Source organism: Gymnoscopelus braueri (assembly GCF_963280865.1).
Source record: "Gymnoscopelus braueri genome assembly, chromosome: 14".
Taxonomy (NCBI): domain Eukaryota; kingdom Metazoa; phylum Chordata; class Actinopteri; order Myctophiformes; family Myctophidae; genus Gymnoscopelus; species Gymnoscopelus braueri.
Window position 1 is genome coordinate 40,910,965 of NC_137619.1, and position 144,179 is coordinate 41,055,143.

At 41.2% G+C, this 144,179-nt stretch overlaps 4 protein-coding genes across 7 annotated transcripts; 3 read left to right on the forward strand and 1 right to left on the reverse strand.

Moving 5' to 3' along the window:
* Positions 1-709: 709 nt before the first annotated feature.
* On the forward strand, positions 710-9,267 carry LOC308100726 (non-structural maintenance of chromosomes element 4 homolog A-like). The gene is made up of 11 exons (XM_080449798.1): positions 710-760; positions 2,595-2,753; positions 2,874-2,954; positions 3,683-3,813; positions 3,941-4,092; positions 4,999-5,098; positions 6,047-6,137; positions 6,220-6,314; positions 6,458-6,506; positions 8,107-8,195; positions 8,724-9,267. The coding sequence occupies exons 2-11, from the start codon at positions 2,597-2,599 to the stop codon at positions 8,784-8,786; spliced, it is 1,008 nt and encodes a 335-aa protein (XP_080305924.1). The 5' UTR covers positions 710-760; positions 2,595-2,596; the 3' UTR covers positions 8,787-9,267.
* A 5,041-nt stretch (positions 9,268-14,308) lies between these two features.
* Positions 14,309-57,838, forward strand: LOC308100126 (proteasome activator complex subunit 4B-like). Of its 4 annotated transcripts, none has more exons than XM_080449030.1 (49): positions 14,309-14,748; positions 14,819-15,277; positions 18,981-19,121; positions 19,378-19,494; positions 20,311-20,367; positions 23,715-23,759; positions 28,274-28,423; positions 28,540-28,603; positions 28,698-28,772; positions 29,296-29,418; positions 29,576-29,668; positions 34,760-35,025; positions 37,314-37,500; positions 37,859-37,948; positions 38,035-38,099; positions 38,854-39,004; positions 39,377-39,475; positions 39,573-39,642; positions 39,758-39,825; positions 39,976-40,191; positions 42,776-42,933; positions 43,550-43,645; positions 43,945-44,000; positions 44,149-44,205; positions 44,405-44,460; positions 45,023-45,121; positions 45,296-45,358; positions 45,443-45,538; positions 45,677-45,808; positions 46,096-46,305; positions 47,245-47,381; positions 47,732-47,785; positions 47,883-48,012; positions 48,174-48,255; positions 48,458-48,611; positions 48,732-48,801; positions 48,897-49,022; positions 49,112-49,264; positions 49,604-49,708; positions 49,816-49,907; positions 50,605-50,736; positions 50,874-51,085; positions 51,403-51,488; positions 52,175-52,303; positions 53,031-53,186; positions 54,681-54,846; positions 54,971-55,104; positions 55,680-55,819; positions 56,762-57,838. In XM_080449030.1, exons 2-48 carry the CDS (start codon positions 15,072-15,074, stop codon positions 55,812-55,814), a joined length of 5,559 nt encoding a protein of 1,852 aa, XP_080305156.1. In that variant the 5' UTR covers positions 14,309-14,748; positions 14,819-15,071; the 3' UTR covers positions 55,815-55,819; positions 56,762-57,838. The 4 variants fall into 4 exon arrangements, with proteins under 4 accessions (XP_080305156.1, XP_080305157.1, XP_080305155.1 ...); XM_080449031.1 differs by having other exon boundaries at positions 14,309-14,691; positions 14,795-15,277; XM_080449029.1 differs by having other exon boundaries at positions 14,309-15,277.
* Positions 57,839-64,330: 6,492 nt separating this feature from the next.
* Positions 64,331-65,977, forward strand: gpr75 (G protein-coupled receptor 75; the record flags this gene model as incomplete). The annotated part of the gene is made up of 1 exon (XM_080449712.1): positions 64,331-65,977. One exon carries the CDS (start codon positions 64,331-64,333, stop codon positions 65,975-65,977), a length of 1,647 nt encoding a protein of 548 aa, XP_080305838.1.
* A 4,631-nt stretch (positions 65,978-70,608) lies between these two features.
* Positions 70,609-83,478, reverse strand: erlec1 (endoplasmic reticulum lectin 1). The gene is made up of 14 exons (XM_080449169.1): positions 83,112-83,478; positions 79,126-79,230; positions 77,398-77,478; positions 76,873-76,950; positions 76,597-76,660; positions 76,398-76,450; positions 75,838-76,061; positions 74,926-75,070; positions 74,683-74,844; positions 74,071-74,130; positions 73,809-73,933; positions 73,307-73,384; positions 73,138-73,213; positions 70,609-72,088 (listed from the first exon to the last, which is right to left on the reverse strand). The coding sequence occupies exons 1-14, from the start codon at positions 83,259-83,261 to the stop codon at positions 72,017-72,019; spliced, it is 1,473 nt and encodes a 490-aa protein (XP_080305295.1). The 5' UTR covers positions 83,262-83,478; the 3' UTR covers positions 70,609-72,016.
* Between the last annotated feature and the right edge of the window lie 60,701 nt (positions 83,479-144,179).

Here is a 144,179-nt window from a genome sequence, read left to right on the forward strand (position 1 = left end):
TTAAGTACATTTTGATTATACGAGTACTTTTGTACTTTTACTCAAGTACATTTTGACTTACTTGTAACAGAGTATTTCTACATCGCAGTATTGATACATTTACTATTTTACTTATTACAATTTGAGTACTTTTTACACCACTGATAATAAGGCAGCAGAAGACATCACAGTGGAGAGATGACAGTGCTCCACACTGAACAGAAGGTGGCGGTAATGCAACAATAACTACTGGATTCCAACCAACTGCCATCGAAAGTGAAGAAGAAGTTATTACTTCCGGTCAGGGTTGCCATGTCTGCATATTATAATGAATTTGAGCTTGTCTTTCTGTTAAGTTGCAAGTGTTGATAGTTGTGGTTTGCTTTTTTTTTGGGGCACGTTTCTAATGTGTAGTTGCTTATTTGGACTTGTTTCCTATTGCTGTTTAAATCCGTGTTTCTCAAACATTTTCAAGTCAAGGACCCCTAAATGAATATGTATCCAAGAAACCATAGATATATATTATATCGATGCAAGAAACCCCCCGTCTGAAAATATTTATATTTTATACAAGATTTGTGTAGTTAAAATGTTTTTTTTTGTTGTTGTTGTTGTTGAAAATAGCAGATGTTACATTGCACGCTTCTTTTGGGCTTGTTTTCATAGACCTGGTTGCTTATTTCTCTCACACAATCTGGCAACACAACTTCCTATCAAAACAAGAAGAGAAGAAGAACACAACTTCCTTTGATGAGACGCGGTTGTGCATCTGGATAAAAAGGTAAATATTGTATTTTCCCTAACAGAAACACCGTACTTCACCGAGTATAAATAAAGGCTTTAGTCGATCACTTAGATCATGGTTCCTGGCAAAAACATCGATATTCTTCGCCATTCTGCAAAAAAACAAAACACTATTAGATGTTAAAAAGTCAAAGTTTAATCTTAAAAAATGACAACGGTCATTATCTCTACAGATACTCACTAAATACCAGTAGAAACACGTTTATTTGTGTACTTTGAGTCAGTAATAGAATCACTATTAACTGATCTAAAGCAGGTTAAAATCATAATGATAGGGTTGTTTTGGTGATGCGAACATTTGGTTTCCAGATTCAGGAAGAAGGAACTACCCTCGCATTGGATCAAGACGATCATAATAATAATAAACTGTATTTGTATAGCACCTTTCATGTCATGAAATGCAGCTCAAAGTGCTTTACAGCAGTGGTTCTCAAACTTTTTCATGCCAGGGACCCCCAAATTGATATATATTTGGCCGCGGACCCCCATCTGAAAATAATGTTGTGCCAGGGACCCCCAGAAGCAAAGATTTGTGTTAAAACGTTCGCTTTAAAAGAAACATATTAAAAGATTTGCACAAATCTTCACGATTTTTCAAAAATAGCAGATCTACAAGCTCAAAGCGCAGCACTCGGTGCCGCGCTATGAGCTTATATATCTGCTATTTTTGAATGGCCCCAAAGTATGAAAGGTTAAAATTATTGTGATGCTATATTCACACATTTTGCTGGGGACCCCCTGGAACACCCCCAAGTACCCCTGGGGGTCCCCGGACCCCACTTTGAGAACCAATGCTTTACAGAGCAAGAATGCAACCACAGAAAAAGTACAACTAGTTTAACAATAAAGCAAAAGAAAAGCATAAAACCTTTTTTTAAAGGCGATGCTTAAGATTTCTTTTAAAACTGTCCTTGGATTTAGCGAGTCTGACTTTTACTTTCGTATCTGCAAATGCCAAAGTAAAGTAACTAACTACTTAAATGACTTTTAAGACAGTTTTGATACTGCAAAAGGAATTAAAAATAAGACTCACTGCATCAAAAGTAATCAAACTATACTATAAAGAAATGTCTAAATTGTGAAATATTACCAGAGAAAGAGGCAAAAATTGTCAGAGTAATGCCTCAGCTCTTACAATGCCAAGTGCTTGTCAGGGTTCAAATATGATTATTTTAGGAGGGGTCCCCACTCCCCAGTTCTAACATGTTTTTTTTGGGGGGGGGGGGGCCTGAAAAGTCGAGGCCTGAAAAGGTTGAGAACCACTGGTATAGGGCGATTTAAGGACTGGTTGATCTAGATCAGTGTTTCAACCCCCAAATTAATATGTATTTTGTTGGGACCCCATCATTGTATTTGGAGGACTGTGCTTTTGTTGAATAATTACCTGCTGTGTTTTTGATTAATACTTACCTGTATGTTACTTGAGTTTGTGCATACATGCCTAGTTCATGTTCATGTGCCGTTATTGTTACATTTGTTGGGTTGTAGATTATGCATATTCTGTCATAATTCATAGATTAATGCAAACAATTCTATGTGAAATTTACACATGCTTTTTCTTGTTTTGAAGTTTTACAGCTTCTATTAAATACCTGTCAAGCCAGCTCCCGTCTTGACTGCTTTTGTGGAAGAATGTTTAGCTCGCTGCATAGCCACATAGACACACACGTGTGGTGAGGGCAGAAGAGTAGCAATTAAAGGGATATTTCACTTTCTCTCATTTTATAGTCTACTCAGGCTTTTGTGAGCCCCCAGACAGTTTTTAAGTAGCTTGATTCAGTATTTAGATATTTGATTTTCATTTTATACAGACATGAGGCGAGCAAAGAAAACTGGTGGAGGGGCCACACCTCGGCAGAATGGCAACACTAGTGATGAAGGTGCCTCTGCTTTGATGGAGGAGGACGATGATCCCACCCTGAGGAGAGAAATTCGGAGCAAGTACAGGGAGCTCATAAACTCTGTTCAACGTGAGTATGACTGGGGGCAGTGGAGTATGCTGTAATTGACATTTAGAATTGTGCTGGACTGGTAGCTTTGACAGTTTTCTACTTTGTTGCATGTTCATTGATACAGTATGTCTCTTACAGAGGACAGGGAAGCCATGCTGAGTCCTGCCAACAACAAGCTAAATGAGGTTTTGGATGAGGCAAACAAACTGTTTAAAGATGGTAGGTGCAATTGAATGCAACTAATCTCAATGTACTCTTGGACAAAGTCTACTGGTGGGGTGAGAATTGTGATATGGCTGTTAATAATAAAAAATCTGTAAAACTCTCGCGTCTGTTTCCTGAAGTTGGCATTCTGAAGTTGGAGTTCTGTTGCGTTTCATTTTCCTGTAGCGTAATTTGATTGGCTCAGCAGCATATTTGAAGGAGAAACACAAATGGCAGCTTTATGTGCGTTTCCCATTCAAATCTGCTGCCGAGCCAATCAAATGAAGCTATGGGGAAATGAACTGGAACAGGAAAACCCGGGACTACTGTTATGCACAGAGCCTATTCCCCAAACTATAAAAGCAAAATGTTTATATCATATTATTAATAAATGTATTGTATCCTCTGACACAAATATGCCCCTTGGGAAAATATTCGGTGATATACCCTTAACGTACAGTAAACATTTTTCATTGTGCATTTTCAAGGATGTAAATGATGTAAATGAACCCAACCAAAACTTAAACTTTTCCACTTTGGAGTTTGGACTAAGTTGGATTTACAGAATATCTCACATATAGCTTTCCATCCTTCTATCATATGCAGGGTACCCCTATCTTATTCTATAAGTGCTTAAAGTATAGTGTTACTATTCACACTGCACTCCCTGGTTGTGGGAAAACATTTACAACATAATTATGTCTGGTCAATATTGGTGGTTCTTATGAGTTGTTCCTTGCCAGTCCGCCAGGCTCGAGAAGCGGCTTTGGATACCCAGCTACTGGTTGTGACCGCAGACCTGTGTAAAGAGAAGGCCAGCCAGCTGTTTGTCGAGGGCAACGCTTTTGACCCGTCTGCCTTTGCCGAGCACCTTGTGAGTCTAATGAGTGAAAGTGTGAACTGTAGATTTCACTAATGTGTACATTTCGCCAGCCCATTATCCACACGTATAACCGCGTGCTGGTTGATGTTTCTCTCATGATCGTCTCTTTATCTGACAGCTGAACTTCATGGGGCTTAACCGACTGGAAAACGAGGATGAGGATGAGGAAAATGGAGTGGCAGCCGATGGCTACCTGCCCCAAGACGCCTGGCACAGGGTAGCCAAGAGAGCGCAGTGCTGTTTCAAGACCGCGCCAACCTTCCATTACATGTGAGTGGTAGGGCTGTCACGATTACAAATTTAAATTGACGATACATAATTGCGATTTAACGATTTAATTGTGTGTTTGGCGTTTGGCGTTGAACATTGGAACACATGAAGGTTTTTAGGCTTTGTAATAAAAAATTGCACTGGGCAGATTCGACAAATAACTGAAATATACAAAGAAATTGACATATTTGATCATTTTTATACATGTAAAAAAATTCAGAAATTCTGATATTTGATCATTTTTATACATGTAAAAAATGCAGAAATGGCTGATCTACCAGCTTACAACGCGTCTGACGCGTTGTAAGCTGGTAGATCAGCTATTTCTGCTTTTTTTTAATATTTGAAAATGTGTGAAATCTTTCAACATGGAAACGATTATGCAAAAATAAATTTGATTATCTCAAATAATTGTGATTAGACGATCATGTAATAATTGCGACAGGCCTAGTGAGTGGCTGATCACTTCACCTGCTATTGTTACCCGTCACCTGTTATTTACCTACGGTACCTACTGTAGTTGGGGCTGACTGTTTTATACATTGCCTGCCGAGTAACATCTTTGTGGATTGAGTTCTGAAGAAACTCATTATATTTGTTGGCAAATTATAAACTCTTTTTCTCCCATTACTTTATAGCTTTTAGAGGGTAAAGGCAATATCACACAAGGTTGGGTGATTATCTTAAGCGATTATGTACAATTGGTGTCTATCTATGCCTTAATTATAAATTAAAATGTCTGCTCTATTCTTGAAATAATTTTACTCTTTACTCTCTTTCATCCTACTGTATTATTAGCAAATTGTATATGTAGGGAAATATGTACGTCTCTACAGCAGATGGCATCAAAACAATCCGTTATATCTATGGTGGCTCTATACGTTTCCATTGTTTTGGTTCTGGTAGGATGGGCTCATTCCTTGCAGAGCCCCCTCCTCCAAAGCAAAGGGTAGAGCGCCAGAGGAAGGCACCCACTAAGGCGGCCCAAAGGATCATGCCAACTCAGGTAAATTAGTTTAGTATTTTTCCTCTGTAATTTAACATACTGTGTGGGCAACTCAGATCTATAACATTGCTTATTTGCTAGCTGATTTGCTAATGCTATGGTTGTCATGATTCTCCAAAGCTACAATTCGATTTGACTTAATATTAAAAATCTAGCACTGCCAGAGGCGTCAATTGGGTATGGCAGGGTATTGCAGCTGCCATACCCTGGCTCCTGGGGGGAAAAAAAGTACTTACTGCTCCATTCACTTCCTATAACTAAATAATAACGGAGAAAACAAATCCCTGTTTTCCTGTGTTTTACTATGTATTTTTGAGTAAAACATTATTTTCAAACATCAAACAACAAATGTCAACGAGGTCGCAATGACCTCGTTGACATTTGTGAAACCACACCTGAAAACCCTCAGTGATTAGCAACCATCAGGGGATAAATCATACTGGAGATAAATATTCTGTGAATCGCAAAATCCTGGCAGTGGGACCACAAGCCAGAAATAAGTCTGGCACTGAATGAGTTGTTAAGTGCTACAACATAATTAGGGTGCCAGGTAAATGGCAAACCTAGGATCTGTCTGTAAACAACATGCTATCTTTTGAAAGTATTTTGAATACAAATAAATATAATTGACTGTTTCAGGTACACTGGTTTATTCACTGGAAATAAACTCATTTTAATGCTAAGTAACTTACTGAGGGTTGGAAATCCTGTCTGGTCGCTTTTCTACAATTACAGTGCATGCTGAGCAAAGAAAGTGTACTTGTCAATAACCCTTTGTTCAGCATGTAATTACACACACACTGAACAGTGGAGTATTGACAACAACAAATTGTGCTCAGCATGTTATTGTAACCTATTGAGATTCACTTATGTCAAAAAGGTACATTACAGTAGATGTTACTCAAGTCTGCAATGTTAATGCATCTTGTTAATTTTCTTGTCTTCAAGTTGAAGAAAATGGAAGAGTCTCACCAAGAGGCTACCGAGAAGGAGGTAGAGAGGATTCTGGGATTCTTGACGAGTTACCATAATGAAGATCGTGAGTATTAACTCCACAACAAGAATAATAACCAAGTTTCAGACAGGACAAATATCTCATATTGTCTTTCTTTCAATTGCAGCAACTTCTCCAATTTCCTACTATGAGTTTGTCGTCGATCCAAAATCATTCAGTCATACAGTGGAAAATATGTTTCACACTTCATTCCTCCTCAGGGTAAGTCATCTGTTTAAATGTTCACATTATTACATTTTAGACAGACGTTTTAAAAGTTGACTTTTAACTGTCCTGCATAGTTCTGGATAAGCAGAGTTGGAAGCTTGAGGGGGCTGTACATACATTTTTACTTTGTTTTGCAGGATGGTTTGGCGAGGATGTACCTGGACGGAAACAAGTTGCCCTGTATTGGTGAGTGCTGTTTGTCAGATCAGCATTTATATAATTCCAAGGATACAGACAAAGAATAAATCTATACATATATATCTAGATACAGGACAGAATTAATGGAAATGCAAACCAACGTGTGCGTTTGTGGAATGTTGGATGAACCCTTTAAGGAGCTGCACAGCTTATTGTACAATAATGCACAGAGACAAAGGCAATTGAATTGATATTCTTTCAAATACTTTTGTAAAATGATAATAAAGACAATTAAATTAATATTCATATGGTTTCGCCCATGGCCAAGTCCCCTTTTGGTTACTATACTTGTCAAGCTTGTCAACTATTTCAATGAGAGATTCCTAAGGAAATCTGCGAGTAATGGACATCATCGTGGAGTGTGTGTGGGAGTGTGTCTGCAAACACTCCCTGAGTGTTCTGTGGCAATCTGAAAGGAACAGTGCGAGGCAAGCAGAGAGCGTCGTTTCATCTTTGGCATGTGTACACTTCTGTGTGCTGTGTTGAGTGCCAGAGCTTGTTGGACTGTGTTGCTCTTTTGCATGATTTGGATATTGATTGTTCTCTGGCTGGTGGTCACAGGCGCCCTGCCCTCTTCTTTGGTGCAGGGAAAGCGAGAGTTGTTGATCTTCGTGGATTAAGCTGGGAGTGATGTCTGAAATAAAATGTTGGCTTCGGAAAAGTGAAATGATATGAAACTCTCTCTAAACTTGAGGATATCTGCAGTCAGACTCGGACATTGGCTGTTGTATGGAGGGAGGGTAATTAACCTTTTGGCAAACTGTACATACAAGGAATGGATTTAAGTTTAAGGGGGTCTTCGTCCCTTGAAAATCATCATTGCAAACAAGGAAACATGATTTACAGTCCTACGGAACATTCAACATTCTCCCAATTACACAAGATACACTTCATTGTCCAATATTTTCCCAACCTCTTGACCCAAATAGATTTGTGTTTTTCCAAGGATAGTTCAACCCCACAACCTAATGGATAATAAATATTGCTTAAGAGCTGATATTTATCAATTACATGTACCCCAATGGGGCGGCAGTGGCTCAGGGGTAGAGTGGCCGGATGGGAACCGTGAGGTCCCCCAGAGTTGGTGTCGAAGTGTCCTTGAGCAAGACGCTGAACCCCTAATTCGCCATGTATGAATGTGTGTGTGTGTGTGTGTGTGTGTGTGAATGGGTGAATGTAATGCACAATCTATGTAAAGCGCTTTGGATAAAAACGCTATATAAATGCACCATTTACCACCCGTTGCGCAATACTGTACCCGTTGTCAGCTTAACTTTTTTGGTTCTTGGAAACCATTGGTCCAATGGAATTGCACTCAGTACTGCACACCCCCAGTTTATGTGGGGGACATGCCAAGTTTGAGGCTGTTTGGTCGGATGGCGCCAGAATTATGCCCGGGAGAGACCAAAAGGTTTGGTGAATGAATAGATCGATGAGGTTTATTGTGTGTGTGTGTGTGTGTGTGTGTGTGTGTGTGTGTGTGTGTGTGTGTGTGTGTGTGTGTGTGTGTGTGTGTGTGTGTGTGTGTGTGTGTGTGTGTGTGTGTGTGTGTGTGTGTGTGTGTGTGTGTGTGTGTGCATGCTTTCAGGTCCTAAGGCATCAAGGGAAGAAGGTGACAAAGGAGAATCGGCCACCCGCAAACAGTGCATCCAGTCCATCAGCATGCAGAGCTGGAGGGTGAGGAACTGTGGGCCATTATGGACCATTTCAAGAATATAATCACGGCTCTAGAATCACTGTTTGTGTCACTGTGGCTTATACAATAACTCTGGTTATAAAGATCCATAGTATAGTATGTAATCCATAAGCATAAAGAGCCATAATATGTGTATATATAAGTATGTAATCTGTATGGTCTAGAGCTGTCCAATCGCTATCATAATTCAATTCCGTTTCAGTTGAACCTGTGAACACAAGGCACTCCTTCACAAATCTAGAAAATTAAAGAACAATGACTTGAAATTGGGATGATATTAACAATTTGAGAGCTGCTGCTAGAGACTACATACGTTCCTTACTGTGACTGTGTTAACATGCCCTTTTTAGAAAATGTTTGCACCTTTAGTCAATTCATTGCAATGGTGTGGTCTCAATTCCTATTTTTCCTGTGGCTCATATACATGTAGCTGTCAATCCACACAATTGGTATAACATAAAACAAACAACAACAACTAACAGTAATTTTTGTTTTATCATCTTTCCTAGGACATTATTGAAGCGTTTGAGATCACAGCGCCCATGATCCCAACAAACACACACCCTGAGTGATCAATGTTTTTGTTTGTTAGAGAAGTGGGGTTTTTGTGGTATTGTTTAACCCCGTTTTATTTTTTGTTTGACACCTGTCTTGTGTTCTCAGATCAGTGCAGATGAAGGCCTGGGGGGTTGAAGCGCACTGTATGCCTCTGTGAATTATCATGGGACTTATTGTTTGTGTTGCGCAATGAGCCGTTAAATGGGTCGCAACCTTCTGTTGGTTGCTTTAAGTCGTTGACAAAATATGTTTTTTTGCGGCTGTGAATCCTCTCCCATCTTTTAGGCTTTATGAACACAAAATGTGTACGCCACGTACACATTTTTAGAAAATAGCTGATCTACAAGCTCGTAGATCTGCTATTTTCACATTTTTAAACTTTATATAATTGTTCATTAATCGTTATAGTTATTTTTGTCATATTGCCCAGCCCTACGTAATGTTATTTGTTTTTCTTATGTTAATTTTGTAATAATAAAAGAGAGAAACTAGTAAGTGTTTTTTCTTATTTCCTCAACTAACTGATTTTCAAGTGAATGCCCTAATGCCTTCTGACTTGAGTACATTTACTCAAGTAATGTACTTAGTGTACTTAAGTAAAAAAAATTAGGTAGTTTTACTTTACTTGATTATTTCCATTTCTTTATACTTCTACTCCCACTACATCTCGGAGGAAAATATTGTACAAATTACTCCGTTCCAATTATTTGAAAACTATAGTTACTAGTTATAAATTAAGGTTTGCTATAATTTATGAAGTAAGTAATACGTCTTTTGAAAATGGCAGATCTACAAGCTCAACACATTGCTTTGCAACGTGTTGTGAGTTTGAAGATCAGCTATTTTCAAATAGCCAACGTTTTAAATGGGGCTTCAGTAGTTAATGGTCTATTTCAATAGCATGATATATGATTTTCAAATGGGCAATCTGAATGAGTACTTTTACGTTTGCTACTTTATTTTAATGCTAGTATTTTTGTACTTTGACTTAACTAAGATATTGGATATGGGACTTTTACTTGTAAAAGAGTATTTCTACATTGTGGCATTGCTACTTTTGTTGTAAAATGTCTGAGTTCTTTACTTATTCCACCACTGCTTCTGAGCAGTGGCTAAGGAGGTAGTGCGGCCGCTTCTGAATCAGAAGGTGCCTGGTTCAATGCCCGGCTCCGTGTCAAAGTGCTCTTGAGCAAAACACTAAACCCCTAACTTGTGTCCAATAAGCATGGTTTCCGCTGGTGTCTGTATGAATGGGGAAATGTAATGCACATTGTAAAGTGCTTTGGATAATGCACCCTTTATATTTAATGTCATCAATCCTGTTCTGTGAACTTCATTTTCATGAGTTCTTAAAGCATTTAAGGCGAGCAAGGATACTACCATGTGTTCTCCTACTTTTTATTCAGTAAAAGTGTGCATTTAATCGATGGCATAAACCATATTCTGAATTTAATATCCTATATCCAAAATGATGGTTATCCTTAGTCATAATTTCTGTCAAAATAGTTTTCACTCAAATATTGAATGGCTAGTTTGCATGAGACAGAAGATGCTTATTCCCATGTCACATACCCAGCACAGGTTCTATTGATCTTCTCTTCAATTGGGTTATAGGAATTATCTGTCTGAACTGTGTAGCTGTCTTGGTTTTATTCATGGTTAGGGACTGTAACCTTTTTTGATTAGTCATTGAAAGGCTTTTACTTTACATTTACAAGTGGTCATGCTAGATACAAATGAACTATTTGGTATCAAATGGCCTACTATTAACCCTAGATCAATAATCCCAACCTATAACCTTAATTAGATTAACATTGATAAATGTACTAAATAAATGAACGTCAATGATTGAACTATAGCGCCACCTACTGGTGTGGATTGCACAAGTCATGCTTCGCTGCAGGTTGTAAGGTGCTGTTTGATTGGTGAGAGGTCAGTGAAAGGTCAGGCCTGTAGCCCAAACGCCCAAACCACAAACCCAACATATTGCTATGAAGCAGTAAATATGTAATAATATATAGTCTTAAGTATGCTAATTTGTGACGCTGACATTGCTTTGATTCATGGTTACATTGCCCAAACTAACATCAGACTAAAAATGGCAAACAGTTTTGCTAGTTTATATAGAAACAGCTTAACCTACAGTAGCTTAAAGGGAAAAAACGGTATTTAGCTACAAACAACTATCTGCTGAAAGTGCTGGCAGGTACAGTAAACTAAACGTTATATTTTAATAGCTTTTTTTTAATTTTATTTTTTAGATCTGATGTTCATAGTGACAGAACACTATGCAACCCAAAAAAAATAAAAATAAATCCAAGTCTCGCTAGACGAGATTGAAATCTCGATTTCAATCTCGTCTAGCGAGACTTCTGTTTTTTTTTTGGACAGTGTTCTCTGTTCTGTCACTATGAACATCAGATCTAAAAAAAAAAAAAACTTAAAATATGTGATCTAACGCAAGGCCTATCCGCACACGTTTTAAGCTGTGGCGGACCCAGGATGGAGTTATGAAAATGTTCTACTGTACCATTCATCCTAAGATATAACATCATAGAAAAGGTAAGAAAAACTTAGTCCAAAATTCTCCTTAAGGAGAACTCCTTCTAATGCTATGGACCAGAGCTAGCCCTAATGCCCTTCACTGAACAACCACCTGAGGTCAGTGTTCCTCTAAGAAGGTAGCAGACTGCTCTCCCCTATTCAGAAATCACTGGCAAATGAATCTGAGGTGGGAAAGTACTGTAAGTCAGTGTATATCAACCCTGGCAAACGTCCCAATTTTGGGCCGGGGCTACTGCTGAGGTGTGCCGCGCCGTTTGAAGAAGGTTTGAAAAAATATCATTTTGAAAAAAAAAAAAAAAAAAAAAAAATTATAATAATCAGGCGTGCAAACAGCCCCGAGGTGAAAAGGGTGACAACATGCTGTTTTTTTTCGGGTCAGGTGTCACACTATTGCCCTATTTGGATTCAAAACGGCTAGTGGAAGCTGAAAAGCTACAAGTTTGCATGTCTGAATAATGCAAAAACAGAAATATTTGTTTGCATTTGCTTTTTTTCTCCCCCATATGATTTCATAATAAAAAAGTGCGTATCGTATCGAAGTTGTGTGCCCAATATCGTATCGTATTGTTTCATGAAATTAGTGTATCGGCACACCCCTAGTGTGTGTGTGTGTTTATATATATACATATAATTATATATATATATATACCGTATATCTAGTGTGCCCTGGGATCTTTTGGCTATGCCAGGTGTGCCTTGGCACAAAAAAGGTTGATATACACTGCTGTAAGTGACGACCAGTGTCCCTTCTCCATGAATATTCCCATTATTGAATCCATTGATAAATACAAAATGTTCTTCTGTCATGAATAATGAACTGTATTAACCACATGAACCCATAACATCCCGAAAATAGGCAAACATTCAGGGACAATGGCTAATCTACAAGCTCACAATGAGTCGCAATGTGTTATGAGGTTATTGTAGATTGGTTATTTTTGGCAAAGAGATTTGGTGTAGAGGGACAAGGGAGGCAATCAACCAACCAAGGGCCCCAGTAAAGTAGTGTTTTAACCCATTAAGGGCCGAGGCAGATTCTACAAATGCCTTCTAAATCAATAGTTCTCACTCTTTCAAGATAAAATGCCTTCTAAATCAATAGTTCTCACTCACTCTTTCAAGATTTTTCAAAAATGTCCAAAAATAGCAGATACAAGCTTGCAGCGCGTAACGAAGTGACGTGCTGTGAGCTTGTATATGTGCTATTTTTTAACTATGTAACTATGTACTATGTGAACAGAATTAAGTCACATTTGTATGAACTAATCTGCATACTGGCAGTTCACAATATGGGCTTTCGTGGGAATGGAATTCCATGTTTAATTCAGAGATGATAATACATTTTATTTAAAGGCACTATACATTTGAAGCAAATCTCAAGTGCTACAGAGTAAAAACATTGGCATAAAAAAAGGCAAAATTAAATTTAAACACAGCTAAAAAAACAAAAACACAAACTGTTGTGAAATGCAAGACAGAGCTTTTCTTTCCTCTAAAACAAGCTCCTAGACAGTGTCCTATGTCACTTTATATATAGATAGCCTATATATGTCTGTGTGTTGAATCATCTTCGAAAGGACCACAATGGAAAAAAGCTTGCACGCTTTTTTGTGTTAAGTACTTTTTAATTGTATAGCACTTTTCACAGAGAGAACTCACAAAGTGCTTTTACATACAACAGAAATAAAAACAGCAAGACACCTTCAAATGATAAGAAACAACAAAACTGCACAATGCATCTCAGAAAAAAACTAAGCAGCTAGACACATTTCACACCTGGAGGAGAAGCTCAAAGACATTCCCAAACCCATAGGCATGTTGAAACAGTATTGTTTTTAACAGTTTTTTAAAGATATCCACAGATGCTGCAGCTCTCAGGGCACAAGGAAGAGCATTCCAGAGTCTAGGCGCCACAGACCTTGACAAACAGAAAACTAGTTTACCTCGTCCATAGTGGAATTTGAAAACCCTGACAAAAACATGCATTCATATCGTCCACCTTCCAACCATGCTCAGGTTTGCTGGTTTCAATGTGAACCCCAACAAATGATTGGGGCAGTGTGAATTAACACAGGATTGACCCGGGCAGCATATCAATGGTACAGGTGTGTTAGCCTGGAAACCAGACAAATCTGGCAGTGCGAGAAAAAAACAATGCGTAGTGATATTGTCTGGCCATTCGAGCCGCGAGGCTACAGGTGTACCTGTTTATTAAGCAACTACTATATTTCAACCACAACTAATGAGACAAGACATCAGTAGAATGAGTTTGGGAACAGACGTCATGAGACAAAAGACAATGAAACTGAATTGCAACAACTATGCAGTGATAGTGTGTGTATTGTGTGAAGAAAGACACTTTCCAACAAACAACATATCATTTGACTAGACTTTTCCAGCAGACAGAGAACTGAGAAAAAGAAATAAGGAACTGAAATCTCAACCATATGTACTTGTGTACCACACATGGAACTGTCATACATGTCATCAGAATTCTAAGTATTTGTCTCATCAGCAAGAACTTCAGTTCACAATGATGGTGAAGAAAGAGAACTTGGAAAGACACTTGTGGACAAACCACAAAACATTTGACTAGACATTTCCAGCAGACAGAGATCTGAGAAAAACAAATAAACTATTTGGAACTGAAATTTCAGCATTTTTTAAATATATATATATATATACACACACACCAGTAAAGTAAAATACCTCAAAATTGTACTACAGTACTTGAGTAAATGTTCTTAATTACTCTACACACCACTGTGTTGGATGACGGTATCTGTAGTTCCATGACTGTGGTGGAAATGACCATAGATATATGGAAATGACGACTTATGGCAAAGTTTCTGCTTTGTTTTTGGCGACATCTCGCGAGACTGTCTTTGACATCAAACACAGTCTCGCGAGATGACAGCAAAACACTAGTCTGCACTCTGCAGCAGCAGGAGGACTGACCATTCGACGCTGACAGTCCTTGGGATCCAGATGAATGTGTTTGTGTCGTTAGCAGCAGTGAGCTAACTTTCGCTAACGTTACATAGTTAGATTTAGTAGTAGGTTGAAATTGGAAGAAGCCGTTAAAAAAAAAGAAGAAAACGACTGCCAACCAACACGTTCTCTGGACGTACTTTTTATTTTATTTTCCTTCAGCCTTAACACTTCAGTGCGATGCCATTGAGGACAGTGGTGCTGTTAAATTAACTTCAGCTAGCCACCGGCTAAGCTAACGTGACTTGGAACTTGTGCAACAACTCGGCTAGCCGTGTTGGCTAACCCACCTAGCCCCCCATCATCCAGGACTCTCTCTTTTCCCAGGTGCTTCGACCAGGTGGGCGTCGCTTTGAGGTCAGGGTTTAGGCTGTAGTTCCTGTGAGATTAAGGTTAGGGTTTAGGCATAGTTTTAGTGAGGTTTAAGTTAGGGTTTTAGGCGTAGGTTTAGTGAGGTTTAAGTGAGGGTTTTAGGCATAGTTTTAGTGAGGTTTAAGTGAGGGTTTTAGGCATAGTTTTAGTGAGGTTTAAAGGTTAGGGTTTTAGGGTTATATAGGGGGCTAGGCACATAACCACGCCCACCCGGGCGAAACACCAAAGAAAGAGGGGGAGTCCCAGTGAAAGTGGCTAGCTTAGCATTAGTAGCTAGCTATCACTTAGCTCAGACCCTGGCTGCTGCTGCACCGGCCGGCGGGGGACTCGAACCCGTGAAACAACGACAACAAGAGGGAGCGATTGCAACCATGAAAGAAGCCGCGTCCGACACTACTAGGCTGCTGGGGTTCACCCCCCAGAAAGACATAGTCTACAACAAGCTGCTGCCGTACGCCGACAGGCTGGACCAGGAGTCCAATGACATCCTGTGTAAAATCAAAGGCAACCTGGCCCGGGCGGTCCAGCTCAGGGAGATCTGGCCCGGCGTGCTGTTCTGGACCAGGAAACTCTCCACGTAAGTGACCTGGTGGTCCTGGTCCGTACGTGGTTATAGTGGGTGGTCAGTGGTGGGAAAAAGTACTCACATTTTACTTAAGTGAAAGTATCAATACCGCAATGTAGAAATGAAAGTCCGGAATTCGGAGCTATACAGCGGAGGGAGAGGTTCTGATTGGAGCCGAGTACATGTACTTGGTTACTTTTACATCACTGCCTGGAAGTCACTTCCATAACGACTCCTCCTATCGTCAGTTTCTTGTCTTTAAAACATCAGATGTATCTTTATGGTTGCCATCTAACTGTAATGTCCCCATAAATGTCTGTCATCCATCCATCACAACAATAAGCCAACACACACCATACAATCTATTTTAATTGTACGCTGCCATGTCCTTTTTGTACATTTGTCCACTTGCAGAGTTACAAATGTATAAATGAACAATTTTCTTTGTGTCTTGTCCAATGTGAACACATTTAGGTTGCTCGTTCACAGGGTTGTGTGTGTTAACTGACTCCTAATCAGATTATGACAAATAAGTAAATATAATCAGCCCCCAGAAACTTGCATCCGGAAAAATGTAAAAAATGTAAAGTCACACTGTCAAGGAAGCATGATTACATGTTATTGTATATGCACATTTTCAACCCCCGCCTAGCTACCCCGCCCCCAGAGCTCAGCAGGACAGTCTGGCGTCTCCTTTTTCAAGACAGAGACACCTGCTATCCCAATTCTCACCTCAGCTTCAGAGTCAGACTGCCCCTTCCCATGCCCAGCTCTGCTAGATGTGAAAAAAACAGTGGTGTTGGTAGGATGGGCACTGCAGGAGATGTTGGTGGATTGTTGATTATGGTGTAAACATTATTAAGTCGTTTTTAAAAATATATTTAATATATTTTGTGGGGCTTTTTCTGCCTTTTATTGATAGGAACAGTAGACTGACAGGAAATTGGGAGAGAGATGGGAGGTGGGGGGTGAAAAGGTCGTGGGGATCGGGAGTCGGTGCCCAGACGGTCATGCCAACCGTCTGGGCCAACAATATTACGTTAATTCATGAAAAGCACATCTGATTTACAGAGTTTCTCTGCCCTGTAATGCCCACAGTTCCAAAGTAGACCGCATTACACGTCAATGTGATGCTATTGGATAAAATGTGTATTATTTTAACTTAAAATATGTTGAGAAAAAATTGTTTGTGGTACTCACAATTTTTTCTTTTCTTATTATAATGTGCTATATGTATATATTATGTATGTTATTTGTATTCAGTAACTGTAAATATTTCAAAGTAATCTATCTGACCAATCCCCACGTTCAGGAAGTGACAGACAGTAATCATCGGCATAAACACACAGTTGTTCACCCAGGCAGGTGTTGCACGATGCGGCCAGGTTATCTCAGCTATCTCAGCCACTGCCTGCCCTGTTTGTAGGACAGCAGGTGACAGAACACGTCTCACATTTCTCAATCAAAACCATTGGCAGAGGCTCTGTGCACTTGACTTGTCATCTTCGCCAAGTTGACACTGTCACAAACTATGAGTGAGGAGTGGGGCTGCTCCATGTGTGTCTCGCTGCTGGAGGGAGACTTTTCCATTAGGAAAGAAGAGTCATAGTGAGAACACGTGAAAAAACTAAAAACACTTCTGGTCATTACACTTAAAAAAAAACCCTGCATTTGAGCAGTTCACTTTAATGAGCGATTTAATGATTAATTGCATGTTTTTATTTTTTTTACAGCCCAAATCTCACTTTTTTGAGATATGGAAAACATACAAATGAACTATTCAAGTAATTCGGAGACCACAAGTGTCAAACTTTGTTGATTTTGGTATAATTGTATTCTGGCCAACCTTTCATTTTATTTTGTTTTGCATATGGTAGTGTATTACAGTTCACACAATTCATAATTTCAATAATTCATTAAATCACATACACCCATGAGCGAAAAGGAGCAGGAAGAAGAATACATTCTTATTAATACCTGCCCCCTATCCAATTTAAAAAAAATATATATATCCTTGATGATCGGCGCATACCACCAGTACCTGTCCTGCACTAACATGCAAGTTTAAACATAACCAAAACAAACAAAAACAAGCAAAAACGAGCAACAAAACAAGCAACAAATGAACAAACATATATGGTAAACAAAACACAACAACAAAAGATAACTCCAAAGTCAAATCCTTTCCTATTCATCTTCTTCATATTGTCTAATACATTTTTTTTTATACAATTTTTTAAATTGATAAATATTTGTACAACATTTTAAGTCAGTGTGGAGCGAATTCCACATTCTGATTCCTACTACTGAAGGACACATTTGCCTTTGAGTGGTTCGTGCAAACTGATGCTTAAAATCATATTTCCTCCTACTGTCCCCACTTCATCTACCGTATGTTGGAATTGAAGCATTATATTGGTGCTTAAAATGAAATGTATATATATTAAATATATATATATATATATACCAAATGGGATGTCTTATAATCCATGTTTCATTTTATTTTTTTAGTCTTTGCTGGGTTGCTTTTAATCTGTCTCAGTCCTGTTGCTGGCAGAAAGCTCTGAGTGAGTCACTGCCGGCTCAGAGAGATGGAAAGTCTGCTCTGGGGATGACCCAGATTCTGACTGCTGGTATTAGCCTATGGCTTTTCAGTTGAGAAATTACAATTCTAAAGGTCCTTACACACCGGCGAATATACGCAAAATTCGGACTCGTTCAGAATAATTAAAAGACGCTTTTTCGCTTCGCTTTTCCGCTTTTTCGCGCCATGTACGCTTGCATTGACTTTATAAGGTTTTTAAAAAAAGCGTATTATTCGCACGAAAAAATCGCCCCGGTGTGTAAGGACCTTAAGGCTGTTCAGACTGGCAGCCCAACCAAATGTTTTACCTATCCAGATTTGAATCAGATTAAAGTCTGAACATGGAAAATTATTTTTGAAAATCAGATTTGATCACATTCTTAGTTGGTATGGTTTGAAATGCTATTAAAATATGATTTCTAAATATGTGTCTCCGTCTGGACACTCGGACGTTAGAGCCTGATGTATCCCTGGTAGTATGATGACGGTATCACTGAAAATGGAAGATCTACAAGCTCACAACACCTCGCTTTTCGATGTGTTGTGAGCTGCTTGTAGACGTGCTATTATTATTATTATTATATTATATTTTCATGTCTAAATACACATCCGATCTGATCACTTGCAAATAACTGTGGACAGTCAATCCTAAAGATCATATTTGACACCCAGATTTGCCTGTAGCCTGAATAGTCTTTAGCATCCGACCATGGCTTATTTAAAATAGTCAGATGTCATGTGTAGTTGAATAATATTACGTCCTTTTTTTTTTTTTTTTTTTGCTTTTTATGTCTTTATTTTAGAGAGGGATAGGGAAAGTAGGCTGACAGGAAATGGGGAGAGAGATGGGGGGGGGGGGGGGGGACACACGCATCAAAGGTCGTCGGGAACTGGAGTCGAACTTGCGACATGCTGTCAGCCTGGCATTGCAGCCTAGGGTGCCTGGACCGTCATGCTATGGCCCAGGCCAATAATGTTACATCTTTTCAGTAAAATGAAACCCGGCCCTATTTGCATGTATTGTAACAAAAGGAGGAAAATTGCCATTATTGCTGTAAATGGGTGTCTTCAGCATTTCACTGTGCAAATTTAGCGTGTATGAACTTCCCTAACTCTGTACTTCTTCTTTAGGTACATGCGCTTGTATGGACGAAAGTTCAGCAAAGAAGACCATGTGCTCTTCATCAAGCTGCTGTATGAGCTGGTGACAATGCCCAAACTGGAGATCAGCATGATGCAGGGCCTGGCTCGCCTTCTTATCAACCTCCTTAAGTATGATTTTGCCTATATAAAGCTCTAGTCACTATTGCTCAGCAAACCTGCACACATAGCATAGCACACAGCCGATTTCCATTTAAAAGTGTGACTTTAAAAGAGGATACTTACAGTGATGTTAACCTTTTTTTAAGCCCCTTTTGAAAACCAAGGACCTACATTTTCCACTGCCAGTTGGCTGGCGTCCTCATACTTCTTTTTTGTGCACGTCATGTTTAAACTTATGTGTCTGTCAATCGGATCTATCTATTAGGAAGAAAGAACTTCTCTCACGGGAGGACTTGGAGTTGCCTTGGAGACCACTATATGAGCTACAGGACAGGATCCTTTACTCCAAGACCGAGCATCTGGGACTTAACTGGTTTCCCAAGTAGGTTCCCTGGATTCTTTTAACCTGCTTTATGGTCTACTCTACTGAATCGAAATCTAACGGACATGTTCAACCTCGAGGCGGCATTGAATGCAAAACTTACCAACATTTGTGACCTAAAGAGTTTAATTCTTCTTAACCACTTGAATCCTGCCATCCCTATTCCGGGGGGGGAACATTCCCCCGAAAATAGCCGGTCTACAAGCTCACAGCGCTGTGAGCTTGTAGATCAGCTATTTTCGGTGAAGAGATTTGGTGTAGAGGGGGAAAAAAAAGGCAGACCAAGTACAGTCAACTAAGTATTAGTTTATCAGATATAGAGGGTTCAGGTGGTTAATTATGTAGCCAAAATGTTGCTTTAATTAATAGTGTTTGGTAGGACATTAGAATAGCAATATTTGCTAGGGTCCCAGATTTGTGCTTACATTTGTCAGGTGATATAAAGTGCCTGTACTGCAGTCATAGGGCAATATTGAAATGCCTTCACCCCCACCCATATGTGACAGTTTGAACAACCCCTACCCCATTCTTCCAGCAAGCAGTGCGAGGTGCTCTTTTATGGTGCTATGGGAACATTGTATGTTTCTCACAACAATGCCTTGCTCTAGTGCATCACCGTTACAACTGAGGAAAGCAAGCTGCCTTGGCTCATTGCCCAGCTCAAGTAATACAATCATCTGGTTATGATGCCTTGACTACAAAATGCTGGAAAATGATGATTAATATATGTGTATACTGTTTATTATGTGTATAGCAATTGGCAATTTGTAGCCTGCTGAATGTGTTCTTTATGCCTTTGTCTCCTTTCACATTCAGTTCTCCACGGGCTCATTCTTCCTCTAAACTCGTAATGCTAAAATTGGTTCAGAGGTGGTAAGAAAAATATTTCTCTTTGTGTTTTATTTTTATGAATTCATCCTTTTTGAGGTACCTGTTTATTAATATGTTGCATGTGTAAACGAGGAACACACTGGACCCCTCCCCACGCAGCTTGTCTGATGTGACAGTAGAGATATCAGTACCATATCAATGTTAACATTTCACTCATATTGGAGACTGTCGCACTGCAGCTAACAGATTTTATACCCCCCTCAATCCCCTCATCTCATTCTCAGCCATATCAGATTCACCTTATCTTCAGTACAGTTGGTGTTGGTTGGTTTGTTTGATTTAGTTTAATCTATTTAAATTCATCAAGTGATTTTTCCCAATAAGCCACAAGACCATAAATAATAACATATCTATATTTTTATTTGTGGCTGACACAGTTGGTTAGAAACACACCACAGAAATGTATGATCTTGGGTAAAAATGTGATTTGTGGCGGCACCCGGTTGGCTGGAGCAATTGATGGCCACAGTACTGTGTTGTCCTGGGTTCCTGCATGTCATCCTTCCTGTCTCACTTTCCTGTCACTTTTCATTTTCCTGTCCCCGTAAACCAGAAATACCCAAAATAATCTAGTTTGGTGTCTAAATCAGAAAATAAATAACATTTTCATTTCAGTGTTGCAACAACGTTGCACTTCATTTCAGAGGTGCAACATTTTCAAAGATGTAATGACAATGCTAGCGCAGAACTAGTGCAGAAGATTATGAGTGTCATTAGCATTCAGCTGAGGGTGTATTTTTTCCCTTCACTCTTTCCCCCTTGAAGACAACTTATTGGCAAAACTTGTTGATAGGGAGGCTCATAATAGAATAGCATAAAGCCAATGGATAGATTGCACGCGAGGAGGACATAGAAAGCATGTTAAATACAAATGTCATTAAAGAAGTTTGTTTCAGTGTTCTCCGCAGTCTACTGCTGTGTGTTGCAACGGTCTGGCGCCCATCATGCATTTCCTAGTATACAAGAGCCGATGTGCAAAAGTGGAAGTTGTATAGTGGCTAGTTGATAATCTATGCATGTAAAGACTTTATTAAATGTTTTTATTACAGGACTCAAGGAGATACTGTACACCGTCACCGTGCTATTCATGACATGACTAATAGCCAGCTTTGTGAATACATGGACATGGATGTCATTCAGATTTTACTTGTGTTTTGGCCACAACACTGAATTATGATTCATGCAGATTTGTTCACAAGCTATAACTTGCTATTTATAGTTAAATAGTGACAGGAAAGCCCTACCATTGTTAGATTGCATTGTTTTGGAGTATACCTGCAGTCAGAAGTTGCTTATTGCAGCTTAATCAATGTAAGGTAATGCACACAAGTTCAAATTGCGCATTTGGCGATATACTGAATTTAGTGGAACGGGTCACATATATCTACATACAATTACCACATAGCCTAGCCCTAGCAGCAAAAGGATTATTTGTCACCAGGCTTTCCACATGACGGAAATATATATCTGGTTGCATTTATATTGTTCACCCACATGAATGCCGAATCCAGTAGCCTAGTATTGCCTGCCGAGTTAGAATAAAACAGTACACTCACATTTACAGTAATGTTTTGTTTTAAACAGTTGGGAGTTTATGGATAGGCCCTAAAATAATGACGCCTATGGCCGAGGGAATCGTTTTGGAGGAGCACATCGATATCCGCTCTAGTTTCCGCCGCCTGGTGATATCCGCTCTAGACTGGATCACAAAACTGCAAACTAAGCAAAACGAGTTGATCCCAGTCTACTACTACCCAGATATCATCTGACCCACTTCCTGAGTTGTTTTGATAGTAAAAAAAAATTCTTCCTAGTTTACCTTGAAATCAGCCAGGACTGCACTTCTATATTGTCAAGAGTCATGGTGGGAGTGCATGCTCCTGTCACGTTCCCTACCCTTGTGAAATGTAGCAGTGTGAACGTGAGGTTTGACCCTCTAATAAAGGTCACAGAATTTGGGGTCCCCCCCCCTGGGTTTTGAGTAACGGTGCACTTTGTAATGGGACTCTTCATTTAGATGCTGATCTGGCTGTTTTGGGATTTGCAGTGCATGAGTTTGCTCCCTGGCCTGTGTGTTGTGAGCTTAGCATTTCTGGTATATATGGGGCAAGCGTGTGTTGTCAGACATCCGCCAGTGGGATGGTCATCACTGACGTTTCTGCCGTTGGAGTTACTGGAAATGGACATATGGAAATAAGGGGCAAGTTTAATGGGATTTTGGCAGGGCAGTTCAAACTAGCATGGCTTGAGCATGTGGGCAGATAGATAGGTAGGATTGTGGGTGGGGAGCTAAATGGCAGGGTTATTATTGGTCCAGCACTTTCAACGCTGTTATGTGACCAGAGTCCTATCTTTGCAGTTCATCTGTTAAGATAAACACGTCATGAGTTGCTTATGCAAAAGAAAGCTGTATTCGTAATGATAGCACGCGCACACACACACACACACACACACATACACACACACACACACACACACACACCATGAATGAACAGACAGTAATCTGTCAACATTCTAATGCTTTAAATTGGCATGAGGCCACCCAGAATAATTTAACACCATTCATTGGCTGTTACAGATAAGTGAATATAGTCTGATTGCTATTGTATCACAGTAGATCCTTTTCACACAGCAGACATTTTGATGTGTCACAGATGGTTAAACACAGCTGAAAGTAATAACATGAATTGCAGGTGTGTTGCATCTTAGTGTTACAGTGTACCAGCATGGATAACTCCTGTTCAGTTAGCTTCATACTGGCCACACAGAAACGCATATGAAAATAGACTAATCTCTTCTGCTGCGTTTACCCTTCTAGGGCAGTGTTTCCCAAACAAGGTTGTGACCCATTCTGGGTCACGGACCCTTTTTTATGGGTCATGAGTAAATATTCCCTTTTTTAAAGTTCCTACCAAAAAAACAATGTTTTTCTTCAACAGATTTTCATGAATGGCAAAAATACAACAGCTACAAGCTCACGTGCTGCATTGTCTGTGAAATGGGGATTAACTGGTTAATTCATAATATAAGACACTACATTTCTCTTTTGGGTCTCTCCAGGTGAAAAAGTTTGTTCTATGGCATCATGTCAAAATACCTGCTGTGAAAAGGGTCAATTTCCTCACTTTGCACCAATGTTCTCTCAATGGCTGTTCCACTGTTCACTAGTCAAGATGTGTAAAGAATTAGCTGTGTGCATGCAGTCAGACTTGAGTCTAATTGCACTGGCGTGGTGGTCATTGTTTGATTAGCTGTCACCCTAACATCAATGTAATCTTTATCTTTTCAAACACCTTACTTAATCTCTCTCCCATTTCCCTTTATTTCAGCTCTGTGGAAAGTGTGTTGAAAGCCCTCGTGAAAAACTGCAGGCCGTAAGTATGCCTTTTATGTGACTTTCGGTGTCTGTCTGTCTTATGCTGCATTCACACTGGCAGTGCAACGTCCAACGAGTCGAGAAAAATATAAAAAAAGCCTGGGGTTAAAAAGGACATGGAACTAGCGGACGGGAATAACTTGTTTCCCCCCCATTACAAGCAGGAATTGTGTGGAGAGCAAAGGTGAGTGAGTGGAAATGCAGTTGTCACTTAGTTTTGAAGCCAGCTCAACTTGGATTTTGTAGATTTTGTAGCAGCTACAAACATTTGGTGTCGTATCTTCATGACGCTGACTTCCATTGAAAATAAATGGTAGACTGTAGCTTTGTATCTGCCAGTGTGAACACGGTATTAGGGGTACAACATTTTATTATAAATAATCAATTCAATTGATTATGAAATAATAATCTAAATTTTATTTGAATAAATTATCGATTTTTGGGGGAAATTGATTAGCAGATTTCACATTTTGCTATTATTTCGTATACAATATGTATAAACAAAAATGGTTAATGGACTGCATTGGTATAGAGCTTTCCCCAAAGTGCTTTAAGGGCTTAAAGCTGCACTTTGTAACTTTCCTCTTCTCCCCCGGATTTGAACCTAGTTTCCTGCGCAAGTGCTGAAATGTTTACCATTGAGCTAAAAGAGCCTGCCTGCTTGCTCAGGGGATAAATAGTATCTTGACCATCAGGTCAAAATCCGTGTCAGATCCTGTGTCTAGTTGAGACATGACCTTTGACACGATCTAGATGTCTCAACAGAAGAGCAGGGAGACAAAATACAACCACCCCAGTTGTATAAGTTATATTGGATGAACATACTCTACCATACAGATTGTACAACATTACATTGTATTAATTAAAAAGTTACATAGTAAGTGGTTAATCATCAGACTAATCAATTTAGTTGATTGTAAAAATATATTAGAAATGTTCGTGTTGATATATTCTTTTTTTTATTATCACCCTAAAAACTGCTTCTTGATTATTTGATTAAAGGCAGGGTAGACTAGTGATATTTTTTGGGTTATAAAAAAGTTTTTGGTTAAAAGGTTAAAGCACTATATTCTAATAGTACTCATATAGAGTGTCACAGGAGTCTCCATGTCTCTCCAGCTCTTTATTAATCATAAAATGCATTTTCAGGTCAGGATACCAATTGTATCCAATCAGGATAGAGAACTCAGACAGGATACAGATTAAACGGGTGAAATTGGAAGTGATGACACAAATAAATGAGCAGACAAAATTAGAACTGGAACACAACATTAAGCTGATAAATGGGTGCTGTCTCCTTATTGGCTGAAATGTTGTCACCTCTGATCATGTATTTAATGTTTGCCAAAGAGCTGGAGAGACAGTGAGACTCCTGTTACTGAACAAACGTTCTATAACAATGATTACTATCAGAATATAGAGCTATTTAACACTTATTCTAACCAAACAAAATCACTTACCCTGCCTTTTAATCGAAGAAGTAATCAATAGAATAATCACTAAGAAGATAATCGATAGTCTGTCAGTGTTGATCTCAGTTAATGTTGGTTTCCAGTCAGACCGAGTCTGAATTGTTGAACATAAGTCATCTTTCTCTGAACAGAACTGCAGATGTAGGGCACCGTTTTCTTTCTTTTTGTGCATTTGGATTTAGGAGACACTGTCAGGAAAGTAAATTCTCGACTCGTCCTTATCTGTCAGGAAAGCAAGTCCATTCCCAGCTAAACATTGTTTGCATTGTGAACAATATGACAGGTGGAGTTCTCTAGTACAACATTTTGGCCATCCCTCACCGGCCTTAGCATACCAATGCAATTATAGCTGTGTCCTCACCAGTAGGTCTTTTGTAGTGATAATAACAAGGTCGCACGTATGCATATCACTTCCAATTTCACCTGTTTAATCTGTATCCCGTCTGAGCTCTCTATCCTGATTGGATAAAATTGGTATCCTGACCTGAAAATGCATTTTCAAGAGCTGGAGAGACATGGAGACTCCTGTTACTGAACAAACACTCTATAAGAGTACTATCAGAATATAGAGCTATTAAACACTTATTCTAACCAAAGAAAATCACTTACCCTGCCTTTTCAATTGAAGAAGTAATCAATAGAATAATCACTAAGAAGATAATCGATAGTCTGTCTGTCCCCCGGTGTTGATCTCAGTTAATGTGGGTTTCCAGTCAGACCGAATTGTTGAACATAAGTCATCTTTCTCTGAACTGCAGATGTAGTGCACCGTTTTCTTTCTTTTTGTGCATTTGGACTTTGGAGACACTGTCAGAAAAGTAAATCCTCGTCCTTATCTGGAAGGAAAGCAAGTCCATTCCCAGTAGAGATGCACGGGTCGCGGTTTTAGCCGCGGTTGCCGCAGTTAACCGCGGTTTGGGTGGATTCGGGTCAATCAAATATAATTATTAATTAATATCGGATAAACCGCGGGTGAAATATTGCGGTAAATAAATTAATGACATCTAATATATCTAGTGTTATTCTATAAGCGCCGCTTATAGAATCCTATTTGATAATAGGTTTAGAGCAGCCTCTGTGCGATGCGATCACAAAATGCATTGATTTAGCCTATGGAATGTCGGTGCGTCTTTTTTATTTTTTTTTCAACCGGTGCTGCTCTGCTGCGCTGAACATACAGAGTCTGTATGTCTCTCACTCTCACTCACTCACTCACTCACTCACTCGCTCTCGCTTTCACTCTCCTTTTCCCTCTATTTCTCTCCTCCTGCGCTGAACATACAGAGTCTGTATGTTCAGCGCAGCAGAGCAGCACCGGTTGAAAAAAAAGAAAAAAGAAGCACCGACATTCCATAGGCTAAATCAATGCATTTTGTGATCGCATCGCACAACTAATACTAAAACTAACGGGGAATACCAGAAAATAATAATATTTTGACATACGGGAAAAACGGTTGATGCGGATATTTAAATTGGATAATATAATTGCCGCAGTTAATTCCCAGGTAAACATTGTTTGCATTGTGAACAATATGACAGGTGTAATGCCCAAAATGTAGGTCAACATTTTGGGCAAAATGTAGGTCGACATTTTGGGCATCCCTCACCGGCCTTAGCATACCAATGCAACTATAGCCGTGTCCTCACCAGAAGGTCTGTTGTAGTGATAACAAGGTCGCCTACCTCATTCATTCAGGTCGGCACTAAGGCTGATAATCCTATTATGTCGTCTAATTCTGTCTTGTCTGAGAATTTCCTGTTACTCTGAGAAGAGTGATTTGTTGTGAACTGTAACGCCACTGTGGATCAATGGTGAGGCAGAGGTGGACTGGTTTAAGGCAGCAGCAGCATATTCTGGAACGGCACAGTAAAATCGTCGGTGTTCATTTAACTTACTGTACATTTGTAAACTCTGAGTTACTAATGGATACATTATTACCAGGGATTTCACTGTGTGTGGAGAGTGAGTCCATTAAAGTGGCAAAGTAAGTGAACTGAAATGCTGCAGTTGGTTTCCCAAAGCTGTGAAAATCCCCATGTGAGACCAGAAGCCCGGCGGCATCACAGGATTTTACCCTGGATGGCAAAAAAAAAATCCCATGTTTAACAATCTCCCCCTTTTGGAATATTATACTCGGACATAAAAAATAACAGTTGAGCCTCACTCAGACATAAAAATGACAGTTGAGCTCAAGTCTATGAAAAAACTTGTATCTTTTGATTGTTTTTATAACTTCATACATTGTTTTTTGTATTGTCCCTGTCAAATAAACATAAAAAAACAAAAAAAAACGTATTTTTTTTATTCGAATATTAATTTTCATATTCGAATATACATATTTTCCCAATATTCGAATAATATTCGAATATCGGATATTCGTTTGTCCCTAACACACACACACACACACACACACACACACACACACACACACACACACACACACACACACACACACACACACACACTTCAGAATAATCTGATGGGAATGTAACACAGGCTGATTGATCTTCCCTTTATTTGCTTGCTTGCTCATGCTGAGCCTGATTGTTGATATAATTTCTAGCCTTTGCTGTGGTTTGTGAAGTTGTGATTCGACTGGGACTCGTAAGAGGCTTGAGGTTATGTGTCATACTCTCTGTGTCATGCTCTCTAAGCTCCTCTGCTGGTTGAGTTGCTTCTGGTGTGCTTACATATCTGCTAATAAGCTCATCACCCAAGTTACCCTGTCATAGCTCCTCTAGTGTAAGACCTTTAGCCCTCACTAGTGCCACAGGCCTTAGCCTGGCCTGGCATGGCCAGACTAATATCACTGCTTAGATATTAGTCTGGAATCTCGGTGTGGATTGGAACCTGCATTTCCAAGGGGCGTGTTCAAAAAATCCCTCTGGTGATAAAGCCACTCCACATTTGCATACTGGGCCCTGATTGGTTCCTCACTGAGGGAAAATGACCGCTGATATTCTGTCTCTGATTAATTTACTGGTCTAGACATTATTAAGCTAAATGCTGATTGCCATTATCTTTCTGCATTACATCTAGGTATTTTCCAGAGTCTGCTACTCAGGAGATGCTTGAAGAGTGGCGGCCGTTGCTCTGCCCCTTTGATGTCACCATGCAAAAAGCTATCAGCTACTTTGAGCTCTTTCTCCCAACCACCCTGCCCCCAGAGTTACACCACAAGGGGTTCAAGTAAGAAACCCCCCCCCCCCTCAAACACATTCTGTGATCCCAGTTTATTAGTTCATACATGAACAAATTAAAAGGTCCGGGCATGGTGCTTCTAACTGTGGGTTTGTCTCTGTTAGGTTGTGGTTTAATGAGTTCATCAGCTTGTGGGCATCTGTGCAGAATCTCCCAAGTTGGGAAGTGGTAAGTGATACTGAAGTTAACCCAATGTACAATAAGTAAAATGTTAAATGAAATCTGTTATAATAATTAATACATTTCTCATGTATTCCTGCAGCATTTGGTCAACCTCTTTGCCCGGTTAGCCAATGACAACATAGGCTACGTTGACTGGGATCCTTATATTCCCAAGGTTGGTTGCTACCCGCTTGATATGACCTGACCCAGTTTCACCTCCATCATGCAATCCTCCCTCCCTGTTTGTTTTGATGTTTGTACGTGGCCTGCTATACTCTGACTTGTGCAACCTTGCTCAATGGCATGCATACCTTCACAGAAACAAGCTATTACATTTCTTGTTGATCTTCCCCTTGGTCACACACGGAAAGTGACTTGCGCCACATCTCTGTGCTTCATGCTGATTGTTTTGACTCGCGCTCTGTGACCACGCTAATATCAATTCCTCACCAGTCACACAACGTACCCTGCTAGTGCTGACCCATTGATCCATCTTTAAATACCTTGTGGGTTTTGTGTTACGTTCTATGAATAGTCAATGAATGGCCTATTCATAAAAGAAAATTGCCCAGCAGATTATGTCCACGGTGTCAACGCTGAATAACGCCGTTATAAACAGGAAATGATCTATTTGGAGGGGAAAAAAAAGAAAAAAGAAATCCGAGCCTAACTTTCTCTAACATTGTTTTGCATTTCAGATTTTTACCCGTATCCTGAGGAGTTTTAATCTTCCAGTGGGGACCAGTCAGATGTTGGTCTCACGATATGTCACCAATGCTTATGATATCGGCCATGTGGTCCTCTGGGTTTCATCACTACTGGTGTGTTTATGTTTTATTGAAAAAACACTTTCAGCTGAAGAAAGCTGTTTCAGTCATTCATAAAGTTTACTGCCATATATGCCCTATATGTTCTCATTGCCAGAATTTATGTACAGTATAAGACAGGCTTGTTCATACCTGTTGTGTCACTTTGCAGGGTGGACCTAACAAGCAAGCCCAAGTACAGCTCGGTGGCCTTTTCAACAGTATTACATCCTTCTTCCACCCGTCGAACCATGGCCGCTGGCTGGTGAGTCACATGTTGCTTCAAGTGGATGAGCTAGAACTTGAAAAGAGCGTAATGCGAGATTATGACAAACGTCAAGTCATTAAGACGATACTTTTACGTTGTTTGAGGGACATAACTTTGGTGTCGTGTGTTGTATAGAAACATCTGCAACGCGTGCTTCTGTCCAACTTCATAGTGCGCGAGTGCCGCGCTACGAGCTTGTAGATCTGCTATTTTGGAAAAAATATGAAAATGTTTGCACATTTTTGCTTTGAATATATATATATATTTTTTAAGCGAACATTTGTAACTCAAATCTTTGCATCTGGGGGTCCCTGGAACAAAATATTGTGAGATGGGGGTCGGCGGCCAAATACATATAATTCTGGGGGTCCTTGACATTTTTTTTCAGAAAACTGTTGGGATTTAGAAGACATTCGTAGAATCGGACTCGGGTCTTAATTGGTTAATGACAACTAATTAGTTTTAAGAAATCACAAGCTGACACATGACTGTGACTGTGCATAACTGCTCTAAAAGGTCAGTAGGATCAGGGTCACATGCCTTTCTGTTTCTAGTCGGAGCGAGAGCAGCACCTCAGCTGGCAGGCTATGTCTTCATACACAAAACGTTTATTTTTGGAAAGAGGGGGAGATGGGGGGGGGGGGGGGGGGGTTGGCTCCAGACTGTTGCTTGGAAACTCATGGATGTTTTTAATCTTAGCAGTAACTTCACTACATGTAAACAGACTTTTGCAATCTGTTTGGTGTACTAACTGTATATATGTCTTACCTGGTTACCACACAACATCATTAGGACTATTATTATTGCTACTAAGTTTTTACTTGTATTATGCCTTGTTTTATTATATCTTGTTTTTAATAATTGGTTGATTGAATATTTTATTAGACAGAAATGTAAAAAACAGCGCGAGTACTGTCAAACACTTTGTCTAAAAGGATAACACCAAAAACGTCCTTGCAGTCTTGTTTCCATTGGGGTCCTAGGTATTCATCAACATAAAATGGCACCAAACATTCAATATCATCACAAATATAAAACACTATATGTACAGAGTAGGAAAAAAAGGGATGGGGGTAAAGAAAGGAGGGGGGGGGGTTGCCTGTCTAAGGGAGAAGTGAATAACTACCTCCCCCTTTGGCCTCCTGAAAGGTGAAAGGTTTTGTATATGACTCCGCCAGGGACAGCCGGGCCGGAAACATTACGTTTTCGGGTTGTCCGTCTCATTCTTATGAACGCAGTATCTCAGAAAAGCCGTGAGGGAATTTCACGTTTTTTTAACAAACATCCACTTGGACTCGAGGATGAACTGTTTTGATTTTGGCGGTCAAGGTCACTGGCCTGAGGTCCGTCCCATTCTAACGCGATATTACATTAACACCTGGAGGGAATTTTGAACATATGGCACCAACGTCCACTTGGACGCCTAAAAGTATACTCGATACCTTTTTTATTGAGTTCCTCTAAGGACTTCACTGCATGTATCATGTGTCTGGACAGACATGGATGTTAGTTTTCAGATGGTTGGTGGAGGCATACAACCATGGTGCAATATTTCTATTTATATATTTATATGGTTAGCAGCACAGTCTGCCAAACATGTCACACCAACATTTCACTGCACATATTTGTCTAAGGGAGTGACAAATAAACCTTGAGGAACAATATAGTTAGGGAATTTTAGCAAAATATTTGGACCATCTGTGAAAAAATTTAATACCAATAGCTTTCTTCACCAATGTGTTCTTATAGGTGTCTAGAATCACCTCTCAAAAAGTGCAACCCCAAATCCTCGTGGAAAATCCTGGAGAGCCAATCAAAGTTAAGGAGCCCAGCGGGCTTGGGTGAAAAATATGAAAAGAAATAAAAGTCTTGTGAGGTGTCTAACTAGGGGTTTTCAGGGGTGCTGAATCCATTCCAACCATTATTTTTGAGTAAAAATGTCTCCCTGGCCATCTAATATTGGTATATTGGTTATTGTTAGTGTATAATCAGTGTATAATCAATGGTAGGGGATTGGGGTGTTGTTGAATTGATTCTATTTTGAAAAATAAAATAAGAAAATATTGCTAAACACTTGATAAGAGTGTACACCTACTGTGCACATGCTCAGTGGGATACACTGTCTGCATGTGGGGAAGGAGCGGGAGTGTTGCATCCTGGCAAATATGTCTGGACGATTTTAAGGTACGCTAGTTTATCTACTTTTTGGCATTTATTTTCCTCTGCTGGCAAAACTTTTGATTACTGTGAACACTTGTCTTTTAGTAGACAACATGGAAGAGGATTCTGTAGCTTGTGGCTTAAGGTGCTTCATCTGTGGTGGTCCTGAGACTGAGATTCAAAAGCTCTCAAAAGTCACCCAAAAAGGCTATGCACAGATGTTGTCTTATTCTGAGAGTGTGGATGATGCAGCATTAATCAGAAGACTACATGAGGACTGGAAAAACTGAGATGACCCCAAACTAAGATACCATTTGGAATGCAAAACCGAGCTATACAGTCGTGCAAGAGGTATATCCACTGGAAATCATACGTTTTTTTCAATGTGATGAAAGTTGCCACTTGCAGATTTCAATCCTATTCTATGTTGTGAGTGACATCATAATTTAATAAAAACTTTAAACATAATCTATTCTTTAGAGCAAGATGAGCAAGACCAACGGCCAGACAGGAAGAAAAGACGCAGGGCATTGTCTGGGTCAAGTAGTTCAAGTGCTAGCTGGCACACTTGATCTACCATAATACTTGCATCCTTTGCAATGAAGGTATCAATGCTGGCACATTGAAAAGAAACCCTGGTAAGTCTTTTGTATGTAAGATTCAAATGAATTTTGATAATTGTTTTTCTTGCTCCTCATTGTAGGCTTCCACTCAAAGTAGAATAATTTAATCATGCACATACTGTATGTGGCTACCTTTTATCCAGACAGAGCTCGGCAGTTGTATCGTGCACCTGATAATGTCTACCAGGACCAACTGAAAAGGAGTTTGATGCAGAAAGCAAAGCGACGAGGTGATGACTGGGGACGTGAAGTCGCTGGTCGCCTGTCTGGTATTATAGATTTGGTGGCAGAAGAGGCAGTATATCATATTCGATGAAGAAGAGACTTTGAGAACCCTGTTACAAAGTCTAAGGTAACATTATATGGATACGCAATACAGCTGTACAATACAACTCACATTTCTTATCCTTTATTAGTCCCCCTCATTCCTGGACCCATATCAATCTTGCAGAATAAATTATTTTGAAATCAAAAGTTTCACTATTAGAAATTATATTTCTTCCCTCAGGATAAGAAATGTGAGTTGTATTGTACAGCTGTATTGTGTATCCATATAATGTTACCTCAGACTTTGTAACAGGGTTCTCAAAGTCTCTTCTGCATCGAATATGATATACTGCCTCTTCTGCCACCAGGCGACCAGCAACTTCAAGTCCCCAGTCATCACCTTGTCGCTTTGCTCTCTGCATCAAACTCCTTTCAGTTGGTCCTGGTAGACATTATCAGGTGCACGATACAACTGCCGAGCTCTGTCTGGATAAAAGGTAGCCACATACAGTATGTGCATGATTAAATTATTCTACTTTGAGTGGAAGCCTACAATGAGGAGCAAGAAAAGCAATTATCAAAATTCATTTGAATCTTACATACAAAAGACTTACCAGGGTTTCTTTTCAATGTGCCAGCATTGATACCTTCATTGCAAAGGATGCAAGTATTATGGTAGATCAAGTGTGCCAGCTAGCACTTGAACTACTTGACCCAGACAATGCCCTGCGTCTTTTCTTCCTGTCTGGCCGTTGGTCTTGCTCATCTTGCTCTAAAGAATAGATTATGTTTAAAGTTTTTATTAAATTATGATGTCACTCACAACATAGAATAGGATTGAAATCTGCAAGTGGCAACTTTCATCACATTGAAAAAAACGTACGATTTCCAGTGGATATACCTCTTGCACGACTGTATAGCTCGGTTTTGCATTCCAAATGGTATCTTAGTTTGGGGTCATCTCAGTTTTTCCAGTCCTCATGTAGTCTTCTGATTAATGCTGCATCATCCACACTCTCAGAATAAGACAACATCTGTGCATAGCCTTTTTGGGTGACTTTTGAGAGCTTTTGAATCTCAGTCTCAGAAGCACCTTAAGCCACAAGCTACAGAATCCTCTTCCATGTTGTCTACTAAAAGACAAGTGTTCACAGTAATCAAAAGTTTTGCCAGCAGAGGAAAATAAATGCCAAAAAGTAGATAAACTACCGTACCTTAAAATCGTCCAGACATATTTGCCAGGATGCAACACTCCCGCTCCTTCCCCACATGCAGACAGTGTATCCCACTGAGCATGTGCACAGTAGGTGTACACTCTTATCAAGTGTTTAGCAATATTTTCTTATTTTATTTTTCAAAAAAGAATCAATTCAACAACACCCCAATCCCCTACCATTGATTATACACTGATTATACACTAACAATAACCAATATACCAATATTAGATGGCCAGGGAGACATTTTTACTCAAAAATAATGGTTGGAATGGATTCAGCACCCCTGAAAACCCCTAGTTAGACACCTCACAAGACTTTTATTTCTTTTCATATTTTTCACCCAAGCCCTCTGGGCTCCTTAACTTTGATTGGCTCTCCAGGATTTTCCACAAGGATTTGGGGTTGCACTTTTTGAGAGGTGATTCTAGACACCTATAAGAACACATTGGTGAAGAAAGCTATTGGTAGTAAATTTTTTCACAGATGGTCCAAATATTTTGCTAAAATTCCCTAACTAATAGGAAGTTGCAGGTTCACTTACGCTAGTAACACCATGATTTTGCGCTTGTCTTGCACGTTGTTGAGGAAAGTGGACATTTGAATTCTTAAATCAGTTTGTGAGTTTGTCCCATTTAACAGAATTCTTTTGTGTCTTGAATGCATGTGTAGAATGTCTGTTGTGTGCCTGTTACCTCTTCATATGATCATAACGCCGCCTTTTACCTCCCTCTATTTGTACAGACAACATGAAGGCACACCTGTCTCACTTGTGCGTATCATACCTTTTGTCACATACCCGTATTTCTGTCCCTTGCATCCAGATGAAGCTGATGAAGCTGCTGCAGCGCCTCCCGGCCAGCGTGGTGCGCCGGCTGCACAGAGAGCGCTACAGGAAGCCCACCTGGTTGACGCCCGTGCCAGACAGTCACAAACTGACGGAGCAAGACATCACAGACTTTGTGGAGAGCATGATGCAGCCGGTGCTGCTAGGCATGTTCAGCAAGACGGGGAGTCTGGACGCGGCTCAGGCACTGCAGAACCTCGCTCTAATGAGACCCGAGCTGGTCATTCCCCCTGTCCTAGAGAAGTAAGTGAAACAAAATCACAATCTTGTAATTCGCCAAATAGGTTTGCACGTGCAAGGAATATATGATAGATAGATACTAGACAGAGTAAGATGAATGTAGTTGACAATTCTTTTTCATAAAAAATAAATAAATGATTAAATATGGTTTTGGGGCTTTTTCTGCCTTTATTCCCAAGAATTGGGGAGTGACCTGCAGCAAAGGTTGGGTTTGAGAATCGAACCCGGGACTCGATGTCAGCTATCAGAGCCTATGTGGTACGCACCTTAACCACTCGGCTAACGCCGTAGTTGACTCTAGATTCATTTTTTTTGGGTGGTTAGACAATTAACTCATTGAGTGCCATTAACGTGTTTTACCGCTATGGTGAAAAAAAGAGTTTTTTTTACCCAAGATATCATTATCTGAAGATGTGCAGCTCCATCCACTCCACTCCTTGTTTAACTTATAACTGAAAAAGGCTGTATCTCGCTTCCTAAGCACTTTTTTTTTACTTTGAAAAAAAAAAAAATCTAAATCGTACTGGCCAGAAATAGCCAGAAATAATTCTGGCACTCAGTGAGTTAACATAGATGCATCTGATAGGCCACACATACTGCAATCAGATGGGCTGAATAAGCCAGTGTGAATAGAATATTAAGTCCTTGATAAACTGCCTTTACATTTTCTTATCTGAGCTCCCATACCCCTCTCGCTGGTTCTATTTCACAATTTAAAAGATATACACCACTATGTTGTTCAGCTGAACTCTGACAAAATTCTCAGATCATTTACATTCTGAAATTCAATCATCGCTTAGTTGGTCCTTTATCCAACAATGTCAGGTCTGTTGCTATAAACCTTGGTATCTTATTTGATTCCAGCTAAAATTGTGGCAGCTATGTTAACAAAGACATGTTTTATGATCTCAGCGATTTATCCAGGATCACTGAACTAGGCTTTTACTAGGTTTTAGGTTTTACAAAAAAAAGGCTACTAGGCTAAAATGAGGAGAAGAGAACATAAATATTGAGCTTCCCTATACTGGTTGCCTGTCTGTTTTAGGATTGATTTTAAGCCTGTGCGCAGCGCAGCCTGTGGTCGTCGGGTGGGAACCTACTGAAGACAAAGGGTGACCTTGCCTTTGCTGTCAGGGCTTCTCGACAATGGTACAACGCTCGGTTGTGATTGGATTTTCTTGCCTCCGAAGTTGTGGGGCCCAGTATGCAAATATTGGGCCGATTTATAACCAGAGGCATTTTTTGAATTCGCCCCTTGGAAAAGCAGGTTCCACACAGAGATTCCAGACTAATATCTATGCAGTGATATTAGCCTACACATATATAGGCTCTAATGCCAGCGAGTCGTGGGTTCGATTCCCGAGCTCGACGACGTGTCACTCCGTCTGTCTTTCCATGTTTCCTGTCAATCCAAATAAAGGCAAAAAAGCCCCCCAAAAATGTATATAAATAAAAAGTATTTTGTAACCTTGTTAAAGTTATACAATGCAGAATCCCAAATAACGATTTTTAGCAACCTCTGCTGGTCACTACCGTCACTGCATACAATTTCCGTAATCCTCGATTACCCAGAATTCCATTCGTTTTCACCGGAAGCCGGAAGCGTTTCAAAAAGCGATCTTTTAATTGTTTTATACTATCTACGGATCGTTTCTCTTAGCCAGTGGAGCATTAGTTACCATGAGCTGTGCTTTCTTTTTCTGTTCTTTTTCGATCTTCCAATCCTACATTATCTTAACATCAGCGTGAGGTTCCTTTTTGTTATAGCGCGGTAGTTCCTGGCCAAACAGGAAACCGTTGCGGTAGTTCCTGGGGACGTCGGCCACGACGTCATGACGTTGGCCAGGAACGTCATTTCCCCGGGAAAGTCCCCCCAGTCCACTTTCAATAGAAAATATATAAATAAAAGGCTTCCGGGGGTGAAATTCACGGAGTGTGTGTTGTGAAACTTTTGCCACTCGCAAAAGATATACAATTTAACTTTAGTTTTGTTGAAAACGTTACCTAGTATTACTTTAAGTACTTTATAAATGCTTTATAAATAGAGTTATTATATTATGAATTTGTACCCCTGCGATTGACCCATTGGTATTCTGGATGCTGAATATAGGAGTAGGGGATATTATCTGCTAAGTCTATGTCAATGCTATTGGCTAATTGTGCAGAACAACCTGAAGCATACATTTCAAACTATAATGAGGATCATTTGGATCCTTGTTGTCATAGTCAAAATGTCTATCTGTATTCATCAGTAAATTGATAATTACAATAGTGTGTTTATTCTTCGGTAGGACATACCCTGCCATGGAGACTTTAACGGAGCCCCACCAGCTGACAGCCACTCTCAGCTGCATGATCGGTGTAGCGCGAAGCCTGGTGTCTGGAGGTCAGCACTTCCCTGAGGGTCCTACTCACATGCTGCCCCTGCTGATGAGGGCACTGCCTGGTGTCGACCCCAACGACTTCAGCAAGTGCATGGTGGGCATGCCTAAAGACCTAGATCTGTTTTCATTGTGCTAGCTTTTTGAAACATTCCCATTTAGTCCTATACCTGAAATCAGTAGCCTGAGAATTCTACCCATCATTTTGTGCAAAGTGACTAGAATAGCATTCGTGCCTTTCAGTGGTGGGAGCACGCACAAAGTCAGATTTTGACCTATCTGGTCCTCGACATGACAAATGAATTTGACATCCTTGTTTTAAACCATTCCATGGCAAACCGTGCGCAAATGGAAATGCAGCTGGAATTGTTTATTAACTGCTGTCCGAACTGTTATATGGTGCAGTGGAAAAGCCCCATTTGACTCGAATCCAAATCCCATTCTCATCCCTACAGATAACATTCCAGTTCATTGCCACGTTTGTGACTCTTGTGCCTTTGGTAGACTGTTCGCCTGCCCTCCACGAAAGAACTGACCTGACGGAAGTGAGTCATCACACTTGCAATCATAATCATTTTAAATTCCACCTTACTGCAGACTTGAGTGTTTCATTATTTGTCTTGTCTCTTAGGTGGAGAGAGAGTTGTGTTCAGCTTCAGCAGAGTTTGAAGATTTTGTCCTTCTGTTCATGGACAGGTATGAAGGCTATCAAAGAAGTACAAACACGTTTTATATAAGGCCTATAAAGTAATGTGAGTTACCGATAACCTACATAATCTTTGTCCAAAATCCCCCAAAGACATCCTTATTTGCAGAAATTTGGAAGTAAACGTGAAATCATGAATCCCAGAATTATGTCAAAAAAAATGTATTCATTACTTTATATGAACTAGCTTAGGGTGGTACACTCGGGTTTGATTCAACTGGACTAAGCATGACTGAAAGAGCCTATAGATTAGTGCACTTTCATCATCAGCCCTCTTTAGTCTGGTTGAATTGAACCCATGAAGCATTTATCCCCCTAATTTGGTTCTTTGGGTTTGGTATGAAAACCCCTAATTGTGTGAATCACCGTTTCTGACTGTATGACATCAGACTGCGTTTATCTCCAGGCCAACTGATGAACAATCTGGTGTTGTAAAATGTTTGAAAAACACAAACACTAAAACCAGATTCGTATTAAGTTGATTTTTTACACATTGGTATTCGTGAAGAACTGTGTTCTATTTGCAAATTTCGTGTATCAAAATAACATTTTCTGCAATACACAAACATTTTAATGTGTTTATTATCTTGTATCTTAACGCTAGCCTAGCAAAATGTCCAACAGCCTATGCTCGGTTCCGGTGCCTCTGGATGCGCGCTTTTGAGAAATATCCATTTACTTTTCAGTGGAAATTGTGAGAACAATTTGAAAGTTCTAACTAAACGCTTTTGTTTAAATGTGTAGGTGTTTTGCGCTGATAGACAGTAGCACCCTGGAGCAGACACGAGAGGAGACGGAGACGGAAAAGATGACTCACCTAGAGAGTCTAGTAGAGCTAGGACTGTCCTCCACATTCAGCACCATCCTCACACAGTGTTCATTAGACATCTTCAAGGTGAGACTCAAGTTAACTCTTTAACTGCCAGAGTAATAGTGTAATAGTGTCAGCACTGCCAGCAAAAACGAGTGATTTTACCAACCTTTGAAAAATCATGGAATATTTTCCGATCGCCTCATTACACTCACAGGGGTTTCGTAGAATAGGAAAAAAAAAATATATATATATTTATCAGCTCTCTAACGAAAGTTACAAATGTAACTGTTTTTGTGAATCCAGATTGACCGCCAGGGGTGGTGCTTTAAGCATTGAATATTCCCCTGTGCATGCGCAAAAGGGAATATTCAGTGCTCAAAGCACCCCATCTAAATAGAACCTCACCTATATGTTTAAATATCAGAATCATCACTTGTTACGTTCTTTTCACAGGTGGCTCTGGAGAAGGTTTTCAACTTTGCCACCACCAACATCTTTGAGACACGCGTGTCTGGTAGAATGGTAGCGGACATGTGCAGAGCTTCCTCCAAGGTTGGTCTACTCTACGGCTACACAGTGGACTTAAATCACAGGCCTGTTTACTGTGTGAATCCTCACCCTGACGACGTTTCTTTTCCATTCTGTTCAGTGTCACCCCGAAGAGGCTCTCAAGCTATTTGTGCCACACTGTTGCAATGCCATTAACCAGATTGCAGTCAGTAAGTGCTTGGAAGAATCAAATATCTCAAATCTGGCCTCGGTTGATTTATGCAATACGTCATGTTTATCCCATCCGGTCTTTCTCGGCCTCTGATATGTACTTTGTCCCTATAGATGAGGAGGTGTTGAATGATGAGGAGCTCGACAAGGAGTTGCTATGGAACCTCCAGCTACTGTCAGAGGTGAGTCTCGGTTCATGATTAAATGTACACTGTAAAATCCAAATGACCACTGATGATTTTACTGTGTAAAATGCCCCAGGGCTCCTGAGACCCCATGGACGAACATCAGGCTGATCGTCCTTGTTCCCCCGTTGCCTCCCCGATATTCAGGTGACCCGGGTCGACGGGGACAAGATCCTGCGCTATCGCTCTCAGCTGGTCCAGATCCTGCAGCTGACCCTCCACCTCAAGTGTAAGCAGGGCTACGCACTTGCTTGCAACTTATTGCACCATATCCTGCGCTCCACCGTCCTCATCTACCCCACAGAGTACTGCAGTGTGCCAGGAGGCTTCCAGCAGCCCACCGGTGACTACCTAGCCATCAAGGTACCAACTCACAGCAGCCTGATAAGATTTTTACACCGGACAGAGAGAGAGGCACACACACACACACACACACACACACACACACACACACACACACACACCATACATTTTTTTTTTTTACAATAATAATAATCAGGCATGCAAACATGCCTGATTATTATTTGGATTCAAAACGGCTATTGTAGCTGAAAAGCTACAAGTTTGCATGTCTGAATAATGCAAAACAGAAATATTTGTTTGCATTTGCTTCCCCCCCCCCATATATTTTCATAATAAAAAAGTGCCATATATCGTATCAATATCGTATCGTTTCATGAAATTAGTGTCGGCACACCCCTATTGTGTTGTGATTAAACCAGACGTGTTACCCTGGCCCTATTTGATTGGTTGTTTTGACCCCTGTGTGTAGTTGGTCAGTGAAAGGGGCCTTTGCTCTGATCCTATTATGTCTCCTGGCCACCAGAGCCGTGGAGAGGAGCTCACTTGCCTGGATTAGCACTGCTCTCTGGCACACCAGGACACAGGTGTCACTGGTTGTTCAGGCACTATGCTGGCTTACAGCAGGGTGTTATATATTAAGTGGGTCTTTTATTAGCACCACATGCTTACTACTTTAGGATGCAGCGACACATGCTTGACCTTGCTACTCTGTGACCTTTAATTCATTACACATTTCGTGTTTCTCGGTCTTGAGAGATGGCTTTCAGAGCTATGAAATAGATGGACACAAAGTGGACCAGGCAGTTAAAACATTTGAGAACTCATTCTTGGTGGCCATTAAATGGTCAATTATTAGGCTTTCGGCAGTCTGGAAACGCAGTCGGCAAAAAAATAAAATAAAAAGGAGTCTTTGTTTTTGCCCCTGGGGGCACAACCTCCTTTTCCCCCCCTGTGTTAACACATCGACCGCCAGAGGTTAATCTCATAATGTACTCACCAGTGCCAAGGTGTTTTTGTTGTTTTTTTGTTTTTTTCATGTCGCCATAGATCTTGTTAAAATCCTTAAGATTGAGCTCTACACGGTCTGTTTACATCCGCGAGATCTCCCTGTATCTCCCAGTGAAGATCGCGTGTCAAACGGGGTATCCATGTTGTAGTTAGAGCGGATTACGTTAAACAGTGAAATGCGAGGAGAAAAAACTACAGGAAGAGAATTGAGTTTCAGTTTCGTCTGTAGAATGGGAGCGGGCGTGATCGTCAAAACCGGATCCCAAATAATTCTATTTCCGGTCATCAAACCGGAAACGGAAGTGGATCAAAAAAATTCCGAAAGTGCACCCGGACCGCGCATGCGCGAAAAGACCGCAGCCCGTAGGGCTACGGTCTCGGCGCTTAACAGTTGGATTTAACGGACCGTAGGACTACGTTCTTGGCGGTTAATGTGTTAAACAGGAACTCGGATTTGTCTCCTCTCCTTTTTTTATTCCATTTCCTCCCGGGTGCTTCTGTGTTTATGGCAGTAGTTCTGACAGATTCTGCTGTTGGCATAATCTGTCTTGAGATATTAGGCTTTCGGTGACCCAGCACAGTAAACTCCTCAGTGTTAAAGGAGAGTTCCAGTCATTTTAGGTGTTTGCTTTGATGTGTCGCTAATCACTCACCAACATACCAGGGGCAGTTGAATTTTTTCATAGAAGCCCCTGTTGTCCATTGTGGAGACCCCTTCCACTGGCATAATGAAGTAATGCGGATAAACAAAAATCGCCTATTTTTGCAGCTCCAAAGTTCGGTTTTTTTCCACTAATACTCATTATGCAGTGTCCTGACACTCAAACATGCACTGAATGTCCCTTATGAGCTGCCGTTCATGCAGAACCACATGAAGCTGGTTGCTTGTTTCTCTCACAGAATCTGGCAACACCGAGGACTAGCTTCACGTCGTTCTGCATGAACGGCAGCTCATAAGGGACATTCAGTGCATGTTTGAGTGTCAGTACACTGCATAATGAGGATTAGTGGAAAAAAAAGAACTTTGGAGCTGCTTAAATAGGCGATTTTTGTTTATACATATTTGCACAGTCAATGAGTTAAACACACATATTTGCACATGATGATCATCTTAACACATCCACCGCCAGAGGTTAATCTCATAATGTACTCACCAGTGCCAAGGTGTTTTTGTTGTTTTTTTGTTTTTTTCATGTCGCCATAGATCTTGTTAAAATCCTTAAGATTGAGCCGTACACGGTCTGTTTACATCGGCGACATCCCACTGTATCTCCCAGTGAAAACCACGTGTCAAACGGAGCCGCCATGTTTGAGTTCTGACCGTTTATGTTAACATGGGAAATGCGAGGATGAAAAACTACATAGGTTTACAGGGCTTTTTGTGTACGACTTAGAATGGAGGCCGACGGGAAACAAAAAACGGGATCGCACTTCCGGTCGACTTCGGGTGGTGTTACACTGAAAATAGTCCCCCTAGAAAATTGAAAAAAAAAAAAAATCGAAAAAAAGGAAAAAACACCCGGACCGTAGGACTACGGTTTCGGCGCTTAACAGTTGGATTTAACGGACCGTAGGACTACGTTCTTGGCGGTGGATGTGTTAACGGCTGACTATGACTAATATAATCCCTTGTTAGGACTGGGGCCGGCCTGGGGACCTTTGGAACCTGGACATCCATTGGCACGTGCCTTGCGTGGAGGAGACCTCGTTTGCTTTCTACGTTCTGGACTTGATCCTCCAGCCGGAGCTCCAGCGCCTCCAGAGATACGCAGAGGGGGAGAAGGACATGAGCAGGTAAGGAAGATACCGAAGCGCTGCACAGCTTTTGTTCTCGCCCACCCGGATGAGCTTCTCTGTAGTGATGTGTCGTTCATGATCAATTCGTTCAAAAGAACTAGTTCATTTGCCATGAACGCGAACGAGCTCGTTCACTTTCTGAAACGGTTACGTTCACGCGCAACGTGAAAAAAAAAACGCTCCCGCAATGGTGTTTTACACACATTATAAAACATACATTAACCACTTTAGCCCTATTTTATACCTAGGCTATTTGAAAATAGTAGATCTACAAGCTCACAACGCGTCGCATCGCGACGCGTTGTGAGCTTGTAGATCGGCTATTTTCAAATATGTTAGCACTTTTACTTTTGGTTCTTTAAGTATATTTTGATGCCAATACTTTTGTACTTTTACTCGAGTAAATTTTGAACACTAGAAAATACCGCAACTGAGCGGGAACGTGAACGAATCATTTGAACGAATCATTGCCGTGAACGAAATCGTTCGTTCACTGAAATGAACTTTTTTTCCCACCACTACTTCTCTGCATCCAGACTAGCTGTTTTGTATGGCCTGGGATAACGTGTGATTTGGTTTGATGGTGATTCTCTGTATTTTTTTTAAATTATAGAGATGATGTCCTGCAGAGCCTGGCTATTGTTCAGCACTGCCTCCTGGGAGCTGGAAGTGTGATGCCTCCCCTGAAAGGAGAGCCCGTTCCTGAACTGTAAGACGATTGCATTCACGTGTTTATGTTTTCTTAAGCCAGTGGTTCTCAAAGTCGGGTCCGGGGACCCCCCCCCCCCCCAAGTGGTCCCCAGCAAAACCGTTGGAACAGTTTAAGCACTTTAAAAGCTAGGCTATTCAAAAATGGCCGATCCACAAGCTCACAAAATGAATTTAAAAATCATATTTCTCTCATCAAATGGGGTTTAGCGGCCAAATCAGACTTCAGACTGGACTGGTATGTCTGTTTTTGTTTTATTTCATTTTCTCCTTTATGTTTCTCTTCTTTTTTCCCTCCAGCGTTCATAGCATGGTGAATCTGGACGAGACAAACCTGTATACAGGAATGGCGTACGGTAAGATTGTTTTAAATTCACAGATGCTCTATGTCACAATGTGGTAAAACCTGTGTACAGAATTGATGTTAAAGGGAGGTTTGCAACTTGACAGGCTGTGACCAACTGTTGAGTTTCATCTGCTATTTCTGTGTATTTTTTCCTGCAGATGAGAGCAGAGAGAACTACAGAGATGCTATCTGTAGTGTGATGAGAAAGCTGCTGCGTAAGTGTGCCTTTTAATTACGCTCGGGCTCAGTATTTCACTCTCAAGATTGAGATTGTTGTGACTGAACTTGAGCCATAACCATAACGGAGTTCCAGTCACATTCGCTTTAGCTAACAAACAACAAACACTTGAGAAAGATGGGCCTCGGTCTGCTGTGCCCATCATTGATGTGCCCTGTGTTCCTCTCCCTCTTCAGATTACATTCTGGAGCACTCAGAGGATGACACCAAGTCTCTCTTCTCCATAATCAAGGTATGGACGAAAATACAGATATCTGCTAAAACTGGACTCAGATTACAGGATTTTAAAACTTGAAGAAAGCATCTCACACTTCCCAGTGTTTTTTCCCCCAGATATTTTATTTTAGATATGTCTTTGTCTATTTTCACAACTTGGAAAACATTCTGGAAAAGCAAACTATTTTCGGACAAATCGACTCTTTTAATCACTTGCGCTACATGTCCGATCACACTCATAAATAAGAAGTGCATTAGTCACAGTGTCAAAAACAGAAACGAGCCCCAAGTTAGATTAGCCAACATTTTTGGAATTTAAAAAAAACTCTTATCTAGAGCATTTTGTTTTTGCTTTGAGCGCTCCAAATTCCCTTATGGGAATGCAATGAATGCTCTCGTTACCTATAGCATCTGATTTTTGCTTGGAGCGCTCCAAATTCCCTTATGGGAATGCAATGAATGCTCAATTAGACCAAATACCCTGAAGCCGTAGCCTAGCATAAGTCATGGTATCTTCCAGTTTGCAGCGAATAATATCTTTGTTGTCTTCTCTGTGTCCTTTTTTTTTTTTTTTACAGATTATCAGTGACCTTATGCACTTCAAAGGCTCTCACAAACATGAGTTCGACTCCCGCTGGAAGAGCTTCAGTCTTGTGAAGAAATCCATGGAGAACAGAGTGAGGGATTGTTTTTTTTTTCATTGTTTTATATAGCATCAGAAGTACTATAGCCTATCAAGTTAAGATAGTCCACATATTAACTGAGTGCCTTTGACGTGTTTTACCGCAATGGCGCAACGTGCCAATGCTTGACAATAAGTTTGTTCAATTTTGTTTTTTGGGGGGTTTCAGCTTCATGGCAGAAAGCAGCACATCAGAGCCCTGCTCATAGACAGAGTAATGCTCCAGCATGAGGTAAATAACTTGTTATCTGTAGAAACATCTTATGACACCGTGACTGCATTTTTTGGGAACATTAATCTCCTTGTGGTTCATCAGCTGCGCAAGTTGACCGTGGAGGGATGTCAGTACAGGAGTACTCACCAGCAGCTAATGAGAGATCTGTTGAGACTTACCACAAGCACGTACAGTCAGGTGAGATGAATGATTAATGCTACAGAATGGAAATGTTATTGTGCCAAAGGTTGTGTACCCATTTCTCCTATTTCCTGTGTCCGTATGCTGGAAATCAATACTTACCTTTATGACCCCCCCGCTCCCCTTTTTAAACAGGTACGCAGCAGAGCTCAAAGTGTTTTATTCTCCGCTTTGGGGACCTACAACTTCTGCTGCAGGGATCTGATTCCACATGTTCTGGAGTTCCTCAATCCGGACGCAAGTGGCGTCACACAGCAGCAATTCAAAGTATGATGGCCCTGTGTGGCATGTCTGTGTTGTATAGACAAACACATCCCAATGCTATTATATTATTACTAACACTCAAGTTTAATTTATATTTGCGAGGGTGTTGCTTGCCAAAAAGAACAGATCTACAAGATGACAACATGCCGCGCTGTGACAAGTTGTTAGCTTTTAGATATTTTCTTTTTGGCAAGCGACACTCAAACTATGCTGTATGAATTAGGCTTCATGTTGATTTGAGTACATTTACCCTAACATTCTTTCCCCATATGCCCTCTCTGTATCTTCAGGGTGCCTTGTACTGTCTTCTGGGAAATCACAGTGGTGTGTGCCTGGCTAACCTGCACGACTGGGACTGCATTGCCCTGACGTGGCCAGCCATTGTGCGCTCGGGTCTCAGCTCGGCTATGTCCCTGGAGAAGCCCTCCATAGTACGCCTCTTCGATGACCTTGCAGACAAAGTCCACCGCCAATACGAGACCATTGGCATCGACTTCTCGGTAAGGAACCCTAAAAGTATCCAAGAAACTCTCAAACCGAGATCGTAGAATCAAAGAATCATTATACAGACCAAAGCAGTAGAAGCACATTAACTCTTTAACTGCCAGAGTAATAGCGTAATAGTGTTACGCTACTGCCAGCGAAAACAAGCGATTTGATCAACCTTTGAAAAATCATGGAATATTTTCTATGAATGCTATCCGCACGGTGATCCCCTCATTATACACACAGTGGTCTCGTAGAATGTGGGATTTTTTTTTATCCGATAGCGGTAATCCGTTCCATAGTTGTGGCAAGTTGAAAATAGCTTTTGCCAAAAATATATGGTATAAAAAAAAGTACACAGGAGCCGAGATAGAGCATTTTTAAGCAATAAGTTAACCAGGGAGTGAATGGAGCAGCACATCTTCGGATGGCGTTATCTCTGGTTCTGTGAAAAAAATACAAAAATCAAGGCTGGGCCATAGCAGATTTTGATGAATTAATTCGTCCATGGCAGTTAATGAGCTTAAGACACCTCAAGGGTAGTATGATTGCTCTTTTTTTATTAGAAAGAGGTGGATTATCCTCAGCCAATTAAAACATTCATTTTATCCATCCAAATTAAAAAGTATTGTTTGGAGGGACAATCAGGGAAAATACCAGATGGAAAATACACCAGGCATGTTATTCTTAATTGTGTTATTAATACATTTTGCAATCATATTAAAACACTTTATATACAAGTTAAGTTTAGGCTGAAATGATATAATCCGGTCTTGTGAAACCATCCATAAATTGTATTTGTTGTTCAGAATCGGCTTTATTGTCACATCACATATTTCAAAGGGGGGGGGGGCAAGGGGGAAGAGAGATCAATCAAAGAAAACAAACGGTTGTACAAAAATAGGCAAGCCAGCCCATCAGACTGTATTCACCTAAGTTTTTGTGTACATTAGGTTCCTGATGAGTGCCGTGAGGTGGCACACCAGCTGATGGTCACCTCCAGACCTATGCCTAAAGAGCCTGTCCCATCTGACGAGGAAGTGGCTGATGGCCTGAAGAGGCAGGAGCTCAAGAATTCTGAATCAGTAGAGTGAGTTCACTTCACATCATCAACATCATGACCAAGTGTCCTCATCTTAAAGGGAAACCAATTCCAACCAAGTCCATTCCTGTTGTTTTTATGTGAGGAGGTAAATAATACAGTATGGCAAAATAAATACCTTATGTATTCTGTGTATTTCTCCACAAAGTTTAGTGTATAGAACATAAACTCTGAAACGATGCATTTGACGTCATCGTATCAGAAATACATAGAAGACATAGGGTATTTTTGCCACACTATATGTTGTGTCTCCTCACATCAGAACAATGGACTTTAGGTTGAAATCGGCGAAGTGTTCCTTAAATAATATCAGCCTAATATTGTTCTCTCCCTCACAGAAAGTACAAAAGGCTGGTCGGTGATCTCCTGGACTGCATCAGCAACAGAAACATGTACGTTAATTTACTATCTGCTTAGTCCGTCAGGCTCATGGGCTCATGCTTTGTTGAATCGACGTAGTCTAATATCTTGCTGTGTTTGATGTTCCAGGCCTTGGAAGTTTGAACACATTTCTATTGGTTTCCTGTCACTTCTGTTGAGGGACGACCACCAACTCCCTGCACCAGCTGTCCTATTCTTTGTTAAAAGCCTCAATCATGACTCCCTGTTGATCCGCAAGGTCCGTCTTCTCACACAAACTTTTCACAGCCATTCAAAATAAAAAAGAGAAAAAAAAGAAAAAAACCTTAACAGTGCATTTGAAGCTGCCCCAGTTGCTTTCACCTTCAATGGTACTTGGATTCATCCGAAGCTTCCTGTGGACATTGTTTTCACCAATAGGTGGCGATATCGGCCGTGGCAGGAATCATGAAGCAGCTGAAGAAACCTCACAAGAAATCACCTGTGAGCCCTTCTGAGCTCAGTAAGTGTAATGCTCATTGTATACTTGTGGAGCACCACTTGTCAATCATGGTCCTGTGATTAAGTAAAAAAATTAAAGGGAAAATAAAATAATTTCCTTTCACTTTTAGCTTTGCCTTGTTTTCTTAAGTATGCGAAAATGATATAATCATTGATTTCTACTTTTGCGATCTCACCCACTTCTCCCGACTTCTCTCCGGAAGGTGGGATGAAGGAGTCAAATGGTATTATCGCGGGTGACCGGCCAGACAACCGTTGGCTCCAGTATCACAGTGAAACTGTACCACGATCGCAGAAGGACTGGGATAACTGTGCGTTTGTAGAAAAGACTCACTGGGGATACTACAGCTGGCCAAGGTGCTCACTCAACAATCCGCCCCATGCCAGATAGTCGGCTCAACTCGTTTCATTCACTTTCTTTCCCCCCTATATTCTCTTGATGGCATATTAACTTTAGTTTCGATTGGCTATTTCTAGAAATCTGATGATGTATTCCAAACCGGAGGAGCAGCCCAAAGAGAACCTGACCAGAGAGGACATGAATGAGGTTTGCCAACACGTCCTACACAATGATCACAGAGTGTCACGCAAAAAATAACATGGAATCCAGTGCAGTGCCTTAACCATATCCATCCCTAACAGAGAGAGCAGATCATCTATGACCACTTCTCAGACCCGGTGTTCATCAACCAGTTCATCGAGTTCCTCTCTCTGGAGGATCGCAAAGGCAAGGACAAGTTCAGCCCCCGCAGGTTCTGTCTGTTCAAGGTGAGACCGCACTATCAGACGTTTTTTTTTTAACTGCCTGGTAACGTTTGAAAGGAGCAAATGAGACTAAAATGGCCAAATTGTTGCAGGGACTGTTTCGGAACTTTCAAGATGCCTTCCTGCCTCTGCTGCGGCCACACATGGAGCGTCTGGTGGCCGACACCCACGAGAGCAAGCAGCGCTGCGTCGCTGAGATCATCTCTGGCCTCATCAGGGGCTGCAAACACTGGAGTTACCCCAAGGTATAGTTTTAACACGTCCTCTTCCACACTGAGGTGACCAGATTGCCCTGCTAGCGCTGGCTTGGAAAAAGTCCCCCAAATTGCCCTCAATGAAGAATTTGACAATCATATTATGAAAGCATATTATTTGTTTGATTTATATATTTACATATCCCACACCAGTGCATTTCCTCGTATCTCCAAGCAACATAAATGGCTACTTTTGAATATTCGTTCTATGTTCTCACTTTTACACAAATGACTGAAAAATTATCCTTAGATTGTCCCCTGGTTGAGGAATATAACACTCTCTCACCAAGCACTTTCTATTTGACCCACCCCGCTGTGCTTCCACCACAGGTCGAGAGTCTTTGGGAGCTGCTGTGTCCACTGATCCGTATCGCCTTGTCTAATATCACCATAGAAACCTACGCCGATTGGGGCACCTGCATCGCCACAGCCTGCGTAAGTCGCCTTGATCTTGTTTCGTACACACTTTACCTGAACTTTCGGATCTGTCGTCTCATGAAGAATGTCACTGAGGTATTTGTATTCCTATTGATCTGTTACAGGAGAGCAGAGACCCACGTAAGCTGCACTGGTTGTTCGAGATGCTAATGGAGTCACCGGTCACCGGGGAAGGGGGTTCCTTTGTCGATGCCTGGTGAGCGGAAGCGGTTTCAACCTTTTTATATGGCGTGGCTCTGCAGGAGTCTAGTCGTCTAGAACAGTGGTTCTCAACCCTTTTCATATCAAGGACCATTATTTATTTGGCATTTGAGCCACGGACCACCATTTGATGAGATTTAGCCTCTCAGACCCCAAGACTTAGAGTATTTTGTTATTGTTGGATACGATTTTGTCCACAATTCCATGCTGTATTGATGTGGTACCATAGGAGAGATAACAGGTGTTGATCAACGCCTGTTAAACGTTGATCAAAATAACAATTATTTTATTAAGTAAATGCAGATGTTTAACAAACCAAATGGACCCATAAAGGTTCATTTGGTTTCATTTTACACCCAAGAGTTAGAGATCCATAAGGGTCCATTTCTGGTTCTCAACCAGTGGTCCCCGGCCCACTGGTTGAGAACCACTGGTCTAGAACTGAGAGGTTTCTGTGTGAGCTAGTTTTGCAAACCACCGGACCAATCGGCATGTTTCTTGTGCAACAATGGGCCTCAGATGTACAGTACCTCCACAAAGAAAATCACATTTTATACTTTTTGAAATATTTAACTAAAACGTATAATAAAGTCAATGGGCTCTGATCGGACTGAAACCTTTAAAAAAAATTATATATATATGGATGTGTTTGTCACGCTTTGCTGACTGCTTCCTTGTAATTTCCTCTGCAGTCGTCTCTACGTGCTGCAGGGTGGCCTTGCACAGCAGGAGTGGCGCGTTCCAGAGCTCCTCCATCGCCTTCTACAGTATCTGGAGCCCAAGCTCACGCAGGTGTACAAGAACGTACGAGAACGCATTGGCAGGTAATGTGACCTCCCTGATTGTATAATTTTATTATGCACACATTTTTATGTACACATTATGTACATATTCTATTGCTTCCCCTCCCCGTTTTCTTTCTGACTTTTCTGTCTCTCTCTGTCCTGAACTCTCTCTGCAGCGTGCTCACGTACATCTTCATGATCGACGTCAACCTGCCATGCATTCAGCCCACCACCTCTCCACGCATCTCGGAGTTCACCGTGCGGATCGTGTCGCAGCTCAAGCCTCTGATGGAGGGCGACGAGGAGATCCAGAACCACGTGATGGAAGAGAACGACGTGGCGGGGGAGCAGGACGAGAGGACCCAGGCCATCAAACTGCTCAAAACCGGTGGGCATTGCAAAGTAGTTACAGAGCTGAGCAGAACAATAAGGAACATACGGCCAAAAAACTAAAACTGTCATAACCATAGAGTTCTATTAGAGTTCTAATATAATTATGTGGTTACAACAATTCAATGTGGTTGAATTACAGTCAAAGCGATGGACGCACCACATTAAATTAATGAATGGTCCCTCAGGCTCATGTTGTTTCTTTTGGTTTGTCTCGTGTTCTGAACACATATTGTTTATAAGTATACTGAAGCCTTAAACCCTGATGTTCTTTGTTGTTAGCTCATTGATTTTTATTTCTTCTTAATTTTAAAGTGCTGAAGTGGCAGATTGCCAGCGCTGGGCGTTCTTTCTCCACGGCCCTCACGGAACAGCTCCAGTTGCTGCCCTTGCTCTTCAAGGTCAGTTCTATCTGTCTAGTTGGGTTAACTGTTACCCTAAGTTGTGAAACCATAATTGTGCGATTTAAGCCATTAAGGAACTGGGAACGCATCTGTGTCATTTTAGATTTCTTTGGCGATTAAAAAAAATAGCAGATATACAAGCTCATTGCATGGCTCCCAGTGCCTATGAGCATGTAGATCTGCTATGTTTTTGAAAAATCATGACGTTTTGTGCAAATCTTTAAATATATACATTTTTGAAAGCGAACATTTGTAACTCAAATCTTTGCTTCTGGGGATTCTACAAATGTCTTCTAAATCCTAACAGTTTTTTGAAAAAAACGTATGTTGCTATAATCAATGGTTCTCAAACATTTATCTTAAGGACCCCAAAAATTATATGTATTTGGCCGTGGAACCCTATCTCAAATTATGTTGTTCCAGGGACCCTCCAGAAGTAAAGATTTGAGTTTAAAGAATGTCGCTTTGAAAATATATATATATTCAAATATTTGCACAGATTTTCACGATTTTTCAAAAATAGCCAAAGTATAAAATAATAATTTAAGTGGTTACACAGATGTGTTCCCGGTCTTGATGCGTTAAATACTGATAAATGTATCGATCATCCTCACCTGGCTCCTCTTTGTACCTCTGTCTGTCCCGTCTTCCTCACGTTGCGTTCCATCTGCCTGCTGTGACAGATCGCTCCGGTGGAGAACGACGACAGTTACGATGAGCTGAAGAGGGACGCTAAGACCTGTCTGTCTCTGATGTCACAAGGACTCCTTTACCCAGAGCAGATTGCCATGGTCCTCAGCACTCTGCAGGAGGTGAGTTATCTGTCATTTCTGCCTTTCATGTCCATCACTCGTGCACAAGGGGGTGCGGCAGTGGCTCAGGGGTAGAGTGGCCGGCAGAGCGGCCGGATGGGAACCGCAAGGTTCCCAGTTCGATCCCGGGCTCCCCCAGAGTTGGTGTCGGACGCTGAACCACTAATTGCTCCCGATGAGCAGGTTGGTTCCCTGCATGGTTTCCTCCGCCATCGGTGTATGAATGTTTGTAGATCGGCTATTTTCAAATGGTCGAATGTACATGAATGTATATAGGGCTGAAGTGTATGTTTTGTGATAATAATCGAAATCTACAAAGTAACTAGTAACTAAAGTTTTCAAATAAATGTAGTGGAGTAAAAGTACAATATTTGGATCCGAGATGTAGTGGAGTAGAAGTAAAAGTATTGGAATTTGGAAATACTCAAGTGAAGTTCAAATACCTCAAAATTGTAGTACATGTACTTAGTTACTTTCCAACACTTTCCTTGATGCAGAGTGCCGAGCAGGGAGGCATTGGGTACCAAATACTTTTTTTAAAAATAGTCTTTGGTATGACTCGGCCGGTGATTGAACCCCGACCTCCCAGTCTCAGGGCGGACTCTCTAACCATAATGCCAATGAGCTGGTGTCCCAAAAGGTCTTAACGTTCTGCGGGTCAGCTTTGGAAAGCTGAATAGCTGTGTTGCATGCTGATGCTGGATGGGGGTTGTTGTGTGTGTTACAGATCGCCGGCAGCAGCTCCTGGCACGCTCGCTACACGGTGCTGACGTACCTCCAGGTCATGGTGTTCTACAACCTGTTCACCTTCATGAGTGACCAGTCGGCGATCGATGGTGTGCGGGCGCTGGTCATACGACTGCTGGAGGATGAGCAGTTGGAGGTATAATCACACACACACACACACACACACACACACACACACACACACACACACACACACACACAGATGGGTAGATGGCATGACAATTAAAATGTAAAAAGAAAAGCACTAAGCCGTGGCCAATCTGGAACAGTTGTTTGTCAGTAGATGACGATGGACAGCGGGTGAAAAACTAACAGTAACCTCTGCCAATTTTATGATCACCAAAGCATCGGCCAGTTAGTGCACGCTTGTTTACACTAGCTGGACTTCTCACTGTCTTTCAGCTCCACTGTAATGATTCAGCTCTCACGCTCCTTCTGGCTCTCCACTCTCTCTCCCCCTCTGGCCCTCTAGCTGTTGCTAAGGAAACCACAGGATGCAGTAATCTGTTGCTATGGAGATAATGTTCAGATTCAAGGAGCATGAGCGGAAGGGAGTGGGGACAAAGAAGTGGAGGGTGGATGTTAGCCTCATTTTTTTTCCCCCAGCTAAATGGAGGCTAAACGGCTGTCTCTCGTGTACTATTAAAGGCCTTGGCAATACAGTATGACATGGTATCTACCTCTGTGTAGTCTATGGTTGCTATTGTTCAGAGGGAGAACAGATATATGGCTTTTAATTTGCTTTAAGAATGCCATCTGATGAGGAAACAGGATTTGGATTAATTATGTTGTGCAATAATGTGACCACAGGTCCCAAGGCTGGCATAATCTACCCCTTTAAGAACCTGCTCCATTCTTTTCAGTTGGTTGATCATGGGCCTGTGAGCATGGACGTGTTTCTCTGAACCCGAGAATAAGAAAGAGTTTTGCAAATCACTCCCTACCTTGTAGCGAGCCCACCTTTAAAACTCTGACATGCCTGCCCAGGAGCTGCCATATCAAATGGGCACTTGATTTTTATCTTCTGGTCCACTATCGTTGATGCATCCCATCCTCTGTTTGCAGGTAGTAGCTCTAGAATAGCTTGCAACCTTTGCGCACTCAAGGATGTGACTGAATCCACTCCATGAGCCCCCATCTTCCTTTTCTTTCCAAATTCTAATACCCCAATTTCCACACTCTCTCAAATGAGACACTTTCACTCTCAAACCGTTCAACACACGCATGCAAGCACGTTATGTTTACATTTTAGAGTATGATCCCGCAGAACAAAGTTTTGTCGGCTCTAAAACATCCCTTTTGAAGTTCGCGACACGGCGCAGCTTTCTTTTCTCCAGGCCCCATCTCCCAGACAGCGTAGTCATGGTTTCACTGGTTGTACACTCGCTGTTAGACGCTGCAAGTGGCTTCCGGTCTCGGCTCCTCCAAAAGCAAATTACCATCTGGGAGAAATTGGGACTCAAACTATTTCCGTGTTAAGCCGGAGGACAGAGTGTGTGGAGTGAGCAGAGATTTGGGTATTGGAATTTGGCCACTGTCTGAAGAAGTGGGAGGTACCCACTTGATATGCTTTTGGTGGAACAAGTTATTTTAATCATCATCCTCTTCTCTTGCTACGCCTGTGTGCTAGGTACGAGAAATGGCCGCCACCACTCTGAGTGGCTTCCTACAGTGCAATTTCCTGTCCATCATGGACGACCCCATGCAGGCACACTTTGAGGCTCTCTGCAAGACTCGTTTGCCCAAGAAGAGGAAGAGGGAACTGGGCTCTGTAGTGGACACTACCACCTCTGCTGGTATGGATGAAGATTTTACAAATTCTTGACCTTCTTGTAATATTTACTATAGAAATGCAATGTTTTTACCACAGCATACTGCTGGCCTTTTTTAAATGTTGTCACCTCATTGTTTTTTGGATAGATTTGGTTCGCCGCCATGCAGGAGTGCTGGGGTTAAGTGCTTGTATTCTCTCAAGCCCATATGATGTACCCACATGGATGCCTCAACTGCTCATGGACCTGAGCGCCCACCTCAACGACATGCAACCCATTGAAGTGCGTCACGGTCACCTCCGCCACTCCACACATTTCACTCCACAAATGAGTGACATTCATTGATTCATTTCAATTGGGCTTTGGCACTTGTTGACTTGTTTTTAATGCTTTAATTTGTTCTCCGACAGCTAGGGCTGTCACGTTTACAAATTTAAGTTGACGATAAATTGTCACACAAATAATTTCGATTAATGTCTTAATTGTGTTTTTTGCATTGAACATTGGAACATAATGAATAAAAATGTAATTTCTGTTTGGCCTTTTAGGCTTTGTAATCAAAAGTTGCAGCAGAGGGCAGATATGACGAATAACTGAAATATACAAAGAAATTACTGACATATTTAATAATTTTATACTTTCAAAAACAAAATAAATAAAATTACAACGTGACGCGTTGTAAGCTTGTAGATCAGCTATTTCTGCTATTTTTGGAAGATGTTAGAAAATGTATGAACATTTTTCAATTTGCAAACTATTATGTAAAAATAACTGCGATTATCTCAAATAATTGCGACTAGGCGATTATGTAATAATTGTGACGGGCCTACTGACATCTCCACCCATTTATTTTTCAGATGACCGTGAAGAAAACACTGTCTAATTTCCGTCGGACTCACCATGACAACTGGCAGGAGCACAAGCAGCAGTTTACAGATGACCAGCTGCTGGTGCTGACGGACTTGCTGGTCTCACCGTGCTACTATGCCTAGACCTGGTACAGCAGTCCAATTCCACCACCTTTTGTTATTTGTAAAGTCCCCCTCCTCCTTTTCTACAGTTAACTTCTCTTGAAGGCATGCCTTTGACTATACAGAAACAGAACTTCTCTGTAAACTTCCTCAAAATCTGACCTGGCTGTGTGATGTCACCAATCTGGCAAGCCTATCATGGTCCAGATATTTATATGTGGGGAGAAAAAGTAGATGGTCTTCCAGACCCTTAAAACAATTATAATTAACACATTGGGTGCCAGCATTTTTTCATAACAACTTACGTTGGGTGCCAGCATTCTCCCCATTGACTGCGCTTTCATGTTTAAAGCTCTAAACTCCACGAGGAGCAAATCCATGTAAAAAAAAGCATCCATTCATGTAGCGCGATGACCCTGGCTACAGCCTGGAACGATAACATTTCACTCGCGAGTTACAATGGGGGGGGATCGCGCATGACCGGTTTTCCCCACCGGAAACAGATTCGGAGATATAGGCGTTTTAAAGAAGGAAATAGACAGGAAGTGGATGGGAGCCATGTTTTTGTTTCCGGTGATCTATCTGGCCGATCCTTCTCAGGATCACAATGGGTACTCCCAGAGCTGCCCTAGCCCCGCCCGTGTGGAGAAAAACGAAAAAAACAAAAACACATATTTCACGGTCTGGACCATGTTCGGCACCGGACCGCTACTCTGCGCAAACACGGTTCAGACCGTGTTTGGCACCCGATGTGTTAAAAAAAAAGTGCGAACAGAGTATTTTGTTTTGGTACATACTTCTAACCACATCTGGAAGGGGACTTGAAGTCTGATTCATACTTTGACCGTGTCACTCCCTTCCAACTTGTGTTTGGTTGTTAAATCAGTTATTTTCAGTGAGCGACACAGTCATGTTGTGATGAGTATTTGTATTTATCACTGAATATTATCCATGTTGTCCTTTTTTAGGGCCTGTCGCTGCTGCTAGAGGGATATATTCTCATATCCTTGAGCCACATTTTTTTTAGATTTTAGCTTGTATTGGTCTGGGATTGACCTCAGACTGTGCACACCAGCCTGCATGAGGGAAAGAAGAGGCTCCTGAATACGCCACAGGCAGAGTGCTACAACCCCGGAGGATGATAAGCATGTCAACGTGATGAATGAGTTGTGTATTTAATGTATTTAGCCCTCATTTACTTTTCTACTATACTTAATATTTAAGGTTAAAAACATAGCAGGGATGTTTCGCCTGCAGTTTGTAACATTTTCTGTACAGTTTTTTTTTTTTTTTATTTGGTTTGCTTAGCAGGTTTCTGTGCACGAGAGTGCATGGCGTGTGTTGTGGGATGCTTTAAGATAAATAAATGCCTGCAGGCGTGCACATGTGTCTCAGGAGTATATCCTGAGTGTGAGCTCTGAGCCAACACGTTGTCCAGTGTAGGACAAAGATGTCTTTACCATCGCGTTAAAGAGGCACAGAAGATGACTATTTGCACAATAGTCTTTCCAGCTTAGACTAACCTGGAACACAACATGGATGTGTGATTGTTTGATCGTATATGTGTATATAACGTATGACAAACACTCGCATGCATATTTATTTATTTAATTTTGAAGTGGTTTAAGTGGTCATAGTAAGTCGCGGATTGAGTAGGTTCTCGAGCTTTTGGCAGTGGAGCTAATATTCATCTACACCGTTGGACAGAAAGTCAGTGCTGTGCTGTATGACACGTTTGCTGTGAAGGTAGGAGCACAAGGTTGGTTATGTTTCAATGCAAGGAAACAACCAAACTGCCTGTCCATAATTGTGACTTCGTCTCTTGGCTCCTCAATATCATTTACATTTTTTTCTAAGAACCCACTGAGATGAAATTATTTTTGGTTGCTTTTTCACAGAGACTTGAAATCAGTGTAATTCAACCATTTAGTACCTCACTTATGTATAGAGTAGTGCCAAAACTTAAGTGATTTTTTTTCCTTTTTATTTTAGATGTACTGTTTGCTTATTTAATGAGAACAATAAATTGTTTTTAACAAAAGCTGTATGATTGGGTGAGTTTCAGTTTTGAATGCGCATGATTTATAATACTGACTATGTACTAAATTAGTTGCATTGGTGACTGAAAAACTCGAGATGCATCTGGGGCATATAGTGGTTTGGAAACGGAAAACAATGTAGAAAATGTTAATTATCGCCATGGAATACATCCAAATCTGTTACACTACTGTACAACAACTGATCCTGGGGTGGCCTAACGGGACCCGGCTACAGGCTTGGCCTTCCTAAAATGAGAAGTAAATGAGTCCACGGCAAAGTTGTAGTCTCCATTGTCTTATCAGTACTTGGACGTGGACTACCCCTTTAATTTTCTGCAAGTAGCTGATTACGGCCAAAGCAGTAAATGTTGTCTTTGCTAACTGACTTGGGTAAAGGAATGCAGGCAGGGACACTGCCTGGGTTTGGCGATATAAACATCTTTATCATCCACCCACATTGAGATCCAGTGCCTCATGTATGAGAAGCTCTTGTTAACTAAGTGAAAACCAGGCTTTCCACACAGAGTAAAGCCTGGTTTTCGTTCCGAATTGAACAGTGTGATCCGGTCTAGAACCCGCCTTCCGTATCCGGTAATTAACCAGCACAAATACACAGTTTCTGTATCTGATCTAGACCCAGACCGGATCAGCAACTTGCAAAGTGTCATGATCCCAGCCTACTAGAAGTGAGGGAATCACTCACTGCCTTTTTTTCAACAGCAGAGGGCAGTGTGCCATGGCAGGAAAGAAGGTTGTAGTAGCCTATAGAGGTCATACCAGAGAAATATCTGAAGATTTTTTTGCATGAGCCTTTGATGCATAATTTGTTTTGTAAAAGTGTTTTTTTGTGTACTAAAAATGTGAGCTATTATTCTTAGTAGACTGTATAGGTCTGTGCTGGCATTCCTGCTGTCACTTTCCCAGCCAGCTAGTCATTGTGATAATTAGGACAACCAGATCAATGAATTGAGCCCATAACTCAACTGTATAATATGCCTATAACATAAATTGTTATGTTATTTATTTATACAGAAAGTGGGCCCGTCCTAAATAGTCTGCACTGGGTCCTACCGTAACGATGCTAAGACACTGAGAACACATGATTCTCCTAGTTTGTGGAATTTCTCACTTTTCTTTCTTTCGCCTCTGCATTTCATTATCCCCAGGAGTGGGAAGTTGGTGAAAAGCCTTGTTCTCTCAACCCATAGTTACTCAGTAGGCCTATGGATGCGTTCCTTCATTGAACACATGCTGATAATGTTAACTGATGGACTCTGTGTAGTGGTTCTTCTAATCATTGGCCCTAACTATTATGTAGGCTAAGCAAGAACTTCCCAGTCAAACAATCATCAATAAATCATGATTTATTGATCATGTCTTTTATCATGTACTGATCTAAGTGTGTTGTTGTAAGAAGGTCTTTTATTTTTCGGGCAACTGAACATGACCTTTGGAGAGATAGAACATTAACTGTACCTGACCGACATGGCCACACTACAGGTATAAATTAGGCTTAAGTTGTGAAACCAATGTAATCACAGATAAACCTGTTGACCTGTCCCAGTTGGCTTGGCTCCTCTTTGTATCTATTCTGTCCCATCTCTCTCGCGTTGCATTTCGTTCCGGTGGGAGAATGACGACAGTTATGATGAGCTGAAGAGGGATGCTAAGACCTGCCCGTCTCTGATGTCACAAGGACTCCTCCACCCAGAGCAGATTCCTATGGTCCTCAGCACTCTGCAGGAGGTGAGTCATCTTAACCACGCTACAGCCGTCATTCTGCCTTTCATCTCTGTCACTCGTGCACAACTCTGCCCTTTGCCATGCACGCCATGCACGCCACACACTGCAACCTGTGTTAAGGAACCTAAATGATGAAAGATCAGTTAGGAGAAGGCCAATATCCTATATGCTAAAATGCCAATGAGTCTACGTTAACTACATGTGGATGATATTTTCATATTTCTTATATATATATGAATATTTTTTATGGAGAAAATACTGAAATCACACAAGTTGTGCGGGGCACGTTGTGTTGCAGATTGCTGGCAGCAGTTCCTGCCTGGCACGCTGGCTACACGGTGCTGACCTTACCTAGTCCAGATCATGGTGTTTTACAACCTGTTCACCTCTTGAGAGACCAGTGGTGTGTGGGCGCTGGTCATAGCTGCTGGAGGTAGAAACACACACACACAATTCAATTCAATTCAATTTAAAGGGCTTTATTGGCATGAGAAAACATACGTTTACAGTACATTGCCAAAGCAGAAAGAACACACACACACACACACACACACACACACACACACACACACATGTAGATATTTTAATAAGGCATGACAATGAACATCTAAAATTGTAAACGTAAATGAAGATCTAAGCCTCGTGGCGGTCAATCTGGAACAGTCGTACGTCAGTAGATGACGATGGCAGTTGTTTTTTTACAGTATAATCACCAAAGCATTGGCCAGTTAGTGCACGCTTGTTTACACTAGCTGGACTTCTCACTGTCTTTCAGCTCCACTGTAATGATTCAGCACTCCGCTCCTTCTGGCTCTCCACTCTCTCTCCCCCTCTTGCCCTCTCGCTGTTGCTAAGGAAACCACAGGCTGCAGTAATCTGTTGCTATGGAGATAACGTTCAGATTCAAGGAGCACGAGGGGAAGGGAGTCGGGGAGAAAGAAGTGGAGGGTGGATGTTAGCAGTTTTTTTTTTTGTTGCTCCGCCTCTGTCCAGACAAACGGATGCTGAACAGCTATCTCTCATGTCCTGTTAAAGGCCTTGGGAATACAGTGTGACATGGTATCTGTAGTCTATGGTTGCTTAAATCTGTTGTATAGGGTCTGCTCGAGGAAACAGGATTAGGATTAATAATGTCACGTAAAAATGTGGCCATGTGTGACCGCACGTGCCAGTGCTGGTGTAATAAAATAAAATAAAACGCTTTTACTAGTTCACTCTTTACATTTTAAAGAGTGAATTAGTAGTGAAAGAAGTAGGTTCTTTTAAAGTTTAAAAGAACCTACTTCTTTCTTTTCAATTGGTTGATCACGTGTGGGTGAGCATGGACATGTGTCTGCCTCTGAGCCTGAAGATAAAGCCCTACTGTACCTTATAGCTGGCCAGGAGCTGCCAAGGCAAATCGGCACTTGATAAATCTTTTGGTGATGGATGGTCCAACACAAATAATCCACTGTCGTTTATGCCTCCTATCCTCCATTTGCAGGTAGCTGCAGAGTAGCTTGCAACTTCAAAGTGAAATGATATCATTCTGTAATCTTTGCTGCTCGCCGATGAGTCATTCATGAATGAATGAATGAATGAATTAATTAATTAATTAATGAATGAATTAATGCAATGGATGACCACAACCAATTAACAACAAACATAGTATTAAAGTAAGTGAGTCACTCACTTGTCGACATGGGGCATATCTTTTTTCTTTACATTTTTTTGCAGTTGGGGCCCTTGGTTCTGAGCTTCTGAGCGTGTCACTCCCTTCAGCTTTTTTTGGGGGGGTTAAAAACGGATCTTTTCATATGATGAAATTAGGCTTCACACAGCAGTATGATGCATGTCACTTGCACGTCACTCCATGTCCAAAATCTGTTTGTATTCATCATCATCATCATCCATAATTGTGATGACTTCTCTTAACTCCTCAATATAATTTAAATTTGTCTAAAAACCCACTGACCTGAAATGATTTTCACAGGGACTTGAAATCAGTGTAGGCTAATTCAACCATTTATTCTGTGACATGTGACTGAAAAACTTGAGAGATACAACAGCCTGAGCAAGATGTTTCCTTGAGAGATGATGAGGATTTTTCAGTGGTGGAAAAAGTACTCACATTCTGTACTTAAGTAAAACTATAAATACCGCAATGTAGAATACTGACACAATTAAAAGTCTGGAATTCAAAATTTACTTTACCAGTACAAAAGTATTGGTATCAAAATCTACTTAACGTACCAAAATAAATTGGAATAAAAATAAATAAACGGGGGTCATTGGCCAAAATGAAAGGCAAACTCAATTCAGCATGGCCTGTGTCGCTAAATCTATAAGAAGACTAAAATGACAAAATCATAATTGATACTACAGTTACAGTATGTTGCATCAGAGAGCGTTTTGACAAATTGAGATGCCTGTTATAGAACATAAAATAATTATTAGGCTAATAATAGTCAGTGGTGTAAAGTAACTAAGTACTCAAGTACTGTACTTCAGTACAATTTAGAGGTATTGTTTTACTTTACTGGAGTATTTCCAATTTTCAGTACTTTTACTTCTACTCTACACTACATCTCAGAGGCAAATATTATACTTTTATTCCACTACAATTATTTGAAAACTTTAGTTACTAGTTACTTTGTAGATTTAGATTATTATTACAAAACATGCCACTTCAGCCATAACATTTTCATACTTATACATTTGAAAACTTGTGAAATGGGACATTCTGCACAATGATTACTTTCTACCTTTGGGACTTTAAGTACATTTTGATACCAATACTTTTGTACTTTTACTGAAATAAATCTTTGGATTCCAGACTTTTTCTTAACAGTAGTCTACATCATTGGTTCTCAAAGTGGGGTCTGGGGACCCCCAGGGGTCCTTGAGAGAGTTCCAGGGGGTCCAGCTAAATGATAGTTAGGAACCAAATTGACCCTTATGGGTCTGTAACTCTGAGAGTGTACAAATGGAACCAAATGGACCCTAACGGGTCCATTTGGTTTCATTTGTACACTCTCAGAGTTAAATTAACACTGATTTTACTATATAAATTCCCAGAGATAGAAATGCTATAAAATGGGGGTCCGTAGCCTAATGCATGTCAAACTGGGAGTCCTTGAAATTAAAATGGTTGAAAATCACTGCTATAGAGCCGTAAAAATCTTCTCTTATGGGGGTCCTTGGCATATCTTTTCAAATGGGGGTCCGCGGGCTAATAAGTGTCAATTTGGGGGTCCTTGAGATGAAAAAGTTTGAGAACCACTGGTCTACATTGCAGTATTGATACTTTTACTTAAGTAAAAAAATGTGAGTACTTTTTCCACCAATGCGACACCGTGGTACTGGTGCTTGTATAGCAGCTAATGCGTGGATACGTCGGCAGTGACTTCATACTCATTTTGTGTGCATCCACAGTGCTTCAGTGCAAAATAGAAGGATGGATGTGTCGACGAGAAAGCCTAAATCGCCTGGCTGTTTATGCTGCTTACGTGCGAAAGATTATTACATGGAACTGGGAGGTATGTCAATTATATTCCGGCGTTTTCCAATGTGCATTTTTTTCACTGTGACCATTGCAAAAAAATACGCATTTTTGTCAGTAGGCTAATATACGCACTCCGCACTGTGTCCAGTGTTGCCAGATTCTGCGAGAGAAACAAGCAACCGGGTCTAGGAAAACCAGCCCAAAAGAAGCGACTATGGGCCACATGGGCACTTTAACATATACATCAGCTATTTGAAAATAGCCGATCTACAAGCTCACAACGCGTCGCGATTGTGAGCTTGTAGATCGGCTATTTTCAAATAGAATCTTGCGGGGAAATTATAATAAGCAGACCTGGCAACCCTGACTGTGTCCATGCAGGTAACCGGAAGACTCGCCCCAAAACACGCTCGCCCCCATTTTCTTTCGCTGACCAACGGTTCTTGTATTTGTTTTTACTGAGGATAAGGTTAGAAATAGGTTTTAGGGTTGCCGAGGTTAAGTTTAGGAATAAGGTCAGGTTTTGGCACTGTTTTACTGAGGTTATTTAGGATTAAAGTTACGGTTAGGCATAGTTTTACTGAATTTAAGTTTAGGAATAGTGTAGGTTTGTTTTAGGCATAGTTTACTGAGGTAACGTTTAGGATTACCAGGTGAATACCGCCGGATTTGCCCCCGTGCGACTGTGTTTTGGGGCGAGCGTTTTGGTATTCCTCATGCTTTGGATGAAAATTAGTTCCATTAAATAACCAAAACGGCGACAGATGCACTGGAACGCTGTATTTCTCAAGGTGGACGCGCACGCTATTATTTGAATTATGGAAATGGTGAGGGCGAGACTTTTAATGAATAATTGTAGGTTACATCATTTATGAGCTGAAAGGAACACACATAATGTAATTCTAGTGCCCACCCACACGAATTTGTATGCAAGAAAACGTATGAGTTTTGGGGGAGGGGGCTTTAAATTAAAGGCCCAAGTTATGGATAACGGTTGCAATTTTTCATTTATAATTTTTTAGAGCTATAATTTATCCTCAATACCCAGTAGACACTATTATGTCATATTGTTTGTGTGTGAAGGTTCAAGGAGTCTGTTGAAAGATGGAATGCCTAATATCTGACTTTGTATTCTTCTCTTAGCACCTGACCATGGGAGCCAGAATGGTGGAGGAGGGGGCAGCTACTCTCATCATTTTGTAACCCTTCCCTACCATGGAATCCTATCAAACCAAACAATCTTGTGATCTTTACAATTTCCTCCTGGCACAATGAACGCCACTGGCACTCTGGCATCGGGCCTGAACTCCAGTGGCACCCTGGTCCCTCGGGTCTCTTCCGGCTGGGCCGTGATCCACACCGCTACGCTGACGCTGTGCTCTCTCCTCCTCATCCTCATCTTCTGCCTGGGCTCCTACGGCAACCTGGTGGTGTTCCTCTCCTTCTTCGACCCGGCGTTTCGCAAGTTCCGAACCAACTTTGACTTCATGATCCTCAACCTGTCGTTCTGCGATCTGTTCATCTGCTGCGTGACCGCCCCCATGTTCGCGCTGGTGCTCTTCCTCGACGCGGAAGGCGGCGACGGCGTGTCCAAGAGCTTCTGCTTCGCCTTCCACCTGACCAGCTCGGGGTTCATCATCATGTCCCTGGAGACCGTCGCCGTCATCGCGTTGCACAGGCTACGCATGGTCCTGGGGCAACAGCCCAACCGCACCGCCTCCTTCCCCTGCACCTTGGCCCTCACCGCCCTGCTGTGGACGTCCAGCTTCACGATGGCCGCCCTCCTCACCGTGCGCGCGTACTCGCGGAAATCTGGACCCTGCCTGCCGCACTTTGGCCTGGCGGGCGGGCGTGCGAGAGTCGTGCTGTACGTCTACCTGGCGGACTTTGCCTTTTGCGTGGCCGTGGTGTCGGTGTCCTACCTGATGATCGCGCAGACGCTGAGGAAGAACGTGCAGGTGAGGAAGTGTCCCGTCATCACCGTGGACGCCACGCGGCCCCCTCCGCCCCCTCCCCTCGTGGCGGCGGGCTTCGAGGGCATGCAGTGCGCGGTGCCCGTGCCCTCCCTCTACCGCAACCAGACGTACAACAAGCTGCAGCACGTCCAGACGCACTCGTACGCCAACAGGAACGGCCAGCAGCCCCTGGTGGTGCCGGGGGCCGCCCACGGAGCCACCTGCTGCCAGCTGGTCTCCACGGTCAACCTGGCCACGGCCAAGGACTCCAAGGCGGTGGTGACCTGCGTGGTGATCGTGTTCTCCGTGCTGCTCTGCTGTCTGCCCATGGGCGTCTCGCTGGCGCAGGACGTCCTGTCGCCGGAGAGCGGCTTCGCGCACTATCAGTTCGAACTGTGCGGCTTCGTGCTCATTTTCCTCAAGTCGGGCATCAATCCGTTCGTGTACTCGCGCAACAGCGCGGGCCTCCGCCGCCGCGTGCTGTGCTGCGTCCAGTGGGCGGCGCTGGGCTTCCTCTGTTGCAAGCGAAAGACTCGGCTGCACGCCATGGGGAAGGGCAACCTGGAGGTCAATCGCAATAAGTCCTCCCACCACGAAACCAACTCAGCCTACGTGCTGTCGCCCAAGCCCCAACGGAGGCTGGTGGACCAGGCCTGCGGGCCCAGTCACTCCCGGGACTGCGTTGGCAGCCCGGCGAGGGCCACAAACGGCGGCGGCGGAGGACGCAAACCTCGCCCCCCCAGCACCTCCACCCCCATCAACACTCGTATCGAGCCCTACTACAGTATATATAACAGCAGTCCCTCTGCGGCTCCCAGCTCTCCGAATAGCCTGCAGCCCGTCAGCTCTCAGACCTTTGGCTTCGCTAAGTCCTACGTAGCCATGCACTACCACACTCACCAGGAGGCGCTGCAAGACTTCGAAAGTACCTCTGTGCATCAGATTCCCATTCCCTCAGTCTAGACAAGCAAACATCTTTTTACCCATTCAAACCGGGAGCGCATCTCTAGTAATTTTTGTATTTATTTGGGCTATTCAGAAATAGCAGCTGTACAAGCTCATAGCGCGGCACCGAGTGCCGCTCTATGAGCTTGTAGATCTGCTTTTTTTTGGAAGAATTGTGGAAAATGTGTGCAAATCTTTGAATATAAATATTTTTAATGCGCACATTTGTAACTTAAATATTTGCTTTTGGGGATTCTACAAATGTCTTAACAATTATGTTGCTATAATATCAGTGGTTCTCAAAAATTTTATCTATTTGGCCGTGGACCCCCATCTCAAAATATTTTGTTCCAGGAACCCCCAGAAGTTGTAACAGAGCACAAATATTCACGATTTTTCAAAAATAGCAGCTCTACAAGCTCATAGCGCGGCACTCTAGCCAAAGAAATCAAAAAATTACACACAGATGCGTTCCCGGTCTTAATGGATTAAATCTCATGTGAATCACCATGTCATAACAGTTTTTTTTGTATTTGAAATAAGCTTTGTTCTTCACTGCTGTAATACATATAATGTTACAATAATGTGATTGCAGGGGGGAAATTGATGAAGCAGCACTACTTTACACTCTCATGGAAATGAGGAAGGAGAGTAGCTGGGTGCAACAGTTAAAGGAGAAATCCGGACATTTTAAGTGTTATCTTTGATGTGTCGTTACTCACCTACCGACGTAGAAAGTGGCGTTGTTTTTTTCCAGCGATTCTCCTGTCGTCATTTGCTAATGCAAACAACGTTAGCTCGTTCGGCATTAGCGATAGCTTCTCAGGGACTTTCAGTGCATGTTTGAGTATCATGAGACTCTACAATGAGTAGTTGTAGAGAAAAAAATAACTTTGCATCGGTTATAATAGACGAATTTCCCTTAGCCACGCGCTCCCATTATGCCAACGGAGGGGGTCGAAAGAATGACGACAGGGGAATCACTTTCTACGTCGGTAGGTGAGTAACGACACATCAAAGATAACACTTAAAATGTCCGGATTTCTCCTTTAATTGATCTAATCAATTTAATCAATTCTAAAACAAATCTTACCAGAAATAGCATATTTACAAGCACAATGTGATGCGTTGTGAGCTTGTAGACGTGCTAATATCACAAAATAGGGCTCAGTGATATTCTTTGGTTAAAACAAAAAGTTTTTTTTTGTGTGAAAAGATTAAAGCTCTATATTTTATTCATATGGTAATCATTGCTATAGAGTGTTGTCAAATAACAGGGGTCTCCCTGTCTCTCCAGCTCTTTATTAAACAGCAAATACATTTTCAGGTGGGTTGCCAATTTCAGCCAATCGGGAGAGAGTACCCATTTATCACTTTCAATTGTGTGTTCCAGTTCCAAGATGGTTCTGCTCATTTCTTTGTGTCATCACTTCCAATTTCACGTGTTTATCCTGTATCCTGTTCTCTTCTATCCTGATATGATGAAAGTGGTATCCTCTCCTGAAATGCATTTTCTGTTTGCTAAAGCAGTGCTTCTCAAACTTTTTCATGCCAGGGACCCCCAAATTGATATATATTTGGCTGAAAATAATGTTGTGCCAGGGACTCCCAGAAGCAAAGATTTGTGTTAAAACGTTCGCTTTAAAAGAAACATATTAAAAGATTTGCACAAATCTTCACGATTTTTCAAAAATAGCAGATCTACAAGCTCATAGCGCGGCACCGTGCCGCGCTATGAGCTTGTATATCTGCTATTTTTGAATGGCCCAAACGTATAAAAGGTTAAAATTATTGTGATGCTATATTCACACATTTTGCTGGGGACCCCCTGGAACTCCCTCAAGGACCCCTGGGGGTCCCCGGACCCCACTTTGAGAACCAATGTGCTAAAGAACTGGAAAGACGGGGCGACCCCTGTTAGTGAACAAACACTATACTGACTAATAGCAATGATAACTATCAGAATATAGAGCTATTTGACATGTATTTTAGCAAAAGAAAATCACTCACTGCACCAATTAGACTAATCAATTTATTGCTCTATTATAAAACAAATAATAATTTAGAATTGTTTTACATGGATATTATTATTATTTGATTAATCGAAAAAGTGATAAATGGAATAATCGCTAAGAAGTTAATCGATAGAGGCAGCCCTAAAGGATATTCTTGTTCAGAAGCAAGACAATTGTGATGGAAATGTCTGTCCCAAAGTGTTTTCTTAGTGTTATTGGACTGGCTGGAATCTATTTTTTGATGACATGGCATTTTCGGACTGTATATTTCAAATGGTCTTTCTCTTCCGATGAAAGCTGTATTTGTGAACCTCATACATTTTCTAACTCAATAAATGTTTGGCAAGTGCAGCGCATCTGAGCTTTACTGCTTCAACTGCTATATAATCGCTGCATTAATTTACCACTGCGAGGGCTCAGTGGTATGGTAATTTAACTCTTGAGTGTAAATGGAACCAGATGGACCCATGAGGGTCCATTTGGTTCCATTTGTACACCCAAGAGTTAAATTAACAATGAGGACTTTACTCCTCATTGTTATGAGTTCTGTACTTCCTTAAAGGGATAGTTCACCCCCAAATATACTTTTTTTCTGTCGATTAGTCACCACATGGAGACTTGAATTCATGGATATTTTTTGTTTTTGTCCCATTCCTAAGCCAATAATTTGATGACCAGCGGACGGTAGGCAGCGGTTCCGGTATATAGGAGACACAAAGAAGACTCTGTTTCCCCTACCGGAACCGCTGCCGGTCATCAAAGCCCCTTTAATTGGTCAAATGTACCCTGACATCTGAATTTACAGATGAGTGGCCATAATCTACAGAGTGGCCATAATTTGCAAGTAAATGTAATGGTGCTGGACTATTTAGTTTTTTATGTGTTTTGAATTAAAATAGTTGATAAACAAACAAAAAAGCATTCAAACTGCAAATGAACTAACAGCATTTCAGAGTGTTAAGTATTTTGAACAAGCTTTAAGCAGGAATTTTGCTGTGTTTTACAGTTCCAGTTGCTGTGTAGTAACTCTCCCAAAACAATGTTGTCTCTGACAGGTTCAGACACACAAGTTTGTATTGCGTTGTTTTACTGTTAATATTTAGGACTTTTCATCCCTGGATTTAGGTTACAGAAGCTGTCACTTTGATCATCAACTTCATGTTCAAATGTGTTTACCTGTAGTCTACAGGTAAACACATGATCTACAGGCTGTAGAGCATATGTCACACTAAACAAAAATGGTGCTAAATAGTGCTAAAAGTGGTTATTTGAATCGTGATTATGTTCTACTAGACTCAGGTTCTGGCCGCTATGCTACCCTCACACCTATGTGGCACCACCGATCCAACCAATATGTCTGAGTCTGTGCTCAGGAATGTGTCAAAAACTAAAAAATCTCATGAATTCAAGGCTTCATGGAGTGTGTAATTGATAGAAAATAAGTAATTTTTGGGTGAGCTATTCTTTTAAGTGTCTTGTTCAGGGACACTTTGACACATTGCTGAGGCCTGGGATCTAACCTGGGATTTATGGCTTGCCAGGCAGGCTCTCTAACCATTCAGCTATGGCCACATCATCAGCAGAGATTCTAACGCAGTTCTACTTTGTAACAGTAAAGGGGTTTCAGGGGAAACCAGCAAAATGAGGAATAATATAATAAAAGACTGTCTTGCTAATAAAGCGTCATGTCTCTCATTTTTTACAATGTATTTGATATTACCTTTATATTATTTAATAAATTATGCATTTCATCCTCTATATATTGTCCGGCAAACTTTATGATAAAGGCGAAAAAAAATAGTAGACCTGTGGGAGCCACATTGCTCAAAGCAAAATGTTATTATTAAATATGGCTCTTTTATTGCTACTTTTAACTTTTTAATGGATCCTATGTAAGTAAAGCCTGATAAAAGTGTCAAACTCCCAAAATCCACCAGAATACTGGAACTTACATCTACTCTGTTAAAAATGTCCTGGGGGGGGGACCCCCAGCTTGGTCAAGAGCCAGCTTGAAAAGCTTTCCTGGAGAGTCACACATTCAAGGCTTGGGCTTGAGATCCCCCTTGATATTCCAGATACTGTAATAACCCATAATGACAGATTTAAATATTTATTTTTGATAAATGAATCCGGACCTAGACAATATAACACGTAAAGGAGATTGAAACCCTGGGCTGATTTTCTAAACGGCAACAGCCTGCATACGGCTGACATTATAAGCTAACGCACAATACCGTTGACTAACATTGTCACGCCTAAATATAACGCACCCATTATTAATTTAGCTACAGCTGCGTTGGTTACATCAGGTGTACATCAGTTTTTAACCTGTACAGGAATTTCAGGAAAACAAACCACAAAATCAGCCTGGGATTTCATGGCTCTTTAGTAAGCAAGAGAGAATCATTATTCAACACTTTGTATTAACACCCTCTGGTGGCCGTTTACTGTAAAGCTCAATTTTATACTCCCATCCCATCCAGTTCATTTAGACAATGGTGTAATGTCTCAGAATACCTCCTCACCTTCACTTCTTATTCTCCGTAACCTATCATGTAATGGTATGGAATACTGTATAAAAGAAAATTTCAAAACCACCAAGTATAGATTTTTAGAGACCAATCAATATTTCACAACTTAGTAGTTCAAAGAGGTCATTTTATTCTTAAACACCTATTTATTATTTGTCCGTGATACAGCAGTGATCAGAATCAAACCCAGCATGCATTCTTATTCATAAAACCACAGAATACCACATTGAGGGACCCGCAGAGAATTTACATCAATAGGACATTTTAATCAAACACTCACCATCTGCCATCTCACAGCACAGCTAATACATAAGTTACATTCACTCCTATAAGATAAACTACCCATTCATTCACACTATCACAGAACACACTTTCAAACTGGCTTTACAAGTGCAAAGTGCCAAAGGCTTTGTTCAGACTGTAGGCAAATCCAATTTGTTTCTCAAATCTGATGTTAAGGTTAAGGACTGACTGTCTACACTGTTATTTGCAAATGAGCAGATCAGATTTGTGTATTCAGGCGGTAATGTAATGCCAAATATATACTATGTCACTCACTGAAAATAGCAGATCTACAAGCTTGTGAGCTTGTACATCGTCTATTTTTTGGCGCATGTCACTGCTGTACAACAATGTAAGAAATCAGATCTGAATTGCACTTTAACCCACCTAGGAATGTCAAACCTGATTTGCAAAAATCAGTTTCCATGTGTGTTTTTTTCTTCCTGTTCAGACTTAATAAAAACAGATCTGATTCCAATCTGGGAAAAAATGGAGTTGGTCTGCCAGTCTGAACATAGCCAAAGTCAAGCGTCTAATCCACTCAAATGGCCCACACATACACGCACACATAAACTTAAAATAGCAACAAAAAAACACCATGAACATTGTTGATTCCCCTGTTGATGACGGATCCCCTGATTCACCATTCCGTTGTTTGCGGTTGAGTAACAGATTAAAGCAATGAAGTACAAGGCAATAAGTCCATCGCCTTATGGAGTGAGATGTATGTTTAAGTCTGGTTTCCCAGAGTGTGAATGAGTCTGTCCACGGGATGCTTAATTTATACGCCGTCATACGATGGGTGTCGTGTGCTGAAAATAGCTCATCTACAAAGCTCACAATGTGTCGCACCACGACCCGCTGTGAGCTTGTAGATCGGCTCTTTTTCTGACACACGACACCATCGTGCGATGAAGAATAAATCAGGCTTTAAGGCTGTTAATGCAGCATAGGCCCTGTTGCACACAGATCTGTGCGTGGGCCGGGGCTGTTCTCCTGGGTTTACTTTAAGGCTGGCCACAGGATAAACTTTTCGTCCTCCCTCTGGGCTCCAATTGGACCAGCCATTAGCGCAGTATTACGGGCTTCTTCTATTTCACCACCATGCAGTCTTTTTTATTAACCAGTGTCCTCTCTCATCATGTGTGTGAACGTCTACATCTGTTCCATTTTCTGCTTGCCCTCTGCCCCCTCTCTCTCTCTCTCCTCTATCACGGGCCTTTGTGCGTTTAGCTGGAGACTGATAGAAGTCCATGCTCATCGGCTGTGTCCAGGATTCTGCAGATGACCGGGGACTCAACCTGATAACAAGAAAGCAAAGGTAGACTATAGCAGGTTGATTCTCAAACCTTTTTCATTTCAAGGACCCCCAGTTTGATATGCATTAGGCCCCCATTTCATACGTTTTATCGCTGGGATCCCAATCTACACTGTAAAATCCTCAGTGTTAAATTTAACACGGGTGTACGAATGTATTAAGTGTCCATTTGGCCCCCAAATTGCACCATATGTCCATATACTGATTGATCTAAAATATGAAGTTTCAAGGCTTTCTGTTGATGAATTGGCGATGATACAGACAGTGTATTGAGTCATTGGGGACAGAGTGTCATACATACTTTCATCAGACAGTCTCATTACTACACAGGGGCGTCACTACCGTCACGCAGACAACGCGGTTGCGTTGGGGCCCATGACGTTAGGGGCACCTCCCCACCCATACAAATAAAAATTAAAAAATCTATATAAATAAAATAATTATGTATTAAAAAATAAACCTGGGCGTGCCCCTTAACATTGTTAGAAAACCGTTGTTTATGTACCCGAAATCCGTCACAAACACGCGAAAGAAGTATCAGAAACCACTAAAAATGTTTGTGCAATCCGGGCGCACATGCGCGCGTGCATGCGCGTTCATGAGGGCCCGCTGTGACCATCTCGCGTCGGGGCATACTGTTGCCTCGTTACACGACTGTTACTACAGCAATCGCTTTGGGGCTCAACTAATAAAAAGGTGGGTCAATCACCTACAGTGAAGGAGGTTAGAATTACAGGTTTGTACATGAATGTCAAACTCACCACCTAGGTGGATGGGTCAATCTAATTAAAAAACAAAATAATTCTAAACAACAACAACAATAATACTTCCAGTAATCCCTTTTCAAAATGAATGTTATAAATTGCTTCACTTCAACTACTATAAAACTACCAATGTATAAATTCCAAAAAAGTTGTACAGAAAAGATCAGGGATAGAAAATGACAGTAACAGCCTGATGTTTACCCATGGGCATGATGTTTCCAGATAGAAGGCTAATATTATTTTCTTGAATTGTGCATATTTATCTTACCCCAAGGATATATTGACACATCTGAGGCTCCAGCATGTAGACGGTGACGGCATGGGGAGACTCAGACTCCTTGCACCTGACAGAGAGGACAGAAACATGGCATTAAGAAAGCCTCCTGCGGATTTATAAAGACCACCCCAGCTAGCTGTGACCTCTGAACAACACTCACTTGAGCTTGACGATGACCTGCCTGGGCTTCCCGGTCAGATCACACACATCCCCATGGCCATAATAGTGGGAAACCAATCTAAGAGATAATGCAGGTTTTTAAAAGTCAGTTTTACCTGAGTCAATAGCAAACATAGCAGAAATACAAGCTTGCGGTGCGACACATTGAGCTTGTAGATGTATTTTCATCTATTTTCACTGCGTGACACCATCATACGACAAAGTATAAAATATGGCTTCAAGGAGTAGTTCACCAAAAAATAACTCATTTTCTATCAATTACACATTTTCTATCAATTACATACCCCATGAAGCCTTGAATTCATGGAGATTTTTTAGTTTTTGTTACGTCATTTGAAGAGTAGGACACTCTTCCGAGTCTCCTACTCTTCGACTCCACCGGTCATCAAATTATTGGCTTAGGAATGCGACAAAAACAAAATAAGTCATTTTTTCTGTGAACTCTATTCCTTTAAGTGGTTAATGGAAGAGCGAGGACTCACTTCACTTTCTGCACCCCATCGTCCTTGAGTTGGTAGGAGCGAGCAACATTCTTCTTGGCCCACTCAAGATGTTCTTCACCGTTCCAGTTCCCCACCACTACAATGTTCTTCCCTTGCTCTTTATCCTAATTGAATCATGTTCATGAAATGTCAACACATGATACAGTCACTCACGCAGTTGCCATTGAAGATGTGCACTTTTTTTTATTTATACTGCAATTCTAATCTACATCTTTACTTGTGTTAATAGAGGGATCCTTACCTCATGGTACTGATGCACATGCTTCCCATAACAGAACTCATACTTCCACCAGCCCACCCCCTGAAAACACAGAATATGGTAAAGGTTGTCATTATTCATTTGAAAATACATCTTTGTTGGCCGACAATGTTGACAGACTTACAAGTCTTAAGGTATTTACACACCGGAAACCAGTAGGGCTGTCACGATTGCACATTTAAGTTGACGATTAATTGGCACTCAAATAATTGCAATTGACGATTTAATTGTGTGTTTGGCATTGGAACATTGGAACTTATGAATAACAATTACATTTCTGTTTGCCTTTTAGGCTTCGTAATAAAAAAAATGTACTGGGCAGATATGACAAATAATTAAATATACAAAGAAATTGACATTAATAATTTTATGTACAAAATGGCAGAAATAGAAATGCTTAAAAAAGCAGAAACAGCAGCTCTACACGCTTACAACGCGTCACAAAGTGACGCGTTGTAAGCTTGTAGATCTGCTATTTCTGCTTTTTTAATATTTGAAAATGCATGAAACATTTTCAACATTTCAACGATTATGCAAAAATAATTGCGAGTATCTCAAATAATCGAGACAGGCCTAGGAACCAGTAGGCCTCACCCCATGAAGACAGTATGAACCACTCAGGAACTCCTTGATCAGCTGGTCATCTGTCAGACGGGAGATGTGTGTGGATCCAACGGTGACTTGAGATTGCCCCCCAACAGTCATGGGCTTGTGAGTGGATGTGAAGGCCTCCTCTCTCACCGGTGAAACCGGTTCCTGTAACATTTGTCACAGACGTTATCGTCACACACACGTTTCACTCTCTCGTCTTTTCTGTACATCGATAGGATCGCTCACCTCTTTGGTCACCTCTACGGTGGCGCTGAAGGGTGGTTTGAGTTGTTCCTCCCGCTCTCTGTCCAGCTGGTCGAGCCGCAGCGGCCGCAGCGGGGAGCCTGCCAGGGACTGGCAGAATATAGCATTCACGGGAGAGGACTTGAACCTACAGTAGGGTAGGAGATTAGAGAGTAGGGCTGGGCAGTTAACCGAAGATATATCAAAACAGATATTTAGAACCTCTAACCAACTTCATCTTGCTCATGTAGGTTAATCGAATAATCGAGAGACAGTTTTTTTAACCCATTTTGGGCGGGAACCCCTATTTGTAACTATACCTTTCAGGACGGGAACCCCTTTTGGGGTTCTTGTTGCTATGTACAGTATATACTGTAGCAACATACATTTGTTGTAATTTTCTAATAAATATTTGACGTTTTTCAGCAAACTTAGGTCAGGATTTAGAATCGGCCTCAGGTCTAAATGGGTTAAATATATATATTTTCAATTTGAATAGATTTTGTTTGGTACAATTATGGTGTGCAAAAATTAAATAGCAATTTAAAGAATTATGATAATTAGCCGATCAACAAACTCACAAGTTCACAACCTTTTCTAGATCATGGCCCACTTGAATCTTGAAAGCTTTCGGCTGCCATGTTAAGTGATCAGATGGGTGCATTTTCAGTGCATGTTTATTTTAATGATCAATCAATCGATTGTGTTCCGGCTTGGATCATTGGAACTAACTTAAGTTAGTTAAGCTCCTATTTAACCAATTTTTCCCCCAAGGTTTTAAAGAAAATATACAGTGAAATTGTATTTAGTTATTTATATCATAAAAATCTTTGTGTTTTGCCAAATATTTGGGGGCCGACTCACAGCCCAGAAGTTGAGAACCACTGCATTACACTTCAATAACGGTGGGGTTACCTGTATTTTGGGTGTGAACAAAGCAGTGGCGTCAACACCACCACCTCATATTCACAGGTGGTGACCTCGGCGATAGACAGGATCTCATGCTTGGCCTCTGGGTGGCACACGTACAGCACAGACGTGGAGCGTGGCTGGCTCGATTTCAGCACACAAGGAGTCCCGTTTCCCATGCTTACTGGGAAGTAGGGAGTCAGCTGGCCCTCAATGTTCTTAGAAGGCACCTAGACACAGAAAAACAGGAGAATAATCATGATTAGTAGTAATAGTATTTAACCACATGAGCCCTAGGCTAGCGTCCCTCTTGTGGGAATCATGATAGGCAGATAGCAGATCTACAAGTACACAGCACGTCACGTTGCGATGCGTTGTGTGCTTGTACTGGATTGGCTATTTTCGGCAGAGAGATTTGGTGTAGAGGGGAAACAGGAGGGGACCAAGTATAGACCTTTGGGGCACCCCTGGCAATGAAGTATACAGGGTTAAACTGGCTAATAATAATAATATTATTGGGGAGGATGAGAGCCTCCAGAGATAAGGTGTTTCTTTATCAAACCAACCTCTTTCTCTTTCACAGTTTCTGCCTTCATGTCATCTGCTTCATCGACTTTCTCTGTAAAAAAACAAAACAAGAAAGAAAATAATACCTAGTGTTATCACACTGAGATGCAGAAATGACATAAGACACAGATGAAGTATAAACAACTAACAGTAAATCATGTGTAATGCATGATCATGTTCACACAAAAAAACACTCACCTGTCCCTGTGGTGTGAGTCTTTGCAGCCATGTTTCCCAGAAAGTATTCCTGAACACTTATTTTCTACAGAAATAATGGGTCGTTTTTAGTGGCAGGAAAACATTTAATCATACTGACAGTTAAACTCTGAATGTCAATTTAACTCTAGACAGTGTACAAATGAAACCAAAATGGACCCATTTGGTGTCATTTGTACACTGTCAAGTGTTAAATGAACACTCAGGAATTTACTGCGTAATGTTATACATTTCATATTGTTGATGCAGCATGCTCACCTGGCCCGTTTCCTTCTCTTCATGGTACTGTCTGACGTGTTTCCCGTGGCACACTTCATATGTCCAGTAAGACTCGATCTGCAATGATCACAAGGAGATTACGGTATAAACACTTTAAAAGAACATTCAACTAACCAATCACAATAGGGCTGCAACTATCAATTATTTTCTCAGCGATACAGTATATGTTTTTAAATGTATAAAGTTTGACGTTTTTTCGATATAGCAACAAACTGATTAACCTCATTTTATACTTTGTTGCACAACGGTGTCATGCAACATTTGTAATTGTTTTACAATTTTCACCTGTAATGACAAAATAGGCACTTATTTTCAAGTCATTATTTTTATTAAATTATCGATTATGTTTCATAATCAATTAAACCGATTACTTTGATTAACTGCTGCACCCCTAAATCACAGCAAGCACTACAGCTGAGAACATGTCACTGCATATACGTCTACCACACTTTGTGAAACCTGGGGAGGAGTAGCGATGCAGAAGTGAAAGTCGAAGGCTCTTACCCTGTAGGAGCAGCTGCTCTGTTTGAAGAGAGGCTCGAGCAGGAGCGCCGGAGTAGCCCCTGCATACTCCTTATCATCACCCTGGGACACACAGACACCACTCATTAAACCAGTGCTTCTCAAACTTTTTCATGCCAGGGACCCCCAAATTGATATATATTTGGCCGGGGACCCCTATCTGAAAATATGTTGTGCCAGGGACCCCCCAGAAGCAAAGATTTGTGTTAAAATGTTCGCTTTAAAATAAATATATTCAAAGATTTGCACAAATCTTCAAGATTTTTCAAAAATAGCAGATCTACAAGCTCATAGCGCGGCACTCGGTGCCGCGCTATGAGCTTGTATATCTGCTATTTTTGAATAGCCAAAGTATAAAAGGTTAAAGCTATTATGATGCTATTTTCACACATTTTGCTGGGGACCCCCTGGAACTCCCTCAAGGACCCCTGGGGGTCCCTGGACCCCACTTTGAGAACCAATGCATTAAACAACAGACGATGACGCCAAAAATTATAATCCAGATTATTTAGCTGAATATTGTAATAAGGATTCGATCATTGATTACACATTTTTTTGTGTGGAAAAATATGATTTTATACTAGTATTTTTGAATGCCTTTGTTGTTCTTTGTGCTCATCGCTGCCATTTCCTTGGCCAAATAGTATGTAATGTCATCTGTGATTTTATCGTGCCTCTGTGAGCCTGACGGAAGTGGAGATGTGGTTGTACTGGTTCTGGTTATGACGAGCAGACAAGAGAAAGGATGTACTTGGTTGCTTTTTACTTATTTATTACTAACCAATGCTGCCCAAATGGTTTGAGGAACCCGAACAAAGACAAATTGTACTCTTACAGTATGTACCTACCTGTATACAATGCATAACAATAAAGACCTAATAAAAAGCAAATATTTTGCACACATAGAAAGGCAGCAGGTGCGTAGGAGAAGACCAAACGAGGGCCCAAACGTATCGAAAGAAAAAAAACCTCCCACACAATGTCCTCAAATGTCCTTTTTTTTGGACCGAAACATTGCTATATTCCCATTAAATATTTTTCTTGCATTTGAGGACAGTGTGTGGGAGTTTTCTTTCATTAACAAGACCCCCTTGTGACATTGTAAAATCATGATTTTCGATTACTAAAGCTTAACTGTGCTGCCTTACAACAGAGAGCAACAGGACCGACCTATGAAATGACTGATGACGGCAAACACATTCATTTTCGAAGATCCAAGCAAGCCCACCTCCACCAGCGACCACACCATCACATGGACATACATACATGCAAGTTCTTCTGAGCATAATGTATCACTCTCCCCAACCAACAACCCCATTAACCCATTCAGACCAGAAACGCATCTGTGTCATTTTAGATTTTTTTTGCGATAGCCTATAACCATTACTTTATACTTTGGCTATTAAAAGATAGCAGATAAACAAGCTCATAGTGCGGCACCGAGTGCCGCACTATGAGCTTGTAGATCTGCCGTTTTATTTTCTTCTTTTTTGGATCGTGAAAATGTGTGCAAACGTTTTTAACTCAAATCTTTGCTCCTGGAACAAAACATTCTCATGTCAAGGACCCCCAAAATGATATGTATTTGGCCGCAGACATATGTATGTATGTATGTATGTATGTATGTATGTATGTATGTATGTATGTATGTATGTATGTATAGTACTTAGTTGTTGTACATTATGAGTAGAGGGAGCTTTAATCACTCACCTCATCACCAGCTGCCAGGGAAGGCAGGAGACATTTATATTTCTCCTTCTCTGCTGTTGTCATAATGACGAAGTCATCTTCATTGTAAAGTGGACCAGAAGCTGGCTGAAACACAAAGGCCGGGGTTAGTTAGGTACGTAAAGTGGACCAGAAGCTGGCTGAAACACAAAGGCCGGGGTTAGTTAGGTACGTAAAGTGGACCAGAAGCTGGCTGAAACACAAAGGCCTGGGTTAGTTAGGCTAGACAGTGACACTCACTGCTAGCCAGGAAGTTAATTCTCCAGGCCTGGAAATCAGAGAAACCCCCGACAATCAATATGTGGCTGAAGGAGCTGGGAGGAGTGTTGCACCTGGAGAGGATAAGGTTCACCCTTTCTAATAGGGAACCCCTATATCAGAAGATATGGGCTCCTATACTTGGGCTGCTTGACGAGTTGAACTGAATGAATATAATGTTGTGTTGCCCCCCTGGGTAGTACCTGTTGTATGCCTTTTTATCATTTAGATTGTGATGCTGTTCGTTTTGCCCTCTGGGTGTGTACCTTCATCAGCCTACTATTGTTTGTATGTCGTTTTATTTAGTTAAGTTGTCTATGTAATTGTTCTGTTATGTATGCTTTTGTTTCGTTTCATGTTGTTTGTATTTATTTTTTCTTGTGTTTTGTATTTCTTTTGTATTTCTTTTATCTGTGCAAATCCTGTTTTAAATTTTTGAAAAATGCCTGTGTGAGAGGAAAAAACTACAATAAACAGATACAAAAAAAAAAAGACAGTGACACTCAAATCATAATCATTTACTCGCCAAAACGATGAATGTGAACCTAGCCTTGGATCAAGACTATCATTATGTATTTGATCGATTTTGACGTTTGCACATCTATACAAAAGTAAAAGTCAGACTCAATAAAATTCATCTATGATAGTCTTTTTCTTTCTTTTTTTAAAGATTTTTTGGGGGCTTTTTATGCCTTTATCTAGAGAGGGATAGTGAAAGTAGGCTGACAGGAAATGGGGAGACAGATGGGGGGGGTGACACGCAGCAAAGGTCGTCGGGAACGGGTGTCGAACCCGCGACACGCTGTCAGGCTGTCATTGCAGCCTAGGGTGCCTGGACCGTCACGCTACGGCCCAGTTGCACCACCTCACACTAAGTTCAAACTTAGCCTAGTTATAGCTTAAATGGCGCTTAAAAAGCCATTTAACCCATTTAGCCGGGAAAGTATCTGTGTAATTTTTTGATTTCTTTGGCTATTCAAAAATAGCAGATATACAAGCTCATAGCGCGGCACCGAGTGCCGCACTATGAGCTTGTAGATCTGCTATTTTTTGTTTATTATGTGAAAATTTGTGCAAATCTTTAAATATATATATATATATTTTTGAAATATATATTCAAAGATTTGCACTCACTTTGACAGAGATACTTTCCCGGATTGAATGTGTTTAAGCTATAACTAGGCTAAGTTTGAACTTAAGGCGGCTTTCCATATACATGGACTTACCTAGCCCCACCCCACACCGCCCACCACAGCGACGGTTTCCACTACAATGAAGTGGGTAGAGTGGTGTGTAAGTGGTACTAAACTGGTGCCTAAAAAGTACCCAGTCTTGGGTAGGTCTGAGCTGGGCTAAGCGGGGCTAAAGCTGTGATAAAGCTGATTGGTCGGCTCACAGCTGTGTCTGTCCACTCAGGTCTCTGTAAAATGTAAACACTACGGTAGCAGTGTTGCCATGTCCACTTATTATAAGCGACATTGGGCTTATTTTTCTGTAAAGTTGCTTGTAAATATTGGTAGTACTTTTACTCCACTACAATTATCTGAAAACGTATTAGTTACTAGTTACTAGTTACTTTTCAGATATAAATGATTACATTATAAAACATACATTAACCACTTAAGCCCTATTTTATACCTAGGCTATTTGAAAATAGCCGATCTACAAGCTCACAACGCATCGCATCATTGTAGATCTGCTATTTTCAAACATTTTAGTACTTACTTTTGGTACCTTAAGTACATTTTGATACCAATAGTTTTTGTACTTTTACTCAAGTAATTCCAGACTTTCACTTGTAGAGTGCTTCTACATTGCAGTATTGATACTTTTACTTAAGTAAAACATTTGAGTACTTTTTCCACCACTGCTTGTTTCTAAAATGTAGTTGATTATTTGGGGCTTGTTTCCATATGTTGTTGAAACCAGTGGTTCTTAAACATTTTCATGTCAAGGACCCCCAAATGAATATGTATTTGTCAACATTATATATGTATAGATATTTTTTAAATAGCAGATGCACAAACTCACAATGCGTCGCATCGCTACGCGTTGTGAGTTTGTAGATCTGCTATTTTCAAATAGCCGTAGATAGTCGCTTCTTTTGGGATTGTTTTCATAGACCTAATTGCTTATTTTTTTCTGCTAAACCTGGCAACAATGAATGTGCGACGATACACGCTAATAATGTTTTTTTATATAAGTGATGGCAACGTGTTTAGACACCACACAGGTCTTCCCAACAATAGCGAAGATTAAAGTCAGGGTGAACATGGCCAAATAATAACTTAAGAGCCAAACTAGCTCTGAGGAAGCACGCTAGCATTTAGGCTAACCCTGTAGCCTGAGGCTAAGTTGGTGTGTTAAAGAAAGGGGCGTTGATTTCCTTCGGGAGGGGAGGGGATGGTGGGGATTTTGCGAGTGGGGACTTTTGTGCAATGGAAACGCAAGACATTTTGAAGCGGTGCGGTGCGGTTCTGGACTGTACTGGACAGTGTCGTGCTTAAGCTGTGATGGAAAAGCGGCTTTAGTGTGAGGTGGTGCAACTGGCCCCTGGCCATCTATGATAAGTCTCGATCCAAGACTAGCATGAACTTTGATTTACAGTCCGTCTTACGACGATGTCACACGATCTACAAGTCAAGAACATCTGCTCTTTGTGAGCAGTGGTGGAAGAAGTACTCAAGATATTTAACTTAAGTAAAAAGTAGCAATACCACAATATAAAAATACTTTGTAAAGTTAAAAGGCCTGTGTTAAAAATGTTACTTGAGTAAAAGGACAAAAATATTGGAATCAAAATATACTTAAAAGTACCAAAAGTAAAAGTACTAAAATGTTTGAAAATAGCAGCTCACAAGATCGGCTATTTTCAAATAGCCTATGTATAACATAGGTCTAAAGTGGTTAAAGCATGTTTTATACCATGCTAATTTATATCTGCAAAGTAACAAAAGTTTTCAAATAATAGTGGAGTAAAAGTATAACATTTGCCTCTGAGGTGTATTAGTGTATTAAGTAAAAGTACTGAAAATTGGAAATACTCCAGTAAAGCAAAGAAAATACCTCAAAATGTTACTCAAGTACAGCACTTGAGTAACTGTACTTAGTTACTTTACACCACTGTCTACAAGTCAATAATTGATTGATTGAATACTTACAACAGTTTGCAGAGACAAGCACAGGAAAGTACAGTTCAATAAGGTCAGCTAATAGGATTTAAAACCCAAGAAAGCCTATAATGGCTTGTTTCCATTGGGGTCCTTTTTTACTCAATTCATAGAACATTGGTTCTCAAAGTGGGGTCCGGGGACCCCCAGGGGTCCTTGAGGGAGTTCAAGGGGGGTCCCCAGCAAAATGTGTGAAAATAGCATCACAATAGTTTTAGCCTTTTATACTTTTGGCTATTAAAAAATAGCAGATATTCATCTATGAGCTTGTAGATCTGCTATTTTTGAAAAATCTTTATTTTTTGATTCATTTTTTGATTCAAAGATCTGTGCAAATCTTTGAATATATTTCTTTTAAAGCGAACATTTTAACACAAATCTTTGCTTCTGCATGGGGGGTCCCTGGCACAACATATTTTCAGATGGGGGTCCCCGGCCAAATATATATCAATTTGGGGGGTCCCTGGCATGAAAAAGTTTGAGAAGCACTGTCATAGAAGATCTGCTCTCTCTCTTTATAGTGAGACATACATTACATACCAACGTGACTTCAGCTCCTGGCCAGTGGATCTTGAAGGGGATCTCATCAGAGTAAGACGGGTACCCCGACGATCCTCCTCTGTTGGCTGACACACTGCTGCACACCTCCAGCAGAAACCCGCCGAGGAACACTACCAACAGCCCGTCCATGGTCGGCCCTCCCTCCCTGGCGGAGAGTACCGACACTCCGTCCTATTATCCTGTTCTCCACATGTATACCTTTAGTACAAACAAAAAAAAGAGCCTACAATCAATTGCACTTTGTGTGGGAATCTCTATGCATTGATTCCACACTGATCGAAGCTTCCTCAGATTCAGAGGTAACAGTAATATTGGATGTCAACAGGGAAACGGGAAGTGAGTCGTCAGCCTGCCACGTCGATTTCCTGTCGTGTGCCGGTAAACAACGCCCCCTAGCCGTGGATGTATTGAATAGCAACATTAAAAAAAAAATCCAAATTCAAGCCATTCGTTCTGTTCTTCAGTGGTGGAAAAAGTACTCACGTTTCTTACTTAAGTAAAAGTATCAATACTGCAATGTAGAAATACTCTGTTACAAGTAAAAGTTTGGAATTAAAAATGTACTTGAGTGAAAGTACAAAAGTAGTGGCATCAAAATGTAGGCCTACTTATAAGTAAAGTAGAGTCATTCTGCAGAATATGTCCCATTTCACAAGTTTGCAAATGTATGCAGTGTATAAAAATCTTGAAAATGGCAGATCTACGATCTACAAGCTCACAATGCGTCGCATTGCGACGCATTGTGAGCTTGTAGATCTGCTATTTTCAAATGGCTGGAATGTATAGGGCTGGAAGAGATGGGCGAAAATACATTGAAAAGTATTTTGATACAAAATAAAAATACTGGGTCAAACAATTTATCAAAATACAAAATATAAATACAGGTCAATACAAATATTAAATCAATTGCCTGTCAGAATTTCTAAGAATAAATTGACCATACAAGCAGAGTGTTTTTGATGGTGTTTGGCTTTGGAGCACGCAGCCTAAATGTTTACCACTGTGTGTGAGAGCGCATGCCAGAGTTACCGTTATCATCAAAAACTAGACAATAACTATGGCATGAGACTGAATGCACAGCTGCCTCTACATCTGTACTTCAAAGCCTGCAAAACCGCTCTGCCAGCCTAATAATAATAATAATGATTAGGAGAAATTCTAAGCAAATCAAAGTGCTATAACTGTATCAAACATCCACCACCACCAAATTACATTGAAAAAAGTGGCAATTATCTTTGAACTGCATGCTGTATATACATAGCATCACAAATAATATTAGGCTTGTCTGACCATTTATATGTTATGCAGTAATTTACAAAAGTAAACTATCTTTAATGCATAAGGAAACCAAACCTTGTGGCTGTGTTTGTCATATCCATGGACATGGTGAATAAACAAAGCTGCACTGCACAGATGCCACAACTTGAACTTTATTTAGTAGATTATTTAGTAATCAATTCACATCAAGTCAAAAGCTGAAACTGACTCCACTATGCTGTCTTCAGTGGCTTGTGGGGGTCAGGTTTGTCAAAAATAAAAATAAAATTGGCAAGGACATATATTCCAGAAACACATAGGGCCTTGCCCTAAATGTGTAGCCTACTAGTGGACAAACATATGTATTTCCGTACTCATTAAATCAGTGTCCTACCTATTCTGGAAAAAAAAAAAACCTGGACACTGGAATTTCAATTACTGGGTATTATGAGAAACGGACTCCCGGTTATCTCTGGGGAATTGTCCACGAGGATTCATTTAGTTGATGCAACTTGGAGGTCTGATGTGAACTCTGTCTGTCTCAACTCAAGGCCCGCCCTACTCTGCCTCTCATTTGTGGTTCAATTTGACGGTAAGCCAATCAGAGGCGGAGTAAAAGTGACATCACACATTGTGTGTGTGTGTGTGTGTGTGTGTGTGTGTGTGTGTGTGTGTGTGTGTGTGTGTGTGTGTGTGTGTGTGTGTGTGTGTGTGTGTGTGTGTGTGTTTGTTTGTTTGTTTGTTTGTTTGTTTGTTTGTTTTTCTCCTACAGTTTAAACCTTTGTAAATGTTTAAAACGTGTCAATTTGTGGGAAAAAAAAGAAAAGTATTTTATGTATTTCAAATACAGAAAATACTACATTTGAAAGTATTTCATTTTTTCCATCCCAGCCAAATACAAATTACAAAATACAAAAAAGTATTTCAAATACGTATTTCAAATACATGTATTTCAAATACTGCCCATAAAATAAAATAAAGTATTTTATGTATTTCAAATACTATTTGAAAACTATTTGAAAGTATTTTGATACAAATTACATTTAATTTTTTCCATCCCAGCCAAATACAAATTACAAAATACAAAAAAGTATTTCAAATACGTATTTCAAATACATGTATTTCAAATACTGCCCATCTCAAGTACTTAACTCAAGTACACATTTGGCAGAGCAACTTTCACTTGTAGTTGAGTAATATTTGACCAGGAGTATCTATACATTGACTCAAGTACTGGAGTTGAGAGCCGTGGTATGCAGCCATGACTATGGATTGATCATTACATAACAGGAAATCACACCTCATGTGTTTCTTCATTACAGGAAACACTACCATTCCTCTTTGCTTTGCATACCTGTTTTTCAATTAGTTAGTATAATTAGTTGAACAAACTCTTGTTTTATTGGATCTTGTTTATTCGATGTTTATTCGACACCTATTTGTTTTAGCTCTTGCTCATTTGATTTTCCTATTTGTCTCATCTGTTTAAGAAAGTAGGTTGCTGATATATTGCACTTTTACCTCAGCGCTAGGTATATTCTTAGTTGCTTGTTTTAGAAGAGAATGCACTTAAGACTTCTGGTGATTATTAGTTTCCTTCCCTACCTATGTTGAATGCACTTATTGTAAGTTGCTTTGGATAAAAGCGTCTGCTAAATGACTGTAATGTAATGTAAATTTCCATTTAAGTGGAGTATTTCTGGTAAATGGGCATGTTAAGGTTTCTTCCTCTTTTACTTTCCTCCACTATGGGATCCCACCATGTTTTTCTTTGTGACATGTCAGTTGAGCTGTGGAGCTTGTTAATGTGTCTAAGGACCCTAGACACATTATGATAATTGAGACAAGATAAGAGATCAAATGACTCTATCGGAGCTTTTCTCTGAGAATTTACAACACATATTGTTCTGGGTGGATTCATTTAAAAATGCCTCCAAGCTAAACTGATATGTCAAGACGAATACAAGAACACTTGCCCCAAAACACGCTCGCCCCGGGTCAAATCCGGGGACCTCAGGGCGGTCGCCACCAGATAGGCCTATTCCTAAATGTAACCTCAGTAAAACTATGCCTAAACCTAACCTTATACCTAAATGTAAACTCAGTAAAACTATGCCTAAACCTAACCTTATACCTAAATGCAACCTCAGTAAAACTATGCCTAAACCTAACCTTATACCTAAATGTAACCTCAGTAAAACTATGCCTAAACCTAACCTTATACCTAAATGTAACCTCAGTAAAACTATGCCTAAACCTAACCGTATACCTAAATGTAACCTCAGTAAAACTATAACTAAACCTAACCTTATACCTAAATGCAACCTCAGTCAAACTAGTCTATGCCTAAACCTAACCTTATACCTAAATGTAACCTCAGTAAAACTATGCCTAAACCTAACCTTATACCTAAATGTAACCTCAGTAAAAAATACACCTAAATCTAACCTTATTCCTAAACTTAACCTCAGTAAAAAATACACCTAAACCTAACCTTATTCCTAAACTTAACCTCAGTAAAAATATGCCTAACACATGTGAGTGAGTGAGAGAGTGAATGAGTGAGGCTGGCTAAATGGGGATGTTGATGTAGTTTTCCTTGTTATAGCCTATATGATAAGAATAAGATAAGAATCCTGATAAGAATGAAATGATTGATATTATTTGATTTGGATAACAATTAATATACCTGATGACAGTCAGTGAAGTGAAACAGGCTAAATGAGGAGTTGATACAGTTCTTCACAGTAGTTAGGGAATTTTAGCAAAATATTTGGACCATCTGTGAAAAAATGTACTACCAATAGCTTTCTTCACCAATGTGTTCTTGTAGGTGTCTAGAATCACCTCTGAATTTATTTAAACCCAAATCCTCGTGGAAAATCCTGGAGAGCCAATCAAAGTTAAGGAGCCCAGAGGGCTTGGGTGAAAAATATGAAAAGAAATAAAAGTCTTGTGAGGTGTCTAACTAGGGGTTTTCAGGGGTGCTGAATCCATTCCAACCATTATCTTTGAGTAAAAATGTCTCCCTGGCCATCTAATATTGGTATATTGGTTATTGTTAGTGTATAATCAGTGTATATGCCTAAACCTAACCTTATACCTAAATGTAAACTCAGTAAAACTATGCCTAAACCTAACCTTATACCTAAATGCAACCTCAGTAAAACTATGCCTAAACCTAACCTTATACCTAAATGTAACCTCAGTAAAACTATGCCTAAACCTAACCTTATACCTAAATGTAACCTCAGTAAAACTATGCCTAAACCTAACCGTATACCTAAATGTAACCTCAGTAAAACTATAACTAAACCTAACCTTATACCTAAATGCAACCTCAGTCAAACTAGTCTATGCCTAAACCTAACCTTATACCTAAATGTAACCTCAGTAAAACTATGCCTAAACCTAACCTTATACCTAAATGTAACCTCAGTAAAAAATACACCTAAATCTAACCTTATTCCTAAACTTAACCTCAGTAAAAAATACACCTAAACCTAACCTTATTCCTAAACTTAACCTCAGTAAAAATATGCCTAACACATGTGAGTGAGTGAGAGAGTGAATGAGTGAGGCTGGCTAAATGGGGATGTTGATGTAGTTTTCCTTGTTATAGCCTATATGATAAGAATAAGATAAGAATCCTGATAAGAATGAAATGATTGATATTATTTGATTTGGATAACAATTAATATACCTGATGACAGTCAGTGAAGTGAAACAGGCTAAATGAGGAGTTGATACAGTTCTTCACAGTAGTTAGGGAATTTTAGCAAAATATTTGGACCATCTGTGAAAAAATGTACTACCAATAGCTTTCTTCACCAATGTGTTCTTGTAGGTGTCTAGAATCACCTCTGAATTTATTTAAACCCAAATCCTCGTGGAAAATCCTGGAGAGCCAATCAAAGTTAAGGAGCCCAGAGGGCTTGGGTGAAAAATATGAAAAGAAATAAAAGTCTTGTGAGGTGTCTAACTAGGGGTTTTCAGGGGTGCTGAATCCATTCCAACCATTATCTTTGAGTAAAAATGTCTCCCTGGCCATCTAATATTGGTATATTGGTTATTGTTAGTGTATAATCAGTGTATAATCAATGGTAGGGGATTGGGGTGTTGTTGAATTGATTCTATTCTGAAAAATAAAATAAGAAAATATTGCTAAACACTTGATAAGAGTGTACACCTACTGTGCACATGCTCAGTGGGATACACTGTCTGCATGTGGGGAAGGAGCGGGAGTGTTGCATCCTGGCAAATATGTCTGGACGATTTTAAGGTACGGTAGTTTATCTACTTTTTGGCGTTTATTTTCCTCTGCTGGCAAAACTTTTGATTACTGTGAATTTAGATGTCAATTTTCTCTAGCCTATTGCTTACATTGAACAATCATTAGTTAAACAATCATGACACTTGTCTTTTAGTAGACAACATGGAAGAGGATTCTGTAGCTTGTGGCTTAAGGTGCTTCATCTGTGGTGGTCCTGAGACTGAGATTCAAAAGCTCTCAAAAGTCACCCAAAAAGGCTATGCACAGATGTTGTCTTATTCTGAGAGTGTGGATGATGCAGCATTAATCAGAAGACTACATGAGGACTGGAAAAACTGAGATGACCCCAAACTAAGATACCATTTGGAATGCAAAACCGAGCTATACAGTCGTGCAAGAGGTATATCCACTGGAAATCGTACGTTTTTTTCAATGTGATGAAAGTTGCCACTTGCAGATTTCAATCCTATTCTATGTTGTGAGTGACATCATAATTTAATAAAAACTTTAAACATAATCTATTCTTTAGAGCAAGATGAGCAAGACCAACGGCCAGACAGGAAGAAAAGACGCAGGGCATTGTCTGGGTCAAGTGCTAGCTGGCACACTTGATCTACCATAATACTTGCATCCTTTGCAATGAAGGTATCAATGCTGGCACATTGAAAAGAAACCCTGGTAAGTCTTTTGTATGTAAGATTCAAATGAATTTTGATAATTGTTTTTCTTGCTCCTCATTGTAGGCTTCCACTCAAAGTAGAATACTTTAATCATGCACATACTGTATGTGGCTACCTTTTATCCAGACAGATCTCGGCAGTTGTATCGTGCACCTGATAATGTATACCAGGACCAACTGAAAGGAGTTTGATGCAGAGAGCAAAGCGACGAGGTGATGACTGGGGACGTGAAGTTGCTGGTCGCCTGGTGGCAGAAGAGGCAGTATATCATATTCGATGCAGAAGAGACTTTGAGAACCCTGTTACAAAGTCTGAGGTAACATTATATGGATACACAATACAGCTGTACAATACAACTCACATTTCTTATCCTGAGGGAAGAAATATAATTCTTAATAGTGAAACTTTTGATTTCAAAATAATTTATTCTGCAAGATTGATATGGGTCCAGGAATGAGGGGGACTAATAAAGGATAAGAAATGTGAGTTGTATTGTACAGCTGTATTGCGTATCCATATAATGTTACCTTAGACTTTGTAACAGGGTTCTCAAAGTCTCTTCTTCATCGAATATGATATACTGCCTCTTCTGCCACCAGGCGACCAGCAACTTCACGTCCCCAGTCATCACCTCGTCGCTTTGCTTTCTGCATCAAACTCCTTTTCAGTTGGTCCTGGTAGACATTATCAGGTGCACGATACAACTGCCGAGCTCTGTCTGGATAAAAGGTAGCCACATACAGTATGTGCATGATTAAAGTATTCTACTTTGAGTGGAAGCCTACAATGAGGAGCAAGAAAAACAATTATCAAAATTCATTTGAATCTTACATACAAAAGACTTACCAGGGTTTCTTTTCAATGTGCCAGCATTGATACCTTCATTGCAAAGGATGCAAGTATTATGGTAGATCAAGTGTGCCAGCTAGCACTTGAACTACTTGACCCAGACAATGCCCTGCGTCTTTTCTTCCTGTCTGGCCGTTGGTCTTGCTCATCTTGCTCTAAAGAATAGATTATGTTTAAAGTTTTTATTAAATTATGATGTCACTCACAACATAGAATAGGATTGAAATCTGCAAGTGGCAACTTTCATCACATTGAAAAAAACGTACGATTTCCAGTGGATATACCTCTTGCACGACTGTATAGCTCGGTTTTGCATTCCAAATGGTATCTTAGTTTGGGGTCATCTCAGTTTTTCCAGTCCTCATGTAGTCTTCTGATTAATGCTGCATCATCCACACTCTCAGAATAAGACAACATCTGTGCATAGCCTTTTTGGGTGACTTTTGAGAGCTTTTGAATCTCAGTCTCAGGACCACCACAGATGAAGCACCTTAAGCCACAAGCTACAGAATCCTCTTCCATGTTGTCTACTAAAAGACAAGTGTCATGATTGTTTAACTAATGATTGTTCAATGTAAGCAATAGGCTAGAGAAAATTGACATCTAAATTCACAGTAATCAAAAGTTTTGCCAGCAGAGGAAAATAAACGCCAAAAAGTAGATAAACTACCGTACCTTAAAATCGTCCAGACATATTTGCCAGGATGCAACACTCCCGCTCCTTCCCCACATGCAGACAGTGTATCCCACTGAGCATGTGCACAGTAGGTGTACACTCTTATCAAGTGTTTAGCAATATTTTCTTATTTTATTTTTCAGAATAGAATCAATTCAACAACACCCCAATCCCCTACCATTGATTATACACTGATTATACACTAACAATAACCAATATACCAATATTAGATGGCCAGGGAGACATTTTTACTCAAAAATAATGGTTGGAATGGATTCAGCACCCCTGAAAACCCCTAGTTAGACACCTCACAAGACTTTTATTTCTTTTCATATTTTTCACCCAAGCCCTCTGGGCTCCTTAACTTTGATTGGCTCTCCAGGATTTTCCACAAGGATTTGGGTTTAAATAAATTCAGAGGTGATTCTAGACACCTATAAGAACACATTGGTGAAGAAAGCTATTGGTAGTAAATTTTTTCACAGATGGTCCAAATATTTTGCTAAAATTCCCTAACTACAGCGAGTCTTTCAGTGTATAGCTTTGTTTGAAAGTTTACATTTGAATGTCCAACATGTTTACATCTTTTCTAAGTTATCGTTCTAGTTTCTCGGGTGAGACCCAACATGATGAGAAAACGCTGTCCAAAGATAATGGTATAGTCATTTAAAGTAGGTGGCAATCTCAGGCTTAAAGGGCAAGACCACTTTGGTAGAGGTTTGCGTTGTGTATTTACCTTGCCATGATGTAACTCCAAAGGTGGACAAGAAATTAAAAATAATTGCTCCATTGATTAGAAATTGATCATTCAAAATATGCTCCTCATTGACTTACAATGTACGGTGAAACAGCTCTCAAAGTCATTCTTTTAGCACATAAACAAATGCAAACAAAGTTGATTCAGACAATATAGAACATCACCAAACCCAGTACTGTTTTTTTTTTATATAAAAATGTTAACTTCCTGTTGATTTCTCTATTTTTATTAAGAAGAAAACCCGGACTGGATTCGCGGATCCGGATCCGGATCCGGATCCGGATCCTCAAATAGTAAAATCAGCAGGAAGTTAACATTTGTATTAAAAAAATAGTTGGTGATGTTCTATATTGTCTGAATCAGCTTTGTTCGTGTTCGTTTACGTGCTAAAAGAGTGACTTTGAGAGCTGTTTTAACTTACAATGTAAGTCATTATTATTTGGGTTGTGTTCTTGACAAATACCTGACAGGTGAAAGCATGGCTACAAAGGTGGTCAAAAGAGTAAACCAGAGAACCAAATTTATGGGCAGAGTTTCCTCTTTTGTCAACCCTCAGGCCCCTCTCTGGGGCCCTGATTCAACCACTTTTTGACTATGCTTGCACCTGATGGTACTCCAACACCTCAGTGTCACTGAAGACTAAGCTTCAAACCTCCCAAAACAAACTGATTCGGCTACTCCTCGGATTGGGGCCCATGACCCACCTTTCTCCCACCCATTTTGCCAGCCTAGGCTGGCTCAGGGTGGAAGACAGGGTTAAACAACAAAAAATGGGACTGGCCTTCAAAATTGTAAATGCAAATTTGCCCGATATGCCCCCTATTCCCGCATATCTGAGTAAATACCTCCAAAAGGTTAGCGACACCCACAGTCACAATACCAGAGGGAACGTTAACAACAATTTGGTACCACCCACCCATAAAACAAACATGGGCAAATTCTCCTTCTACAGCACTGCCACCCAGGATTGGAATAGTCTCTAACTCCATCCCTCAAAAAATGCAATTCGCTGGGCTCATTTAAAAGAGCCTTAAAAAAAATCACCTTTCAGGAGGCCAAAGGATGAGGTAGTACCATTTTCCCGTTAGACAGCAGACCCCCCCCCCCCCCCCTGTTCTTGTACATATTTTTTTCCCCTCTTTTTTTTTTTTTTTGTTGTACATAGTGTTATTTTTTTTGCTGTTTATTTTTGTAATGATATTTGAACTGTGGTGCCACTATATATGCCTATGAATTGAATACCAAGGCCCTCATTGGAAACAAGTCCGCAAGGATTTTTATGAACGGACCTAGACAAAGTATTTTAAATGTAACTGTGCTGTTTTCATTTTTTTGCCTAATAAAATATTCAATCAATCAATCAATCAATGAGGAGCACATTTTTAATTATCAATTTCTAATCAATGGAGCAATTATTTTTGATTTCTTGTCCACCTTTGGAGTTACATCATGGCAAGGTAACTACACAACCCAAACCTCTACCAAAGTGGTCTTACCCTTTAAAGGAGGAGTTAACCCAAAAAATGACTTATTTTCAATCAATTACACACCCCATGAAGCCTTGATTTCATGGATTTATTTTTGAACTACTCCTTTAAGTCAGAAAATCAAGTGAAGAAAAGACGATTTTGCTCCTTTCACAGAAATAAGCTGTCTGTGCAAAATAGGTTTTATTTGATTTATTAGAAAGTATAAACCATACAAAAGGACAAGCATACAGGTTAAAACAATATAGTCCAGGACTTATTTCCATTTAAAAACATGACAAATACAACTAAGTATGTTTAAAAATATATATAATAATAATCATAACTAGAAAAAGAACTCCCTACATCAAAGGACCTTTTCCATCAGCCATGAATTTGTCAACTGTTAAAAAGTTCTCGCTGTTCCACTGGGTGGCACCAATGTAAGTAAAAGTTCCCTTACCTAGCAGAGTCTTGAATTTATTCAGGCACACATTTGAATGAATCTTTGCTGTTGATATTTTACGTTGCTCTGGTGGATCTGCTGCAGTTCTATTGCCTCTTAATGTATCACAGTACATAAAAGCTGAGGAGCAAGTCCCTTTAAACATGTATAGACATTTACATATTAATTAAAATCAATATAAACTTCAATTTGTGTATTTATTTAAATTATGAGTGTAGGTGAAATATTTAAGGTCTATATTGTGATAGTAGGCCTAATCATCGCTACAGAGTGTTTGTTCAGTAACAGGGGTCTCCATGTCTCTCCAGCTCTTTAATAAACAGACAATACATTTTCAGGAGCATGGCCAATTTTATCCATACAGGAGAGAGAACCCCAGAAAGATGTGTCCCAGTTCCAATTTTGTCTGCTAATTTCATTGTTTCATGCCTTCCAATTTCACTTGTTTGTCCCGTATCCTGTATGAGTTATCTCTCCTGATTGGATAAAATTGGTATACCAAGATGAAAAGGTAATTTAGTTTTCTAAAGAGCTGGAGAGGAATATAGAGCTATTTAGCACTTATTTTAACAAAACAATATCAATTACACCACTTTTTTTTAAAAATAATTTCACATTGCATATTTACAATACAATTAGGCCCAACATTGTATTTATTTCTTGATAAACCTAGTAAATGTCAGAAGAACTGAATAAAGATTTTCATAAGAAACAAGTGATGTGTGTCACACTATTTTATCAAAGCAATACTATGCAAGAAAAATGCTGCTCTTTTCCTCTACTCTGCCAGAAGAAAATGGGCCCATCTTAATTATATATTTTTTTATCTGCAGTAGGCTAGATCAGATTGGTACATATTTTCTAATCAGTGTCAGAAGATGTACTTGTTCAGTACATTGTACTTGTTCAGTGAAACGTTTAAAACCTTGACTGAGGTGATGGACAGTTATGTGATGGATGTGACATGAACTCCTTATGGCCAATTTATGCTTTGAGCAACAAGCGTCGAACGAACGACGTGTCACGATACGAAAGTACCGTCGACAAAGAATGTGTCGTGGACGACCTCCACCAACAGTGTTGAGCATACCTAAAAAAAGACCTAGCGCAACGTATCCTTCAACACATGACGCTCCGAGCATAAATTGTCCTTTAGAGATCCACCTCATACACAGGTGGTCTCCTGTCTCTTCCTGCCGCTTCAGCACCTCCTTGTTGATCCACCTCCTCATACAGGTGATATTCTGTCTCTTCACTGGGTCCAGCTTCAGCACCTCCTTGTTGATCTATCTCTTCATACTGGTGGTATTCTGTCTCTTCACTGGGTCCAGCTTCAGCATCAGAACGAGCAACATTATAATTCTCCCGTCCTACATTATAGTAAACCACATCAATGTTCTGCGCTCCTGCACAACGCCTTCTGATGACCTGGAGAAACACAACAGCGACCAGCTTGAATTAACTGGCTCAAACGTGGCTCTTTTAAATAAAAAAAAGTCCGACTGCTTTACGTATTTACAGTGCAGTCTCATGTTGAATAAAGAACGCAAGTTATGGCTATAACTATGGATCTATGAGACCGAACGATGACCGTCACTACGGTCATAACAATGAATGATGCCCTCATCTTCTACCTATTATCGAGACTAATACCAACATAGTCATGCCCACATGACCCGAGGAGGCGGTCTCACATTTAACCATGCCCGGTGAGAGCGGCTCCGCCTCCAGCCTCGAACGCCTCAACGTTCCGAGCGACAGGAGATAGTGACGGTCATCGTTCGGTCTCATAGATCCATAGTTATAGCCATAACTTGCGATCTATTTCGACCTCACTCTGACCGTCACTACGGTCATAACAATGGATGACTAATACCAACCGGGTCGCGAGGAACAGGGGACCCAGCCCCATCACCATCCCGGTGGGCAGCTGCAAGCAACACTGTGGAACCCATAGACACCTGGGATGCCACGTTCAGCCTGTAGAACCTTGCAAACGTGCAAGGCACAGTCCATGAAGCTGCTGCACAAATTTCTGCCATAGACACGCCCTTCAGCGCAGCCCAGGAAGTGGCCACCGTCCTTGTGGAGTGAGCCACCACATTCCCAGGGATCGGCTGGCCTAGATCGACATAAGCCGCAGAGATCGTGTCCACGAGCCAATGTGACAGCCGTTGCTTGGACAAGGGGAGCCCCAACCTCTTGCCACCATAGCAGACGAACAGCTGCGTGCCTGTGCCCCGTAGGGCCCGTGTGCGGTCAACATAAGAGCGTAGCGCTCGAACTGGACACAGCGTGGAAAGGTCCTCCGTACCGTCCTGGAGATCCAGAGCAGAGTGAAATGCCGCTATCTCCAGTATATATATATATATATCCAGCACTACGGGAGATCCCATGCTGGAGTTCTCTTGGAGGATGCAACCTCAGGGCCCCCCTCAGGAAGAGGGACACTAGACCGTGGCTTCCCCACTGTGGCTGTGCCATTATAGATTCTAGCACGTCAATATGATATTGCTGCTAGTATGTACACTCTTAGAGTAGAAGGAGATCGGCCCTTGTCTAAGAGGGACTGCAGAAGCTCCAGAAAAGTAGGCACAGAGCAACGCACTGGGTCTTCACCCTGACCCATACACCAGTTGGAAAACAGCTTCCGTCTGTTATCATACTGTAGCCTGGTGGATGTTGCTCCTGCATTCAGGATGGTATGCCTGTAATGCACAATCTATGTAATGCACTTTGGATAAAAGCGCTCTAAAAATGCACCATTTATGCCTGACTGTGTCCACACGGCTGCTGAGCAGCGGTTTGGGCCCTCCGGCAGCCAAACACACAGTCGGAGGTGTCGAGGATCGGGATGCCAGATCCGACCTCTCCTGTCGGGGAGGCGCCAGTGGCCTTTCCAGGGCAAGGAAAGGAGGTTTAAGATGTCGTCCACCCGACGATGGGGACGGACAGGCTGTCATAGTCATGGCGTTTAAGCAACATCAATGAATGTTGTGGCCCGAGATGGCTCTGGGCCACCTTTCTCCTAGTCCCAGATGGGCCCCGTGGGACGGGAGACGTGCTGCATTTCTGGATACAGAGCCCTCATGTCGGAGCTGCAGAGGCACACCTGCCGCTGCCACACACCTTGTGAACGCCCTTGGGGAGAGGGAGAGCCCGAATGGTGGCACCCTGAACTGCCAGTGGTGGCCTTGATAGGCAAGACACAAAAAACTGCCAGTGTTGACAGACAGGCAATGGGGACATGAAAGTATGCGCCCTTCAGGTCTATAGACGTGAACCACTCTCTGTGGCGACGGTTCGCAGATCATCTGCTGTGGTCAACATATGAATGGCATGACCTTCCTAACCCTTTCGAGTCCCTTCACATCCCAGACAGGATGAAAAACGCCTGTCGTTCTTTGTCACGAGGCAGTATGTAGACTAGAACACCCTGAGGTGTGACAGGGGGTCTACAGCCTTGATGCACCCCCCCTCTATGTTGGAGGGAGGCATGCACCGCAGGCCTGCAAGCTGCAGACTAATCTGCTCAGCATGGATGGTTCGCTCCAGCGCTTCCTGTGCAGCTGAACCAAATACTGCTCCTAGCTCCCCAAGGGAGACTACGGAGAGTTCTGCTAAATGCCTCAGTCAGATAGGCTGTGAAAGCCAGATTTGACGATGAGTCTGAACTAGGATGGACATCAGCTGTCCGAGTTAGAGGGACATCCGGCCAGATGCCCTCAGTCACGCATCACCAAAGGTGATGGAGTCAGCATTCACATTGCCCCTTTGCAAAGAAATTGAGAGGGCATGCATAAGGTGTGATAGGGAGTCGCCCTCATGACCAACACGTGCTCCGGCACCACCAGCCCTTGTAAGAAGGTCGTCCGTGACCCTGTACTGGGGTCGACGGCACCTAGCACCCTCCCGCATCAGGGGACGCAAATGAGGGGTGCGATGGCAGGCTCAATAGCCGGCATGCAACACAGGCCAGCTCTTGTCACGTCCTGCATGGCTGACAGGGTTTTACCATAAGCAGAGTGTCTCTCAGACAGGCCTGTAGCTCCTTTGGGTACAGGCGTGAGGAACAGCAAAGGCAGTGGAGGCCGGCCTGCGCCTGAAGCAGGCGCTCGGAGGAACTGATTCCGCCTGCTGTGGTATGGCTAGGCGTTGGTGCGCCAAGGCTATGCGCATGATGGTGCGCATGGAGCTGTCCCCCGTCTCAGCCAGTGAATTCTGAGCTGAGGAGTGGGAGCCCGGCTCTGAGGCCTGGGAGGCACCGCCTTCTGCCTCTTCCTTATAGTCATGGAAGTGTGTAGCTGAAGCTGCCAAGGAGAGCACCTCATCCTCTGGAGTCAGCTGTATCGGAGGAGTAGGCACTTCGGCGTCCTCCGATGGGGAATCGGCCGGCAGGCCGTGAGCATGGACCACCTTTGGGCCCAATCAGCAAACAGCCGATCCATCCAGTCAGAACTAGCCCAGAGCGTGAACGCTACTGGTTGCTAGACTATATTGGCCGTATGCTGGGGGGATGTAGCGCGTACACTGCCTGCACCAGCAGAGACTTTAATTCCAGCAGAATTTTGTCAACTCTCAGATAACCAGAGCGCGAACGTCACGGTTAGCTGGAACGCTGCTGTTAACTGGACTGTAGAACCTGTATGGTGGGGGGAGGGAGCGCGTACGCTACCTGTACCCCCGGCCGAGGAGGGTACAGGAGGGAAAAAATAATAATAAGCAATATGCCAAAATATATATATATATATAAATTACCTCCTCACTGCACGCGAACGTACGAGAGGGAAGAAAAAAGCAACCACCTGCTGCGAACAGCGGTCTGAGGGAAATAAACAAAGTCACGTGACACCGCTGACTTTTTATGAATGAACACTTGCAAACAGCAACGTGAAATAATACTACAACGCACGCGGACGCACGAGGGAACAGAATGAATAAGACTAACTGAATGTGAACACACAGGGAGTAAAAAAAAAAGAAATTACACCACCAACCTGGATGGAGAGTTATACAGTAATCCAAGCAGCTGCGGACAGCGCGACGGGTATAGTACTATAAAAATAAATAAATAAAGTAAGCCGAATCACGGCCGTTCCTCAAAGGCAGAACTCAAAAGTAACGTACCTGAAAGGAAACCCTGTAGGTACAAACAAACAAGTAACAACAGCGTGTTACCCTAGCTTTTAGCAACAACAAACACAGTAGGTTACTTTACAACGCTACACTGCAACCCACAGGGACGCAAGGCACCTGCACCGAAGTGTACGGGTTTCTAAGCAGCGAGCGTGAAAAACTACCAGCATAAGCAGAAGCAGTTTTATTCAATATAGGTATATTATATCTCAACGGATACTTACCTACCGTGTAGGTCTCTTCAATGAGGCGAGAGAGGCAAAGAGGCGGAGCCGCTCTCACCGGGCATGGTTAAATGTGAGACCGCCTCCTCGGGTCATGTGGGCATGACTATGTTGGTATTAGTCTCGATAATAGGTAGAAGATGAGGGCATCATTCATTGTTATGACCGTAGTGACGGTCAGAATGAGGTCGAAATAGATGTATAATTACCTTCCAGAGACGATAGAGGCCACCAGTTATCAGGATCAAAAGCAGCAGCCCTATGACTGTACATTTGAGGATGTTAGATGTCAGATGAGAAGCTGTGAGAGAAATATGTTAAATATGTGAGAACATCAAGTCAAGAACAGCTCTAAATAAAAAGTGTATATTTGCTTAACATTTCTGAATGTAACTCACTCATATTTAAGTGTGCTTGATTGAGTTTCATATTGTGACTTGAAAAGACCATAATTCATGTTACCTGTGACAGTGAGAGAGAGGACCTCACTCTTAGAGGAGAAGTGATGAGAAAAAACGTAGATGTGATAAACACAGCTGTAATTTCCCTGGTGGGTGTGGTTTGCTGCAGTAAACAGGAAGGTGGCAGATTGATTGACAGCTGTCTGTGAATGGTTTTGAGTTGTGTTGTATCCAGTGATGTTGTGTGTTGTGTTGTAACCAGTGATGTTGTGTGTTATGATGGATACAGTGAGGTTGTATGTTGTAACCAGTGGTGTTGTGTGTTGTGTTGTAACCAGTGATGTTGTGTTGTAACCAGTGAGGTTGTGTGTTGTGTTGTATACAGTGATGTTGTGTGTTGTGTTGTGTGAGTGATTGACAGCTGGCTGGGTGTAGGTGTGTGTTGTGTTGGATCCAGTGAAGGTGAGGTTGAAGAAGCCTCCTGGGTACTGTGGCTGGATGGAACAGATGATGGTGAAGCTGGAACCATTGAACACATGCAGCCCCTGCAGCTGGCCGTTAGAAACCCCGTTCATGGCGGATACAAAGGTGATAATTGGCTTAAACAGCAGATCTGTAACAAGACAGAGGTGATTGGCTGAAACAACAGATTTATAAACGCAGAGAAAGAAAAATAGATGATTTTAAAGTTAGAGAGAATTATTTGAAAGAAGTAAATCACAGAAATCCACACAAATATTAAGAATGTTATTTAGAAAGCATGTTTAGAAAGATGCTAGGTTCATTGCTTACCTGGTATCCTAGTTTTTTAGAGGCACTATATTGTTCTCTCTGCATTCAACTTATGTGAAACCTATGTGTTTACCTTGTTGTTTGTTTATTGGCCAGAGTTCATGCTTAATCTGCTTATTCTGATCTCACACTTGTAAGTTGCTCTTGATAAGAGAGTATGCTAAATGCCACAATTGTAATTGGTGGAGAAAGACAGCACCAATATTGTATCTGATTCTAAACTGAGGAAAACTATGACAAGATACAGACTCAAGTCCAGATTACATTCATCAGGTCATATCTAATAGTCAGGGGATATTAGCAGAAAGATTTCCAATCTTGGAATAAATTCCTTACCAAAAAACCTTTTTTACACAAAAAGTATACCTGGACAAGGATGGCTATGGCCGTTTTTAGCCCAAGGAGTGGTTTTGGTGCAAAACAAATGCTTGCAATGGATTCGGAATCATAAAAACACCCTAGTTTGACCCCTCACATGCTACTTAAAACAGAATTAAAATTATTTATGTTTTTGCCCTGCATGGAAATGCAGGGAAATGGTGGGTACCCCAACTTTCAGCAGCTGTAAAAAAATCTCCTAGGGAAACTGAATTTCAGTCTTTGTGAGATGTGTTACTAGACACCTTTACAAACACATTGGTGAAGATTTTTTTTGGTAAGGAATTTATTCCAAGATTGGAAATCTTTCTGCTAATATCCCCTGACTATAAAGAATCAATACAACTTTTCATTTTTCTAAAACAGATTTGAATTCAAAAGCTACAACAGGTAATACAATACAATGTACTGTATATACATACATGTAATTAAGTATCAGTGGACAACGAGGGTGTCTATCATATTTTCAGTGCGCTAGACCTCTGGGAGATGGATTTCTGAGGTTGAGTACAACATTTACCATCAGCTCCCAGTATTTACAACAACACCTACCATCATCCACCACCAGTACTTACAACATCTACCATCAGCTCCCAGTACTTTTTTTATTTTAATTTAGAGTGCTAACAATTCTAACAATGTCTGTGTTTAGACCTTCGAAGTCATCGTCTGTAAGTAGCCTAATCGTTTTACACAGATCATACTGAACTGTAGATCAATGTCTTCATTGTATTTTGGAAAGTACTGTACATTTCATCTGTTTTCAGTAACTTTGGCATGTGTGTTTTCTTTGCCTAGAGGATTTATCAGCTATTATCAGTTATTGTCTGTCATAGCATTTCATTTTTGCATCATGCTTATTGTACTGTTTTGTTTGTTGTCTCCCGCCAGGCCGAAAGGCATGGCGAGAGAGTGAGAGTGAGAGTGTGTGTCCGTGTGTGTGTGTGTGTCCGTGTGTGTGTGTGTCCTGTCCGTGTGTTAGCAGCTAATCTCTGGCACCGTTAGCCCGGTCGCTGCGAAACTGTGCACACTGCCAATTCAGAACCTCTGCCTCAAAACTTTCACATGGGCCTGTTATAGCGCCACCTGGAGGCCGATTTGTGCAAAACCCTTTTTTTTTTGCGGTGTAACCGCTCCTATAAGAGGGTTTAGGACCCATCCGTGGTGAAAGTTTTTCTTTCCGTCACGAAAATGTGTCTTTCGCTGTGACGCCATGCTGTGGAAAACACGCCCATAGGCTACAGGACGTGCCGTGATTGGCTAGCGAGACACATGATGAAATTAACTTCAAACTTCACAGACGTGCTGTGATTGGCTAGCGAGACGCATGATGAAATTAATAATAATGTAAAAAATGTAAGCACGTCACTTCGCAGGACGTGCTGTGATTGGCTACCGAGATGCATGATGAAATTAATAACTCATAAATAGCACCGCTCACTTCACACTGGGTGTGATTTTTACATTACTCCTACAGATTTGATCCAAACGTCATGCAAATCGGTACACAGTATCTCTATAGTCATGTGATCAACACGGATCTGTCCGATTTCCCATATTCCATCCTCATTGGCTAAGGTTCGCTTCCAAAAATTTGCAGGATTGGTCCGTTTTGAACAAAATGCCTCAAATCATGAACGCAGCTTGTGATTTCCATGAAATTTCACAAACACATTCCCACTAGGCCAAGGAATAAATGCCACCCTTTTCACATTGGCCTGTTATAGCACCACCAGCAGGTCTAATTTAGCAAAACACATTTTTGGATCAAAATGCCTCAAATCATAAATGCAGTGTCCGATTGCTGTGAACGACCTAAGAATAAATGGCACCCTTTTCACATTGGCTCATTATAGCACCACCAGGAGGCCACAATAACATACCTGACCTGGTGGAGACCTGCGCTCCGAGGAGCACTTTTTTTAGTTTCTTCTCAGTTTCACTCAACTTCACTCACTTATTCACTTAAGTCAATGTCCGAATAAAGGAGCATGGAAGCTACATCCTGACTCTGTCTGACTATATGAGTGGAGTTTGGCTGACTGCTTAATTGTGTACCAGCACACACAACGAGAGCAGTACAATGGATTCAAACTCACAACCACCCGAGCACGTCATTCTTGAAGTCCTTGTTTTACCTGAACAGATAACCTCCAGTCTGGCAGTGGAATTACTAGACATCTTTGTTCCACACTCCCTCAGTGAAGACTCAGACCCAACACAGGAAGATGAAATCCACCACACAGGTTCATGTGTAGGACCAGAACTCCTTTCTCTTGAAACAGCAGAGCCACAGTCCAGCTGTCTACACACCACAGATGATGACTTCAGGTTCCAGTCAGACCAACCATCCACTGGTCTCCACTCTCCCTGGTGTTTCATCTCCAGTATACCAATACACTTACTGGTTCCTCCCACCAACCGGACATCACCAGTCTCTGTACAGAGAGAAGACAGTAAACAGTGAAAAAAATAATAATCACGATGAAACAAATATCCAAACCAAAGGTTTAGCTTGTCTTTTACCTGAGCAAGTGAGTTCAACAGTCTTGTCAGGTGAGCTTATGTTTCTAGTTGAGTTTGAGGTTCCACAGTCTAGGAGAACAGCCTCATTGCCTTCACACTGGAACTCTTTGGTCCACATTGGAGTGTTCATTTCTCCATAGAGCGCCCCCTGGAGGACTGAAGGAGTCCCACAGCCAAGCTGCCTACAGACCACCTCTGCATCCTGCTGGTCAAAGTCACCTTCATACACTGAGACCCACGACTCATTAGACTTCACCTCCACTCTACCTGAACACATACTGGTCCCATTCACCAACCTTACAGACTCTGGGGGGGAGGGAGAGAGAGAGAGAGAGAGGGAGAGGGAGAGGGAGAGGGAGAGGGAGAGGGAGAGAGAGAGAGAGAGAGAGAGGGAGAGGGAGAGGGAGAGAGAGAGAGAGAGAGAGAGAGGGAGAGGGAGAGGGAGAGAGAGAGAGAGAGAGAGAGAGAGAGATGTACATTTTAAGTCATACAGTTTGGCTGATGACAAAGACATACAATATTTAAATCAAGACCAGAGATATCATGTGTTGTGGGCAAGATGAACGTTACAATGTATTTCACATTAAACATAATAGAAGGGCATAGTGCCCCATCATAACATAACATGTAGCTTCATAATAAACCAGAAGTGTTATTTAGACACACAGCAAGTAATGGCACGGATGGCTCATTTGATCAGGGCCAGTGTTTCCTGCAGTTTTTCCTGACACTGTAAATATTACTGTAGTTGAAGTAGTAGTTTGTTACCTGAACAGATCACCTCCAGTATGTACAAGGAAGTAGCAGACATCTTTCTTCCACACTCCCTCAGTGAAGACTCAGACCCAACACAGGCAGATATAATCCTCCACACAGGTTTATGTGTAAAACCAGAACTCCTTTCTGTTGAAACGGCAGAGCCACAGTCCAGCTGTCTACACACTACAGATGATGACTTCAGGTTCCAATCAGACCAACCATCCACTGGTCTCCACTCTCCCTGGTGTTTCATCTCCAGTAAACCAGTACAGTGACTGGTTCCTCCCACCAACCTGACATCATCAGACTCTGTAGAGACAAGGAAAAAAACTGTATTACTTTCATTATAAAATGATGATCCAAATTAAAAGGTATAGCTTGTCTTTTACCTGAGCAGGTTAGTCCAACAGTCTTGTCAGGTGAGCAGGTGTTTCCAGTTGAGTTTGAGGTATCACAGTCCAGGAGAGTAGACTCATTACCTTCACACTGGAACTCTTCGGTCCACATTGGAGCATTGACTTCTCCATAGAGCGCCCCCTGGAGAACTGAAGGAGCACCACAGCCAAGCTCCCTACAGACCACCTCTGCATCCCGCTGGTCAAAGTCACCTTCACACACTGAGACCCACAACTCATTAGACTTGACTTCCACTTTGCCTGAACACACACTAGTCCCATTCACCAACCTCACAGACACAGACACTGAAGCGAGAGAGAGAGAGAGAGAGAGAGAGAGAGAGAGAGAGAGAGAGAGAGAGAGAGAGAGAGAGAGAGAGAGAGAGAGAGAGAGAGATTTGATAAGATTATTTTATCAATCCACAAGAGAATATACATTATGGATGCAAATTAAATCTTAACACATCAGAGGCAAGTTTAGGACCACAATGGAAACAAGTCTTCAGGGCTTTTTGTGTCCTTTTAACATTATTGTATAACTGTACCTCTTTACTTTTTGCAAACTCTTAACACATTGTGTGCCAGATGTTTATTAAAATAGGGTACATCTAGCGCCAGCATATCTTCCATCCATTTACCCTGATATGTTGCGTGCTGAAGAAGCCCCAACGAGGACACGCATGTAAACAAAGCCTGCGTGCGAGACGGCGGAGGGTCCCGACTAACGCCTGGAACTATAATATTTGTAACGCGTTCCTCCATTGGAGAGTGATCGCCGATCGAAAACGGCTAATTTCCACCAAGTTAAAAAGAAATGGAGATATTAAGCTTTTAGTCAAGGAGTTAACATTGGAGCGTACGACCGGAGGCATTTTTGACATGGATCCATATCCGGCCTCTCCTTCTTAGAGACTCGTTGGATAGTCTCGCGTAGCCAGACAACTATTCCACAATCTCTGAATGCTATATAGAGTCTGGAACTACAACTCCCAAAATCCGAGAGAGGAAACTGGCACTTCCGTTCACGAAAATATATTTTAAAATATATTTTAAAATATATTTTAAAATATCTTTACACTTTACTTTTTAATTTCCATTTCTGCTAAGCAGCAAGCTATGTATACTTAGATGATTTGTATTTATATTAGGATACATTTGCGCGACTGTAAAGACGAAACGGAAATGGAGAGGAGGCTCCACATCCGGTTTATATTCTAATCATGATCAGAGCTTCCGAGTCCCAGACTGTATGCCGGAAACATTAGAAAATTGTGGGAGGCAACAGTCTGGTAACGCGAGACTACTCCTTGGATGATCCCAAAGTTTCGTTAAGAGCGCCCCACGTGGGAAAAAAATATAAAAAACAAAAATGGTCCAAAACGGTCCGGACCGTTTATGGCACATAACACATAGCTTCTCAAAGACGGTCTGTACCGTTTTTGGCACTCAATGTGTTAATAAAGTATTGAATCAATCAATCAGAAGTTATTTTACTGAAACCATAAACGCGTAGATAGAAAGAAAAATAACAATATACCCATTCTATGATAAATAAATAATGGAAATTTATAATCAATAAATCAAAACACACAGCATAAATAAATTAAATATAGAGGAACAAAGAAACAGCTATTCATACAGCTATCCTCAACATAATCATCATCATCATCATCAGATTTTCCCCAATAGCCAATAACTGCTAAAGACTGCTATCATTGTTACCTGAACAAATCACTGTGGGTTTGCCTGTAATCAAACCTTTCCGTGTGATATGAGAAGTCCCCATTATGACACAGTCACTCAGTGAAGACTCAGACCCAACACAGTAAGGTGTAATCCTCCATACAGGTTCATGTGTAAAACCAGAACTCCTTTCTGTTGAAACAGCAGAGCCACAGGCCAGCTGTCTACACACTACAGAGGATGACTTCAGGTTCCAATGAAATCCACCATCCACTGGTCTCCACTCTCCCTGGTGTTTAATCTCCAGTACACCAGTACAGTTACTGGTTCCTCCCACCAACCTGACATCATCAACCACTGTAAAGAGTCAAGAGAGTAAACATTACATTTTGAAGAGTAATATTACTTTTATTATAATAAAAAATGATTCCAAAGTGTAGCTTGTCTTTACCTGAGCAGGTGAGTCCAATGGTCTTGTCAGCTGAACAGGTGTTTCTAGTTGAGTTTGAGGTTCCACAGTCCAGGAGAACAGACTCATTGCCTTCACACTGGAACTCTTTGTTCCACATTGTGTGTGGACCAAAAGTGTTCACTTCCCCATATAGCGCCCCCTGGAGGACTGAAGTAGCCCCACAGCCAAGCTCCCTACAGACCACCTCTGCATCCTGCTGGTCAAAGTCACCTTCACACACTGAGACCCACGACTGATTAGACTTCACCTCCACTCTGCCTGAGCACAAACCAGTCCCATTCACCAACCTCACAGACTCTGAGTGAGAGAGAGAGAGAGAGAGAGAGAGAGAGAGAGAGAGAGAGAGAGAGAGAGAGAGAGAGAGAGAGAGAGAGAGATATGTACATTTTAAGTCATACAATTTGGCTGATGACAAAAACATACAATATTTAAATCAAGACCAGAGATATCATGTGTTTTGGGCAAGATGAACGTTACAATGTATTACACATTAAACATAATAGGGCATAGTGCCCCTAGTGCCCCATCATAACATAACATGTAGCTTCATAATAAACCAGTAGTGTTATTTAGACACACAGCAAGTAATGGCACGGATGGCTCATTTGATCAGGGCCAGTGTTTCCTGCAGTTTTGCCTGACACTGTAAATATTACTGTAGTTGAAGTAGTAGTTTGTTACCTGAACAGAGAGAGAGAGAAATTATGAAGAAGACATTTTAATTATTAGTGTCCAATCCCGTGCATTATATCATGAGAGACGAATAATTATAAATTAAAAGAATATTTTAAACAACCAAAAGTAATAATTCATTAATAAAAAATAGGGGTCGGTACTTGGCCCTCTCCTTTTCTCTCTCTACACCAAATATCTTGGCTCTGTTATCTCTGCTCACAAGCTCTCCTATCACTGTTATGCTGATGACACTCAACTGCCCCCCCCCCCCCCCCGCCCCACCACCACCCCTTTTCCCACCACCTCAAGCTCAATGCAGAAAAGACTGAGCTTTACTTCTTCCCAGGTAAGTCCTGTCCTGGCCTCTATTCCAGCTGCCAAGAGCCTGGCTGTTGTCCAGGACAGTTTGCTGTCCTTCAAGGCACACATTGCTGTGGTCACTCGCTCCTGTATGTTTACACTTTATAACGAAGGATCAGACCCTTCCTCACCCAGGAGTCTGGCCAGATCCTTATCCAGGCCTCAGTCATCCTAGGCTAAAGCTTGACTGTAACTCCCTCCATATTGACCTCCCAGCATGCTCACTGAAGCCCCTCCTTGTGATCCAGAATGTCACCTGGTCACGCCTGGTCTTCAACCAGCCACAATGTTCACGTCTATGTTAAGGTATCGATTGACCAAGATACAGTCGCCCTCATTTATCAACGCGGTGCAGCCCAAATAATGGGCGTAGAGCGAGATCACCGCACCTTTCGGCATTTATCAATATATCCTGACGTGGGCTTCATCCTACCGTACACTGAGATCTCACGTCTGGTCGAGACCAGTTGTTGACGTTGGCTGCGCCCGTTTATTCCATTCTAGACCTGCGGAGCAGCATTGTCTGACTGTCTGACAGGCATCTGGACACATAATCCACTCCTAAATGTATATCTACACACTAATAATTAATCCCTGTGAAAATATAACATTTTATAAAGTAATTTAAACAAACTGCTTTAACAGTCATTCAGTTGCATTGGCTATTTTAAAATAGCAGATCTGCAAGCTCAAAAACGGGTCGCATCGCGACGCGTTGTGAGCTTGTAGATCTGCTATTTTCAAAATATACGAGCGCTTTTGCGTCGGGACTCGGGAGTCCCGCGGTCGGGACTGCCGACGATCTTTTCATGGACAGAGGTGTACAAACTTACAGTAACTTGTCCTATGTTATGGAGTTATGTCATAGAGAGTTACGAAGTCTACAACCTGGCTGGGTTAAGGATATAAACCCGACGCTCCAATCTCTTATTAACGTGGCGGAATCACTGCCGCGGAATGACTGCCGCCCGTCCGAGTCTCACGGGGAATATCCTACATGACTGCTTGTGCACTGCTCGGTATGGGTTAAATAAATTAATATACAAACGTATTCCATTCATGGCGATGTGATTGGTATCATAATATGTCATTCATGTAGGCTACAAGCCTAAGTGACAAAGATTGTACCGCTACGGATTACATGAAAGACACAGTTGGGCGTGTGTGTGTGTGTGTGTGTGTGTGTGTGTGTGTGAGTGAGAGAGAGAGAGAGAGAGAGAGAGAGGTGAGGCGTGTGCGTGTGCGTGTGTGTGTGTGTGTGACTTGACAGGCAGCGAGGCGAGGCGATCGGGGGAAACTCTTTCTTATTGGCTTTTGATGTCTTTGGTCGTATTCTGATTCTTCTTCATGTCGTAAAATCGGGGCGTTTTGAGAATATTTAAGGGCGTGTTATTTAAATGACGCTCGTTTTCAGACGTGAGATTTATCAAAGCTCCGACCTGATGTACGCCAGGATTGGCTGTGTAGGATCCGTTGATAAATGTGACTTTGACGTTGGTGTACGCCGAATATATGGAAAAATATAAGCCGGTTTATACGCTGCGTTGATAAATGAGGGCCAGTATGTCTACTATGCAGACATAATATGTGAAACAAATACATTAGAACAAGTAACCAAGATATTATCTTGGCCACATGTTCTCAAGTTTTTGTTCTGTCGATTTGTTTTTCTCAACCTCCTATTTTATGTAATATTTTACTTGTTTCAAATGCACATAATATTTAGATGGCATGTAATTTAGACAAATACCAGGTTAATTGTTTAGCTGGTATCTTAGAATCAAGAATCAATCATATTGTATTTGTCACTAACTTATACAAGTACACGCATTGAAATGTTGTTGGGACTTACTAGTTTATTTTAGGCACTACACTGTTCCCCCTACATTTCTTTCTGCATTTGTGTGACTATTTACCTTGTTTATTGACTACAGTTCATGCTTAAACTGCTTATTCCGATCTCACACTACGAAAATTGCCCTGGATGATGTAATTGTGGACTTCACATGAAGAGGAATGGTACTTTTTAAATAGCATGTTGATGCATGTTGATGCTATCTACTTACAAAATAAGTTTAATAAATACACATTGAATACCCAAGTGGGTAATTAGATGATAGGTATCCATAATATTGTCACGTTATGGATATTCTAAAACCTATTTTAATTTCAATTTTTTACACAAGTAGTAGCATCATGTCTTTGCTTTATATTTTGTTTTTGTCTTTTCTGCTCAGTATGTACTTACATCATTTTTGTTGTCCTATTTTCTTATACTTTCTGATCTGTTTTTATTTCCATTTTTTTTAATCTGTAAATATTAGTTAATTCAAATGATATGTAATGGAAATGGTGAGGTTCTCTTATAAGTAGGGCTGGGTACCGAAATTCGGTTCCAAGTAGGAACCGAATAAGAAATAATTAAAAATGTTGGTTCCTGAATATCACTTCCTAGACTCGCTATGTTTTTCCTTTTTTTCCTTTTTTTTCCTTCTTTTTCCTAGATGCACTAATTACCGTTCAAACAAAGGCATATATATCTTCAAAGATGTATTTGACTATCTGTCAGGACCTGTCTAACTTGACCGCATGACTACATGACACACACACACACACACACACACACACACACACACACACACACACACACACACACACACACACACACACACACACACACACACACACACACACACACACAGCACCGCAGCGTGTTTAGATGCGAGCAACAATATGGACCGTGGTGGCAAACGCTCCAAAGTGTGGCTTCACTACAAAAGAGAACCCAATGAAATGGGAAAGTGCAATACTTTTGGAAAGTTGATAACCGCCAAGACAGGTTGCATGTCTGGTATGTCGAAACATTTACTGCAGCATGGCATTAAACTGAAAGAGTGTACAGTGTTTGATGTGAATTGTGCATGAATGGAGGAGTTGGATTCCCCTTTGCAGAAAAATACTTTTTTAAATGGCCACATTAATTCATAATACAAGACAGCTGTGTCGCGACCAGTGTTGCCAGATTTTGCGAGAGAAATAAGCAACCAGCTCTATGAAAACAAGCCCAAAAGAAGTGGCTATTATAGGCCACATGAAAAACAAGTTCACTTACAATAAGCAGACATGGCAACACTGTAAATTTAGCGTCTTCTGCATGCATCTCCTCTTTGCTGGTGCATGTGCTTTCATTGTAGTAGCCTACAATATTAGTGAAGCTACTCCCTGTGCCCTTTTTATACCCAGGGCCGGTTCTGACCCAATTGCCGGCCAAGGCAAGCTATCTCAAGCTTTCTTTTCTTGTCCTTTATTTTTTTTGCTTCATAAAATATCAACAGCTACATATCTCGCAACTCGTATCAATCAGAACCACCTCCATCAAGCACCAAATTGAGACAGAGCTTAAGAGATGCCACCAATGCTGATGTCTGATGACCCTGCTGCCTGGTGGTGGAACAACAGAACCACGTATCCTTCGCTATCAGAGGTGTCCTTTTCCTATTTGTGCATTCAGGCCTCCTCAACCCCTAGTCAGAGGGGTTTCTCCACGCCTGGAGACACTATTTGCGCAGAAAGATCAAGTATACTACCAGAAAAGGCTGATATGCTCGTCTTCCTTAACAAGAACTGTTGAATTGGATACTTGAGTATTTCCTCTCCTTTATATTTGTGTGATTTAGTTTTTTGTTGTTGCAGTTGCAGACAGCTGTTACAGTATGCTTTGAATGCAAAAGATGCATTTTACACTTATTGCTGCTCGGACATGAACATGACATGACTTCATGACATGAAATTATGCAGAATGTGCACAACCGGATGCACTTTATTTTAACAGCTATCATATATATATCAGTATATAACAGCTGTTGTACACTGAATGCACGTTATTGTATTCCTTGAATTATTTATTTAAGGGAAGATTTTTTTTGGTTTTGCACTGAATTCAGTTCACAGTAGATAAAGTATTTGGCCCCAATGCTGCTCAGGGTCTCAGACAGGCTTTTATATTTGTTTTGTCATTGTCAGTAGTAAGAAAAAAAGGAGAAAAAAATGGGGAAAATGCAGATGTGTATTGTCCACATATAGTTGGATCAACTGCTGGAATCAAGGAGAGGATGTTACTCTATTCATTAAATGTATTTCAATTGACTAAGGCTTAAAATAATAAAGTAACTTTTGTTAAATATTTGACCTCTTATTTTTTTTACCATTTTGGAACCGAAATAGGGAAGGGTTAGGAACTGGAATCGATAAGCAGAACCGGAATCGGAATCGGACTCGTAAAAATCCTAACGATACCCAGCTCTACTTATAAGCCCTCATAGAACTATCTGTCATCTTTCCCAGGAAAGAACTAGTATATTATGCATATGTATATATATTATGTTGTGCAAATCAAATAAATCAAATCAACTACAGCAAATGAAAACACAACTTTTACATTGTTGATGTCATTTTTTTAGTTTTTACCTGAACAGTTGACCTTCAGTGTGAGAGTGGAATCATAAGACTTTACTGGTCCACACTCCACCAGTGAAGACTCAGACCCAACACAGGAAGATGGAATCATCCATCCAGGTTTGCGTGTAGAACTAGAAGTACATTTTGTTGAAACAGCAGAGCCACAGTCCAGCTGTCTACACACTACAGATGATGACATCCTGTTCCAGTCAAACCAAGCCAACACTGGTCTCCACTCTCCCTGGTGTTTCATCTCCAGTATACCAGTACACTTACTGGTTCCTCCAACCAACCTGACATCTTCAGACTCTGTACAGAGAGTAATAAGCAGTAAAATGTATTACTTTCATTAAAAGACCTTGAAGAATGCAATACATAATCAGGTTTAATTTGTTTACCTGTTGAGTTGTGAGTTGGTTTAACTTGGAGAGCTGAGGAGAAAAATCATAAATAAATAAGTCTCACTGTAACCTGTCTGTCTGTCTGTCTGTCTGTCTGTCTGTCTGTCTGTCTGTCTGTCTGTCTGTCTGTCTGTCTGTCTGTCTGCCTGCCTGCCTGCCTGCCTGTCTGTCTGTCTGTCTGTCGCTTTCTCTCTCCCTCTATCATAAATGTATGGGTACATAAATAACCATATACATTAATCAAGTGCTTTAGGTAAGTGCTTTTTTGCACAAAAACCTCTGAGTCAGGTGTATGAACTGTGAGGTACGGGTGTGTGTGTGTGTGTGTGTGTGTGTGTGTGTGTGTGTGTGTGTGTGTGTGTGTGTGTGTGTGTGTGTGTGTGTGTGTGTGTGGGTGTGTGGGTGTGTGCATGCGTGTACATTAAAATAAAGTCAAGTAAAGCAAAGTAAAGTTATGACAGTCCTGGAGGTGTAGACAGAAATGTTTTGTGTTGTTCTCACATAGATTTGATTTGATTGTTTTCTTACTTTACTTAAAGCTTGACCACTTATAGTGACTTGATAACATTATTATGCTTTATAACTATATATAACTATAATAATGCGTTATTATTATATATTAAAAGATTATCATTATGTATTATAACCATGAGAATTATAACACTATGATACTGGCCAAAATAAAAAGGTCTGTTCAGTAGTTATGAGCGGGCGGCAGTGGCTCAGGAGGTAGAGCAGCTGCTTTGGAGTCAGAAGGTTAATGGTTCGATCCCGGGTTCCCCCAGAGTTAGTGTCGAAGTGTCCTTGAGCAAGACACTGAACCCCTAACTGCTCCCAATTAACAAGTTTCCTCCCCATCGGTGTGTGAATATGGGTGAATTAAGCAATATTACACGAGAGGATGTGCTTTACCGTCATTATTGGCACGCCAGTGATGCGGTAAGGAACGAGGCGAAGCTGAGTTCCGCGAGCATCACTGAAGTGCCAATAATGTAGGTAAAGCACACCCTCGAGTGTAATATTGCGATTATACAACAGTTACCACAAAACACATCCAAATGTATTCATATTGTGGGGCAATTCATAATAAAAATGTTTCTCTATTATCCGTTTCCCTGTAAAGAGAAGAGTTTATTTGACTGAGACATTAAATAGTCCCTGTAGCAGCGCTATGAGGCACCGTCTCATCAACACAGCTGAGCTATCAATGCTGGCGCAGTGGAATGAATTCCAGTAGGCTATATGCTCCGTCGTACGACCATGTCACGTGGCCAAAATAACTGATCTACAAGCTGACAACGCGTCGCGATGGCGACGCGTTGTGAACTTGTAGATCGGCTATTTTCGCTGTGCGATACCTGGCGACGCGTTGTGAACGCGATGCGTTGTGATCTATTTTCGCCGTGCTGTTTGTTTTCGTCTGTTTGTTTTCCTACCGTGGGACAGCGTGACGTCACAGCACAGCTGTACCATATATGGTCTAATCAGGTGCGGACTGCAATGCGGAGTGATTTATTAATGTGATTAGGCCCGTGCTATCATGCTGGTTTGAAGCACGGCTAGATAGTTATTTCAACCAATCAGATTGCTTGGTCGGAACTACCTGTTGTATAATGTATAACATTGTTAAGCACTTTTGTTAAATGCGCTATATAAATGCACCATTTACCATTATAATACTTTATAATCATTATAACATTATTTATGTGATGATTATTGTTATTAGTGCTTAAAGCTATAATTATACTGTATTATAAGCAGATTATAATGCATTCATACTCATACTCAACTCATTATGAAATGCTTCATACTGTGTTGTTATTATTGTGATAAAGCATTTATCAGTGTTTTTAGAATACATAGAAGGATTCATTGTAATCACTGTAAACAGTAATAATAAAGCAGGACTACTGAGGTAATGTTTCAGTCTCTACTCACGACAGGCAGCGTGTTCGTCCCCACAGTCATCTACTGTGTCACATTTCCATGAGAATGGAATGCACGTGTCATTCTGACAAACAAACTGAAGGGGGAGACAGAGGATTATGTTCATAATCAGTAATGTATCAAAAACAGACATGAGACATAAAGTCATACAGAGTAACACAAGTGAAGCTGAGGTGAATCACCTGGCTGGCAGTGCAGCTGGACATGCACTGCTTGTTGTCAGCTGTCACATAGAAGTCTGTGGGACAGGAACACTTGTAGCCCCCTCCAGGTGAGAGCAGACACAGGTTACTGCAGCCTCCATTGTTGGTCTGACATGGATGACCAGACACTGCAGGGTGGAGAAAACATGCACACATGTAATGACTATGAGAACACACACCTATATATGTTACTACAGTGCTTTATAAACCTTTTGTGCTCATGAATGTGTCAAAGTAAAAAATAACACCTGTATAGGAAAAATAGCTGATGTACAAGTTCACAACTCATCCCATCGCGATGTATTGTGTATTGTACATCTACTATTTATTTATTTATTGGGGGGGGGGGGGGGGGGGGGTTAATAGAATAGATATTTCCGCCTTTAATAAAAGCAAGTACAAGCTTGCCTATAATAACATAATAGGGACACCAGGTTGTTTATTTACAGTAGCACTTTTTAAAACAGATCAAATGATACAATAATACACAATTAATGAAGGTCATAAAACAGCATGAAGAGTAATAATGAGAGTGTTGTATACAGTAGGTGGTACAGACCCTCAGGTTGTCTATAGGGGTGGTAGATGTGGATGCCATATGGAATGATAATTTTGCTGATGAGACTGATCTTGTTGGTTCCCTGAGTCTTGTTGGCTCTGTAGATGGTCTCCATGCCTGTCCAGTAGATGTGATCCTCAAACAGAGTAATAGCCATGATTGGGTCTCCAAGATCACTCACTACTACAGACGCACAAAACCAAATAGTCAGACTATAATAAACATGAACGTACAAAGTATGATAACAAATATTACAATAAGAGTTAAAATGCATCCGTAAAGTATAGAAGAGTAAACATGGCTCTCAAATCTTTCCTTGCCTCCTCCTTCTTACACTTACTTATTTAAACCAGATGAACTATTAAATACATGACAACGTAAAAAAGAAGGCTAAAGGTTAGCTACTGTGTAGTGTACTGTATGTGCGTGTGCGTGCGTGCGTGCGTGCGTGCGTGCGTGCGTGCGTGTGCGCGCGCGTGTGTGTTACCTGTGTGTCTGTTGGTTCCATCCAGGTTGGCAAACTCAATGTATTTATTCTCGTTGGTCCAGTAGATGTGATCATTGATGTAGTCTAACGTCAGGCTGTAGGGCTTGGAGATCTTATCCTTCACGATGACTCTCCTGTTGGTGCCGTCCATCCCCATCCTCCCTATGTGGGGGTTGTTGTCACTTATGTCTGACAGTACAAGTATCTGTCAGGGAGACACTGTGTCAGGGTCACTATTCACAACTAATCACACATACAGTAACAGTACTGTACAGTACTAGTGGACCTACAATATGATGAAGAGTTCATACCAGGGTTATTATAGTTCACTTCTAACTACATGATTAAAACTTGAATAAAAAAACATTAAAACAAAAAAACATTTTACTTGACTGGAATAAAAATAAAATAAAACGATAAAGAAATTGTCCTTATTTTTAGTCTTCGTCAATAGCCAATATATTTCTTCACAAACACTGAAAATAGCCAATCTTCTCAGCCAAAACAATGTTTGAGATTTGTCTCTCCCCTGACTATTCCATATTACAATAACTAAAACTAACACTCAAACTGATGAAAACTAAACTAAAACTAAGCATTGTCATAAATTCAAAACTAACTAAACTTGCAAACCTGCTTTAAAAACCAATAAAATAAATGAAATTGAAAACAAAAAGTGAAAACTAAATATAAATATAAACTAATCTCTATGTATCATACAGTATTATGATGGCATTAGACTGCTGCTTAAAGTGCCTCGATGCAGCAGTGCACGTCACATGTTTGTCAGTGTTGGTGAACCACCTGCTCTGCTGTGCTGCAGAACCTCATGTACAAATAGAGTCATTTTAACTCTGACAAACACTGTACTGAGTTCTTTCAGGTTTTACTCTAAACTGTGGAACCATACATTGTCATGTAAGACTGTATGTAGCAGTAGTGGCTCAGAGCCTCTGCCTGATGAGATAAAACCATAATATCTCTCCCAGGCTATAAGGAATTACCTTTAGTCTAGCGGTTAAGATGTTGGCTTTCCTCGCGGGAGACCCAAGTTTGAATCCCGGTTGTTATGATTTTATATGGACTCTGTCTGCCTTTGTTTGTTTCTGTATTTTTCTGTTATGTGTTATTGTTGCTATGGACCATGTGTCCTTAATACAGTTGTGATTGATTGATTAAGTAAAATACAAAACTATAATAACCTTGGTTTATACATGGTGTAACAAAATGTAGATCTGCAAACGGAATAGAATATGATGCAATCTCATTAGTTTTATTGTTAGATGTAATTCAGTCTTCTTGTATCCGTGGTGTTTCACAGGATGGTTGATAAATTCAGTGTGAGGTTCATGATGTCACCACAGTGCTCTTACCCGTAGCGTACATCCACAGCTATGGACCATGGCTGGTCCAGGTCAGTGTTGAGCAGGACTGTTGGGTACGACCCGTTTAGTTTGGACACCTCTATGGTGTGATGCACAGGGTCACACCAGTAGAGGTTTCCTCCCACCCAATCAACAGCTAGACTCGCTGGTGTGATGGTCGACTTGTTGTGAAGGACCTGTCAATGAACCATACATGCACTCTGAATATACTCACCATGCCTTCATTCTTAGATGTGATAGTGTGTGTGTGTGTGTGTGTGTGTGTGTGTGTGTGTGTGTGTGTGTGTGTGTGTGTGCGTGCGTGCGTGCGTGCGTGCGTGCGTGCGTGCGTGCGTGCGTGCGTGCGTGTGTGTGTGTGTGTGTGTCCTGGGGATTTGTTTCCATTGTGGTCCTATGTATCTAATCTAATTCATCAACATAGTATACAAATTTAACACAATAATACATGTAATCAACAAATACAAACACTTTAATACAAAAGTTACAAAATTACATTCACCTCCCTTTAGGTCTCCTGATAGATGTTTTTTCAGGCCAGATTTGAAAGAAACCAGTGTTACACATCCTTTAATGGATGCTATCAGGGCATTCCACATTTTGCAGTAGAATGAGAACTTTACCATGTTTGTTCTAAATGTGGGTGTTACCAGATCATGGTGGCTCCCTCTAGTGGTGTGGCTGTGGGTGTCACTCATTTTGGAGAAGTAGTCTGACAGGTATGAGGGTATTGAGGGCACTGTGTCTTTGACTATCTTAAATACCAATCCCAGTGATATTTGCGTAACCCTGTCTTCTCCCCTGAGCCATCTTAGACTAGCAAAGCGTTGGAATTAGGTGGGTCATGGTCTTAAGGCTGAGAAGTAGTCGTATCAGTTTGTTTTGGGAGGTCTGAAGCTTAGTTTTTAGTGACATTGCAAATGGCATTGAATGAGGGCTGCAGCTAGAGTCTTGAGAGCACTTTTGTTGACAAAAGAGGAAATCCTCACTTTAGAAATTGTAGAACCACTACACTAACTGACTGAAACACCAGGCACCCTGTGTTCATGTTTTATATTTAACACTGATATCACAAAGTATTTTAAATACTAGTGTAAGTAGCTGAATCATGAGCATGTTGAAAACAAGTATCCATAATTCATCCTCATAGTTGTCATTGTCACACTGACCTGGACGTCACTGCCGTTGATGTGCATACGACTGATCATGGTGTGCGGGTTTTTTTTTGATTGAATTGTTTTTTGCTCTGTCTCCTCTAACCTCACTGGGTCATCAGTGCCAACCGGTACCACACTGGTCATGACGTGCACCTCCTCACCAGTAGTCACCTCCATCCAGTAGATCATCTGCTGCTGATAGTCAAAGTCCAGACCCACTGCGCCCTTCAAATCCTGTCACACCGCAGCAGTTGTGTTAGTCTAAGACTGGAAGCAGTGTGTGTAGAATATTGTATAGGATTACATAGGATGTGTTGTTATGTCTAATGGTTTTCACCTGTTTGAGCTCTGTGGAGCTGGAGCCGTTTAAGTCGATCTTCATCAGGTTGGCGTTGGCTACGATGAGGAAGGGCTCCACCTCTGGTAAAAGTGAGACATTCTCATTCCAATTAACTCTCTCTCTCTCTCTCTCTCTCTCTCTCTCTCTCTCTCTCTCTCTCTCTCACACACACACACACATAAATAAGTATAAATGTGGATGTGTTAATCACCATCTTTTAAAATGTGATGTGTTGCCTCCCTTTGTCAAACACACTACTGACACAGTGAAGCTGCTTACTCACCTTTTCCATTCACTTTAAGTACAAAATATCAACGTATTTACGATCAGTGATCAGTGTTGTAGTGTTTTTTTTTTTTTGTGCGGCTGGGATTTAATGGTGTCATCCTGTAGTGTCCAGTGCCACATGGTATTTGTAGAACATGTACCAGGTGCATGTGATCAAGACAAGTGTATGTGATTAAGGACACAGGTGTTATGTGATTATGAAAGAGCATACAAGTAAAAAAGACAAGCAAAAAGCAGTCCGGTCTCTGTGTGTTTGTATGTTAAATGTGTGGAGTATCAAACACTGCATTTGGCGACGAGGAAAATATCCTACTCGTTGTGGGCTCTTTTAACAAGAAAGTGAATTAGTCTGCAAGAGTTTTGCGAAAAGCAAGAAAGTTTAACCTTGTGAGGAACAATGGCTTTGAGTCTGCCTGCGGTTCCACCCTTTGATGTTCTTACTGACCCAGGTAACGTTGGAGTTCGGTGGGAGAAATGGATAAAAGGATTCAAGCTCTATGTCACAGTGTCAGGAATAAGAGATGCGACAAGAAAGCGAGCCTTGTTGTGGCATTTAGCTGGCTCTGAAGTACAGGACATTTTCTCCACGTTAGATGATACGGGAGACGACAGAGATTATGATGTAGCTGTGGACAAGCTGGATGCACATTTGACACCACAGAGGAATATTCCCTATGAAAGACACATGTTCAGGCAAGTGGAACAGTCACAAGGGGAATCTGTGGACAGTTTTGTGTGCAGATTAAAGAAGTTGGCCGCTACTTGTGAATTTGGAGATAACGAGACGATTTCGTACGTGACCAAGTGATTGACAAGTGCCATTCCAATGCGCTGCGGAGACGGCTGCTGCGTGAAAAAAACTTGACTCTAACTAATCTACAAGAAATCGCTAGAGCAATGGAAGCAGCAGATCTACAAGCGGCCAGGATGGAAAGATTGTCCGTCAACACAGTGGATAGCAGGCCAAAGAGAGGCACACAGAACAGAATGGATAGAGGAGGACAAACATTTTCTTCATCCACAGACGGGTCTGGAAACAAGGACCGCACAGCAACATGCTTCAGGTGCGGACGAGAGGGACACACAGCCCGTGAATGCACCATTACACAAGGTAAACAATGTAACAAGTGTGGAAAAGAGGGGCATTTTGCTAAAGTGTGCAAAATGAAAATGTTAAAAGTGAATCAAGTCACAACACAGCGCCCAGAAATGACTGACAGGCAAGATGATCAAAGTGAAGAGGATGATCGCGTTTTCACAGTTACTTCCGTAAAGACTGAGACATGTGACAGTAATGGACAGGAGTGTGTAATGACAGTTACTAGCCACTCTGATGATGGAGAATTGCCTATGTTAATTAATGGCCAGCCTGTTAGAATGCTAATTGATTCTGGGGCTTCATGCAATGTTGTGAGTATGCAAACTTACAGTGGCATACAATCTAGGTCAGACATAAATGTTGATCTGAAACCACGTGTGAAAAAAGTGTACCCATATGGTTCTACAACACCGCTTGCAGTTGAAGGTGTGTTTACAGCTAACATCAAAGCAGTAGATGGCTCTCAGACAGTCATAGCCAATGTGCTAGTAGTGAAACATGCACAGACATGTGTGCTTGGGAGGAAGACAGCTACAGCATTGGGGCTTCTCCACATAGGACTCAAAGCACATATAAACACAATCCAGACAGAAGACGCAAGTGCATTGAAGACTGCATTGCAAGACACATACAAGGAATGTTTTGAGGGTCTGGGAAAACTCAAAGATTTTCAGTTAGAGGTCCATGTAGATACCAGTATCAAACCTGTAGCACAACCAGTACGCAGGATACCATTCAGTGTGAGAAAACAAGTTGAAGAGAAGCTGAAACAGCTGGAAGAGATGCATGTTATAGAGAGGGTGGATGGACCAACCCCATGGGTATCGCCCTTTAGTTGTAGTGCATAAGAGCATGAAGGAAATAATGTGTGGACATGCGCAGAGCAAATGAAGCCATAGTGTGAGAGAGACACCCCATTCCCATCATAGATGAGATACTAGAAGACATGAATGGTGCTACAGTCTTCTCAAGATTAGATCTTAAGTGGGGCTATCATCAAATTGAATTGAAACCTGAGTCACGCTCTCTGACCACATTTGTGTCACACACGGGTCTGTGGCGCTACAAGCGTTTGATGTTCGCTGTATCATCTGCTCCTGAGAAGTACCAACACATAATTGGACAGGTCCTTCAAGGCATTCCAGGGGTCCACAACATATCAGATGACATCATTGTGACCGGAGAAAACAGACAAGTGCATGACGAGAGGCTGCACCAGGTCATGAAAAGACTGCAAGAGAGAGGGTTGACTCTGAATAACAAAAAGTGTGAATTCTGCCATGACAGAGTTAGAGTTCATGGGTCATATTCTTTCCAAGAATGGAATTGGTGCAGCACAGTCAAAAGTGGAGGCAGTGGAAAATACACGCCGACCAACAAATGCAACCGAAATGCGCAGTTTCTTGGGGCTAGTTAATTTCTGTGGCAGATATCTCCCCAATCTGGCCACCACCGCTGAACCCCTAAGAAGGCTCACAAGAATGTCATGCAAGTGGACATGGGAAAAAGAGCAAGAAACAGCATTTGTGGAGTTAAAGAGACAGTTAGCCAGCTCACATGTGATGGCTTATTTCAAGCAAGATGCAGAGACACATGTGATTGTAGATGCTAGTCCAGTGGGGCTTGGCGCCATCATGAGCCAGGAGCAAGCGGATGGTGCACACAAACCAGTATACTACGCCAGCCGTGCTCTGACTGATGTAGAGCGACGGTACTCTCAAACAGAGAGAGAGGCACTTGCCATAGTGTGGGCGTGTGAAAAGTTCCATGTGTTTCTCTATGGCAAAGACTTTGTGATGGTCACAGATCACAAGCCTTGAAACAATCTACTCCCCAAAGTCAAAGCCACCGGCACGGATCGAACGGTGGGCATTGAGATTGCAGCCATACACATTCAAGGTTGTATACAAACCTGGCCCACAGAACGCAGCCGATTCATTGTCACGGCTGACAGTCAACTCCCCTGCACCTCTGTGTCTGGGAGATGATCACGTCTACTTTGTAGCTACACATGCTGTGCCAAATGCATTCACTCCAAAGGAGCTCGAAGAAATATCAGCCAAAGACCCAGTGCTAGCCAATGTGAGGGAGAGTATAAAAAGTGGAAACTGGAATAAATGTGAAGCTGCATACAAGCAGTTCAAAACGGAGCTGTCGGCTGTTGGGCAGATGGTATTACGAGGCACTCGCATAGTTATGCCACAAGCAGCACAGAAACGCACCTTGTTGTTGGCTCACGAGGGTCATCAGGGGATTGTAAAAACAAAACAGAGACTGAGAACAAAAGTATGGTGGCCAGGAATAGACAGAGAAGTGGAATTGATAGTGAAATCATGTCCTGCCTGCCAGCTTACCAGTTCACCGCCAACTCAAACACCTACAGTTAGAACAGAGCTACCAGCAAAGCCTTGGCAAACACTCGCCATTGACTTGTGTGGACCATTTCCATCAGGAGAGCACCTCCTTGTGACGACTGATTACTATTCCAGGTGGGTAGAGGTGAATCTGCTCACTAGTATCACCTCAGCAAACATAATCAAAGCGCTGAGATGCATCTTTTCTGTTCATGGCCTCCCAGAATGCATTGTCACTGATAATGGTGCTCCTCTAGTGGCAATTGAGTTTAAAGCATACCTAGCAGAGCATGGTATTGCACACCGACGCATTACTCCATACTGGCCTCAAGCAAATGGGGAGGTCGAAAGACAGAACAAGACTCTCTGCAAGGCCGCACGCACTGCTCATGCTGAAGGAAAGAACTGGCACACTTAACTGCAGACATTTCTTATGGCCTACAGGAGTACTCCTCATTGTACTACAGGACGTAGTCCAGCGGAGATGCTGTTTGGACGCCAGATTCAAACAGCCAAATTGCCTGAGTTCTCTGTTAACCAGCCGGCAGGAGACCAGAGTGACTCTGCCGTACGCTCTACTGATGCTGCAAGGAAGGAGAAAGGAGCAGTGGATGCTAACAGAATCAGACAGGCACGTGAGAGCAAAGTCCAGCAAGGGGACATGGTCCTACTGCGACAATCCAAACAAAACAAACTGTCTACAACATACGAGAAGGATCCATACACTGTTGTGGATAGGAAGGGAGACTCTGTGTTCCTTCACAGAGACGACGGCAGGAAGATCATGCGACATGTGTCGTTTGTCAAGTTGTGGATACAGCCACAGTCTGGACTTGGGACTAACGGGTCACACATCCAACCGACTACAGTTGCAGTTCCTACCAGGGCTACAGAGCATCAGCTTCGTCCACAAAGAGACAGACAGCAGCCTGCTAGGCTGAGAGACTATGTGACTTAAAAGGGGCATTGCCATAAAGGAGCAGAATAATCTCCTGGCATTGTCTAGATGGCAGGGTGGTCTACCCCTAGCCATTCCAGGATATTAAACATGTGTATTTTGTGTGTGGAAAAAAAGAATATGTAAAAGAGTTCCAGAAAAAGAAAAAAGCCCTGTGAAAAGAAATATTTGTTTTGGATTATAATACTTTTCAGTTAATATGCTAAGGATATTCAGTGGTGGCACTATAGTTTTGTTATTGAATCTGGGATTATTGAAGAGTTATGTTATTTGAGTATAACAGATATTTTAGTTGGAATAATGTACATTCCTCAGTGGTGATGGTTGTCGTCTAAGAAGGGGAGGGATGTAGTGTCCAGTGCCACCCATGGTATTTGTAGAACATGTACCAGGTGCATGTGATCAAGACAAGTACATGTGATTAAAAGGACACAGGTGTTATGTGATTATGAAAGAGCATACAAGTAAAAAAGACAACAAAAGGCAGTCCGGTCTCTGTGTGTTTGTATGTTAAATTTGTGGAGTATCAAACACTACACATCCCACATTTTGAAAAAGCAATCAGTCAGTCGGACGGACGGACAGACAGACAGACAGACCTACCTGTTTTGTTGTGTGTTGGTTTAGCTGAGGAGAAACATAACAAACTAAGTGAGCTTCAGTGTAACAGCTGGCTGGATGTAGTTGTGGTTTATTGTTGAAATACAGGAAAATATGTTCTTTGTTTCTCCTCTATGCTGCAATATATTGACATTCACAAGGCAGAAATGAGTAACTGTGATTTATATCAGAACTCACATAAAATAAAAATTAGCTGAAAAGCAATAGTTTGTTGTAAATTAACAGGTTGGTTGTCATTTTGTGATTAAGTCACACACGTTCACCACTAACAAACTAATATAATTATCCTTCAATTAATTGGCTGTGGAACACGGCTGCCAAGTTGTCCAATAACATGAGAGAAGTTTTCAGGGGTCAAGCGGCCCTTAGAAAAGGACATTTGGGCTGCAGAGCTGCTTGTGAGAGCTAAGAGTGACTAAATGTTAACTTTATAGTTAACATTTATTTGATGTCATCCTATATTGAACAACACTCACTGATGAAGACAATGAGAAAGAGGAAGATTTCATCAAGAGGGAATCACTGGCAGACATTTCACCCTAATAGATGTATGACCTCTGACCCCAGTCCATAGCAGAGTTCACCTGTTGACTGTCTCACCAACAGCCATGCACCCAAAACAACACTTACACCTTGTAATCACATGCACTGTTCTATTACATACATGATCTTCTCTAGTTGTGTATGTCATTCATTTAGTCACCTTTGTTTAATTAAATCTATCAAATGACTGCATCATGGCAAATGACAACCCACTGAACTGAACTGAACTGAATTTAGTGATAGAGATATCTTCACTGTCTTCATGTTATAAATTAAAGCAACTTCACTGATCCATGTTTTTCACCAGAAATGTGTCGAATGTCAAAACAAATGAATACGACCTCACGTTGTATCAATCATGTTTACACACTGCCTCGGAAATGTTTGTCCGTAATTTTTTTTCAGGCTCATGGTCTAGCACACACTTTTCCGATGGGATGATACAACTTGGAATGCCAGTTACTGTAAACACTTCAAGTGTGTGGACACAGGTACTTTTTCAGTCTTTACTCACAGCAATCTGCAGGTTCGTCTGACCGGTCCCCACAGTCATCTACTGTGTCACATTTCCATGAGAATGGAATGCACTTGCAGTTCTTACAAACAAACTGATGGAGGAGACATAGAATTCTGTTTAGAATCAGTAAACAGTTCAAATAATGCACAATGCAAAACAAATATTATTACCAAACAATATCCAAATGTTTCTCCAAATGAGAAAGTCAACACAATTTGAGAGGAATCTGTATGATAGTGAGGAGTACAAATGCAAAATATTATTGTATTTCTGTTAAAGGAGTTACTGTACTCTGTGGAAGAAATGTGAAGAGGAATTGAAACAAAGTACAACATGGAATGAGTTTAAACAAATGTTTAACCCTTCCATTATGTTAGGGTAATTTTTGACCCATTTTCAAGTTTAAATAGGTAAAAAGTACCCTTTACATATCTTTATTGGAACAAGGTTTCATGATATCCTCAGAGACAGCTATTTTAACGCAACAAAATGAATTACCACCATTTTTGTTCATTCTGATGGTCTTAAAAAAAAAGTGACACTTGTGGTGTTAGCGGGTCAAATTTGACCCGGCAGAGAAGTGTGGCTCAATTCCCCCCACATTGTCAATATTCAATGTTTACATGTTTGAAAATGAGTGAGACTTGTCCTCAATTAGCATTTGCTATCAGGAGTAAAATAAAGTTTGAGTTTATGAAAAATAAATGACCTTTTACCTTCTATGGTCATTATCCATTGTACTCATTATAGGAAATGTAATGAGTGAATTTTAACCTTTTTACAATTGAAAACGACATATATTGAAAGATGAAACCCTAACCCAACATAATATTTTTAAAAGTGTTTCCATGGATATGAATGCATTACAAGTCAGCTATGAGGTAGGAGAACAAAATAAAATATTTTTTTCAATCTAGGAACCCATCGCCAAATAAAAAGGAAAAACAGAGCCCTCTGCTGTTTTTTACTTATTCATTTGGCTCTGGGCGGAGCTGAACGGACGACCCGTGCTCAGGGAAACCGGGGTTTTGGTCTGCCTTCAGCCTTTCACTTCCGGTGGTGCGACTATGTTTTCATTCCCACTAACAATATTTCTCCACGGAATACTAACACCATTTCTGCCAAAGAACATGGATCGTTTTGGTTATAAGCCCACTTGTTTCTATGATGAAAGAGCAATTTAAAATGTTACTAACTTTCTGTGGTTTTGTCGGCTTCGAGGACGCTATTGTTAAATGAGTTTCGGTTTGTTTCTAGTGGGGAACGAACGACACACACGTAAATCCCACCCACTACATTTGATTGGGTAAAGCGCGGCCTGCTTCCTGATCTGATGGCACGCCCACTTGTGGCCAATGTGCACGGGTTGTCAACACGGCTACCGACAGATTCAAACGCAGAGCAGAATCTGTTCTTGAGAGATTAGGGCTGAGTTAAATCACGGGTCAAATTTGACCCGCTAACAGCACAAGTGGATGCAGGTTTCTAACACAATGCAAGGGTTAAAAAAAGGAGGTGTAGGTTTTGTTTAGATGCATCATTCCGACTGTATTGTCTTGTTTGTATTGCTTTCAATGTGAGTGTGTAAACACTGTGGCGGAAAGCCTAAATAATTTATTTTGCAGGTATTTTGAGATACACAAAGAAGGGGTAAGACCGGATACGTTTTTATATAACTTCTTCCTACTCTTTTTTCGAACATGGAACATCGTTTACTGATGATGTTATAATAACTTTGATGCTGATCTTATTGTCTTCATTTCCTTTGTCTTTTCTTGTTTATTGAACAACAAAAAAAAATGAAAATGAAGTAATGTATCAAAACCAGACTTGAGACATGAAGTCATACAGAGTAACACAAGTGAAGCTGAGGTGAATTACCTGGCTGGCAGTGCTGCTTGTTGTCAGTTGACCAGTAGAAGTCGGTGGGACAGGAACAATTGTAGCCCCCTCCAGGTGAGAGCAGACACAGGTTACTACAGCCTCCATTGTTGGTCTGACATGGATGACCAGACACTGCAGGGTGGAGAAAACATGCACACATGTAATGATAATGGCCGTGTTTCCCAAAGCGATTTCAGGTCGTGCGTAGCCTAGGCTGCGTAAGAGCCTCCACGCAGCTGCGCATTAGCGACCCCGCTATATATATATATATATATATATATATATATATATATATATATATATATATATATATATATATATATATATATATATTTGTTCTATTATTATATATATATACATATAAATTATGTGTGTGTTTGTGTGTGTGTGTGTGTGTGTGTGTGTGTGTGTGTGTGTGTGTGTGTGTGTGTGTGTGTGTGTGTGTGAAATGGATGGGAAATGCCAACTGCATGCGATTTTTATTTATATTTTTTTAAACAAAGAAAACACACACACAACACTACCATAAAGGCACAAAGACATGGCTGCGGAACTACCCTCTTTCCCACCTTTTGACATAAATGCAGACCCTGCTGCTCTGGCAATTAGCCTACATGGAAAAAATGGATGAGGAGATTTACCACTTTCTTGATTGCAGCTAATGTTGATAACAAATGAAGAAAGAGAGCTATGCTGTTGTACTCTGCAGGAGAGCAAGTACAGGATATATTTGAAACATTCACTGACAAAGGTGCGGGTGATGATTATGACAAAGCTACTCACAGACTACTTTCGCCCAAGTCACAATGTGGAATATGAAGTCTATGTCTTTCGCCAGTCAAAGCAAAACTCAGGTGAAACGATTGATGCTTATGCCACAAGATTAAGACAGCTTGCCCAGACATGTGAATTTGCTGATGTGGACAGGGAATTAAAGTCCTAAATCATACTCAGTTGCACATCATCACGCTTAAGAAGGAGGGCACTTAGAGAGGCCGCTTTAACCCTTAAAGGCCTCCTTGACCTGGCCAGGTCATTTGAAACATCTGAAATGCAAGCCGCAAGCATTGACAATAAAATTGACTGTGCACAAGTCGCAGTAATGTCAATTGGAGATAACAAGATGTGGGCTACAGCACATCAACGACAGACAGACCGCAGAACAGAAAGACATGATAAAACACCATGCAGGAACTGTGGAGGCACATTCCCACATCAAGGTGGCTAGTCAGCATGCCCAGCAAGAGGACTCGAATGCAGGGCATGTGGTAAACTCAATCACTTTGCTCGTTGTTGTCTGTCAAAGCAACACACTGAACAACGTAGCCAACCAGCACAGAAAGAGCCACGTGGACGAAGAGACAACCAACGACCGAGAGTGAAAACAATGCAAACACATGAAGGTGACACCACGCCTGTTGATCGCATGACTACAGCTGATTCAAGCACAGATGATGAATATGTCTATGTCACACAAGCTAAAGATGCATCTGAACCACCACCAACAACAACACAAATATGGATTGCTGGCAGACCTGTGGATGTCCTGATTGACACTGGTGCCCAAGTGAATCTGATGGACAGAACCGCTTATGAACAAGCCATGCCAAATATCACACTTGATCAATGCACCAAGAAGATGTTCCCATATGGCATACAGACACCAATACCCCTCCTGGGGAAAGCACATGCGGAAGTCTCTGCCAGGGTTTCCGTTAGCCGGTATATACCGGCCATTGACCAGTTAAAATATTGATTAGCCGGTATTTAAAAACACTGCCGGCCACCGTGGCCGGCTGGTAAAGTGTTAAATATATATATATATAAATAGTGCATTTATATTAAAATTATTATTTGGATAATAAATAAAGTTGTAGCCTAACACATTTTATATGAAGACAACCATATAACATTGAAATCATATAGAGCATTATGTTGAACGCAAATTCTCCATTTGTGTTTGCAGCGGAGCGCCGAATCTGCGCCCCGCGGTAAACACACACACAAACACACACACACACAAACACACAGCCAGAGTGACAGACACACTCAAGCATGGCGGCGCGGAAAAAGCAGACATCCCTCACCAAATTCTTTAAAACCTCCACTAATAAAACAAACGAAGAGCAGGCCCATGAAGAGGAAAGGGTAGAAGAACATGAAGAAGACGTTGATATTAGTGATACAGGGCCAGCTAAAAATAAACAGAAAACTAATCGATCTTTCAAGGACGAGTGGTTGGAAATATACTCATGGCTGACACGAGACACAGTTGACGGTGTAGACAAAATGTACTGCACATTCTGCCAGAAAGCAGGAAAGGTGAATGGATTTACAAAAGGTTCAACCAACATTAAAAGGGGAGCGATAAATGAACACAGCAAATGCAGCGATCACATGGCAGCAGTGAGTTTGAGGCAGCAACAACATGCTATGAAAGAGCACTGTGATAAAGCCAAGAAGTCATCCTCAGATCAACTCATATCACAGCTCAAAGTTGTGTTCCATTTGGCTAAAAATGACATCGCTTGTCATCAATTCCGTGGAATGACAGAGTTGCTAAAATCGCTGAAAGCCCCCGACTTTCAAAAACGACACACGCCTGTATAAACACAGTGACTCTGTCAGTGACATGGAGAAAGCCTTGGAACAAACCCTACTGGACGAGCTTGATGAGAAACTGCAAGCAAGTGATTTTCTGGGCATCATCATTGATGAAACTGTAAACATAACCGTAACAAAGAAACTGATTATTTACGTCAAGATTGAACGAGACCCGAACGGGAGGCCCGAAACGTGTTTCCTTGGCAACTATGATATACACGATGGGACAGCGCAGTGTGTCTTTGACAAAGTGGTGGAAGCGCTGCAGGAGCGAGGTGTCCCCATCACTCGTGTGACGAGTCTGGGATCAGACGGGGCTAGTGTGATGACTGGGAAGCGTGGTGGAGTTGTTGCGCTGCTGAAAAAGAAAAGTCCCTTCTCCATTCAAGTTCACTGCGTAGCTCACCGTTGTGCACTGGCTGCGGTAGACGCATGCAAAGCGGTGGAGAAGGTCGCTAACTACAAACGCACTGTGAACTCGGTTTATTCATTTTATAAGCACTCCGCCAGCAGAACAAACCGACTCCGTCAACTTAGTGCCAACTTAAGCGACGAGGACATGACAAGTTTAAAACACCACTGTGCAGTCCGCTGGTTGTCACTGGACAGGGCAGTTAATGCCATAAAAAAGAACTGGCCTGCGCTGGTGATGGAACTAACTGAAGAGGCAGATGGGGGAAATCCACAAGCCCGTGGGATACAGAATCAAATCCAGTCATATCACTTCATTGCAATGACCCACATGTTATGTGACGTGCTCCCAGTCATGACAAAGCTGAATTTGGTCTTTCAAAAAGAAGATGTGAATTTAGCCACCATCAGACCAATGGTACAAGCCTCCATAGCAGCACTAACACAGCTAAAAGAGAGCCCGGGCCAAGAAGAACAGATGTTTAATGAAGGTGCTTCTGATGGTGTCTTCAAGGATATTAAACTCACACAGACAGATCAGAAGTTCACTCGCGGCACAGCAGCAAGGGTGAGTCATTATTTCATTCATATTTGCATTTGGTGTGCATTTAAAACCGTATAATTGTGCCCAACAGGCTACAGCCTATCGCACTCGTCAGTCAGGCTATTCTCCTAAAAAATAGTTCATGTTCAATTTCAAGTTCTAGTGCATGATATAGAAGGCAATGAATGCGCTAAAAGCCATTGGCTAATTGAGAAAAAAACATCTTTACAGAGTTTCAAGAATATGCAGAGCCAGCCATCGATCAGCTCCTGGAGCTCTATGGAGAAGAGACTCAGGCAGAGGGACAGACTGTCACACCTTTTATCTGCGCCTCAGATGCGCGCAGAGACACGGTGCCAATGATGACAGCACTCAGTGCATACGGTGGATTAGGGTTCACCACAGGCTGCCAGGCGCTTATCAAGGACCTGGGCGACATGTACCCCGATTGGGCTAAACTCGCAAAGATTGCATGCACCATCCCTGTGTCAAGCGTTCCAGCGGAAAGGGGATTTTCCCTACAGAATAGGATAAAAACGCTGATGAGAAGCCGGCTTCTTGAAGAAAAGGTGACTCGTTTGATGCGTATTTCTAGCTGCACTAAAGACTTGGAAACGTTCAACTTCGCAAAGGCAGCAGCGCATTTCACAGCCGTAAAATCACGTCGCAAATAGGCCTATATAGAGCAGCACCACGCACCAGCGGCTAAACAATTTGAAAACAGCAACAGACGCACCGTATTTCTTTTCTGTTATATTTGCTTAATACAATGTAAAGGTGCAATAGCCAACTTTGTTTTCGTTATTCCTTAAATAGGTATTTATTTTCTGTTATATTTGCTTAATAAAATGTAAAGGTGCAATAGCCTACTTTGTTTTAGTTAAAGGTAGGGTAAGTGATTTGCAATTATTCAAATAATTGCAAAATGGGTCTATGTTCTGATAGTGCTCGTTACTATAGAGTGTCCTGTCCATATAAAGAGTCTCCATGTCTCTCCAGCTCTTTATAAAACAGAAAATGTATTTTGTAGTTTTTTTTTTTTTTTTTGTAGTTTCATTTCCAATTTTATCCAACCAGGACAGAGAACTCAATCAGGATATAGATTAAACAAGTGAAATTGGAAGTGATGACACTAAGAAATGAGCAGACAAAATTTTAACTGGAACACTATACAAATTAAGCTTAAAAATGGGTACTTTCTCCTGATTGGCTGAGATTTTGACACCTACCGAAAAATGTATTTTCTGTTTATTAAAGAGCTGGAGAGACAGGGAGACATCTGTTACTGAACAAACACTCTATAGCAATGATTACTATCAGAATATAGTATTTGAACCTTTTAACAAAATACTTTTTGTTTTAACCAAAAAATATCACTTACCCTACCTTTAAATATGCCTATTGCCTATCAATCTAGGCCTGCTAAAGACCGCATTAATTGAGCCTCGTCTTCTCTTTCATGGCGTTGGAACAACAGATGTTCAGGAGGCGGGGATACACACCTTTACTCCGCCCCCTTACCAATCTACCTGGCGCTATTTATACCTTGTCAGAACTACCCAGAAGCCCCTTATTCGCTTTCGTACATCCGTACTCAAGCTCATAACGTTTTCAGCATCCCTCCACCACCCCTTTTCACCTCCACAGGATGTGCTTTCCACCACTCCCTTTTCTCCTTCTATATCCCTCCCCGTCTCTCTCCCTCCTTCTCTCTCTCCCACTTCTCAGGTTCCTGCTGGGGGTATCGGTCCATGAGTGCCGTGCTGACTACGCCATCGGCCGTCCACGTGTACTGTGCTGACTACGCTAACGACCTCCTCCCCAAAGACTCCAGGGTCGGCGACCCTCCCCGGAACCCCTTTCACTTCCCTCCATTACATTCTATGTATTCAATAAATACCCTAAACTTTCCATAAAGGTGTGTTTCTTTGCCTAGTGAATGTATTAAAACTGACTGCAACAGTTGTGTTCATTTAGATAATTTGATTTAATGTGCAATGTGCAATAATTTGTTATTGTTTTATCCAGTCTAATTTTGGCTATTTTAGCCCTGCAATAAGACTGCTATTTTTGTTTGCTATTATTCTGTCAGCAGCTGCAGCTCATTTCGTTCATAGGACCGACTCCGTCTAATTAATAGTTTGAGGCAACAAAGTATTCTGTAATTTCATTTTGTAGCCCACAATAAAATATTCGGTTTACAACACTGCATTTGGCTTTATTTTTTAAACAAGTAGTTTTGCAAACAAACATAATAGTAATGTCACAAGTGTTAAATAATGTTATTTAATATGTGGCCGGTAAAATTGTGTGTTGGCCGGTATTTTGGAACGCTGCCGGCCAAGATGGCCGACGGGGAAAATGGCTAACGGAAACCCTGGTCTCTGCCAATGGCAAATCCACACCTGCTGTATTCTATATAGTGTAAGGTGACCACGGCTCCCTGCTCGGGTACAAAACTGCATCTGAGCTAGGACTGATAAAGATAGTGTGTTCAATTAAACCCACCATGTCCAAAGCAGACCAACTCATGCTTAAATATCCTGACATTGCAAAAGGAACTGTAAAGTTGAAGGATTTCCAAGTCAAGCTCCATATTGATCAGAGTGTCGCTCCAGTCATACAACCACACCTCTGTATTCCTTTTCACATCAGGAGAACTGCTGTGCTCAGAGAACGGCATATCTCACCAACGGTGGATGACATCGTGCATGACCTCAATGGTGCAACAATATTTTCAAAGCTGGACCTCAATGCAGGCTATCGCCAGCTAGAACGTGCTCCTGAGTCAAGATATATCACAACATTCTCAACACACGTCGGACTGAGAAGATACACAAGACTCATCTTTGGAATCTCATCAGCAGCTGAAGTGTTCCAACACACAATCCAGAATGTACAGTACTCCATGGAATCCCAGGAGTCAGACAGACAGTGATGACATCCTGGTCTATGGTGCCACAGCTAAAGAACATGATCGCTCCTTGGAAGCAGTCTTTGAGAGCCTACACAAGAACAACCTGACTATCAACAAAGACAAGTGTGAGTTGCACAAAACATCTTTGGAGTTCTATGGCTACATTTTCTCAAAAGATGGCATCTCACCCGACCCAAAGAAGATTGAGGCTATCACACACATGTCACTCCCTCAGAACCCAAGTGAAGTAGGAAGCCTAATAGGAATGGCAAACTGCAGTGCAAAGCATTCCACAATGTCAGAGATGAGCTTACTGCTTTTGATGAAGGCTTCTTCTTAGGGGTAACAGACTGGTAATACCAAAGACACTACAGGCCAAAGCCCTCGCTCTTGCACATGAAGGCCATCAAGGCATTGTTAAGAAAAATCAACTGCTTAGAGAAAAGGTCTGGTTCCCTGGAATCAATCTGGGAACCCATCATAAAAAAAAGGTAAAACAGCACCCTCTGATGTTTTTTTTACCTTTGATTTGACTCTGGGAGGAGTGATTAAGTAAACCTATGCTGACTGGAAACCGGGGTTTTGGTCTGCCCTCAGCCCTCCACTTTATGTGGTGCGCCTATGTTTTCATTCTAACAATATTTCTCCACGGAACACTAACACCATTTCTCCCAAAGAACATGGATCGTTTTGGTTATAAGCCCACTTGTTTCTATGATGAAAGAGCAAGTTAAAATGTTACTAACTTTCCGTGGTTTTGTCGGCTTCGAGGACGCTATTGTTAAATGAGTTTCAGTTTGTTTGTGGGAAGCGAGCGCACAGATGTAAATCCCGCCCACTACATTTGATTGGGTAAAGCGCGGCCTGCTTCCCAGCGCATTCCCTGTCAGTCAGCCACTCCTGAGACGGTACACCAGCCGTTACAGATGTCAGAGCTACCGCAAGGACCATGGCAGAAAGTCTCAGTGGATTTCTGTGGACCTTTTCCATCAGGTGACTATCTCCTGGTTATTCTGGATGAATACTCCCGATTTCCCTTTGTGGAAATTACAACTTCCACCTCTGCAGGCAAAACAATTCCCCTCCTGGACAAAGTGTTCTCTATAGCAGGGATACCACTGGAGGTGAAATCTGACAATGGCCCTCCGTTTTCAAGTAAGGGGTTCGCAGACTTTGCACAATATCTTGGCTTCCATCACAGGAAGATTACGCCCTACTGGCCACAGGGAAATGCTGAAGTCGAAATATTCATGCGCACCCTGACCAAAGCAGTCAACACGGCAACGGCAGAAGGTAAACCATGGAAGCAAGAATTGCATACGTTCTTAAGGAACTACAGAGCTACTCCTCACCTCACGACCAATCGGTCCCCAGCTGACCTACTCTATGGTCGTCCCATGTCAATCAGACTCCCCACTGTCCCGTTGCCTCAGGAGGATAATATGCTTCGCTACACAGGCAGCTCCAAGAAGGACAAGATGAAGGCCTATGCTGACAAAAGGAGGATCACATCACAACACACACTGAGACATGGAGATGTGGTGCTCGTACGTCAGCAAAGACAGGCAAACTTGTGACACCATTTAACCCCAAGACCTACAAGGTCATAGCCGTGAAAGGCACTATGGTCACAGTTCAGAGACATGGCCATGTTGTCACAGGAAGCCAGTCATTCTTTAAACTCCTGAAACACCAACCTGAAACACCACCCGGAGGCAGCAAAAGTGATGAGGACGATGATGACGACTCGCATGTTGATCCACAACGCCCTGCTGAAACAGGACATATGCCCCAAGCTATGAGGAGATACCCTCAAAGGCCTGACAGACAAGCGCCACAGAGACTGTTGTTTCAAGTGTAAAACAGACTGAACCACACTGTATTTAAAAAAAAATATGAAAAAAAGTGGGAACAGTGTATCTGTATTGTGTAACACATTTATATTTGCAATAAGTAACAGTTATTATTTTGAATGTTCAAAAAGGTAATCTACACAGACAGTGAAGGTCAGTCAAAAGAAGTTGTTTTGTTTCATTTTCTTAAAAAGAAAGGAAGGGATGTAGTGTACACCTTTAAGAGAAGCTATGACGTCACTATGCAGCCAGGAAGCGAGGGGTGATAGATGGCAGAATGCTCTGTACTGTTAAAGCTACCATCAGTAAAGCATCGGATTCTATTATAACCTCAACAAGTGGTGCGGACATTCAGCTCATTACACCGGCTCTTACAGTAAGTGCCTGCTAAGGTACTGCGTAGCCTGTGTGGAGAGAGGCTCCCTCACGTAAGACCCTTCGTAAGGATCGCACGAACATGCACACATGTAATGAATATGAGAACAGACACCTATATGTTACAACAGTGCTTTATAAACATTTTGCGCACATGAATGTGTCAAAGTAAAACATAATAACACCTGTATAGCAAAAATAGGTGATGTACAAGTTCACAACTCATTCCATCGTGATGCATTGTGAGCTTGAACATCTACTGTTGTCACTGTTTATTTACATTATTGACCGTAAAATAAATATTTCCGCCTATAATAAAGTAAAAGCAACCAAGCTTGCCTATAATAACATGGTCAGAATAGGGACACCAGGTTGTTTATATACTCTAGCACTTTTCAAAAAAGATCAAATGATACAATAATACACAATAAATAAAAGTCATAATACAGCATGAAGAGTAATAATGGGAGTGTTGTAGGTGGTACAGACCCTCAGGTTGTCTATAGGGGTGGTAGATGTGGATGTCATATGGATAGATCAAGTTGCTGATGAGACTGATCTTGTTGGTTCCCTGAGTCTTTTTGGCTCTGATGGACCTGGTCTTCCTGTCTGTCCAGTAGATGTGATCCTCAAACAGAGTAATAGCCCAGATGTTGTCCTGACTCACAGCTACAGACGCACAGAACCAAATAGAGTCAGACTACAATAAAATGAACAAACATGAACAAACAAAGTATTATAACAAATATTATAACAAGCGTTAAAATAAGTATACAAGAGTAAACAATGCTCTCAAATCTTTCCTTGCCTTGTCTTACACTTAATTATTTAAACCAGATGAACTATTAAATACATGGAATGGAAAAAAAGAAGGCTAAAGGTTAGCTAGTGTGTGTGTGTGTGTGTGCGTGTGCGTGTGCGTGTGCGTGCGTGCGTGCGTGCGTGCGTGCGTGCGTGCGTGCGTGCGTGCGTGCGTGCGTGCGTGCGTGCGTTGTGATGGACAAAATTCATATAAAAGTCATTGTGGTGATGATTAATGCAATGTACAGTATTAGTAGATGCAGTGGTGGAAAAAGTATTCAAATGTTTTACTTAAGTAAAAGTATCAATACTGCAATCTAGAAATACTCTGTTATAAGTAAGTATGGTATGGTAATAACAATGTACTTGAGTAAAAGTACAAAAGTGTTGGTATCAAAATGTACTTAAAGTACCAAAAGTAGAAAGTACTCATTATGCAGAATGTCCCGTTTCACAAGGTATCATTATGTATAAAATGTATTAAAACCTTTTGAAAAGAGCAGATCTACAAGCTCACAACATGATGGCGTGTTGTGAGCTATTTTCGGCTATTTTCAAATAACTGTGTCTGTGACTCAGCTATAGAATAAAGCCCATGTAAGGAGTGACCATCTGTTGTCACCCCTGTGTACCATCCTGCCAGCATACATGTGTGTGGGACATTGATGTTGGGGGGTGCTGGGGGAAGCTCTGGAGGGAGACACCAGTCTCTCTCTGCTGTGATGAGATCTACAATAAAGTTGATGTTTGATTTCTGACATTCAGAGATGGGAAAAGTACTGACATTCTGTACTCGAGTAGAAGTAAAAGTAGAAATACTCATTCAAATAATTACTTGAGTAAAAGTAAAAAAGTACAGGCTCTGAAATGTACTTTATGAGTAAAAGTAAAAGTATTTTTACCAGATGTTTCTGTGCTTTAAACTTAAAAGATCCCCACCAAACACACGTCTTAAAACCGGCCCAACTAGAAATATTAGACCTTAATTGTCGAATGTTTAAGCATGTTCTAATTATATAGACTTTACTTTAGACCAGGGGTCTTCAACAGGGGGTCCGGGACCCCTAGGGGATCCTCAGAGCTACTATAGGCGGTCCGCCAATTCTTTTTGTGATAGGATGTTTTTTTTTATATTAACCACTTGAACCCTAGCATTCCTATTCTAAGGGGAACATTAGCCGAAAATAGCCGATCTACAAGCTCACAACGCCTCGCGCTGCAAAACGTTGTGAGCTTGTAGATCAGCTATTTTCGGCAGAGGTTTGGTGTAGGGTGGAAAGGAGCAAATCAAGTACTAAGTAGCCTATAAGTTTTAAGTGGTTGAATGTCTGAAATTAACAAAAAATTAATCATTTACACAACACTGATGACAGTCTATGAAGCTATCTATGAAATCTATGAAAATGTTTAATCTGCAACACAATTTCATACAATATGTAGTGGGGGTCCTTGCTTCATCTGTCTCTCAGCTAAGGGGGTCCCTGGCCCTGCTTCATCTCTCTCTCAGCTAAGGGGTCCCTGCTTCATCTCTCTCAGCTAAGGGGTCCCTGCTTCATCTCTCTCAGCTAAGGGGTCCCTGCTTCATCTCTCTCTCAGCTAAGGGGTCCCTGCTTCATCTCTCTCTCAGCTAAGGGGTCCCTGCTTCATCTATCTCAGCTAAGGGGGTCCCTGCTCCATCTCTCTCTCAGCTAAGGGGGTACCTGCTTAATCTCTCTCTCAGCTAAGGGGTCCCTGCTTAATCTCTCTCTCAGCTAAGGGGTCCCTGCTTCATCTCTCTCAGCTAAGGGGGTCCCTGCTTCATCTCTCTCTCAGCTAAGGGGGTCCCTGCTTCATCTCTCTCTCAGCTAAGGGGGTCCCTGCTTAATCTCTCTCAGCTAAGGGTCCCTGCTTCATCTCTCTCAGCTAAGGTGTACTGTACTTCATTCAAACACAGCAAGTGAGCCTATAGACAAGCCTACTTCAAAAGTAACCACGCGTGCACACACACACACACACACACACACACACACACACACACACACACACACACACACACACACACACACACACACACACACACACACACACACACACACACACACACACACACACGTCTCGGCTGAGTGAGTCATAACAGCTTGTGATCAACAGAAAGGAACTTCCTCTAAGGACTTAAAAATAAGAGATACTAGTAATAATTGGTCACCTTAGTTGAATTGTTTTGTCTACTAACAGGAAGTATATACTCATTTGTAGTAACGTTACACACAGAGCTATGTACACTGGTGCGCTGGTACACAAGAGTATGTTCATTTGATCTGCGCGCAACATTAAAACTAAAGTAACGGGCCCGTTTTGAAAATGTATGGAGTAGAAAGTACGGATACTTGTGTTAAAATGTAACGTGTGTGCGTGCGTGCGTGCGTGCGTGTTTGTGAGACCTGTGTGTCTGTTGGTTCCATCCAGGTTGGCAAACTCAATGTATTTATTCTCGTTGGTCCAGTAGATGTGATCATTGATGTAGTCTAACGTCAGGCTGTAGGGCTTGGAGATCTTATCCTTCACGATGACTCTCCTGTTGGTGCTGTCCATCCCCATCCTCCCTATGTGGGGGTTGTTGTCACTTATGTCTGACCAGTACAAGTATCTGTCAGGGAGACACTGTGTCAGGGTCACTATTCACAACTAATCACACATACAGTAACAGTAACAGTACTGTACAGTACTAGTGGACCTACAATATGATGAAGAGTTCATACCAGGGTTATTACAGTTCACTACTAAATAAATAAATTAATTAAATTATTAAAACTTGAAAAAAAAAAAAAAAAAACATTTTACTTGACTGGAATAAAAATATAAATGAGGCTTTCCAAAAAAACTAACTAAAATTATAAAGAAAATCTTTATAATTTTAGTTAGTTTTTTTGTCCTTAGTATTAGTCTTTGTCAATAGCCAAAATATTTCTTCACAGATACTGAAAATAGACAATCATCAAGCACACAATGTGTTGCTATGCGACACGTTGTGAGCTTGTAGATTGACGATGTTCAAAGAAAGTTCTGAGATTTGTCTCACCCCTGACTATTCTATATTACTATATAAACAACTAAAATTAACACTCAAACTAACACAAACTAAACTAAAACTAAGCATTTTCAAAAAAAATTAACTAAACTAAACTTGCAAATCTGCTTTAAAAACGAATGCAAATAACTGAAATTGAAAACAAAAAGTGAAAACTTAATAAAAATAGAATCTAATCTCTATGTAGCATACAGTATTATGATGGCATTAGACTGCTGCTTAACCGATTGCCTGCCAGAATTATTTCAGATTTTTTGCAGTTGTCTGCCAGTGATTTTTCATTGAAAAAACTAAAGTACTCAGGAGCCGAGATACAGAATTTTTAAGTTTTAAGTTAACAAGGAAGTGGATAGGAGTCTAGATCTTCGAAAAATCATATCTCCTTGGTCTTTGGGTCAAATTATTATAATTTTTTTTCTAAAAACGCATATATGCGTTATTGGCAGGCAAGTGATGTATACTAAAAAACGCATATATGCGTTATTGGCAGGCAATGAGAGTGTCTCGATGCAGCAGTGCACGTCACATGTTTGTCAGTGTTGGTGAACCACCTGCTCTGCTGTGCTGCAGAACCTCATGTACAAATAGATTCATTTTAACCACCCGATACCCACACAAACACTGTACTGAGTTCTTTCAGGTTTTACTCTAAACTGTGGAACCATACATTGTCATGTAAGACTGTATGTAGCAGTAGTGGCTCAGAGCCTCTGCCTGATGAGATAAAAGCCTAATATTACCTTTAGTCTAGCGGTTAAGATGTTGGCTTTCCATGTGGGAGACCCAGGTTTGAAAATACAGTGCGTAACATGTGTATTCATTTATGATATGGACTGCCTTTGTTTGTGTTTGTATTTGTCTGTAATGAATTATTGTTGCAATGGACCATGTGTCTTTAATACAGTTGTGATTGATTTATTAAGTAAAAATACAAAACTATAATAACCTTGGTTCATACATGGTGTAAAAAACATTTGCTTTTTTTTTAGAGATGCACGATATAATCGGTAACGTATCGGAATCGGCCGATATCAGCCCTAAAATGCCATATCGGTATCGAACCGATCTCAAAATAAACCCGATTAAATTCACTGATATGATTGAGAAGCAATATGACCGAGAGCAGTCTGTCTGCCTGTCTCTGTCTCTTTAAGAGAGCCAGCTGTAGCACCTCCCCCCGGCCTCCACACGCTCTACATGCCGTCACCGTGTCTCTCTCAGGCGTTATTATGGATCCCACCGCAGCTCCAGGCAAACCCCGCTGTGATTGGTCAGTAGTCGCTGTGATTGACAGTTCTCGTTTTTGCAACTATGCCTAAACCTAACCGTAACCTTAACCCTAACCTCAGTAAAACTATGCCTAAACCTAACCCTAATCAGACAGGTAAGGCGGGTCTAAATCCTGGAGCGTTGGTGGGATCCATAATCAGGCCTCTCTCAGACAGAGCACTGAGTGAGCAGCAGGCTAAGCTAGGCTAGGCTGCTGCGTGAATGAACAGAGACAAGTAGTCAAACTAACAGCAAACAAACTCTTCACGTCCATAGTTCATACCCAGAACAGTCAGAGGGTTTCTTGTACATCTTAAATTAGATTAGAGTAGTGATACTGCGGAGCAGCGGAGGATATATTTTCAACACGAATGTGTACATTGCCTCGTTATTTAACATCGACGTAACAAACACTCGTTACTCGACTCGAGTGCAACCAGCGGCCGCTATTGAACAAGCAAGCTGCTTGTTTATTTAACCACAGAGAATGAGCACAAATTAGCTCTCAGCTGGTAATGTTTCTGTCTTTGACATCCTGTTGTCCTACAATCTGTAGTGTAGTGTACGAAGCAAGCTGTCCCTCTCATAAACTCACTGCTGATGTTATAGAATGTTAGATAGTGATAAACTAAACAATGATTGTATTTATGGTAAGATTAGTTTGTATATCACACACACACACACACACACACACACACACACACACACACACACACACACACACACACACACACACACACACACACACACACACACACACACACACACACACACACACACACACACAGTGGTGGCTCCAGGGAGTTGTGATTGGGAGAGCTAAGGGGGGCTTTATTGTTTAGAGCAGAGGCTAATTAATTTAGGCTACAGACAATATGAATAACACTAATAACAAACTAGATTCAATGATCTTAGTTCCATAGGCCACATAACATATGGTTTTGTGTTATACAAAGATTCAAATAATTCTGTGATGGTGTTACGCCCCGGCCTAGGGGAACCGAGACGCAACATATGATGTGGAAGACCGCCCTTCCCAACTCCCAAGAACCGCCGTCCAAACAGTTTGCTTTTCGATCTTTTCTTTTTATTCTCACAAGTGGTTACAAAACTCTACTTATAGCATACAAAAATGATGTCATAGTTAAGTTTGTTACTTAGAAGAATATATATTAGAGATGCACGATATTGTTTTTTTGAAACCGATACCGATACCGATTATTTGCTGGGTCATATCGGCCGATACCGATCCGATACCGATATATTATATATTATATTTTATATTGAGCTCATTGCTGAATTTAAAAAAAAAATTGTTTTACTGGTGAAAGTTGATGGTAAACCCCCCTCTCCACTAGCCCTACTGTGATGAAAAATATTTATGGAATAAATACATTAATTATATATATTCTTCTAAGTAACAAACTTAACTATGACATCATTTTTGTATGCTATAAGCCATCACAGAATTATTTGAATCTTTGAATCACACAAAACCATATGTTATGTGGCCTATGGAACTAAGATCATTGAATCTAGTTTGTTATTAGTGTTATTCATATTGTCTGTAGCCTAAATTAATTAGCCTCTGCTCTAAACAATAAAGCCCCCCTTAGCTCTCCCAATCACAACTCCCTGGAGCCACCACTGTGTGTGTGTGTGTGTGTGTGTGTGTGTGTGTGTGTGTGTGTGTGTGTGTGTGTGTGTGTGTGTGTGTGTGTGTGTGATATACAAACTAATCTTACCATAAATATAATCATTGTTTAGTTTATCACTATCTAACATTCTATAACATCAGCAGTGAGTTTATGAGAGGGACAGCTTGCTTCGTACACTACAGATTGTAGGACAACAGGATGTCAAAGACAGAAACATTACCAGCTGAGAGCTAATTTGTGCTCATTCTCTGTGGTTAAATAAACAAGCAGCTTGCTTGTTCAATAGCGGCCGCTGGTTGCACTCGAGTCGAGTAACGAGTGTTTGTTACGTCGATGTTAAATAACGAGGCAATGTACACATTCGTGTTGAAAATATATCCTCCGCTGCTCCGCAGTATCACTACTCTAATCTAATTTAAGATGTACAAGAAACCCTCTGACTGTTCTGGGTATGAACTATGGACGTGAAGAGTTTGTTTGCTGTTAGTTTGACTACTTGTCTCTGTTCATTCACGCAGCAGCCTAGCCTAGCTTAGCCTGCTGCTCACTCAGTGCTCTGTCTGAGAGAGACACGGTGACGGCATATAGAGCCTGTGGAGGCCGGGGGGAGGTGCTACAGCTGGCTCTCTTAAAGAGACAGAGACAGGCAGACAGTGTGCTCTCGGTCATATTGCTTCTCAATCATATGGGTGAATTTAATCGGGTTTATTTTGAGATCGGTTCGATACCGATATGGCATTTTAGGGCCGATATCGGCCGATTCCGATACGTTACCGATTATATTGTGCATCTCTAATATATATAATTAACGTATTTATTCCATAAATATTTTTCATCACAGTAGGGATAGTGGAGAGGGGGGTTTACCATCAACTTTCACCAGTAAAACAAATTAAAATAAAAAAATTCAGCAATGAGCTCAATATAAAATATAATATATAATATATCGGTATCGGATCGGTATCGGCCGATATGACCCAGCAAATAATCGGTATCGGTATCGGTTTAAAAAAAAACACTTTTTTTGTGACTTTTTTTTAACTTAGATCTGTAAGCGGAACAGAATAATGTAATTCAGTCTTCTTGTATCCGTGGTATTTCACAGGATGGTTGATACATTCAATGTGAGGTTCATGATCTCACCACAGTGCTCTTACCCGTAGCGTACATCCACAGCTATGGAGCTTGGGTCGTCCAGTTCAGTGTTGACCAGGACTGTTGGGTACGACCCGTTTAGTTTGGACACCTCTATGGTGTGATGCACAGGGTCACACCAGTAGAGGTTTCCTCCCACCCAATCAACAGCTAGACTCGCTGGTGTGATGGTCGACTTGTTGTGAAGGACCTGTCAATGAACCGTACATGCACTCTGAATATACTCACTATGCCTTCATTCTTAGATATGACAGTGTAGAAGACAGTGGTGTAAAGTAACTAAGTACATTTTACACTAAGTAAAACTTCTAGATATTTTTATTTGACTGGTATTTACTAGTATTTACAATTTTTAGTACTTTTACTTCTGTTCCACTACATCTCAAAGGCAAATGGCATGACATGGGATTCAAATGGGAATAAAAAGGTTCAAATATTTTAATTTTTCTTTTAATTTGTTTCTCTTTATTTATAGCCGATCTGCCACACGTGAAATCAATACGTTTTTAATAAAATGTTGATACATTTACAGCTAAGCATATTAAGCACAATGATGTATGTGACAACATACCATACAAAAATGAGAAATGCTGCGCATGTCAGTGACCGTTTGTCCATACAGATACAGTATGTAAACAAACTGGCTTATTAAGGAGAGCCGTCGTCACAACATCTCATAAACAGCCATGGAGAAAGCATAAATAATAAGTAGCCTATCCATGTGTTATGGATTGACTGACGTCAACATAACAAGATCATATAAAAGTTTGTGAAAACCTGGTGTAGAGAGACAGGAAACCATGCAAGGACAGACGGAGGAGAAAGATCTGAGACCAGCAGTCAGATTCAACTCACATTCTCACTAACTCAGTGGTTCTCAAACTTTTCAGACAACGACCCCCTGGGGACCCCCCCAAATAATCATTTTGTCTTCTTGCCTCTATAATAATGTAATGGTCGTATTTTCCTT

What these genes read in the sequence shown, in the direction of transcription:
- LOC308100126 (XM_080449029.1), top strand. Translation starts at nt 15,072, where the DNA reads ATGAAAGAAGCCGCGTCCGACACTACTAGGCTGCTGGGGTTCACCCCC. An exon ending in CGAACCATGGCCGCTGGCTG is followed by an intron (nt 29,669 to 34,759) that starts GTGAGTCACATG and finishes CCTTGCATCCAG; the next exon opens with ATGAAGCTGATGAAGCTGCT. An exon ending in GTATACAGGAATGGCGTACG is followed by an intron (nt 44,001 to 44,148) that starts GTAAGATTGTTT and finishes TTTTTCCTGCAG; the next exon opens with ATGAGAGCAGAGAGAACTAC.
- erlec1 (XM_080449169.1), bottom strand. Translation starts at nt 83,261, where the DNA reads ATGGACGGGCTGTTGGTAGTGTTCCTCGGCGGGTTTCTGCTGGAGGTG. An exon ending in CCGTAGAGGTGACCAAAGAG is followed by an intron (nt 74,845 to 74,925) that starts GTGAGCGATCCT and finishes CAAATGTTACAG; the next exon opens with GAACCGGTTTCACCGGTGAG. An exon ending in TGTGTCAATATATCCTTGGG is followed by an intron (nt 72,089 to 73,137) that starts GTAAGATAAATA and finishes TCTTGTTATCAG; the next exon opens with GTTGAGTCCCCGGTCATCTG.
- LOC308100726 (XM_080449798.1), top strand. Translation starts at nt 2,597, where the DNA reads ATGAGGCGAGCAAAGAAAACTGGTGGAGGGGCCACACCTCGGCAGAAT. An exon ending in AAAGGATCATGCCAACTCAG is followed by an intron (nt 5,099 to 6,046) that starts GTAAATTAGTTT and finishes CTTGTCTTCAAG; the next exon opens with TTGAAGAAAATGGAAGAGTC. An exon ending in AAACAAGTTGCCCTGTATTG is followed by an intron (nt 6,507 to 8,106) that starts GTGAGTGCTGTT and finishes GCATGCTTTCAG; the next exon opens with GTCCTAAGGCATCAAGGGAA.